Here is a 144,179-nt window from a genome sequence, read left to right as displayed (position 1 = left end):
CATCAATCACTGAATGACATATGGAAGCCTGTCCAGTATGTGGTTCAACTTGAGGAGAGCTCTTCTGCAAGTTTGACAGGGCACATAATTAGGTTCTACTGCCACCTTTGATCTTACCAACTTAGTAAATATTCTTCTGGATGGGAGAGAATGGGTTGAGTGCCTAAGATATAAATAAGGTCTGAGATGGTCCCTATTGCTTCCTCAAGTTGTCTTGAGCTTGTACAGTTGTACTGTACAAGCAGTACACCCTTTCTGAGTATCACTTCTTGATTTCCTTGACTTCCTTGCTTTGTGTGTTAGCAGCATTGATTTATTAGATGGGGTAAGTCTTTTCATGAGCAATTCCATGGAGGTTATTAAATCAAAGGCACAAAACAGTTGTCAAATGTTATCTGATACATGCCATGACTCAGAAATCTAGATGTCATGAGCATTTTCAGTAAACACCAGCCCTGATTTTCATCTCTTCCTCTGGTTTCTCTTTACTTGGAGCATTTTCATGGAACATAATCTACAGAGGGCAAGGAAAAATGCTAAATTCTAAAAATAGCATGGCCACTGCTTGATTCTGTCCGTGAGTAAAACACAGGTAAATTCAAGGTAGTAACTTTCCCATGTGAATATTTAATTCCCCAGGATGAATTGCTCTCCTAAGCCATGTCGTATAAGTGAGGAGCAGCTGGGCTCTTGTGGTCTGTTCAGCCTGGAGAAGAGGAGACTTGGGAGAAGTCACTGCAGGTACAGCTTCCTCCTGAGGGGAAAGAGGAGCAGGCGCTGATCTCTACTCTGCCAGTGACAGGGAGTGGCCTGAAACTGTGCCAGGGGACGTTTAGGCCAGGTATTAGGAAAAGGTTCTTCAGCCAGAGGATGGTTGGGTACTGGAACAAGCTCCCCAGGGAAGTGGTCACAGCACTAAGCCTGACAGAGCTCAATTAGTGTTTGGCCAGTGCTCTCAGGCACATGGTGTCACTCTTGGGGATGGTGCTCTGCAGGGCCTGGAGCTGGATTTGATGAACCTTGTGAGTCCTTTCCTACTTAGCATAATCTTTGATTTTGTGTAAATATTAACTTCTGAGAGGAAAATAAGCTTAGACTGTCCTCAGCGCAATTTTAAACCATCGCCAGTGATTTGTTCTTTGTGAACATACTGACATCTTGTGGTTTCATCTGAAACTGACTGGCTCACATTCAGAAGAGAAATTTCTGCAAGGGACAGTTGAATTTCTTGCATAAGTTGCATTATTTTTCCTGATTCCAGGAAAGTAGGGGGAAAATGGACGTGAAACTTAAAAAGAATATTTTTCTTAAAAACAGCTGCTTCTAAAGTGGCTGAACAGACTCTGAAACATGGAACACTGAGGTGCAGGAATTCATCGTTTCTAGCAGAGCTACCAATAGCAGGACTCAGCTCTTTTTCCATCATTCACTGCACTGTCTTCAGATGGAGGGAGGTGAAGTTATTGTCTGGGGGTGCCTACTCAGGGTGACCCAGCCTTGTCCTTCTCCCCAGGCCCCTGGGCTAGTGCACACATGCACTGACACAGACTGCTGCTGAGAACATGCTTGCCTAGAAGATCTGTGCTGTTCATGCCAAAAAGCATTTCCAAACACTGGCTAAATCAAGAATACGAACAGCTGAGTAACAAGTGACATTCAGACCACAAAACATCCCATTTGTCATTAAATTCTTTCCTTCTCTATAAAAGGAGTTTTAACAAAGTTTAAAAAGTTAAAAGTTCTGTGGTATTGCATTGGTGGAAGCTGTAATGAAAGGGAACAGACAAGATGTGAAGAGGAAAGGCAGCAGATACAATGTTTGGCTCTAAGGATTATTAATTTCTTATGGAGCTACTACAATTCAGATATGCCAATTTTTTCTTCTGGGCTGCATGAAAAAAGACCTCCTTCCCATGAAAGTGCTAGTCACAGCGAGTGAGGGAAACAAGTAACAGGAATGTTCTTAAAAACCTCAAAGATTATGTGATCAACTTCTACCTCTGTCAAGCAGTGAAAAGTGGACCAGGTGTTCACAAGCCAGTCTGACATGATGCATGCAAACTATGTGTGACAAGAGCTGCCGTGTCCTTGCAAGGAGCTTGTGGCTGCGCAGCAGCACTGGGCACAGGCAAAGTCCAAGGAGCCCAGAGTGCCTCCGCATGGGACCACCCCTCATGGTCGGTGTGCCCCACGCACAGCAGCAAACTGCTGCACAGGCAGCTGCTCTGCCCTTCCCTGGCTTCCCTCCACCGCTGGCCCCAGGGACATTTCCTCCAAAACATGTATGGCAAAATCACGCCTGTCTAGAGACGGGCTGACATTTCTAAACCCTCTCTCTGCTCGAGACAGGAGGCATGAAGGCACTGAGACTAGTCAATGTGGTGGGGAGCACATCCAATATTTATCCCCAGCCATCAAAACATGCAGGAATGTCTTGCCTAAAGCCATGGTAGCCTTTGTGGATAATTAGGTATGAGGTTTAGTGTGAGCTCAGGCTGCAATTACCATCCACATCTCTGTAGTGATGCCTGTTACAGTGCAACTTATATTCCCTCTGAGACACCCTTGTTACTGTGGGGAGCATGGTGCAGGAGGAAAATTGTATGAGGAAGAGGGGTTGTGCAGAGTAGTACAACTGTTACTTGTTCATTTCAGTGCCTCCTGAAAAAGAATAAAAAATAAAAAAAAAATTAAAAAAAAAAAGAAAAAAAAACAAACACAAACCCACAAGCAGAGATGTTGTGAGGGAGACTATTCCAGTTTTCATGTGACCTCAGAGATAATAGTGCATTGAATGGTTAGTTACTTCTTTCTCTAGCCAGACAAGATTGCCTGCTTCTCCTGGAAAGAGCATTCCAGCTGCACATGGCTAAAATTTACTTCATGGCAGGAAAGCTCAAAGTATTTACACCAGAGGAAAAGGCTGGAAGTTGTACCTCTGGTCATTTCTATTAAGGTTTACTGTGTATTGCTCTCAATGTCAGCCTTTCAGGAGCTGTGGAGAGTGTTTAAATAAGATCCATGTAGCAGTCCTCAGGAAGATCTGTGCAATGCCTTAATTCATGCAGGGTCTGCTGCATTTTAGGTATTTTGGGAGGGACTTTCCTTAGGGCACAAGAACTTGCAGCCTTTGCGAGATGAAAGCAACCTTTAGAGGACAGAAAGATTTCCATCAAAAACATGAGGCTTCACTTTTTACAGTCTGCATTTGCAACATGTCATAAAATCCATGCCAGCCTCTCCTCCTGGTTTTTGCTGCCAGCTTGGCTGAACCGCAGTGATGCCCACAACGAGAGGCTCTTGCAGGGCACACGGCCACCCACAGCAAGAGTTGCTGTGTGTGGGCTCCTTTGATATGGATGGCAGGTGGACTTTGTGACAGGGGCAGCAACGAGCAAAGGTCAAGCTGTCAGCTCTGACCAGCAGTAAGCTGTCTGGGCAGTGGAGGACACACCTGGGTGGAGAGGCTACCCTGCAGGTTTGGCCTCTCTGGAACTCCGAGGTGCTCTCCCCAGCTCTGCAATGTAGTCACTCTCATCCTTCCCTAAGTGATCTCAAAGGCTTGTGAGGGAAGGGACCAAAGTAAAATTGTTATAAAATGTTGTTTCAGCTCATAAAGTCGCTGACAAGGGAAAAGTAAGAGCAGCAAATAGAAGTCACATAAAATTGAGACTGGGAAAATATCTGCTTCAATGGATTTTGAATTAGCCCTTCAAAGCCCATCAGAACTATATTTTGCCCTTACTGCTTTCAACACCATTCTCTGTCCCTGCACCTGAAATTTTGTGATGCCAGCCATTCTGATGGATATCTCTGCACATGCACCTACCAGGTCTTCAAATAAGGGGCCACTTCCTATGGCTTAGCTGTACCACTGATGGAAGTGGTAGCAGATGCTGCAATCAGTTAGAGAGAAGAGTGGACAAGAAAAGAGAGGGATAAAGTATTTTACCATGCTGTCAGCTGACAAGATTGTCATTCTTCTACCATCCTGAAATGGAAAGGAAAACTTTTGAAAAAGAGCAGTGGTGGGCTGAAACTAACAAATGGTATTATTGATTTTTAAATGAAAATTACTATTTATCAATTTGGATGTTCTTTGTGTGTTAAAATGGCACAGTTGGACAGCTCTTGCTTTACAACATCTGTTTTCTTGCAGTCTCAAAACAGGCTAATCTTTCTGGAAAAAACTTAATGGGAAAATGCCACTCGTTGTCTACTTTGCAGTGTACCACTTCACTCTGCCTCCTGATCTATGAGGACACATGAGATTATTCCACCAGGAAGAAGAGACCAGCTGCTTGGTTTATTGACTTTCTTTGCCTCATTTGTGCTGCTTATTTTAAATCACTTGTGGGTGTAATGAAAATAATGATCTCAGTAACTCATGGTCGCTCAGATTCTGCTCAGAGCTCTCGGGCACTAGAGCAGCTTCAAATGTCACTGTGTCTATAGTATGCCAGTAATTGAATATTTGTAGCTTACCTAATTTTAAGCTTTTCTTGTATCTATCTCTGTGGAAAAAATAGTAAAATATGCAATACTATTTTAAAATGCCTCTTCTCCCCCAAGTAGAGGGCAAAGTCCTGACTTAATCCATCTTCACCAGGTGTTGCAAGTATGCTGTGTTCAACAGAATCAGATGGGCAACCCCAAAAATTGGTCTTTTTCAGGTTTGGATCACATTTTAAGAAAGCATTTGTGTTAGTGACCATACAAGGAAACTGCTAATGCTTGCAGCAGTTTCACTACGGCATCACCAGAGGGTGGCAGGACACTTTGTTGAGGCCACTGCTGCTGACTTGCAGTGCTGAGTTTGTACAGACACCCATCTCACCTCACCCTGCAATTGTTCTCTTGATCCACAAGAGAAGTTAGCCTCCTGAAAGAGTAAATGCTATTTTTTATCTTTATCCTCTTGGAAGACAGCACAGAAAATTGGGACTGAAATCCGCATCAGAAGAGTTTTTGTTGTCTCTATTGAATGACAGCATGCCTCCCTGCTCAGTTTTAGTGGAAAGGCTAGACTCACTCTATTCAGGCAATTGCAAGAGCAGTTACTGTCCTCTGACCTACCTTCAAAAGCAAATGCACTGAAATAAGACATTGTCTTCCACACAATTCAGAGCTGTCTTTATGGAAAGCAATTGTTTGAATGCTAGTTTCCAGCATGCAGTTTGCACAACTTTACATGGTTGCTGCTTAGTACTTGCAGGACCCCCAGTACTTCCTTCTAAATAGCAGAAACTTCTTTTCTTTTAGCATGGATAGTCTTGGAAGGTTTCCCAGTTAGGACCAAAGTGGTTCTTGTCAAGCAAGAAAGAAAGCAAATGAGGAAAAGAAGAAGACATGTGTGTCTCCCAGGAACTTCAATGCACTTCAAACACTTCCCACTCATTGGCACAAAGATAGAGAACCACAATGTTCATAGGTGCACCAGCATATTGCTATTTTTCCCTGTTGCCTTTGCTTGCTCAGTTTGGGAGTGTCTAAAGCATCTCTGCAGAAGGAGAAGGATAACCTTGGTGGAGACACTCAGCTCATCTAGCAGCTACTACAACAGGCTGCATGTGGCTTGGCTGCACCAAGTCCTTTCCAGATAACCTTTTCTCCCAGGAGGAAAGAGGGTATTTTCTGCCCCATGTCAAAAAAAAATGCTATGGGCATTCATTTATGTTCAGTAATTGAATCATACAATTGTGACTTTAACAGTTTTGGTCAGTTCCCACTAGATGATGCTATAGCCCCTCCAGGGAAGAGAGGCTGTAGCTGCCACAAGGGGGGAAGTACATCCCTAGTTTTAACTACAAGTTTAGCTGAAGCACTCTTTCTGGTCATCCATGGACATCCAAACCCTACTCTTCATCTTATCCTAAGAGCATTCTGAGCAAGGTGTTTTGCATTGATGACAAGATGATGTGCTGAGATGTCCTCCCACTTACTTAACAGGATATTCATGCCTGGGTGGCAGCAGGCTTCCAGTGTCAGCCTGAAGTTCCAGATCTCTTCTGTCTTCCTCCTTTCTTCTGTATGTATGGGACATTATCTAGGGTATATTAACGTCGGGGTTGGTGGTCTATTTCCAGAATATATTTGCATCAGTCAAGCAGGGCAGATGTCCAAAAATTCTGCCTCATTTAGCTGGAAGCTGAAACAACCCTTCTGGTAAATCTGTGATGTGGTAGCAATGGGGATCATAATTTTAGGAAAACAAACCTAAATTATCATCTTTCGTGTTGTAGTGGTTGGGGGGAAAATGAGAGGAGGGAAGTTGTATACATATTCTCTGTGAGTGACTTTCTTAACTACACTCTCATTGAGAGTGACTTTTGCCAAATGCTGTTTACTTTTTGCTGTCAAATCTGCCTGAATTGATTGAAAAGTGAGACTTGTTCCCCTCTGCTTCCTAAGTGACACACAGACTGAGTGTGAGAAACAGCCTGCCAATGGCTCCATCAGGAATCCTGTGTCAGTACAACAGCTGAAAAATAGAAGACACTTTGCCAAGTCTCCATCTTAGCCCATGGTGTCTCCTACTGCTCTTCCATGGGTGTAGTTATATGGCTAGAGCTTGGAGAAGGCTTAGCTGTACAGAATTCTTGCCCATGGAGCTTTTCTTGCACTGCTGGAAAATTCAAAAGAGAAATAAGGCAAGAATCTTATTTCAGCCCAGACTGATCATAGACAGATTACAACTGAGAGAAATTAAGCCTAGATAGCAGTAGATATGAATTTATGAGGGCACATGAAACCAGACTAGTGGACTAGAAAAATTGAGGGTGTGGTACACCAGATTTAATTAATTGTGTTCATTTCTAGGACTGTAAAAATTTTTACAGGCTTTAATGCCATTTTCATGGAGTAGCTGGACTCTAGAAGAAGCAGACCTCAGTCTCTCATCCTTTTCTAGAGTGACCTGTTCAGTATGTACTGGTGATATTTATTTTGCCCTTATAAATTAAATGAGGAATTCTGGTTACTTACTTACACTTATGTCACAAAAAATAAATGTACTCTGAAACACAGGCTGTGACTTTTGATTCCTTTCTTCTTTTCACAAGACATCTAATTTAAATGTGTTTGCTTCTAAGTTAAGATACCTGATTTGTCCTTGTTTTTCCAGGTGCTTCGCAAGGAGTTAGATCCATATTTGACCAAGTCATATGGTCAGTACTGTACCTTTCAAAGTCTAGTTATAGCTGTGAAGATTTTTGGCTGGCAATACTTGATGATATACAAATTCTTTCTGAGCTTGACCAAAATACATAACTTTGGTGCTCCATTTTGCACAGCTGCAAAAAGTGAAGAACTCAAAGTGAATCATCTTCTTTGAGCTATTCTTTCCTGGACAAGCTGTTGACAAATGGGAAGCATAAATAGTATTTTAAAACCTAAGCATAAGAGGAGAAAATTAAGCCTGTTGAGCCTGATCTCAGATGCTTCCACATGAACAGCCAAAGCAGTGCTCAGCACACCCTTGTTCTCCCCTGTGAGAGACTAGGGAACACCATCACTATTTGCAGGGCAGAGGCCTGTATGAGGATGAATTACAGGAGGCAAAAGCGTTGTGCCAGCCTCTCTCCTCCACCTGATCCCCATAGGGGGCACATTATTGTCACTATATTGTCCCTTCCCTACCTGCCTAATACCTTTATTCAAGAGAAAGGAAAAAGGAAACTTCCTAAATCAGCACACTAAGTCAGAAACACTAGGGATTAACTCCATCATGGTCTTAGAAATCTAGAGGATTTTGCACAGCCATCCTCTGCCTTTGCACTGCTAATGGTTTGTCTAAAAAATCCTTGTCAGTTTGACAGAAAGAGCTAATTCTATGCAAAGACACTTTATGATTTAACTGACACTAGAATGGTGAAAATCTGTTTGTTCTCTGTACCTCAGATTCTCTAAGACAAGTATCATGGCTGTGATCCAGCCAAGCTTTTAGTATGAATCTACACTCTAAGTATGTGCATCATTTTATCAGATGCAAGCAGTAGAAAAATAAGAGCCACCATAACAGAAATGCTCCCTGGATTGCATATATATGAATTTGTCTCTTTAAAATGGATGTTGAATATCCTCTTTGCAAGTGCTTTTCATTGGTCCTCACTTGAACAGAAAGCTTCTTTAAGAAATTTTTTGTAATCAACCAAGTGGGGACAAAGGGAAACAGATTAAGAAATGTCCCTGAAAACAAGTAGAATGACAATTTGAAGTTACCATGAACTTGTAAATGTCTATACAAACCTTTCATATGTTTGCAGAGTAAGTCTTGTTCTACAATATTTTTGGAATCTGGGTGGGGTTCCTCCACTGTCAGTTCCAAACCCCTTCTGCTGTCTGTTCAGGCCTCTCAGGCTATCCCATCCCTGGGTGGTATCTCTCCAGGTCTCTCTGCTGTTCCGAGGCTCTGACCTAACAATTGCTGAGTTCAAACGACACCCCTGGGAGTGAGCTTTCCCTCCCTCCCCTTCAGGAGGGCTGGGAAACAGACTTTCAGCTCTCAGACATGCACTGTGCTCTGTTCTTCCTGACTTTGTCCAGGTTAGCAGCATGCACAAGCACACTCAAGAACTCAACTCCTGTGGTGACAAGCTAGATATAGCTTACAACAGAACACGTCCTGCTGCACTATTAAATGGCATATTTCATGATAAACTGTAAGGCTGCTCTATCACATTTGTTGTACTTTGAGGCACCTGAATGAAACAACTTTCCATCTTGGCAGTGTTGAACAGCCAGTGCTAAAAGTACTGACCTGCTTACAAGCAGGAAAACATTCCAGTTATGTAAACAGCAGAGAAGTACTTTTTTTCTCTGCATTCCTAGAGTAAGCTGGCTTTAGCTGAGTCCATAACTTCTGTGTGTGCTGTTCCCTTTGCTGCCTCCACACACACAAATTGGTTTTTTTAGAACCACAGCCTGCTAAGTAACCTCTTAAGCAAGGGGTTTCAATGTGCTCTTGTAAAAGACAGAGAAAGATTTTGAAAAGAAATTGAGTTACCAGCTCTAAAATGCTTTTCCAAAAGATGCAAAAACTGCTATTCTAGATGAGGTCAAATGCTGCTCTGAGTAGCAATTGTTTCCAACAACAGTTGCTAATGACCGTTGAAGAAAAATATACAACAGGACAAGACCTCACTTTTTTTCCTCCTGATCCTCTTCTTCTTCTTCTTCTTCTTCTTCTTCTTCTTCTTCTTCTTCTTCTTCTTCTTCTCCTCCTCCTCCTCCTTCTCCTTCTTCTCCTTCCTCTTTTTCTTCTTTTTCTTCTTTTTCTTCTTCTTGAAATACTGACTACAATAAAGATTAATAGCGATACATAGTTCTCTTCCTTGAATCTATTGAACCTGTTTAACCTGTTAATGTCACTATCCTCTGCAAAATTCCCTCCTAGTGATTTTCAATCCAACTTGTAGTCCAATTAAGTGTCTATAGTAGAGAAGAGTTCAAAAAAGGAGGGAAAGAACGTATTTTTGCTGGTTTAAATTGGCTGCTTCTCGTTTTAAATCCATTGATTCTAACCCTTGAATTATTAGCAGTAATAATTCTCAATCCTCTACATTTTCACTTTTTATAGTTACATTCTCAATCATCATGCTCCCAGAAGCAAGAGTTATTTCACGTATATGATGGGTTTTCTGTTCTTTTGTTTGCTGTGACTTGAAACGAGCCAAGAAAACAGGCATATAATGTTACTGATCTGGCTATATGACCAGTTCATTAGGACTGGAATGCTTTTTATTCTATCTTTCTCTCTGTAGCTATAAGAGAAAGCTGCATCTTATTTTTTTCCCTATGATGTACACAGGGACTTGATATGCATGGAGTGCAAGAATATTGTCATAGCAATGCACAGTGGGCTCTGGTTTTCCTTCATTTGGATTGGACCTCCACCTTGACCACAACAACAGAAGAAAGGTGGAAATTATGCTTGAAGTAAAAATACAAATCTGAGATTCTTCTTGTGCAGTTCCAGCTCACTTCTTCACTCATTTATTCAGGAATCTTGTCAGCAATGTATGTTGCAATCAATCCAGTCCTACATTCATCCTACTAAATTGACTACACCCTATCAACAAAAATGTTATAAATTTTCTGGTTCATTTTCTTTTCAAATTCAGCATGAAAAAATACCTACTGGTCTTCTAACATGGAGTGCAATTGTTTCACTTTGTCTTGACTCTTTCTGATGTATTTCGGGCAGAAGACAGAGCAGAACAGACAGATTAACTTCACCTATTTGATAACTAGTATCCACGGAGTCCTCAAAGTAAGGCTTCTCTGGAATGTCAGAGATAAGGAAAGCCCCACATAACTAAACAAACAGCTCAGAACAATAAAGTGATCCATGCAATTTCCTGTATTGTCTCTCGGGAGTCCATGGGCTCATGAGGCTCCTAGGTGAGCAGGAAAAAGACAAGCAGCTCAGCCAAAAAGAGAGGCACTGCCGTAAAACAAACACTCTGCAAGAGCTGTGTCAGCTGCAGTGGGTGTTATTTCACCTTTTCAAACTGCAATCAAAATTGAGACTACCAGGAAAAAGAAACAGCTTGGGAAGTTTGAAGAATGTGTGTGTCAGGTCTTGCTCAGAAGCCATAATTCTACTTTGATGCCAGCATAAGCATTTCTAAGTGTGGGAAATACATTAGGAAAACCTAATTTTCAGGTGCACACCAGAGTTTCTTTTCACATAAACATATGGAAATGGGTACCATGTTCTCAAATGTTGAATACTGCCCTCTTTCTACTGACTCCAGGGAGAGTTGTGTTGGTGGCTGCATTGTTTTGCAAAATGTAGCTTATCTGAGTAGCATGTAGCATAATATTGCTACATGCAACTGTTCACATTAACTACGTGAAGTTAATGGATTAAAAGTTCATGGATTTGTGGAATTATGTGTTTTCTCCCTATATCTTTTAATCCCTGTTAGATTTTCTTTCCTTTTTTTATTACTTTGATTTTTTTTTAAAGTATCTCTATTCCAATTTGAAGATGAAGTCAGATGCTTTTTAAAATAAGTAGCAAATGTTTACTTTCCAACCTGTTTTTAGCATTTGGGTGTGAGACAATAAAACTGATGTTCAGCTTAAGCTGACCTTAAAGGACACTGTATTATCATCCACATAATGCTGCATTTCACTAGAAGTAAGCTTATAAATAAAATTGAAAGAACAGCATGAAACCAACAGACCTGCATGCCCCTCTTTCTATCAACACATACCTTTGTTAAATGCTTGGTAAACCACTATGAATTGTTGTTGGTCCAATCCAGCAATATTTTTATGGAGTAGCCAGCCCTGTGAGAGGCACAGTGTTAATTTAGACTAATTCAGTGTGTGCAGAAAGACTAATTCTGTCAGTACTCTTTATTTATTATAACTCCTGCCTCACTCAGGGCAAGCACCTTTGTCCAAACAGCCAAGACAAGATATCTGTGTGATTTCCAAAGCCTCTGAGTAACCACTTTTGTAATCTGAACGTACCCCTAGAACTTTTCAAGCAGTCTTAAATATATTATTAATGTAGCAGCCAGATACTGCATGTTTCCTGTGGCTCTCTGAAAAAAAAATAGTGTTCTAGACAAAATACAAACTTTAAAACATTTGGAAGGCAAAACCAACAGAATTTGCCAGAGGACAGCTGTTTCACAATAGCTCTCAAGTTTTTAAAACTTATTTTCAACGTGTGCTAAAGGAAAAACAAAGTTCTTTCAATGTTTTTAGGAGGCAGAGTCATTACAAAATGGATCTCCCCTGACACAGAAGTTCTGAGCACATACTTTCCACCTCTCAGCAGCAAATCTGTCATGTTTGGCTTGAAAATCCTCTCAAACTGTATGTTAGATAAAATCATGTTTGGTAAATCGTTTTGAAAGCCTTTGGGCACATCTAGTGAGTATCACTTTGCAGATCGGACAGGTCCGTACCAGCCCCAGCTCAAAGGCAAAGGAGACAACAGGAATACTCTCAGTAACCTTTCTAGGATACTAAGATTTTTTTTCTTTTTGAGGGAGTGGGGGGAATTAAGTAGTGTTTTTAATATATTTTAGTCCTTTTTTAATCCTACATTTGTTGTCTGAACATAATTCTACCTGTTCCTCTTGAAAATAAATTTTAAAAAACAAAATAAAATAAAAGCACAAACAGACAAATAAACAATCCTACAGTGTGGATTTTTACGGACATGTAAAAAAATCATGTCAGTAGAGCAGAGCCATAAGCTTTCCAGAAGGACTCATGTACTTTTTGGGGATTTTTTGTGTTCTCACAGTGCAGGAGCACATTTTGTGTGTTCTGTATGTTCATCCATAGGATGCCAGAACATTTGCCGGTGAACTTAGCATTTTGCCATTTAACCTTTAGCCACAACTATGCAGACTATTTAACAAGGCAGGCCAAGGAAGTTAAAGTTTTTAAGCATACTTGTGTAGTGATCTTAGAATCTTAATGTGTAAGTGGTCAAATCTTTTTATATTCAGAGCCCAGAAAAATAAATGAGCTTTCCCATTTTGCTTCATGTGACTGTTAAAGATTGTTTTATGAAACAATAATCAATGTGACTTTCCAAGGTCATGTGCATGTTAGTGACAGAATTCAAATATAAAATGTCAATGCACTCTTAATTAGGTCAAGATGTCTGAGCAAAATTCCTTCTGTCCAAAGCATCCTCTCATTCCATGTGCAGGATAATTAAAATAAATTATGCCCATGAGAAAAGCCATGCTCTAACATCAAAATCCCATTTATCTAGATAAGTCTCAAATCCTTCCTTGTTTTGTTCTGATGAAGTTCATCTGTCTGTATTTGCAACTGATCTGGCTTTGCTTAAGCTTAGTGCAGTGGGTTGTGGGGGGAATTTTTGCCTCTGTAGCTTCGATGATTCAGTTTAAGTAGTTGAAAATAGGAGTCCTTAGCCCCTTCTGTTTTCCAGCTCCCCCTCATGCTCTTTATCTTAACCTTTGTTAGTGACCTCTACGGCCTTCCTCTAAGGCTATCCTCAAGAAGCAACAATCTGGAGTCATCAACAGGTCCATTTCACCCTGAGGTCATAAGGCAAGCAAGTGGTTTAGATTTCAGGGAAACACCACACTTTGGTCATAGGTATAACAGTGGACAGCTCATTTCGCTGCATCTGTACTCTGGGGAGAAGGCTTGAGACAGGCAGTCGTGCCAAAGACACAAGAAGAGGATGAAATGCTCCAATATTTATTTTCCTAATAGACACTTCATTTCCTCTTCTTCCTTTTCAGTATTTACATTAGAAAAGTACCTCCAGCTCCTTTGCATCCTGCAGCATAGCTCACTAGTAGCAATCATACTCACCCATAATGGTATATTCCACACCAAAAAGGATAGCTGACCCTAGCCTTTAAAACTGGAAAAGCACCCTCCCTTCTCTCCTACCACCTGGAGTAAGAAAACTAGCCACCACATGTGAAGGGCAACTGCTTCCCTTACAGCCCACAGCTTCCCAAGAACTCACCATCCTTCTGCTCTGGGTTTTTCTGAGGTAGGAGAAGGGAGGTTGCCCCTGAGTTTTGACACTGCAGAAAGATGTGTCCTTACAGTAAACTCTCAAATGTGCTTGCAGGAGGAAAAAAGTAAACAATTAAAGGGAAATGATGAAACAAAGAGGAAAAAAGTTCCTTCTAAATATTTAATGGAGCGGGGAAAAGCAATGCTCAACTAGGTTTGCCTACATTCATTATTTTAAAAGGTTCATGCTTGATGGTTTGTAACATATGCAGCTGATAATAAAGTAACAAAATTTAGTAAAGAAATTAACAGGTTTTAAAGCTCTCACTAGTCTTTCCAGAAAGAAACATTTCTGTGTTCTTGTAGCCTTTCACTACGGACAGAAAGCAGTTTCCACTATTATCCCAATTTTAGTTCTGCAAACTCTACTTTGGGAGTTCAAATTGCATACTTTTTTTGAAATTCAACTATTTAATTACTTAAGAGTGAATTTTAGCTGTCACTGGACATGGTTTTGATTTTGTGAAGTTTTATCATGCATGTCTTTCCTAACCAGAGTTACATACATGAACTGAAGCATTAAATGCACGTATGTATATCAATTTTTTATGATTTTTGGTAGACCTGCTGGCAACTCCTGCAGCTATGAACTTGAGATTGCATGGGACAAAACAAAAGACAGAAGAAAAATTGAAAAATTTGCTGATCATATATCTATAGGAGTGTAAGAATCATTTTCAGTATCATAATTATTTTTTTAAGGATACCACAGTAGTAAAATTCAGTTTTAGATTTCATGCAGCATTCGGCTTCCTCTTACCTCTTGTCTATACAGATTTTTTAAGGGTTCAACAAATAAAAGGAACCTTTAAAAAGCATATGGATGTACTTTATGCATTTTTTAACATTAAAACTTTCCCAAACTGTAATAAACAATATAGATTTGTGACATACTGTAGTCCTTTTTCTCACATTTTTTAAAAATACAATAATACTACACTCCTAATCCATTTATTTTTGCCAGTGCAACATGAAAATCTGCAAAATTCCTGTCAGGGAAACTGAACAATTCTTAGAAGGAACAAGACACTTTGACCTTCTATAGTTTTTGAAGGGCTTATCAATTAAACGATACTAAATCTCTGTGGGGGAAAAAAAATGACCAGTTTTTCAGTGGTTGTGGCAAGACGTCTGGAAATACATGTGGAAATCACTCTGCTGTTTCTTCATTCCTCTAATTTTAAGTAAATAAGATATGTTCCACTTTTTTTTCATCCAAACCACCATGTCTACATGAAAGTTAAAATCCTCATCAACAGCAACAAGAGAGAAGAAAGCAAGATTCTGCTAGCAAGGGTCTTGCACATAGAAGCAGAGGAAAAAGCTGATCTCATGCTCAGCAAAAAGAACCATTTTATGATTGGGTCCCAGTGAAGCTGGTGTGTTTTAAGGTGCTTAGTTTACATAAATGACTGTTGTTGTTGTTGTTAAGGGTGCTTAGTTTACATAAATGATTGTTGTTGTTAGTCGTTAGGGGTATCTACAATGTTCTTAAAGAGTTAACCTACGGTCTTTATCTGGAAGGGCAGGGACAGTCACTTCTGGGAGCTTGTCCATTCTTGAGATGGACAAAGACTGTGTGCCCCCATCACTGCTATTAAGTAACAAAATTGCTTCTAAATACCTTACTCTTTCCTTTTTAAATTACATTATATGACGCAACCTGTAAACACCTTAACAAGCTTTATCTAAAAAGTGTAACCCATGGGCTGACACTTGTACATGCACAAACAAAACAACACAGCAGAAAAAAAGTGAAGCAATTCTTGAACTTCTGAAGAATAAAAAAAAGAGCATTCCTTGTGGAATGATTTTGCAAGTGTGTTTAATCAATTGTAAATAAATAGGAAAATTGGTGTTTATAAGCAAGAAGCTTTGAGTATAAAAGACTATTTAAATTGGGGTGAAATAAGCCATTGCTTTCATTCACAGAGAGAATTTTCAAACCAATTATGTTCTCTTATGGCACTTCCTCTGATCCAAGAAAGACCTTTTAAGGATTGTCAGTTTGCTGTGGAAATAATGGTATCCTAAATATATGAACAGAAATTGTCCCCATTTCCTTGGTGTATGTATATCACCACAGCCTGAGTCTATTCAAATTTAAAATTAGAATTTAAAATCAGTGTAGAAGCCTGCACAGGTGGCCTCAGTATTTGGAGGCCTAAAGGGTCTACTTGAAAGATCAGAACACAACCTGTTTACTGAGTCCTGATATCATGGTTACTGCACTTATATGTTTAAAAGATGGAGTAAAATCAAGCACATGTGTTTTGTGTGTACAGTCAAATGATGAGGAAGGAAAATGCAAAGCTTGGAAGGAGAACCACCAATAGAAAGGAAAGAAAAAAGCAAAACAGCCAAAATGCTTCCACATAGAATTCATGATTCAGGATCTCCAGTTCCTACCTAATGGCTACTGCTAACAAGCCCTGGAATTTTCCTTCCTGCATGTGAGTAGGTATTATTTATATCCTGTAAGATAAGTTCTCCACACTGCTGTAAGGTGATTCCAGTCTAGGTTTCCGGTGAACACCTGTGGTTAAAGCTTCAATTCATATAATCTTAAGAGACTTGATCTGAGGCAACTCTAAATTGATTGATTCTCTTAGAGGTGCATAAGCTATGACAGTCACACCAGGATCCACCAAGCTGACATAACTCACCTCGACAATGGGCTTGTAACATCCCTGATGATGGAGACTGCAAAGCTGCAAGAAGAAGCAGATTCTAATTGAAGCTGATCTCGGTCCTGCAGCACGATTAAGTGCATGGTGCTGATAACAGCTCTGTCTTAGGATGAGACACTGCTGAAGCACATTGAAATCCTCTCTGCTTAGCCACCCTCAGCCAAAGCTCTTCCCTCCCTGAGCATCGCTGTCCTTGCCCACTGCACTTGCTATAGGGACAGACTGTTTATTCACGGATGACATGGAGAATGGAGATCCTTAGACCAAATCTCTCCCAAAACTTGCTGTCTAACGCAAAATAAACCAGCAATTGAATAATAAAGACTTCAGTGAACATGGCACTGAAAAAACAGATGAAATTACAATGGCTTTAAAATACAGTTTCAGTTAACTATGCCTGGAACAAGAAGAGAGTACAAAGGTACACATAAGTAGAATAGCTTTATAAAATGAAAGAGTAGTACCACTAAGTTGATTAGATATGACTTTGCATCATTACTTAATTTTTGCACACTTCAGATAATTTCAGTGGGGGAAAAAATTTATTCCTGTTTATAACAAAAATAGACTTTATACAACATACAGTAAATTTATTCCAAGAAATATATTCTACATCTCTTTTCCCAATATATTTTTATGAATAGTGGCAGTGCTGACACATAGAGTAATTTTTTCAAAGTAGTATGTGAGTTTTTATTACTAGTTGTCCATTGACAAAAGATGGTACAAATCATCTTCTACCATACGCTTTTCAAGGAGATAGCAATTAAATTTATTGATTTCCTTTCTGATAATAATTATTATTTTATTTCATTTGAGGATCATGCTTTACATGCTGAGAAAATTCATCTAATGGAAATATCAGAAACAATAGAAGTGAGAGCATATGCTGACTGAACTAGATTAATCTATCTCCTTTTTAGCCATGCAATACTCATCTGCTGACACATGCACAGAAAATCTTTGTGACAAGTAGACAAAATACAAGACCATGGAGAAGGTAAAAAGCAAGATATGGTTCCAGACATGATTACTGTACAGAGAGAGGAGTACATTAAGTGTGGAGCTCATCACACTGATGTGTCTTCTTGCACCACACAGACAGACTTAGGGCCATCACTTACAAGGACATATAGGCGTGAAGACAAAAAGGCAATTCTTTCCTCCACACAAGAGAATACAGGTATAACATTTAGATGATTAGCTTCAGACTCAAATCTGGGAATCCAAAACGGTGTCAACTACCATATCTCCACTGGCTTCACTGCTTTCCAAAGTCCATCCAAATTTTGGTGTCTTTCTTAGACCTTACTTTGACAAAATTTCCATCAATAATAAATATGAACTATGCTTGAATATGCATGGAAGAATTAGTCCTAGAACACAGAGTCTCAGTTTGAGTTCCTGATGTTTATTTTTCTTTTGCTGAAATCTTAGTATTATCCAGCCTTCCTTAACCAGGCAGGAAAGGAGACACTTTGGACTGTTAACAATAAGAGGGTATAACCTGATTGTCCCTTCAACCAGAAAATAAAAAACCCACATGAACCAAATAGGTCAGACTGCTTAAAGACATCTTAAGCTTACTCCAAACACTTTTTTAGTTTAACTGCTGCGAACACATAGATCTTTAGTGTGATTTTAAGTGGGCGAGGGAGGCAAATGCAAAACACAGCATGTCCTCCTTTCTGTTTGCTTTAACTTCTGATAGGCTGACAAGAGGGATGTGGCATGGTTGCGTGAATGACTTCAAACAAGACTCGTAAGCTCTTGGGGCGCTGAGTGTACCTGCTGTTAGGACAGAAAAGATGCAGCAGATGTCTAGATGAGTACAGGATGGAGGCTGACACTCTTCCAGCTGTCCAGTATTGTGAGATGACTGCTGGCTGGGATGCCCCAATGCTACCCTCATTAATGTGTAAAACAGGTAACTGGACCTTTCTGCTGATCTAGCTTTCATTTCAATTTTTGTCTGCTCCCATCCTCCACCAACTATTACTGCTGTCCCTGAAGTTAGCTAAGGAACTCACACTTCTTTCTGTAAGAGAAACCTTGTATATTTTCCTTCTTGTGGTACTGTGATTGTAAGAGCTCTTTGTCCTAGATGTGTATCATAGTAATTCTGAAAGCATTTCAATTTCTCATATCTTCAGTCCTGGGCTGGCTTAATTTCAAAATAATATTGTGGGTAATATGAATAAAAACTCCGATACAGAGGGAAAGTGAGGTAGTATGAATATAATGACTCATATCAGACTGGAATAAGCATCTGGCTGTGTGCAAGTCTTTTAACTAACATATTCTGTAAACAGTTTAAAGATAGGCAAGTATAGTAAATACTCTTTTAAAATCTAGGGTACAGTGCTTCATGTTTTCAGAGGTGGAAGAGATATATTTGCACTGGCACTGGGAGGATTTTTATTCCACAGTTTTTCTGCACACAAATGTTGAGGCATCCTCTGTATTTCTATATGGCTTAGAGTTCAAGTGTTTCACTACACACTAGTGTGTGAAGCATCTCCTTTTAAGAGAGGTCCCAACATATTCAGCTAATATCATGTAATTTTTTTTATTAGAAATGATAGTGAAGTCTCTCTCTGTTCATCAACTCTGTTTTTCCTCATAATATGGTATCCTATCCCTTTTTCTGTGTTGGTTTCCACTAGCTGGAAATTAAACCCCAAGTAAGCGATTCCCCTTCCCCCCACCCCTTCTGGTAAAGGGAGGGACAAAAGCAGAGACTATGGGTTGAGGTAATGATTTCTAGAAAGTACAAAGCAGTGAAATAAGACATGCACCATAACAACAGCAATATTAATAATAGTAACAAAAAGAGAAGGTCTTTTACCCACAAAAAGATATTCACCACCAGGAAAAAAACCATGATGGCATGGGTAGGCCACAACCTCATGGCTTCCCCAGGCAAAGGCACTCACACAGTTCTGCAACCACGACACCATCACACCTCTCTTCAGTTGTTGCTACCAAGCTGAAGATAATTTCTTGTCTGAGAGCAGTATTTTCATCATAGTAACTTAAATGCACATCCAAAATATTTCATAATCATATGCAATACTAGAAGTTGTGTGAATTTTAATAAGGTAGCTGTTTCCCTTGAAACTGGAGTCCTTTCTTTAACCACAGCTAAAAGTCACACTTCTCCTGCTTGTGCATTTCAGTTGCAATTGGGAAGAACTGCTCTGCATGCCCCAAACCTTCTTTCCCTTGTTCCTTAAACTTCAGTACCTCTGGAAATTATAGAACTGCACTACTCATTCAGAAAAGCACTTTCCAGTCATGTCTGTGAAGGGCATTTCTTAGATGTTTTGGACATAGCAAAAAGAGTTTAGAAATTTACCCTCATTATCCCAGAGTACTGCTCTGCTGGGTTAGTGCAGAACATCTTGAGAAGGACACATGCTCAATCAGCAGTACCTCTATGCTATAAGTTAGCAGAGTGAAAGACTGACAAAGCCCTTGTATTTCAAGGCTAAAATATACAGCAAGGTTTGAAAAAGCAACCTGGAATAGTCTGCCTACCAAAACTATTTTTTAATTGTATCAGCCTATTCAGGAGGAAAAAAGTCAGGCTTCACCCTACAGACTTTGTCTACATCTTTTGTCCTGTCCCACTGGAGTTTTCATAATCTCAAGTTACCTTGAATATGAACCTATCTGTTATGACCAAAGGTGCCTTCCATGTTTTTCTCACATTCAGCGTTTGCCTGAATGTTTCAAAAATCATACAGCACATACTTCAGGGTGTAGAATATGGCAAAATACACTCATGTTAGCATGAATGTTGTAGATCAAAGACAGACTGACTGTGTGCTTATGGATAAAGTATGCTTCATGAATTCTGAAAAGCTTAGCTTAGAAGTGTAGTGAACATCTGCTGTGCAAACAGAGACCAGCAGATGTTTTGATTTTGCCTACCTTTTTTTTTAATCTTGGAAGCTAGCCATATGATGTCCTTATTGTGCATTGGACTTGTCCACCAGCGAAAACAAAATTCTTATGACTAAACTTCATCATTGTCTGAATACTGAGAAGCAATACGAATCTTGTTTTTCTTTTTTTGTAACTTGAACTAATAACCCATAATTTGGCTCATTCAAATGCTTGTTTGCTCTGCTGAAGACTAAAATGCATAGACCTCTGCCTGAAAGGAGCAATTTTTGGCAGACTGACACTTCTCCTCCTACATAATGATCTTTTTCCAAAGTCATGTGGACAGACATTTTGCTCTCATTTAAGCGCTATGTATTCTCTTCAGTCTGTGTCAGAACTCCCAGAGGTGTCAATGGGATCTGTGTGTGTAAATCAAAACTGACTGCCTTCAATTTGTGTGTGTTTAAACAGTATTTATGTGGGAAGTCTGGACTTCAAGTTTCTAGCCCTGGAAAATGTATCTTAAAATAATTACAGCCAGAGAATTACTGGTATTTGAAAGGATTGCAAAGTATCTCTCCCAACTTTTGATGATAAAAAAGTGATAATTTAAGAGCTTAATCTCCTTTTATTCCTCCTTCTTGAGAATACTCTTATATTTATAGAAAATTCTTTGTTTCCTCCATATGTTCTGTTTACAACTGAGGCCTAAAATGGCCAAAAAAATCCTCTCAGATTTTATGACTAAGATCTTGATAGCCCAGCTTTGGCTCCTCAGAACTGAATGCACATTGCATCCTGTATAATGCTCTCCTCCTTTCACTATTGCCACACAAAAAAAAAAAAAAAATTAAATTTTAACTGTCCAAAAGTGCTGAGACAGTGTGTTGCAGCAATGCATTCTAACATAGGGAGCTTCCAAGAGCAGACCCTGCTTTGCAACAAGACTGCAGCCTTGCTTGATCTTTGCTCCAGTCTGGGGGCAATGAATGAAGCAGCACTGGGAGGTGAAGGTTCTCAGCCAAGAGGAGAAGATACACTCAGGAGCTGGATGTGTTCTTTCTCCTAAAAGGCACAGGAAGAAAGAGGATGAAGCAACTCCCCAAAGCCCTTTCTTTCTCCCCTTTACCTAGAACAGCTCTGCTGCTTTCATGTAAAGAGATTGAAAGTATTTCTACCCCTGATCTGTAAATGCTGTTCCTGAAAGCTTTCCTCCTCATACAGTTCCTTAAACACCCCCTGCTGAAATACTCCCCTGACATCTGCAAGGAGAAGTGGACAGCACAGAGTAATCCTGCACCTTGGCAAAGGCTGAAGGGGAAGAAAGCCTAGCTCTGCTAGCTACATACTGTGTTAGGTTTCCCCAGATGGACGCTGCATGCTTGAGCACAAAGAGAGTCTTAGAACAAGCTTAACTAACATCAGGCTCTGATTTCTGTTCTTAAGCTGTCATTTTATCTCTAGTTTAGCTAAAATTTAGAATGTTGTAAAATTCCTGCAGAAGACATTTCATTTGCAGCTGGGTTTTCCACTGTGGTACAAAGTTGCTAGCAGAACATCCTTACTGTAAAAACAAAAATGACCTGCATTCCTTCAAAAATTGTAGGGTATGTAATATTGTGGTGCTGTCTCTGCAGGCACAAATACTGTGTGGGCTGAATACAAGGATGTGCTCTGTCCAGCTGTATTTGGGGGAACATGAAGGGGTGGAAACACAATGCTTTTCTTCTCCATATTTGGAAAGATGCTTGGCCATGTTTCATTGAGTAATTCAAGCAAAAAGCTATTTGGCTAAAGGACAGCAATCCTCAGACTGTTTGTTTGCAGAAGGGTTTTTAACTGGGGGTAAAGATTTCCCTTTTGTTTAGTAATCAGACTGGTGTTAAATGACCATATGATCTTGTGGGGAGACAGTAAAGAATTACTGGAATTCACCAAGTCTGTGGATTTTAATAAGACAATTAAAGAGATACGGTAATGTGATTGTAAAAGCAGCTGAAGTGGTGCTCGTAAGCTTTCCTTTTCAGGGCTGGTCAGCCCTCTTCTGTCACATGACAAAGACAGTTTATTCACAAGATCTAATTTTTTTTTTATTACCTGCTGTTTTTAATGGAATAGAGTCACAGTCCAGCACCACCTTAAGTATCTTGTCTTCAGAAGCTGCATTAAATCTGCATTTTGTGTTCAAGTAATGAAGCCCAGGGCAGATATTTTGACCTTCAGGGACACTTAAAGTGGGAAAAAATTCCTTCTGCTCTCCACCTCCCCATCTGCCACAGATCAGTATGAACCAAAGAGCAAATAATATGCATGAATACAACAGGGAAAAGACCATCAAAAGAAGAGGGCTTAAGCACACCAACATGGAAAGGATTTGTAAAAAGCTGGCAGGCAGGCTTGGAGAAGGCAGTTTCATTACAACAGAGTTTTCCCTTGAAAATGCTGCTTTCAGAAAAGCTTAGAGAACATACAGTGAACAGAATGCTTGCTGCTTACACATACATACATGACCTTCACCATCTGCAAGACAACTTTTTCTTTTGCAAGTACATCTTCGTGGATAAAATGCTTTCTTGAGGATTTTGCATGCTGAGTCTGAGCTTTTAAGTTTCAGTTTATTCCAGATATTATTCTAGGGTTTTGTTAAATCACATTAGGAGCAGACTTGAATTCTTTGGCTGCCCTCAGTCTTTCCCTCCTACCATTGGATTTCCTTTACTACAGATGCTGATGCTAATTTCTCAGTGTCTTGTAATGCTTCAATGTCTCCTCTCTACACAAATAGATTGAATGCCATTCAATGTAAAGAGATATACCCGTGTTATATACAAGGGAAAATATACTAGGAGAATTATTCACTAAATACAAGTTACTGATTATTTTCAAAGCCTTTTGCACACTAATTATCCATGGACTGAAATTTCCTCTTGCCATTTACATTTCCCTGGATTTTGTTTCACATCAGCACTGTGCTAGCGTCTCAGTCTTGCATCCATAGTCAAAGTTTAGCTGTTCACCTCTTTAGCCCTCCACTATTACAAACTCCCTGTGTGATAGATATATTTACATCTTGCGTTGATGAGTTCACTCTGCAGCCCTGTACACGTTTATTTTTGTTAAACCAGTAAGAATTTTTGTGCAGCATGACTGGAGAGTCTGTGTGACTTAAGAAAATACATGCTTTTGAAATTTGTACATGTATCAAGGATTAATTTAGAATCTCCCTGTTTTTTTTTTTTTTTGCATTCATAATTCTGATGAGATCACCAAGACTGAAATTAACTACTATTAATTTCTAACTACTGTGTTTTTACCATTAGTCATACCTGATTGCACACTGGCAACGGGCCATTGACATGAATTGTTCTTCTTTTGCTAAAAGTGATTTCAGTATGTCTTCTTTTCCTCTGCTTCTGAGTCCTAAAATGTGTGGCATCTCTAAAGATGAATCTGGGAATATGTAAATATGGGTGAAACAGAGGAACTGACAGTTAGCTTTCCAACAAGCAAACCCAGACTAAAGTACTTCTTATGATCTGAAAACTCAGGGGTAATAGCAGAACATTGTAACTGCAATGATCCTCTTCGGTTAGGAGCACCTTGAGAAACCACTCGTCTTGCCTATACTTTTCCATTCTTTCATTCTGGTTTGTGCAAAGACCAACACAGTCTTACAGCCTAGTGAAATATAGATGAGAAGACTAAGTGTACTAGTGGTGTGGTGTGACCACAGTGGATGCAATTGGAGCATAATTTCCTTAATCTTCCAAAGACCAATGGAGCAAATCAGTTTGCTGAGGATTTCAGTGGTTGTAGCAATTTTCAGCTACCCTTTCAAGACAAAAAGTTTTCATAGTAGCCCAAGTATGATGTTGTCTCTTTCATTTCACTATAACATGAACAGAAACAGATCAGTCCATCACATAGCATACCCTTTGGTACCAGAACTGTTTTTCACATGTGCCTCTGTAACTGTCTGATTTCTATTTTCTCTTCAAGCACTGAGTTGCAGAAGTATACTCAAGAAACAGATTTTTGTGAAGCACTTGGATTACTCCATAAATCTAAAACATGTAAAATGTGTACATCAGATGCATCATTTCCCTAATTAAATAATATTTTCTGTTACTTAGTCTCTTGTCATTTGCAGTGAAATTTGAGTATTGCTGGGAAGTCAAAAGGACAGTATCAGAACAATTTTCCATCCGCTAAAAGCCTTAATGTGTAAGGAATGTATAATTCAACCAAACGTAAATGTAAATGTGGGGCTGAACTTGCAAATGAATCAATGTACCTGCGTATTCCATCATGTTGTGATGTCAACAGAAGCAAACTCGAGAGGAGGAGTAGAAAATATGTAAAAGAAGGAAAATACCAACAAAAGGCCAAAAGTTGCAATCAACAGGTTTACATGGCTAATCTGTCCCAGGGGAATTTTTCTGAGACTAAGTTACTCCCGAAAATGCCGTTGATAAAGAAACAGTAGAAAACTGTTCCATTTGAAATCAATGGCTAAAACAAACCCAAGTTCTCGTCTCAGAATATTCTTGAGATTTAAACCTGTACTGAGACTGATTGAAGGGTAGTGGGTTCTGAATTTGGCAGGAGGTCTCATTGCGAGTATATCTCTCTCCTAAAGTGACTCACAGACAGTAAGACAGCACAGGATCTCTTCAGAGAAATGGCCAGTAATGTCACAGTTGGCAACCAGGAATTTTCATAACACGCACAGTTTATTGTCACTGTTGCTACGTCAGTGTATATGTTTGCAAACACATGTTGATGTACATATGCAAGTGCTGTCCCTGTCCTTCATGCACACACCCTTGTGGACACTCACCTCACGTATCTGGACACCTCGCTTTCACTGTGCGACACGTACATAAATAAAGTATTGCTACATCTTGAAAGTTGAAAAGCTGAGTCCTCAGGCGGCTGAAGTGCGCCCCTTAACAAGAGAGGGAGACTGTGACAGAGCCAGGAGCGAGACCTGAGCATATGGACCCTTCAAACCTCCCAGCCGCAGGCGCATCCTCCCCGCAAAACAAAGGGCTGAATTAACCACGACTAATTCAGCACGTGTCAGTGCAAGCCCTCACTCCATCCCCGCGAGCAGCAGCTCCAACCCACGCGGCGAGGGAGCGGAAAAGGCGCTCCTCGCTTTTCGGGGGGTCCTGCCTTTCCGCCCCCCTTCGCTTCCCAGTGACCGCCACCCGCCCCGCGGTCGGGCTGGCCCCCGCCAGCCGTGTGGGACCCATCGGGGCGGGACGGGGCGGCGGGAGGCGGGGAGGGACGGGGGGGGGGAACGCTACCGAAAGGCGAGGAGGGGAAAACGGAGAGAGGGGCGTGCGAGGGGCAGCGCCTCAGCCGCAGGGGATTAAAGGGCGCGGATACCTGCGAGGGCCGGCGGGGAGGCCGGCAGGGAGGCAGAGAGGCAGGCCGGACGCCTCTCCGAGTGGAGAAGAGGTGGGGCGTCAGGGGACGACCAGCAGCTCTTCTCCCGCGCCCGCCGGCGTCTCCCGGCGCCCGCCGCCGCGCCATGTGGCCCCTGGTGGCTCTCTGCTGCTGGGGGGGACTGTCGCTGTCCCTGTCGCCGGCGGCGCCGCAGGGCCGGCCGGGCGGCCAGCCGGGCGCCCTTTTCCGCGCCCCAACTTTCGCGTCGCCGTCCCTGGAGGCGCCGCCGCTGCCCGACACGACGGAGAGCAAAGTGGAGAAGCTGGGGCGCGCCTTCAAGCGCCAGGTGCGGCGCCTGCGGGCGCGCAGCGGACGGCTGGAGCTGGTGTTCCTGGTGGACGAGTCGTCGAGCGTGGGTCCGGCCAACTTCCTCAGCGAGCTGCGCTTCGTCAAGAAGCTGCTCTCCGACTTCCCCGTGGTGCCCGCGGCCACGCGCGTCGCCATCGTCACCTTCTCCTCGCGCAGCAACGTGGTGCCACGCGTGGACTACATCTCGCGGCGGCGGCCGCAGCAACACAAGTGCGCCCTGCTGGGACGGGAGATCCCCGCCATCGCCTACCGCGGCGGCGGCACCTACACCAAGGGCGCCTTCCAGCAGGCGGCGGTGAGACGGGGCGGCTCCGCGGAGCGCGGTGCGCGGTGCGCCGGGAGCAGCGGAGCGAGCGGCGGGCGGTGCGCGGTGCGCTGTGGCAGGGCGGCGTGTCGGCATCGAGGGAAGGCACGGCGATGCGAGTCGCGATAGCGCGTGGGGTGTTGGGGCGTGCGGTGTGCTGTGCTGTGCAGTGTGGGGTGTGGGAATGTGGCTCTCTGCGTTGCTCGAGGGTGCTCCGCGACGAGCGGTGTAGGGCTGTATGATGGGGTGTGGGATGCAGAACAGTCTGGTCGGAGCAATTAGTCACTATCTTCCCGTGCTATCTGCACCTGCAACTCCCATGTTTTCTGCTGCCCTTGCAAGCAAACGCGTGAAATTCGCTCTTTGAAGGGACATGGAGCCCGTGTCTCAATTTCAGAAGTGATACATGAGTCAAGTCTGGCATCTGAAATGCCTGCCCGGTTTCATGGCAGCGGGACTTGAGTGCCTGCTAGCTGTCAGACCTGCCTGCCAGGTGTCTGTTAATTGCTGATGACTTACAAAGGTCGCGTTAAGCTGCGTGCAATATACCAGTAAGTAGGAGCATGTCCCCAGGAGCATTTCCAGACACCGTAACACAATCACTTTTCATGCTGTCATACAGACCCAAAGCAGAAATTTGGTCTAGGCAGCCCCTGGACATGTGTTGGCACTTGGTCATACTGGGGAGACTTCTCGGTTGATGGTCAAGGGACAGCCAGTCTACCCAGGAAGCTTTTTTCACAAGGCTAGGCCCAGCTCTTCCTTGTCATTTGGCCTCTGTGTTCATAAACAACCACCAAACCAAGTCTCATTTGCAATTTTTAATTTTTTTTTTTTTTAATCTTATTTCTGGTAGTGTCCTGTAGATGAGCATTGGGTGCACTTGTCTTGAAACACTTACACATTCTCATTTGGAGCTGAGGAGCGAGATTGCAAGAGGTGCGTCACTGCTGGGCATATGAAATTGGCAGAGATTATTCTCTTCTTCACTTTTGGCAGGAGAAAGCAAGTTCACTTAAAATGTGCTCAGAGCTGCACATGCCAAACCTGCTTTAGGAAAACACATCCCTGTATTAGATCTTCCAGTGTGAAGCCATGTTTCAATATATAACCATCCCAGGGGTGTTGTGTGAAAAAGTTAATGATACAAGTTAAAAATAACCGTTAAAAACAAAATATAAGCTTAAGAAATACCATCTGTCGTCTTGATACAAAATCTTGACTAATGATGTCTTTAAAGTGGAATAAACAAAAAATCCCTTCAGAAACCTACAATTTAATTTCTTGAACTAAACTTTATGGCTGCAACAGCATGACTGTCATTTTACACTGTGTTCTTATAAGAATGTGGGAAGAAAAATATTCACATGGTGACAGGGAAAATTAAGATAGAATGACAAGGTTAAATTCCGATCTGTTTACTAGCTCTTGGTTAAAGATACTGTACTGTGGTTTTCTTTGGTATGATTTCTTCATGTCAGACAAATTAACATCTTCAGAGAATACTCTCCTTTCTAGACACTCTTCAGAAAATTACTGTTCTAAGTTTAAAATACTACTGTTGGAATAAATCTAGAAAGTTTTTAAAGAATAATGAAACTGTTATTCCCTCTGGACTCTTAGAGTGCTGCCGTATGTTTTTAACTGCCCTTTGGTACAACCATAATTATTTCTTCTTTCATTTTTCTAAAATGTGTCCTTTTTTTGAATTCTTCCTTTTCTTTTACACTTTAACTTGGGATTCCTTATTCTTCTGACCAGAATCCTCTGCTGCTTTTCCAAACTCAAAAGTATCTGCAAAGCATTACAAAGTCTCTGTGATTGTATCACTTATGTGTTATAGTAATAGAAAATTAAGGAAAGTGCATTGTTAGAATAAACCCAGCACTTAAATCGTTGTGCAGCCCTCTTCTTTGGTAGGTCTCAAAGTCATTAATTCACATCTGTGACAGTTCCACTGAAACCACCGAGGCAGAGAGATAAGTGAATTCTGCAAGGTCATCAGGCCAGTTAGTGTCTGACCTGGGAACATGAGTGAACAGGAGCAAGATTTACATAGCAGTAGCTGTCTCAAAACCTGTGGCAGCAAAACATCATCCTAAAAGCAGTTGCACAACCACACAGCGTCCATCTTCTTTGAAAAACATAAGAGAGTTCTCCTTGACACTGCAGCTTTGCATCCTCTCCAAAGGTACTTTGCAGACAAGTTTATTGCAGAGTTTCTGTGTTTTGTCAAAGCTGTCCTTACTAACTTTTGCCATGTAGACCACACTTTGGCATTCCTACCCTGCCTGTTAAAGATAAATTCTATGTGATTCACAGAAATATGCCGAATATACCGCAAGAGACAGTGGCAAGAGACAGAATCCTGATGGGAATGGCTGAACTTCTATTGATGTTTGGGTTTGCCACCCTGTTTGTGATTTTGTGCCATGCTTGAGCTAGCAAGTGCTCATTTTTGGAGTCTTTCTTTTAAGGCACATGCAAACAGTCTTAAAAAGGGGAAGAAGCTGAGCTCATTAATTCAAAACTCTTTGGCTTCAGTTTTTCACAGCATAAGTTGGTGGGACAGCACAAACCACATGCGGCTTATGTTAAGCAGATTGCTTATTGCATTATGGAAAGCTACAGAGCTGTTGTGACAGCAAGAAAGAACCAAAGCAGAATTGAAAAGACAAACAGGTTAAAGCAAGTGTTCTTCTTGATGCTTAAGGAATGCAACTAAAGCCAAAAGACCTCAGTGGTGAAAAGTGTTGAGAGACCTATAGGCAACTCTATTGGAGCTTCTGAGAGATAGCCACTGCTAACACCACCATTATGTTTTGTGAGAAGGATGTGCATTTGTTACCAGATGGGCTTTGAAACAGAACTGAGGGGTCATCATGCAATTATGGAAGCTTAATGGGTTCTTATTTTAGCAGCAGAGAGTCACAGTTACATATATGCCTCCATTGGTGTGCTATCTTTTTTGATGGACAGTTTAAACATCCTGAAGCTACGTTAGTTTTGGTGGTCTAAAAAAACAAAAGACGAAAATAAAATTATTTAAACTACTCCACATGGCAATGTGTTGATGAAATTGTATCTTCTAAAAAGATACAATTTTAAAAAGAAGATAGTCTAATTTCTGTCTTTCAGTGGAAGTAAAATGGGAACAATTTCTCTTCGTAATTGAAGTGGAAGTTATAAGTGTGCACTACTGTCAAGCAGAAGTCAGAGGTAGTACTCAGACAGGCTCAGCCAAGTCAATTGTAAAAAATCCGGCAAAGGAGTAGCTGAGGGAGCCTTTGGGAGTTCTGTGTTATAAAAATAATTGTTGCATTAAAAAGGTAATATTTTTTGGTTTTGTAATTCATCTTCACTCCATTGAAGTCAATATAAGTATAGGTATATGCAATTGGAAGGTTTGTCACCTAGAGCAAGGTTACACATTTCTGAGAATCTGGTCTTTGAAATCTGGTGTTTGTATTTAATGTGATTTTGGGGGAGTGTGATGAATGTCCAACCAGCATGTCAAATACCATGCTCTGTGTTACAGTTAATAAATATTAAAAAAATGTCCCCCAAAAGAATGTAAGCACATATCAGTTTAGGATAAACAATTCTAATGCTTATTTAATGCTTGTTTAAATAAGTAACAGTGGCTTCTGTAACTTGTTTCTAAGAATGTTTCTAAATAAGTAACTTGTTTCTTCTGCATGACAAAAGTACAAGATGCAACATTGTTACCCACTAGGAAAATTAGCTTTTGTTTTCAATGCATTTTCAGATTCAGAATCTCATTTTCAAATTAAAATGAAAAATTTATTGGAGCTAAAGAACTAAAAATCTTTTCTTACCATGTACTTGGTTAAGTTTTTTTAATTTGAAAAAAAGTAATGCCCTCTCACTAAAAAGATGAACATTCAGAATCATGTGTATTGTCTGGTTATCAAACATGTTTGTGGATTTCTGTTCCTATGCTCTCTGCAAAATCTGCAGCTAATAATGAGAGAGTAGCAGATTCTAGGTTATCTTTGGCATCATGTTCTAAATATCCGATGATGGCTTAGGTCAACTAGAGCTAACTGACTGGTTGACAGTGTTTTTGACATGGCTTTGGAAGTCTGTGTTAAAGATATGGTAGTAAAAAAAAATCAAAAAGTCAACTTGGTTTACCTCTGTGGCCACCCTTGCAATTGCAGAGCTGTTAGTTAGGAATTACCGAATTGGGAGTAGTGTTCCTGTCAGCCATCACTGGCGTCAGCTCTAAGTGTCCAGTTGTAATCAGTGTGGTGTTGTGAAGAGTACTGGTCCTGCAAACTCCAACCTTGCATGGGGTTTGTTCACAAGATTAATAAGGCAGGGTCAGAGGCAAGATACACATCTGCACATTGTTCCTTGCCCTTAGACCAAGCCTGAAATATACCTATCTTTAGAGGTTTTTAAGTAGTTCATTTTTCTCTGACCTTTTGGTCAGGACAGACAAAAAGTGCTCTGTTTAGCATAATATCTGTGTCTGCCTAATCAGGGTTAATACTTTCTTTAGTTGAAAACCTGTTCTTTGGAATTCTTGTGCTTACAAAATTGTGCCTTGCCTTTTAGTCTAATGAGAAGTGTGTAATTTGGAAGCCGGGTGTAGATATTGCTGCACAAAATAAAACAAATCTTGTGGATGTAATACGGAACCAACAATACAATGAATGATACATTTCACCATTATGGTGTCTGGATTATATCATCCCAAATGTTTCAGGAATAGAGATTCCTTTTTATGAGAAAACCATTTCTTGTTGTCATCTCAGAGCCTCTTTTGGAAGGGTCTGACAATAAGCCCCTTCTGATCCCCAGTCCTTAAAAGTTATGACCCTCACAGAGAAATCAGTCTTATCATGTGCTTTACTTCAGAGTTACAAAGACAAACTGCTGAGTGATTTGTTCTGAGAGAAGGAATAAATTCACAACATTAAAATTTTGAAGAAGTCAGGACAAAATAAGTTGGTTCATTTTTAATTCATTTCCTAAGCTTATGAGAGGTCTTTGCAGCAAAATACATAATATTTAGCAGTAGTTCCTGACCAAAGCCTCAGCATTAAACTTCTGAATGTTTATTTTACATGTTCTGTGATACATATTTTATCCTTTGTCTCCCAGTTCCATATGCTACTGGAATCTGTGAGTCAGATTTTGCAGGTGAGGCTGCATGTTTGTGATGCTAAGAATTTTCTGACTTTACTAGGTGCAGAAATTAAAAGCACTATTGCTTTTAGCAACAGGTTCTTTGTAGGACTAGGAAACTGCTTAAATTTTGGAACTGCTTACTTCTCTATGACATTAATACAATCCAAAACAAAAGCTCTTTTAAAATTATAATAATCCCTCTGTTTCAAGGTCTCACTGGCAACCTCAACCAGGAAGATGAAGAGCATCCTTAAATGTAAGCAGCAGTCTGTGAAGAGCTGTAACGTTCAGAGTTGTGGTGCTCTGCTAAGCGTGGGCAGTATGAACAGTTAAGCAGAAAGCTGGGTTTCTCTCCCAAGCACTCCCCCACACCCAGCTGGTCTGGGACATCTCTTATCAGTGATAACTTTGTGTTAGTGTTGCTCAATTCTAGCAGTCCTGGAGAAAAGAGGGGGGGGGGGGAAGTATTCAGATGATAATTGAGCAGTGACAGCTGGCAGTAGATGGGCCAGGTCATGAATTGTGTTTGTCCTTTTGGAACTAATTATTCGGTTCTGCTTGTCTTCTTTCCCCCTGCATATTTAAAGTAATAAATGCTTAAAGCAAACACAAAAGAAACAAATATTTGGCAGATGTACTAGTCAATAGTGATGTGAGTGCTTGGTCTGAAAATACACGAAAATCGGTTATGTATTTAGTAAAATATTTTTGAGTCCCTATTTTTATTATTAGCAGAAGACCAGAGCAGTACTAAAGAAATCAAATAACATCTGTGTAATTTTAATGATGGAGACTGCTCACAGACAAGAAAACTAGGATTTTTCATTTCTTAAATCAAACTGAGATCTATAACCAACTGTTGTGTTGAGTATAGCACGCAACATGGCTGCATATAAAGGCCTCCAGCAACTTTGCAAAGTCTTGATGAAGTTGTTAAAAGTTATATAGCACAAGAGCTCAGAAAATATCTATGTTCATAACATGCCCTGTTTTTTAATGTCCTGTTTAGAAGACATCAGAATTATTGAAGATGAAGGATATGCAGGTTAGTTGTTTCCCGGAAACAAGGTGCATTCTGTTCTTTGTAGTTCAGAGCTCAAAACTGCAAGCCACAGAATTTCAAATCACAATATCCAGCAGTCCTAACAAACTGTGTGAGTCAAAATTCTGTGTTATAGCTCCTATCATTGTACAGCCAGTGATGGTTTTGGGTTGTTTAGTTGGTTAAAAAGTGAAAAACTATCACTCAAACCATTTAGTGACGGTTTTGGGTTGCTTTCGTTCTGGCTGCTCAAGACTGTGTTCTGAGTTGGTGTTTGAATATACCCAGGGATGGAGAGCCCACAAACTTTCTGGGAAACCTGTTTCAGTGGTTGATTACTCTTGCAGCAGAAATATTGCTTCCTCTCTTTAAGTGGAAAGTTGGTAATTAAATATGTGCTTCTTGCCTCTTGCTACCAATTAGAAGATTCTGTATACATCTTTTTTACTCCCCCCCTCATTAAGTATTTATATAATATGCATGGATAAGAGGACTTTAAACCTTCTTTTCCCCCATCTGAACATTACTAGATCTGTCAGTCTTTACTCAGATGTCCTGTCAGTACATTTCCTGGCCATGAACTTGCCTGGCTCTTTCACCTGTGTGCTTTCATCCACATAGTGGGGTTGTCTGACATAGTTGTGAGATTTACTCAGATCATGCCTTCCAGTTACTGAAAGAACTATTTAAGTATTTTAAATATCCAGATTTCTATAGGTACATCTTTTCTTTGAATCAAGATTGCATTTCTTGCTAGTGAAATATCCGAGGGAAGCTTTAAAATTAGTTAATTTCTTCTAGGTAGGTGACAGCTTATTCTCTAGGGCCTGTGTAGCAGTGCAGAGAAGAGTGGGAAAGGTTGGAAGCCAAAACCTCTAACTGGGGACTATCTTTTAGTTAATTTTTGAAACCTAAAGAGGGGATAAGATTCATTCAATTTGAGCAGTGAAAAGAGCAATATATAGTGACCAAAAGAAAATGTGATGGAATAACTGTATTTGCTGTTTTAGAGAGGGAGCTCAGGAGGTGTAGACAGTTCTTTCATGCACCCAAAGTCAATAAAACAAAACTCCTTAGCACCAATGCAACACTAAGAAGCAGACATTCTTTGTTCAGTTGGATGCATGAGGGGATATCTCCTCCAAAATATCTTGCTTGCTGAGTGCAGGAAAAGCTCCTGTTTATATACTATATTTTACATACCTATCCATAGATTTTCCCAGGGAAAAAACTATACATATGGTAATAATTTTCCCAAAGTCATTACCTTATATTCCCTTCCTTCTGTGCATGCTTTCTGTCCCGGGAGACTGGTGATCCCTGGTGGTGGGCAACCTCAAAGTTGTACCTGACTGCCTGGTGAACTCATAAAAGCTTGCAAAATTGGTCTGGGTTGCTTTCCAGATCTTCTGCCTACAGAATCAGCCTTGTGTGCCTCCATAGGCCACCTACCAGGTGCAAACAATTCTTCACCTGGCAACAGTTTCCTGATGCAGGGGAACTGTGTTTGTCACACTCTAGCTCTGCATTATTCTTGGGAGATGACCAGATTCCTCAGGAGTGCTCTGGATTCAGTGATAAGATGTCTCAGCTTCACCAAAAGCTATGCTTGGTCACAGTACTGGTTATTTTTTTCTTTATAGAATATTTATTTATGTAAAATCTCCTGTCAGATTTGAACATTTTTACCTGAGGGGTGAAAGCAAAGAAATCTTGGAATAGAGTTGAGCTTGGCAAAGATATTTAGCATTGCCATTTCCCTTTGTGAATGGGAATGCTGATCTGCTTCTGAGGCCACCTATGACAAATTAGTATGTACTGTTTTAGTATTGTTATGAATACATGGAACAAATCTGTGCAGTGTTTTTTGTAATAAACTAACATTCATTCATTTTAATATAGGCTTAATAACAAATATGTTTCATTATGGATAGTTAAATTAATTCTATAATATTATAAAATGGAAATTATTTCTTTTATATTGAATAAGTGATTGTATAGGAAAAAGAATAATTTCGTTCTATTCAGAGCTCACCCCCTGGTGTGTATGTTTTAAGTCATTCCTAAAGTGAAAGGAAATCCAGTGTAGGTGGTCTTTTGGGCTAGAACAGCTGAATGGCTCTCTAGTGGAAAGCTTTCTGGTTTGCTTCTGAGATGCAGTGGTGGTTCTTCCTGATCTATAAGAAATAATATTTGCTTTGTAGTGTTTTTTCCTGCAAAGTGAATGTTGAATAATGTTATTTTGAGGGTTAGGCTCCAACTTAAGCATTTTCAGGCAAGCTACTCCTGGGGCTGTATGATGTTACAGCCTGGCTTGGTCTGTAAAGTGAGAGAGGGTAACCCATTTCAATTTGTTTCCTTCTAGATAGATATATTAATATTCAATTCTGTATGATCAGAATCTTCTTTAAAATCAAAAGAGAGAGTAAAGACAGGAATCAGGCCCAAGATCATATGTTTATGGATTACATGCAGAAGATGTAGTTGAGAGAGTAACAAAGAACCTTTGACAACATCATTGCTGTGGCTGTCAAGTGACTGAAGAAGTCCTAGCCCTTCAATACTGCTCATCTCCTAATTTTGTGGTACAAACCCATGTTAGTGTTAAAAATGCAGAAGTTAGGATTTATCTGGTTTTGTGACTGTACTGATAGGATTTACTTTTCCATTACAGTAGTGAATTTCTAGAGAAGGATTTTGTATGATAACTCTTTTGTTGCACAAGACTTCATATTTTAATTCTAAGGACTTTTATTGGCACAAAAAATTGGTTAGACTGCCAGATATTTGTACACACCAAACAGTGACTGAACACAATACAGATGGTAATAACTTTTTGCTAATGTGAAAAGAATGTTTTATTTAAAATCTGTAAGGATTACTGAAACTGACTGATCTACTACTCCTCTGAAGGAAGTGTAGACAACAAACTAGTTACTGAAATGGTAAAATACTAGGTATTTTTAGTGGCCCCATGAATTTCTATTGAATCATCAATAGCACTAGTTGTTTTGTTTTGTTAATACTTGTCCCCTATTAATTTATAGTATTGACCAAATGGTCTAAATTCTCAATTTAACAGGCTGTTCAGCCCTGTAATTTGAGTTATGGCTGGTGCTCAGTTTTTTGATGGTAAAATCAGAAGCAGATGTGGATATTCATGTGAAAGAAACAGGTTCTCAGGATCCTTTAAACTTACTAGTACCATTTAGAGGGTTTTAAACTGTATTTATGAAGAACCTGATGATTTATGAAGGGACTGGAAAGCCTTATCATGAAAAAAAAGTAATCTTTATGTAGATGCAGTCCATTAAGTTGGCAGGTGCTGATGAACAATCTCTGCATGTACTTACAAGTTTAGGGGTTAAACAAGTTTAGGGGTTGAACAAACATTTTAAAATACATCAACGTTTTCTTCGGGGAAAAACAGCTTTTTGGAGAGGGAAGGAGAAGAGATTACTTAGAATAGAGGGATGTAAGTCAGGGTTAGAGAAAACAAAAATTATGTGAAATGCTGCACAAATATTGCAGAGAAGAGGAATGGAGACTGATACTTGGATTGTCAGCAGCACTGACAGGCTGGTGGCCTGTCCTCTTGTTCTCACAAAAAGAAAAAAAATACTAAGTGGACCAGCAGACATAGACAAATTGTTTTATAATAGACTTTTGTCTTCTTTCCCACCTCTTCCTTGCCCCCCCCCCCCCCCCTCCATGCTGAATGTTTCTTTCCCTCCCTTTTGTTTTCCTCTGTTTTTATGCAGCAGGGATTCTGTGTCTAGAGTTACAGCTGCAAGACATGAGGGCCAAGCTGGTCAGTCACTTTGTTTTGTTTTGATTTCTAGGGGCAATATGTAGCAATCTTGTCTGTTTGTCTGTCTGTTTCTCTACTCACATTCCCTGGTGCCTGAATATTCAAGTCTTCTGGGCAGCGGGAAGATGTCTTCATGCTCTCTTACCTGTGGGCTCAGTCCATGTCTGTGTGACAGAAGTGCCGTCTTGCAGAGGTGGTTGCAGAGGGCAGAAAAGATGTCGGCTCTTGCCTTATCTGAGGGTTGTGTAGCCAAGGCATATTTTCCTCTCAAAAATAGTCATTTACTCCTCAAAGATGGTCTTTCACTGATGCTTTCCACTTACTCAAACCCACATCTTTTAAAAGGTCTTGCTAAGCAATTTTTCACGGGACCAGGCAATTTCTTGGCAAACTGTTTTGGAGTAACATTCAATTTTCTTGATTACTTGGAAGTTCATGGAGGTTTTTGTTTCAGGAGTTTCCAAGGGCATTTGTAGCAGTCTAATTTTGTAAAATAAAATCCCTGCTTATTTGCTAGTCAGAATTAAATAGTCCTGAGATATCTGTAGTCCTGTCTAGACTACTGGGGCTCAAGCTCATTTGTTCCCTGGCCATGCAGACAGACAAGTCTCTGTGTTTAGGGAAAATGTGGAAGTATAACTGCTGCTGATTATGACCATTAACTGCTGAAGAACCAGGGCAATGTTGGAATGTTATCCACTGCCTTCATCTGCAAAGTGTGGGAAGCTCCCTATTTATGCACTGAGGGAAACAATGCTGAAGGATACTACAGAAATTGCCATACTTCCAAAATTAAGCTTTGTTCCCCCTTCTGTACATGTTATGGCATAATCACAAGCTGAAATAATAATCTGCTAGAGCAATCTGCCTGTAGGTGGGATCTTCAGAGGCCTGCACTGGCAATCTCCATAAGGTCTCTTAACCCTGTGTAAGTTGTGGTTTCTTCCTCAGTTACACACATTCCTCAATTTGAATGTATTTGGGGCATAGTTTTCCACCTTTATTATGTAATTTGCAGATTAAATGTTCTTTTTTCAAAGCTCAGAGATGCTACAGTTGCCAAAACCAATTGAGTAGGGATGGAACATATGTTTTCCTTGTCTTGTTTTTCAAAAAAGGACCATTTTTACTAAAATAGCTTTAGACAAACATCCCGAGTAGAGAATATCAGCCTGGATATTTGAGAAGTTGGATAGAAGTTTAAGTTGTTTATATTCTGTTTTAAAATAGCACAGTTAATGGTAAATATGTTAATTATACATGTGAATTATAAATAACATTACTGTCTCTGTCTGCAGTCACTTGTATTAGAGCATCAGTTTCAGAATGCATTTTGAAATTAGGCAGTAGTACATTTTTCTTACTGTTTGTCTTCATGTTGCCCTTTGTCTTGTCTTTTTCTTCCTGATTCTTTTCATTCTAGTTTCCCACTTCATTCTGTTTTCCTACTTCGTTCTGGTTTTCCACTTATAACTTAAGCAATATGAGGAACAATAAGTTTGATTTGTGAAGGGTATTTTTGACTGCAAGAGAATCTGGTTTCACTCCCTTTGGGTTTTGCAAACAAGTAGTGATAAAATCAAGCCCAACAGCAAAATATTGCTTGGCAATCTCTCAGACCACAGTGCCAATGGTATGTGCTTTGATTTATGGTGTGTGTGCTTATTTTTGCATAGTATTTACCTGAAATCAGAGAACTGACAAATCAAAATCCAGTTGTCCTAAAATGTGGCCTGGTTTACTGAGAAGGGGTATAAAAACTCTATAGGTTATTTAGGCTGGCCTAGATAGTAACCTTTTGGATCAGCTGAAAGCCAGATGATTTTACTTCATAAGACTTACATAAAGATTTTGTAATAAAACAGTTCAGCTCGGTTGATCTCTGGTTTTGGAATTTGTGCTTGTTAAGAGTGTCTTAATCTCATTTACCTCCTTGTCATACAATGACATGTCTTTTGGAATATCATTCAAAGGTCTATTAAATGTGGTCTTTTGCATTAATTGTAGCATGGTACAATCTGTTATTGAAAAAAACATGGGCATAATACCTGCTACCTATTTGGAAGTCTGCATCTAATTCTTTCTGCGTAAATTCCCCAAGGATGGAGAAAATACATCGTCACAGTCCCCTGCTTTAGGGTTGTGGACAGCCCCTGGCCATGATTAGGAATTCTAGTGCATTGTCAGACTGGAATTCTGAAAAGAGCAGGAATCTGTGGGGCATGGTCTCGCTCAGGCAGTTGTGAACAGTATCATTCATGCTTTGTATGAACTATTAGGAAGAGCAAGCAGCAGAGTAGAAGGAACTACAGGCGTTTTTTAGGCCATGATGGACAATCCAAAGTGATCTTGGCAAACTGTTGTAAGGGAGGAAAGCATCATTCAACAGGGACAAATGGGCAATTTTATGCTGAATTTAAAATAACCAACAGTCCAAATATTTGTTAGGAGAAGCCTTACAATAAATCAGCAGTAGGGTTTATAATTTAGTGGTCAAAAAATAATATTGCATTAAAATATGTTAGATTGTACTTTGGGTCTTGCACTAGATTTTCAATGTTTGTCATACCTATTTAAACTTCAATCTGAACAAAGTCACTTAAGCTTTCCTCAGAATCATTGTGAATCTGATGCATGGGTGACTTAATCAATCAGCATGAAAAGTGTCTTATTTCTTATGATGTGATGATTTTTGTGGTTGTGTAAACTGTGACCACCTAAAGTGTGACTCAGATGATTTGCCTTCATCAACCACAGGCTCTACGAGCTGTTTGACCTTTGTTATAGTGGATGATCTTGCAAGGGCCTTATTAGCTGTATAATTCAAGTTATAGGAGTCATACAATGGAGGAAGTAATGTACCGGCCAACCACTGTCAACCTTTGGCTGAGGTGTGCAATTTCATTTTCTCTTCCAGCAAATACTACGGCATGCCCGCGGAAATGCTACAAAAGTGATATTTCTCATTACTGATGGCTATTCCAATGGAGGAGACCCGAGACCCATTGCAGCATCCTTGCGTGAACTTGGAGTGGAGATCTTCACCTTTGGGATATGGCAGGGGAATATCCGAGAACTGAATGATATGGCATCCCACCCAAAAGAAGATCACTGTTATCTCCTTCACAGTTTTACTGAGTTTGAAGCTCTGGCACGCAGAGCTCTTCATGAAGGTATTAATGTCCTAACCTCAGAAATCTACAGGGAGCAGAGAGGTCTGAATAGAAAGCTCTCCAGTACTGTCTTGCATTTGCACTTCATGTAGTGTTGATTTTCTTTTTATTTTTCTCCTACTTTTTAGCAGAGGTGTTTGTCCCTCAGTTAAAGGATAAACTTTCTTTAACTTAACTCATCATCAACAGGATGTGAGAAAAATTCTCCTTACTGATGTGTATACATGCTTACATCCCTTCAGCTCTTCATTTTCTCTATGAAGAGCAGACTGTGCTCTTGGCCCAATGTATCTTGTGCTTGAACAAGTGAACCTCGTAGTCAGGTACAAGAGGCACCAAGTGTACACTTTAGAACTGGACTTAATACCTTTAGGGTGTCTCACACAGCAACAGCCTGCTCAGAACCAATCTAGATCCCTCACTGTCAGAGTCAATACAATTTGTGTTCATGAACTTATACATGCAGCAAAACTGGAGAGTTCAGACTGCAATTCCTCTTTTAATCTGCTATTTCCTAAAATAAAAGTTCCTTCTGAAATAGAGGGTAGATTTAGACAAGCAAGAGAGAACACACGATTAAACGTTTGTTTGACAATGCTGCTTGATTGAGGCTTAGAACAGGCATCAGACTAGTCATTTGAATTTATTTGCTATAATTTTTAAAGACATACTACTTTAAAATAGCAGTGTAAAATAAGGTTTTCTGGTGCTTTGTTGGCCACCTGTTTGTTCCAGGTAAGGTTGGTCTATGTGAATGTGCTGAAGTTTTTTAGTTTATAATGTGACCAAATGGTTTTACATGCCATGACCAAATGTTCTCCTGATGCCAAATCGGAAGAACCATCCACCAAAGCTGGGAAAACCTGTCCCAACAGCTTCTGTTGGGAGTGAGTCTGCATTCTGGCAGTGTTAGACTCAAACAAGGAGAAAACCTTAGTGCACCACTGGATTTCTGTGAGCCCTTTTCCGGAATAAGGACACCAATCTTTTGCATGTAGAGCATAGCAGGGCTCTGCTCCATACTGTCTACTTAGAGCTGGAACCTAGGGCTTTTAACAAGTGTTTCCCTAATGGTATAATGTGAGACTGTGGCATTACTCTTGTTTGCATTCTTGGTTAATAAATTGATATTATTTCAGACCTGCCCTCTGGCAGCTATATCCAAGAAGATATATCTCATTGTTCATATCTCTGCGAGGCAAACGAGAACTGCTGTGACATCATGGCAAGCTGTAAGTGTGGCACTCACACGGGCCAGTTCGAGTGTATCTGTGAGAAGGGATACTATGGGAAAGGACTACAACATGAGTGTACAGGTGAGTCTCATGTCTCAGCATTTTCAGGGTTTCTCTGCATGCTCTGAATGCATGGCTAATCTATCTGAGAGCTAAAAGATCTGTTGAGGATAATGGCTATAGACCTGGATCAGAATGCATCCAAGACTGCTGGAAGACTCTCTGGCTGAAGACATAGAATAGCTGTAGCAGCAAAATTCACCTCACACCTTGTCTTCAGCAATAGGTCAAAGAGATGCACAGGAAAGAGGTAAGAGTAGGGCAAATGTTCTGACAAAGTAAAACTTTCCTAAAACACAGCACACCTGAAATTTGTGACTACAAGTTTACAGAGTCTGAGGTAATACCTTTTACTCTCAAGTGCTCATAGTACATTCTTCCCTCATGAGTTTTGCTGATCACTTTTTGAACTTCCATAAAGTCTCCTGTTTGGAGAGGGGCTATATATGTGGATCTTTGCAGGATAAATTCTGGGTGAAACTTACAATCATGGAAATGTGTTTTAATTCTCCCATAATGACTTCCAGTTACCATAGAGGAAGAAAACAGTTGAGTCACTAAAGAGAGACTTGTCATTGTGACATTTTGCTAATACTGGTTTTGTTACTAATTTTTGGACAAGTCCTTTTTACTCATATGCATTTGAAGTATGGTTAAAATAACAGTTTATACTTCTTTACAGGAGTTGATCCATAAAGTTGCATTACACTCCCTGCCAATTATCATATTGTAATTCTCCTTGTGCCTCTGGAACACCTTTCCTTTTTTCACTGTGTAAGCAGGAAATCATTGAGTTTTGAAAGCAACCTATGAGTACAGGAATGCAGTTAGGAGCCTATATCAGCACTGGCACAATGGATCAGAATTGTATTTTATGCAAGTGGTTGCAGCTCCCTTTTGTGCTTGACTAACTCTAAACAAATACGCTATTCCATTTCTCTTATTTTCAATTCTAATATTAATTTATTTAAGACAAAACCACCTTTTCATCATATTTTTCCTTTTGTCATAAAGTAGTTTTCCTTCACCTTGAGTGCCATAGTAAGATATCGAATAAAATACATACAGCATTTCTGCCTTTACTAGTAGTTTGTGTCATTAAATGTTGTTTTGAGCTATTTATCAAGAGAGCAGGAGTATCATTTTAGAGTTGCCTTTTCTTCATGAAACAGTCTTTTGGTGGTACCACCAAAAATGGTAAAAGTCAGATTTCTTAAAATGGGTACTTTGCAGCTGCAGACAAAAGTTTCATTTTTGCTTCCTTGGTGCTTCTGGAGTAAACTTGTAGAAGGGTCTGGTATTAAATACACTGCAAGTAAGATGATAATTGCAGCCATCTGCTGTGTATGTGATGGTAGTTGAAGTTGCACACATGTATTTTAGGGAGAATTTGACCTAAGAAACTCAAACCTTTTATGTATGCTCTGTTCAACTCTTGTATTTGAACAGACAGATATGTGTTCTTTAAAGGAAAAAGAGACTATTTTGAAATCTTTTATTCTGAAAAGGATTCCAGCCTTTTTTTAACATTTCGCATCCAAGCATAGCCGTGGGTTTGTAAAGCATAAGGAATCTTAAGAATGCATCTTAACTTTTCCTCATTCTCTAATGTGCAGGAAGATTTGTGGCAAGTTTACAGTGACAGGACTTCGATTTATTTGGACTATCTTTAGGGGGTTTTTGGCAAAACTTGAAGATACTCCACTGGTCTGTGTTTCCCTAATACAGTAAGGCTTTTTTAAAAGAATTTGAATTAAGAGGGAAATTGCTTTTCTGTGTAGCATCTGTTAGTTTTGCTATTGTGTTTATTTTCTGTGATTATTTTCTGTGATTATTTTCTGTATTCTCTGCTTTTCATAAACAACCTTACTGTTGTTTATGTTTTAAATGTGAGACATCAGAATAACACGTAAAAATCCTTGCAGTTTTTTACTTTAATAATTACCAGAAAACACCCTAGAAATCTTCTGTGAAATAAAATAGGAGCCACGTGCTTTGTGCTGAAAAGCGGAAATTCAGTGTCCCACTCCCGCTCTTTGTAGTATTGTTGATGTGCCACTAAAGGAAGAACAGACTGACTGTTCTCTGCTTTAAAAAGCAAACCAAACAAAACTTCTTGGCCCACACTGGGTACTTCATGTGGCTAGAGATATCTGTGATAACTGTGGCAAAGGAAGGGAGTGAGAGGAAAAACGCGATTGTAACCAGTACCTGAGTACTGCAGAGCACATGAGCACCTCCTCTTGAGTAACTCTTCACTTTTTCTTCTCCTCCTTTTCCTTGATCACAAATTCCTTGAGGCTCAAACTAGGGACAACCAAAGAAAAGCACAGAAGGCAGCAAAAATAAATCTTGTGATTTCTCATTAGGACCCTTTCTTCCATTTCATCAATAAAAGATGAGTTATTTAAATCAATTGCACCTTTCATAGGAAAGTAAAAAAAAAATTCAGATCTCCATTGGTATCTTTTTCTCTTTCTTACAGGGTTAGACTATATGCTGTTTGATATGCTCTATATATGCTCTTTGATATGCTGTTTTCACAATTTTTTTTGAGTAAGACTCCCCTCAGAAAGTTCTGGTTTAGATGGTCTCTTGGGTTGGATGACCTTCTAGGATCAAGATTATGCAACTGAAGATAGTACCCATCATGTTCACCTCATCAGTTGCTCCTAAGCACAACCACTGTTATTGGAGAGATTAGGAAACTGCTGTCTTTCAACCAGTAGTTTCTTTTGTCTAACATGTAGACCCTATTTTTTGCAGAACAAGGTGTCCATAAAGATGATGTTCAGCTCACAGGGCAGAACAAGTAACTTAATTCCTTGTTCTCTCAGCTGGTTATTCATTCTTTTGTTTATATTTAGCTCTCTGCTTGGATATAATTATTGAATTCCACCATCCACATGAATATTTAATCGCTTGCCTAAGCTTTTATTTAGGAATATGCAGCATATCAGTAATTATATGCACAGCTACTAGGGCAAGTCTTGGCTTCAAAACACCACATGGATTAGATTTCTAAAGAGCCTTTCCAATGAAACATGAAAACATATGCAAAGTTCTTTTTTTTTTTTTTTTACAAATATTAATTCATAACACATTACTGAAAAGACTTTAAACTGAGGGTATATAGGTCCAGCAAGGGAGGGAGGATTTGCATTTTGTGGTTTCTTGGACTATGGACCTAATTTTCATCTGAGCATTTTTTCCATGAGATTTTCTAGATTGTTCCTGTTGAGAATGCAAAACCAAACCTGATATTCATAAAGTGGATATCTTTCTAGTTAGTAAAAAAGCTTTTGAGTTTGATGCACTACTAACAGTTCTTTCCTTAGTCACACAGGAAGAACATTGATTCCAGTGGTGACTCCAATCATCTAGTCAAAGGAAACTAAATATTTCTCCTGCCATGCTGTCTCCTGTCTCCCTTCCTTTTGATAGGAGCTTCCACTCCCCGGAAGCTGAATCACCCTTTCTCAGTATTTCTCTATGGGAGGTATTTCTTTAGCTACCCTGGAGGAGTTACTGACTAAATGAAACCTTGCCAACCATCTTGAAACTTGGCAGATGGTACTTGGAAATTTTAACTAAGTTTTCAAGATTCCTCCAAGTTTTCAAGTCTTCCTCCAAGGCTTCCACATACAACATATGCTGTACTCCTCAGCAGGTGCCTGCCACGGATCTGGAGGAGAACCACCACTCTGAGATTCTGACATACAGGGAGGGAAAAGAAAGCAAGAAAGGGAGAGTGAAAAAGAGTGTGGAAAATATCTTCAAGCATAGTAAGATCTTGGGCTAAATTTGCCTGTTGCATCTGAAGATTTGAATTAGTTCATGGAACTGCAGATTTTCAAACCCTTAGAACTTATTTTCTTGCTGTCTCACAAAGCAGTGCTATTTTATGCTTTCATTCATTGATTCTGCATCTTGAAACTGGGTGGGAGTTTGTTTTGATTTCTCTCTCCTCCTTTGCTTTCAATTTCTAAATCAGAAAAATATTCTTGATTTCTAACTCAGCTGTCACTAAAAGAGGGTTCCTTGTAAGACCTGCAGCCATTAAAAACTGACAAATTGAAAAAAGGGCATTTCTTTGAAAAAAGTGTTAAATGGCTGCAAGTATGGTATTTTGTGTCACATAATCCTGCAAATCTTGATATACCAAAACAAGAAAGCAAATAAAAATTTTACATCAGATGATTTCAAATAACTTGGATTACAGTTGTGCAAGGAAGTTGGAATGCACATGCTTAATGAAACAATAATGAAATGCTTTCAAAACCTGAACAGTTTGGAAAGACTTAGGAGTTAGACTCACCTGCTGTAGAGACAGAAAAGCTGTACTAGAGAGACCTTTCTCTGTGTACAGCATCTGTCAGCCTGTGATTCACCCCTTTACTGCTCTTTAATCATGATCCCATTTCTCTAACCTGTGGGGGGATGAGATGCATTTGTATACTTCATTATTTGTAATTTAATCTGCTTTTGTTACACAAAAGTGACTTTCAATCTGTGATGATACACAGAGGTTCTATTGTGAGTATGCTGTGTCAAAATGCCTGGCTGTCATGAGGAGGGAGTTAAACCAGGAGGAAGGATGCAAAATGCCTGTAACTAAGTAATGATGAATCGATGCCTAATTAATAATTGCAAAAATATTCCTTCCTGACACTCTGTGTCTTTTTTTCTGTTTCTTATAAATCTTGTGACTCTTTATGGGTTTCAGGAGACATCGTAATGGTTAAATACAAAAGAAATGTAAATGTGTTTTTCCAGTGAGGGTAGCATAACATCATGATGGGTGACTACAGGAGAAAAGTAACTAAGTTTTCCAGTGGTTTTCCACTGAGAGTACTGGAAGAAAAGTGGATCAGAAAGGTGGGTATAAAAAACAAATGCTATAGACATGGCTACAGAAGTTTAGCACGTTAATTATATTTTTAAAAGTCTTTTTAAGTCTTAAAACAATAATGTAAAAGCATTAATAATTATTGTTTTCATGAAGACTGGAGAAAAATGGCTTTTACAAGTGTTTTGTGTGCAAAATAAATACATCCAGAATCATGCAGACATGCTATTCCAGATTTTTTACATTTAAATCTGCTTTCTTAAAAATTAGTCCCCTGAAGCCCAGTATTGTGTACTTTGCTTCTGGAAATTAGATAGAGATTGTCCTACTTGTTGCTATAGAAAGCAAAGCAAAGCTGAGGGGAAAACTTAATTGGATGCTGCAAGATTTTTTTAAATGTAGCACACCATAGAAGTTAATTCCTTTGGATTGAAAATTTAAAATATATTGTCAGCATATTCTTCATCTCAGGAGAGGCTTTTGATTGAGTTTTTTGGGTTTTTTTGTTTTGTTTTGTTTTGTGTGAATGATTGATAGAGATGAAGATTGCTACATGATCCTACGGTAGTTTTGTTGTTATTTTAGGTGACTTCTGACATCAAAGAAGTTCGTTTCCCATCTGTACAACCCGCTTTATGAAGATGAGGCATTTCTGGCAGTGAATTTAAATCAAGATTTAGTCCACCAGAAAAGCTCTTTAACAAACTCTAGAGTCAGACCATGAGCTCTCCAAGAAAAAGAAAAAAAAGACAAGCATGAGTTTTAACATCTAACTGCAGGGGCTTTACCTGCAAAATTGTAAAAAAGGATCTTTTCTCAGTCAGTTTGGTACAAATTTTTCACATAAATAAATGGCACATGAAGCTGCTGGTGGGTTTTCACCATATCCATAGTTTTGACAAGCTGGTTGAAGTGGATTACCAAATCTCCACTAGTATCAATGAGATCTGGATCAAGTCTTTGGAACTGAGTGGTTCTTCGCCTTATGTACCAACTATATAAATCTTCTGTTGCAAAAGTAAAAATTGTAGGTAACACGATAGCTAATATAGGTAGCAATGTTTCTATGGTATTTTTTTTCCTAACTCTGTACCATGTAACTTGTCTTCCTTGAATTTTAAACTCAACTCTGGCAGAGAAAGAAACCCCAGAAGCTAAAAAAACCAAAACAAAACCAACAAAAAAGTTTGCTCTGTATTTCTGCACCATTCCTGAGGAATTTCTTTAACAAATGAAGTTGTAGGGTGAAGGTGAAAACCTAGATTCAATTTTGACATATGCAGACCAGAAAAACAGGGATGTAATTTTACACCTGTACAAAAACATCCATCCTTCCCATCTAGATGTAATCTGAGGGTTTAGAAAATAAGTTTCTATGCTAAATCAGGCTCTTTCCTATTAAGTCCACAAGTGTTTCTATAATACATTTATTGGAATATTAATATTAGAAAGTGATGTACAACTTACTCTTTTATCCTGATCTTCTTATTGGAATAGTTGTCCCCTGAAATCCTTAATCAAAAGTTTTCTACTGCAATGTTCTTTGTTTACCTCTGTGGATCACGTAATGTAGTCTTACTTTCACTACCTTTTCAGAAACACATAGCCAGGATATTTTTGTAGACATATTGGTCCTGAACTGTTACCATCTCACAAATTAAAAGCAGACAACTTATCATTCTGTGAGCTTTTTTGTAGGTTTTCTCCTAGAGAAGAAAATATTTAAATTCTTGAAACAGTACATCAAGATAAAATGAGATAGCAATATAAAGCAAGCGTTAATTTTTGAAGTGAGGAGAGGTTAAAATACTCAACATTAGTTTTAATTACCTGCTTTGTTCCTGGTGGCTCTTCAGGGCTCCAAAGCTTCACATTTAACTACCTAAGTCATTCCTATAGAGTAATTTCTGCTACAATTAACTTACAAGTTTCAGTCTTAGTACCTGTGAGATTGTGAATAAGCATCAGGATTTCTAGCATCATAAATTGCTCCTGAAGTCTTGTCAAACATGATTCCTTTAACTGGACTTGAGCACAGCACTCCTATTGTGACAAAATCAGGCATCCCCTGTGTCTCTACACTTGGATTTTAATGGATTGTACACACTGTATTTGTCACATGTCAAACAAATTTGACTTTAGTTCTCAGAATCAGTTTCAAATTAAGATGGAGTGTAGGAATATTTTCTCCTTTTTTTAATTCCTTCTCTTCAGTTTTGCTGTGAAATTCATTCTCCCCAAGCCAGTGTACATTGCAAAGTGCTTTCCCTGTAAGAAAAAGTATTTTCAACATTTTAAACAAAATTATCTACTCCTCTCCCAATGCAATAATATTGTGTATAAAGTGCAGTTTGCAGCAATTGCAAATGTTCAGAGGTGGTGACCTGTTACTTGCCTTTGTTTTGCTCAGAGGGAGAAGAAAACATAGAAGCAAAAATGCACAAAGCTCATCAGGTCATAACCCACATCTAAGTTATTTGTTTGCAGATTTTGATCTATGCAAAGCCTTTCAAGGGATGTGTATCCAAAGGGCAATATAGAGGCTTCTTCTACTACTGTCTATTCACTCATCTACCACTATCACAAGAGCATAAACATTATAGTGGGAAGGGCTAAGATTGTTTTTCTGCTCCCTCTTTGGCTCAGTCCTCTCCAGCTGACTTCTCTGTGCTGTCTGTGGAAAATGTCTGGCAGGTTCCTCAGATCATTTCACAATTGCTTCAGGGAAGAGCCCTCTCTGCCCCCTGCAGTTGTGATCTCGCTCTCTCCCACATTCTCTGCTTCTTCAGACCCACAGGGGTCCAGAAGCACTTCAGATTCTCGTACAACTCAAGCAAAGACCATGGACAGTGAGAAGGATGTGGTGGAAAAATCACTGTGATGAAAAGGGTTCAAAAGCCCACTCAACTTGGAGAAGAATTACAGCATGTAGGTTACAGATAGCTTATAGATATTCTATTATAAGCTGATTATACCTGCAAAGTACTCAGCAACCAGGATATTTGGTTGATTGTCTTACAAGCTGCCATGTTTTCTTCTATCAGCCTAAAATCTGCTGCAGATAGCCCAAATTTCTCAACCTGAAACAATGCTGACTGCATAGTGGAGTGTGATCCGGTCCCTAGGAAATGAGAAGGCAGCAGCGCAGATTGATTTCATCAAACAGGAAATTGTTTTTTACTGGGCTTGTAGGTGATTTGATGAAAACAGAATTAGGACTCTGCATAAAAATGGAAACATCTTCAGGCCAAAACCCTAGGGTTTAGTTTGTAACCATGCAAAACAAAGACAGAGCAGCAACTCAACAATTCCAGGGCAGATGTTTCAGTAAAACTAACACCTGACTGTAGTTTGAGAAGTTAAATTTTTTTCTCCCTGGTCTGAAATTTATTGAATAGGAAATGTTTTAGTCATTTCCTATTCCATAGGAAGAATGAATGGACCTTGTGACTGGTGGGGAGTTGAGAAGCTGGTGTTACAGAAGAGAGTATAATGTAGTTAAATATGTGGTTTAGCCTAGTATATGGTCTATAGCCATATCTTATAGGTACAATTTGGACCTGAAGATTTGAAACAAAACACAATAAAATTAGGGACTAAATTGCAGGTTTTAAGCAGTGTAAAGCATGGAGAAATGGCAAAAATCTACCATCTGTGTCAATATGGGCAGATGTGCTGATTTTATACAGACCTGCACTTATTGTAACAGTTTAAGAACTGGCTCCTTCTCTTGGCCATTAACAAAAATCTGCTGGGAGTTTTCTCCCCTGACATCAAAAGAAACATTCTGAACACACACACAAAAAGGGGTGGAAGGGGAACTTTTGCCCCAAAAAACTTCAAAGAAATGGTGTTCCCTTGTAAATGCTAGTAAGTATCCATGCAAACTTGCCATGTCCTTGTGGCGTGTGGTTTGTTTCTCAAAAATTCCAAAAGATAAAGTACAAGAACTTTTCTACATCTTTCTACATGTCTTTTTTCAAAACTTATTGCCATTAACTCTAAGCTGTTTATTGGTTAGTACTTCATAGGTTAATTGAGAGTATAGCATTGCTCTGACTACTGTCAGGCTCCATGTCAGCTCCAGTTTTTGGTTTTATGGCAGAAAAGTGCTTGCTGCATTCTAACTGTGTTCCCCTAGAACAACTCATATCTGGAAATATACATAGGTGGTATTAGAAGCTGTGTAGAGATAGAGGCAGTATTCTGGAGGAACACAGAAGCACCTACATGATGGGCTGGGAGTACCCTAAGTCACATGAATTTAAAGACATATATTCTGAGTTTTATGCCTGTATAAAAATATCTGGAGCTCTGGAAGAAAACCCTGGCATGTTACTGTGTTTTCTCTATCTATGCCTTGTTTCACACATTGCCCTCCTGCTGACTTCAGAACATACCATGAAGCCTGTGCAGGCATGGGAATGCCAGTCTGCTAAAGCCTGCTGCAATAACTTTCGCATCTTAGCAGTCAAGACCAGTCCATCTGACATCAGCCACACTGTGTATGCTCACTTCGGGGAGTCCAGTGCAGTGAGGAAGTGCTTTAGGAAATTTAAATGCAGTAGGTAACTTGTCTGAATCTTCTGTATCTGTTATTCCTGTGACAGAGTGGTGCCCTGAGTCCCAAGAAAGAAGGTATGGAAGAGGGGCTTTCTTGCAGGAGTGTGAAATACTGCAGAAGTCAGTCAGGTAACTCAGTTCACAGGACTAAGGTTTTCTAATACAAGGAGGAAAGTGGGAGGCTGAGTGGCCTTGTTCTGAGGAGTCATGGTGTCAGCACAGGATGTAAGTAGTGCTTGCCAAGCATCATAGTCATTTACCAGAAGAGTTACATGTTCTTAAGCTGGTGTTTTCTTTTGGACTTGCATTATTTTTTGTCTCACAGAGGCATTAATATGTATGCCTAAGCACATTCCGATCCTTTAGGCCTATTTCTGTTGTCAGCTTGCAAAGAATATCACATGAAATGCAAATTTTTCCCTCATTTTAGAATCTAGGCTTTTGCCTCAACTTTTTAGCAAAATATGCTGTCACTTGCAAATCCCTACATTTGCGTTTTTTATGTCATAGTAAATTGTAGAGGAGTAAAACACATATATAAAATGCTATCTCTTTTATTTCTGAATGGAAATTCAAAATGCCTTATGAAATGCAACACCTTTTTTGAAACATGGCACTTCTATGAGCACCCATATTCTTCCTGGTGGGCCAAAACCACTAAAAAATTGTCCCAGTGGCAGCACAGGGGTTCTGGCTAGGTCATGGCACAAGTCACAGTAGGCATTCTGGTTAGGTCATGGCACAGAGGCAAGGACACTTAGTTTTCATTAGTCGCTTAATTTCATAGTGAGAGTAGCCAAGCTGCGTTCATGTGTGGCTCTTAATGTGGACCAGTAGCTCAAGTTGTGCTCACAGTCCAAACCCCTGAGAACAGAAGTAGTGTGATCAAAATTTGAATTGAGAAGGCTCTTGCTTGCCTCGGACACTGAGGGACCCTCTGCCAGTGTCTCTTTAGTGTAGCAGCAGCTGAGGGTTCCCATCATGCCTACCTTTTTCACTACTTAGCAGTGATACTCCTTTTCAATACTCATAGAATCATGTAACTATTGAGGTTGGAAATGACCACTAAGATCATTGATTCTGACCATTAACTTAACATTGCCAGGTCCACCACTCAACCACGTCCCTAAGTACCATTCCTACACAACTAGTAATACCTCCACCAGGTTTGATGACTCCACTTTTCTGGACAGTCTTTTCCAATGTTTGACTTTCTTAACCTTTTGGTGAAGAATTTTTTACCAGTATCCAACTGAAACTTCCCCTGGCACAATTCAAGGCCATTTCCTTTCATCCTATAACTTGCTACTTAGAAGAGGCTGACGCCCACCTGGCTACAGCCTCCTTTCAGAGAGTTGTAGAGAGCGATAATTTCCCCCCACAGGCCTCCTTTTCTCCAGGCCAAACATGCCCAGCATCCTCAGCTACTTGTGCTCTAGACCCTTTTGCATCTTTGCTACCCTTCTTTGGCCACACTGCAGTGCCTTAGTGTCTTTCTTGTTGCGAAGGGCCCAAAATCACCCATGATAATTGTTCTCCCAGCCCAGGTGCCAGAGGAGTTTGGCCTGGAAGCAGTAATAAACTATCCTGTGGCCCCAAGAGCATATGTATGGCCTCAATTCCAGCTTAAGAAGCAAGGCATCTTGCTTTGTGCACCTCCAGGATTCTTTACTGTCTTCACTCTCCTGATAGTGCTTCACCATCAACAGCATTTTATCATCAGCTGCCTAGACACCTTCCCCTCTGTCTCAGACAAGAAGGCAACTTTGCACTCTGAGAGCCTGTGAGAAGGCCCTTATTGCTTTCTTGCTCCCCTGCTTCTTTTTACCTACTTATCCGTCCAGATGGAGGTGATGGATTACAGCTGTGACTTGTCTGGTTTTTGCCTCAAGGCTGTAGCACAGGCAAGTATTAATGGTAGTAAGTTCAAGGTCTATGAATGTGATGTTTCACAAAGCTGTCTGTAACATCTTGAATTTCACTCCCAGTGATGTTAGATATTGATTTTTTCTCATTATTTTAAGGTAATTTTTGGGAGGCCTCCGACATTGAAATAGAAAGTGCAGTGCCTTATACATTCATAGTTTATAAAATGTGGTAGTTTATAAAATGTCACTTGCACCCTCACTGGTTCACAGTCTGCAAAAGTAGAAGCAACTAGCTTAGAATTTGGCTCCATCTCAAGAAAAAATTGGATGTTTGTAGGTAGCATTAATTATGTTGTGAAGATAACTATTTCGAATCAAGTGCTATTTAGAAATAGATTTTCTAGCTAAAACTCTGTGATTTGATAATTTTGAGTCTTGGGTACATTGAGCAGTGATTTAATAATTTTTACTGCTTACCTTTTTTTTTTCCTTTTTGCTTCAGATTGCTGTTAAAAGTGTTCCCTCCTTCTTATTCTCCATCTCTGAAGATGTGTATAGTCTTGTTTATGGCAAAAGAGCTTAGAAAGAGAGCATGTATTTAAAGGAGAAGGTAGGACTGGAAATGTAGCAGTCCTTTCCTCCCAAAACATGCAAAGAATCTTACTGCCCTTTAGAAAGAGAACAAGCTTCTACATTTTTAAGGTGGAAAATTTGCCTTTCAAGCAGAGAAAAGGATGGAAAAGCGAGACACAGAGCACCAATTTGCTTAAATGTGTAGAGAGGTTGAGAGCCTGACAGTTCCTGAGACAACCTCACTCTGGTGTTTCCCTGCTCCCTTTCTGGCAGCTGCCACAGGGGGGTTCATTCTGGTTTAATCAACTGCTCTTCAGTAAAGTCTTTGGATCTTACAGGTGCTACTTTAGCACTTTCTGTCAACACTGATAGCAAGATGGGGGCCTTAGAAATGTAGGACTCACTGCGCTGGAATTCCTTCTTTACAGGAAGATTCCTGCATTGCAGAAAATTAGGTCATTGAAGAGTGGCTGTCTAGTGGGGGATGAAAAGCATGGTTCAGAAATGTTTTAAATGGCAGTTCTTCAGAGAAGGAAGCTGTGTTAGACTGAGGCCTGAGGCTCTATATTTGGTTAAGGTACTGCAACATAATCTGTTTTATCTTTCACCCCTTTAATTTGCAGCAGTAATGTTCACTTTGTTGACAGCCACAGTACTTAGTATTTAAAAATACTTTCTTCCATTCAGATCTGCAGTGACGCTCTTCCTGCAGCAGATACTGCTTTAGCAAGGGTCAGATCTGTTCTTAAGGACATCTTTTATATCTTGCAAAGGAATGGGGGCGGGGGGGGACAAGGACAACTGGAGAAAATGAAGTGAAACGCTGTCAGTTTTCCAAATGTTTCTTGAGCAAGCAGCAGTTAGTAGTGAGCATACTGACTTAGTTGTTATCTCAGTGCTCTGGCTTTTCCATAAACAAGACTTTTTTTTGGTATACATATTTGGAAAATATTAAAAGAATTCAGGGAATCCTGTCAGTTTCCATAAGAGTTTGCTTGAGGAATGAGGAGTGGGATTTATGGCATTTTTCACGGTAAATCAGGAGTATCAGTGGTGATTCCAGGAATTAAGTCGGAACTATAACATCAGGATTACAACAGCTTACTGAACTCTATGCAGGAATAGTTGGGCTAGTTTCACAATATGTAAAAAAATAGTTGGCAAAACCATCACTTTTTATGGCCTGATTACTGGCCTGAGCCATTGCATGTCCTCCAGCAGTTTTAAGTTAACCAAAAGCTCTGTTTCCTATCTGGGCTGCTAAGTAAATAAACATGGAAATAGTGACATATGTTCTCCATCTGCATAGTCATGTGCTATATCTTCAGTGCTCAGAAATGTTACTTAATAGGAGTATAATCACTGTTGTTGAAAAGTATATTTAATGATAAAAATAAGGGATGTGGAAATGAGGCCAAGTTTGGCACCTAATGCAGTAGTGACAGTTTATTGAGGGTCTGGCAGAAATAGCTTCTCTTTCCTGTTTATAATAACTTTTACTTGCTGCATTCCCCATCTGTGATTGAGCACTGGCACTGCTCTGATCTGCAGAGAAAGGAGGCAGAAATAGGTATCTGGGATTTTTTGGTTTGGGTTTTTTTTAACTCCAGGATTATATGCACCAGAAGCTGTTAGGAGTGGGTGTTGGAGACAACAGAAGAAAAGGAGTATTTCATGTTAGGCTAGCAAAATTATTCAGGAACATACAGGGCTCTGTTCATATTTTGCCAGAGAGAAAATTTACAATTTTTGTATCAATGAGAATGAGAAAATCTGGGAATGTCTCTTGACTACTCCTGGATTCCCTACACAACTGGCTTCTCTCAGGAAAGCCAGTTTGCTCACTGAGTTTGAGCAGAGAGTAATTTTTCGTTACTATTAAGTCCCGAGAATCACTGAACACAAAATTTTTCAAGTTGCTGAGTTGGTGAACATAGTGGAAATGGATCTTGAACCACCAGGCACGTTCTTCCCTGCAGTAACCTATTAGTGTTGTGGAGATTGGGATGCATGCTTTGTCAGCTTCTAAACCCTTCTCCCTTATTTTGTTAAACTGAGCAATCCCAGGAGAAGGTGATGTGTTGAGTTAGCTGTAACATGAGACTCCTGCTCCCTGCTTCTGGAAGAAAGTGCAGGCTGTGCTGAGCAAGTGCTGGCTGGATTGTGGTAATTTCAGCGAGTCCCAGGGGTTGCAGGCAGTGGAGATTCTCACTTATGTCCACATTCCTCTGGGTGTAGCACATTAGTTGTTAAAGAACGGGTTTTTCTTCCCAGCTCAGACTCCTCGCTTGCCAAGTTGTCCCTCTTGCAAGCTGTGGATAAAGGAAGTCTATTTCTTGTTCCCCAGTGTGTGCCTCTAGGTCGCACTGCAGTAAGCTGAGCAGCACAGATCACAGCCCAGTGGACTTTTCAGCTCTTCCATATGTAACAGCCATCACTTGGGATCTAACCTAGGGACAATTTTAGCTCTTTAGGCTCCTAGTTGCTGATTATTAGTCCTTCCTGTTAGGGAGGCAAGTGATAGGTTGGTGCAAACATGTCCTTTTCTTGTCCTTCTCTTTTCCTTCTTGACCTATAACCTTTTGTGAAAGGATGAAAAGACAAGTAGAATTATTTGATAGATGGTAAAATGGTTAGACCAGGCCTAGAGAACCCTGGGCTTCCAGTGCCTTCAGACAAGAGAGATACTAGATCTCTCAAGCAGGTGTTTGCTTATCTATGTGTAGCACAAATGAAACAAAATGTTTGGATTCTCTTTAATGGAATTTTCTTTACATCAGTCAGTCGGTTTGTTGGGGTATTTTGAATTTGCTGTTCTAGAAAAGAATGTGCAACTTCACAGCAACAATACCAAAATGGCAAACAAGTGCAGCTAGTACAGGATGGCGAAGCTCCTTTTCCGTGTTTATATATTTAGATAGCAGGATGCCATCCAGGGCACTTAGAACAGTTGTATTTAGAGTAGCATGTGCTATCACATCAGCAGTGATCAAGGTTTGCTGAGGAATGTGTGTCTGTGATTATGATAAAGACCATGTCTGGAGAAGCCTACTGTATAGCAGTGCTGCTCTGAGCAAAGCATTTTCAGAATTTATTGTATTTCCCCTTTTTGTATAAGGGTCTCACTCTACATGAAGTTTTAGACAAAAAAACCCCCTTCACTTGCATGTAAATAAATTCATACATAATCTTTATTTGCTTAACAAACTTAACAATATTAACTGAATTAATTTCCCAGAAAGAATTTTTTGTAGTTTTGGAATTAGTTTTACACTTCTAGCATGATACCTTCTATAAATACATGGGGACACGAGGACATAAATCAGTATTCAAGTTTTAAAAATCAGAAGTGCTGGTATGAACTGATATCTGTCACTGATAGGCATGTATATGTTTGGGCATCTCCTCCAATGAATCACCAAGGCTGGCTTTTATGTCCATGCAAGCAGCAAACCTGTAACTGTCTGAAATGCACTGACACTTAAACCCAAAGAGCTTCACTTCAATACCTGAATGTCACTTCTATATATAGATAAGTTGTCAGGATCTATCTTGTGATTTTTGTAGTTTGAATGAAGCATAAGTAGACTTCTTTTAAAGTTACAGTGCATGGAATCAGGATTTTTTTTCTCATTCTTAAGTAAGACACATGCTTTGAAACAAAAAGAGAAGTAACCTGTAAAAGTATATCTAGTAACCTCTATCAGTAGTCTTTGTTTTTAGGAATGTAAAACATATAAAATACATCTCACTGCTCTGCGTCTTTACAATGCAAGAGTGGATCAAGTATGAATCTGTTTAAGGCACTCATCTTGCTTGTAACATGTAATAGTTGGCCTTCTTGTTAAAAAAAGTTTTGAAAGTAAGCATAGATGCATTCCCTCTATATTGTCAATACTGCTGCTGTGACCAAGGAGCGTGTTTGGCATTCAGAGTTGTTGCTTTGCAGTAATCCTGTGTGAATGTGCTGGCCCCAAGCCTACCCAAAGATGCTCAGCACAGCCAGACCTCCCTGTGGAGAAGGCTCTCATTGGCATCCTAACGTGTAGAAGCTGTGATGCCTCCTGGGCTTATATTCTTCAAGCAGGCAGATTGCTCTCCACATTGTGGATGCTCGCAGCAGCAGGATGAGATGCTCACCCAACGATTGCATCTCCTTCCAGGCAACATATTCTGCCCTGTGGGAGGGGAGCCAAGATTCTCATTTTTATCAAGAAACCGTTTTTTCTTCTGAAAGTTTGTTATGACTGTTTGAAGTGCTTAAAAATCTAGAGCTAAGTCATCTCAGAGTGTTGTAGCAAATTCTGCAGACTACTTGGCAGTGGAATATTTCAATTTTGCTGTATGCAACCTCAACTTCAATGTTTGAATGAGCCATCCCCTATGTATCATGTAGAGCCAGCTAAACTTCTGGATTGTTTCAGCCTGCTGCCTTTGCCTGAGAGAAAATTTGTGGAACTACTAAGGAGATGGAGGAAAATACATAAAATAAGACCAGAGACATCTAGCTTGTTAAACTGCTAATCATGTTGCTTTGAGAAGGATGCTTAAAAAATACTGACAAAGTGCAGATGGATGAGCAGGTTCAATGCCATCTGAAATTAATGCAGAGCACATGCTGGGGATAATAGGAGATATTAAAGAGCTGGAGAACATGCTAAGACTTAGAAATCCTTCCCTGATCCCTACACATAAAGGCAAGCTCAGGGTTTTCCTTTGCAATCTTTGTACAAGTCATACATGTCAAATGTTTAACTAAAGCCATTTCCTTGCCTATTTTTTGTAATCCTAGCATGCTCCTGCCTTGGTTTTTTGTTTAGTTGGTTGTTGTTGTTGTTTGTTTGTTGTTTTGTTTGAGGGTTTTTTGAAGCATCATACATGTTGCAAACTGCAGAAAGGTAGATTACTGCATCTGCGAAAAGTTTAGATTTGTTTTTCCTTATCTTTCTAAAGGCATTTCATAATCACAGTGTGGGCAACCTGACAAACCTACCATACAGAAGATCTTAAGAAAAACCATCTTCCTAGATAATAAAGCTGACAACAAAAGCGGTAATTTCTGGAAGTAATCTCTACAATAGAGACCCATCATGTGGAAAGTCTTAGAGAAGCAAGCTTAAAGATCTTTGTGTGCTGGCGCAGTACAATATATTTCAGAGGCCGTGATGGTCTCTGGCCAGTAATCCTACTGGCCCAAGCTAAGAAGGACTCATAAGATGGTTGCAGCAAAAGCCGTGAGATGTCACTGTGAAATACACAGAGATGGCAGAGGTCTGGGGAGTTCCATGCAGCTGTGGCCTCCCATATGTAATTCACATTCTTCCATTGCAGAGGTCGCTTACACTCTAAGTGTGCAACAGCAGCAGAAGGAGTTTTGGAGGCAAGAGGCACTATGAGCAACACTGTATGCTGGTACTGTCGGACATCCCAAGAAGTCTTTGACTGCTTGGTGTGGAATGGGATCTCCATTTCCTACATAACACCATGGCTTGTCATTGTGAAGTGCATTTTATTTGGCCGGCTATTGTCAAAAGAAATTCATACCAGCCCTTTGTTCCTACTGCTGCTTCTAAGCAAGGGAGTGCTTGGCTCTTAGACGAATCTGATCATGCAGTATTTTGTCATGTTGAGAGAGGCAGATATGAAAGTAGAAAGGTGTAGCATGATACTGTACTGTAATTTATCCATATATCCTCAATTATTAAAATTTTAATTCCCAATTAGTAAAATAAATAAGTTTTATAGTCAGATCTATTCATGGTGGCAAATCTAATACATGACTATTTGCAAATACAACTACCAGAGCACTTTTTTCACTCACTTGAAGGCTCCAGTGACAACTTCTTCTTTTTTTTTTTCCCACTGTTGCCAATGCATAGCAATAATAGGTGAAGTAAAGGAGTGGAAGGGAGAACCCACAGCTTCAGACTGCAGTTCTTCAAGGACATAAATGTGACTTAATTTGAGGCTTTGGTTGTGGATCTTCCACATAACTTCCAAAAAATTTACTAGAAACACAAGGAATCATGTTAGGTCTAGGATCCGCACAATTAAAAATCTCCATGTCCAGTGTCCGGAGATTCTGTAACCTATGGGTTCCATCATTTTTAGGGGGCACCAGGAAACCAAGTAAGAGCAGGTAGCCATGTTGTACTGTGATTCTGGGACAGATCTGTCAAGTACCTATCCATGCAATCAATATCATAAAAATAATTACAGTACCATAAACAAAACTTGCTTAAATGGCAAACTAGGGTTTCTTTCCTCATTGAAGGTGTTTGGAGGCTGAGTTACAAAAACTATTGGAGATTTGCATGGAGGTGTCATTTCATTTAGGCTTTGCGCTTTTGAGGAAAAAGTGAGAATTATAGACTACAGTTACCAGAGTAGCTCTGTATCAATAGAACTCAGAGTGATGCAGAAGAGAACAGGATATTGCCTAGCTGATTCCTGCCATATCCCACAAAAGATAAATCCTTAATCAGATCCTTCATTAGCATATAGTGTGGAAAAAACGGTTCATGCCAGGGATTACTTAGTAAAGGTAGTTAGTGGAAGAAATTATGCATTGAAGAAAAATACAAAATCCCTCAAATTAATCTTTGAAATACGTGAAGTTTGAGTCGCCTCTTTCTTAACACTGGGATAATTGAAGAATAATTCCATTTCAGTGACTTAGAGCACTGGACTAGTTGGAGAGGGAATTGAGTTTGCCTGCTCTCCCAGGATTTTGAAAGTTTTATATTTTTAAGGCAGAAATGTTTATCCTTAAAATTTGTACTTGTACACTTAGAGGAAGAATTGTGATCCCATGCCACAGAGTAGATGAACACTTTGTCCTATTATCTCCACCTGCTTAAGTCCAGACTGGAGACTTTATGCATTGTGGGAGTTCAGTGCTAGTTGGTTTAACTTTGCTGATGGCTTTAGTATTCGCAGTTTTAAAAAAGCCAAAGTGCATAATACATATGAATTGTTTGATGAATCTCTGAAATAAACCTTTGTTTTTGTTTTCACTTTTGCAATAGTAAATTCTAGCATAAAGATTAAAATGTCAGTTATTTCATAATTGTAGGAAGGCAGAATAAAATTCCCACTGAATTTAGAAGTCTATTCTTTACTTTTTTAAATAGTCTTTTCTAACATTCCATGTTCACTGTTTATCTTCAAACAACATGTTGACATATAGGTGTGCTGTCAGTATGGTTAGTTGACTGAAATGTTTTTATGTCTGTCCTGTGGGTCTTTGATTCTAGCAAACCCCTCTCATATTTCTTTTCTAGTGATTTCTTTTCTATGTGCAACTTAAGTATAAGTAAGAAAGTGCATTCTATTGGTGGCCCAACATGTCATCAGGCCCAGTAATGTTCAAAACCAGAAGAGACATGCTCGATTTTCTTACAATTTTTCAGTCAGTTATACACCCTAGGAGAGCATGTGTGAGGAGGAAAAGGCAGGAGGCATGCTGAAGTAACCATGTATTCCTTCATTTTCATTTCTGGTCAGAAATTCAGTGCACTGTCCTTAGTATAGACAGTAGAATATGCATGTGAATTGTTGATGAATATCTACCCTTTTATGAAAGCAGGTTGTTGATGACAACTTCAATATGACTCGTCTTTTTGTGCTTGGGGAATTTGGGCCTTGTACTTTTTCAAGTTCACACATTAATCTCTGCTTCCAGATATATTCCAACAAAGAGGTAATCCTCTTGTGTAGCTCAGTGTTCACTATTCTGGTCTCAAGAGGAGAATTACATTAAACAAAAAGCAATTCCTTGCTCCTCTCCTTGCTTATGGGCAAACAACATGGTTCACATATATAGAAATTCACATCTTTTATTTTCAAAATCATGTTTGCAATGTTCATATGAGTTTCTTCTTCTTTAAAGACTGATACTGTTAAAACTGTTTTCCCATTTTTAAATTCTTGCCTCTTTTTGTTATTCTTGATAGTGCTAAAATGATGCTTATTTACAATGGGTTTATTCACACACTGTTTTGAGGCTTTTTACACCTGGACATTGCTGGAAAGGGAACCAAACCTTGAAAAAAAAATTATTTTTACAGATTAGGACCAAAGAATATGATCTTTCCCTGTAGTAAGTTTTTTGCTGGTACAGAGTTGCTGAATGCATACAGGTGACTAGAGTGAAATTTGGCACTGCTTGGTCCTAGAAGATTCCCAGCTGTATGATCAGTCATGGATTGAGCCACATGTGCTCTTCAGATGTGTTTGTCCCTTAGGCTCTGTCTTAGCTTTGAATCCATCACTGAGTGTGGGCTTGGGCCATGCTGTAGTGCTGGCTAGGATGGATCTGCCATCTAGCTGGATCAAATGCGGACAGTCCAGAGCAGATGGCCAGGGCTCTGCTCATCCACAGCTGATTTTGGATGGTTTTAACGTGAGCTGTGGCCAGGCTAACCTCTGCGACTGTCATGGAAATGATGGAAATGCACAGTGTGCTTATGCTCTATTCTTAAATCATCTCTTTGACCTCTCAGGATAGGCTGTGTGATCTCACACACTTGGAAGTGTCGCTGTAAGCCAGTGCTTTCTGGCAAAGATTCTGAATGAAACTCATGTGGAGTTTCGTAGTTTGAATATGTCTAGGGCATATGTGGGATCAATGAGCAGGGATTCAGACTTGAAGAAAATTCCACATCAAATGCCAAGTTAAGGATATACTTCAACTTCCTGTAAAGGCAGTGATAAGCATTTGAAGCATACATAAAGAACGAGGACATTTGGGAAAACATGTTTTTCTCAGTAGAGACATTAATAATGATCTTAACAGTGTTATTTACCTCCTGCTGCTTGACTGGAAAGAGCAAATTGTAAGTGTAATTTCAGAATTAATCATTTTCTTCAAAGCCAGACTGATTCAAAGCTCTAAGCAAATTACTGGGTTTATTGTTAGAAATGTTCACATCATAGAATGGATGATTACTTCTATTCCACAGTTCTTAAAACAGAGAGAAAATTGCTGCTGTTTTATTTTAGGTGAGGTTGAAAGGAAAAGAGAAATTAGGTTGAGGGTTTGTTGGTTTATGGGGGGGATTTTTTTGGAATGGAACACCATTCCAAAAAATTTGGAATGGAACACCAATAGTTTAGATGTCATTTTATATGCCATACATGGAAAAGAAGAGGCTAATTTACTTCAACTGGCATATGGAGGGCATCTCTGTCACAGAGCAGGTCCCCTGTGATGCTTAATTTACACTCTTTCCTGTGTCCTCTTGGATGCACTTCATCACTTTGTGCTGGATACAGTTTTAAAAAGGATGCACAGAGACCTTCACAAAGTGCCAGATGGAAATATTTCAGAGATTTCAGAGCAATGCCTCTGATACTCTCATCATCTAAAGCAGGAGAGATTATTTTGGAGACATGTGATGTCCAAGATGGGAATTTCTGCACAGAACAAAGGATAGAAACAGAAGTCCAAAAAGATTGTCTTGGATGGGAAGAACAGGTGAATTATATGAAAGGGACTTTTTTTCCCAATACTTTTCTGAAAATCCCAAAACAAAAATTAAAAAATCCCTTCTCTAAATCAGATTGGATTTTTCTGCCTATTTCATTCCTGAATTGCTTTCTTTTGTATTTATATCTCTTACTGAATAGGCATTGTCATTGTCTCCTTAAAAGTGTGTTTAAAATACAAATTAGTGAATCCAATTTCAGCACCCAAAACTGCCCCTTAACTGGAAGCCACTCATTGCTTTCTTCAAAAAAACCACTCAAAGTTTTTTGAAAATCCAACAAAAGTATTTTCTCTGGAAGGTATCCAAAAAATCATCCTCCTTCTGGAAAGTGCCACCTGTTCATATTGGCTGATTTTTTGGGGGGGTATATTCCACAAAAATTGGCTTATGTAAGTAAATTCTCTCATGACAGGTGAGGAGAAAGGAGAATGGATTTTCTTTTGCCTTTGTTTTTTTGGTTTGGTTTGTTTTTTTTTCCAGTTGCCTAGAAAGCAGTAGGTTTTAATTAGGAAGACAAGAGGCAGAGTATCTTTGCATCCAAGTCTGAGAATAGACCAAGTTGGTCTTATAGCTACCAAAGAGGAGGTTGGTACTGCCAGAATATCTGAGCTCCAGTAAATACAGCTCCGTAGGAGAGACCAATTCCACAAGCAAGGCACACCTAACTGTGTAAGGAGGGAGTCACTGGAGCCTGGTTGTGGTTGTACTGTTCTTCATCCCATTCAGAGCTGCATCAAATGGTACCAATTGGCTGAGGGGAGAATGACAGGGCCTGACCTGCAGTCTGAAGGAGAAAATGTGGCCATTTTGCTGACAATTAAGTTAATGGAGTGAGAGTTTTTTGGCCAGGTTTCAGTGTTCCTATTGCATAATAGAATATTTCCTGAACTTTTCATTAGCAGTTACATTTTTCAGCACAAGTGTCTTTGCGTTTCAAGCGGTAATCTGGTCAATCAAAATTTCACTTTAGCAGCAGTTGCTGTGTTGTCTTGTTGATTAGTCACTCCCCTAATTCACACGTCTTGTGAAAGAAACACAAATAATTACAGTGATTTCCTGAAGACAAGAATTCAAGGCAGAGAGCATTAAGGTTTAGAGCTATCAAACCCATCTGAAGTTCTCTGGTGAGAGGTGCCTTTTCCCTGTGCATTTTCTCTGCCTTAGAAAAACGTCACCTGTATGTTTTTAAAGCCTGTGTGTGCAGTTGCACAGAATTAATAATATGAAATGCAATGTAAATGAGTGCAAAGGCCTCAAGCAGTAGTTGCTATGATTAACTCCTTCATTGTTTGTGCCTCTCACATTTCAGCACATCTAGTATGTAGATCATATATATCATATGACCATAATGCGTAAATCCAAGGCAGGAGTTTTACTGGCTTGTATTAGCTTTCAGCTAAGAATCTCTATGCATTAAACATCTTGTAGTTTTGAATGGCAAGGATTAAGTCTGAACTGATTTTTTACAGCTCTGAATCAAGAATGTCTGCATAAGGTCTGCACAGGTTTTGTCAGTGAAAATCTGGTGTGTCTTCTGGGACTGGGTTTCTTTTCAAGATAATTAATCATGGACTTAATGTCAGTCCCCAGACAGTCACTATAGATAACTCCACCAGGTCTGGTAGGCATTAGTTCAAACCTGTTAAGAAGTCTGCAGTACTTCAAGTGGAGAATGCTCCTGCCCTAGGTGACACTGAATATATAAATGAAAATGTAGAAAGCGTAAAACAACACACCTGAAAAAATACGCTAGGTGAAAGATGAATGCCCTGATTCCTTTCTGTTTTCTTTTGCTGAAAGCTTGTCCACCAGGAACGTACAAGCCTGAAGGTTCACCAGGTGGAATCAGTACTTGCATCTCGTGTCCTGATGAGAATCACACTTCTCCACCGGGAAGTACCTCCCTTGAGGATTGCACGTGCCGGGAGGGTTATCGTGCTGTAGGACAAACCTGTGAAGGTAAGTGTTTCCATCGACAAACAGAATATCCCTGGAATGCACAGTGCAGTGCTGGGACAATTTTTTAATGTGGTTTTGTACTGTAAGGGACATGTCAAATTGCATACAAGATTCTCTCTGTCATTCCAAACCAGCAAAAATGCCGAGGTGCAAGCTGAGTTAGAAATTCTAAAAAATTGTTTTCCTTCAGGGGCCTCTTGCACTCCAGCTAGTAACCACTTTGTTGTGGCTGTTTAATTATTTAGTTGTTCACTGCCCTGAACTGAAGCCCCCTGAAAATGGTCACTTTGTCCAGAATGTCTGCAACAATTACTTTAATGCTGCCTGTGGAATCCGATGCAAGACAGGATTTGATCTCGTTGGAAGCAGCATCCGGCTTTGTCAACCAAATGGGCAGTGGTCTGGATCAGAGGCTACTTGCAGAGGTATGTGTTTGATAAGCATTTTTTCTGTTGTTTGTTCTTAGCAGTGGTTTTCTTCACTCATTACATGGTCGGTTGTGCAGATCTGTCCTGTTAGCCCTGTGTGAAAGTTCGTTCCAAAGGTTGGCTAACACCCCGATCACTCTGTTTCCTTCCTTTATAAACTGGAAGAAGGACTTCTGCAATAGAAAAAGCAGAGCAAGATTGACTAGATGGAAGTCTTTTGCAAGTGAATATACAGATTCCTTCCTTAAACCTCTCTTCACCTCTGTCTACCTAATTTCTATGAATTTTTGTATCTACACTGTATAAATCCAGTGAAATTCTACCAAGTATTTAAATATGTAACAAGATCTTGCCACCAGGCTGTTTTAGATCATCTACCACATTGTCACCATAGAGGGTTGTTGGTCTTGGGGGACATTAGCCATGGAAGAATTCCATTTTGTTTTCTTTCAATTTCTTCTTACCAAAAATAGGAAAGCCTGGGACTTGAGCAGGGTCTTTGGAAGTCTTTTGAGTGGAATTTCAAAAGGGAATGACTGACAATACCCTAGAATTTCACTATGAAAGAATATCAGCCCAAAATACGGTGTGAGACTGAGACACAAGAAAGAGCTCCTGAAAAAAACATTTCTAGATTTTCTGATAGGAACAGAGTTTTGTTTTGCTACAACAAAACTGCCTGAGTTTGCATTTTTTATGATTTAGAATGAAAACTCCAATCCCATGCCTGTATACCTGTCTCATATGTCTTCCAAGGAGAGAATGAAAAAAAAATTAACCAGGTAGAAGCCTTTATCTCCTCAACATCCACAAGATGTAGTTCAGCATGTTTAATTTGACTTGAATGCCCTTGACATTAGTGTGCTACACTGGAAGCTAGAAAATAAAAGCCATCAGCTCATTCTGTAGCTCTTTCCTGGCCTTGTGTTCAGGGCAAAAGGCAGGACTGATCTTTGGTGGAATTAGCAATTTATGACAGTACAGCAAACACTACAGCCCTGAAAGGAACAGCAACTTATGGTTCTGGAAGGAGGAATCTGAGCTAGAGATCAGTCTCTCAGGGTATTCTTTGTATAGCAATTTACTTCAGCTTAGATTTATAGGAACTTTTCAAATAATCACAGAAATCTTAGGTTTCCTTTGTAGCTTCCACTGACAAGAGGAGAAGGTTTCAATAGAAAATCAGTTGTTGGCCAGTACTATGAGGGTATCTTGAGAAGCAGAATTTGGAGCTGTGGACTTTCCAGCAGTCAGAACTGCATGCTGCTTCAAGCAGACTGGGACACTGGGAAACGGCACCTCTGTTAAAGCTTCTGTCACACAGGCACCCTTTGTGCAAAAAATCTGGGAAAAGCTGCAGTCAGGCACAAAGAAGGGATCCTTTATCTTCTCTTTCATGGAGAAGTGGAAGATTCTAGTACTTGAAAATCTTGCTGGAGCATTTAAAGGAATTTGTCTATTTGGAATGTGGTCTTTCTTTAACAAGGCATTTGGAAGGTGAGGGAAAAGTCTGCATTGAGATACTGTCTTGATATTGAGCTAATATACTTTGAAGCATTAGAAGGATATATTTTGACTTGGCTTTGTTTGTGCTGTTGTCCATCATCCTGAAGACTTCCAATTAAAAAAAAATTGAAAATACCACTGTTACATGTGCTGGATCTGCTAGTCTTGATTCACTCAGACTGTGAAAGGGAGCAAGATCAAAGGCATGGTTTATAGCTGTCTTGTTAATCCCAAGAGTATTTTATCACATAAATTAGGAAGAGGAGAGGGAAGGAAAATCCCTTTCCACTGCTTTGGATTTTGACATTAAGTAGTCCTCAGTTCTTTTGCTAGCTAAAATCTGCTGTGCTATTAGAAAGTGATTAATGCAGTCATATGTCATGCAATTAACAGTGACCTAGGGGAAAAAAAACCTGCAAACCCCATATTTAGTCCAGAAAAAAATTATTAGGAGAAACCTCAGAGCAAGCAGAATATCCTGTTATTGTTGTTCCTGTTTCCACTGGCTTTTTGGAAATGGAAAACGTGTTACTGATAAGAGGATGGGCTGGTGTTTAATGCTTGGAACGGTGACTGAGGTAACATGCGCTCAGGTACAGGTTTCTGCCAAAGCCGTGCTGAGACACTGAGTAAGCATGAACACTGAAACACGTGAGGAGGCAAGAGCACTCCAGCTGTGTAGTCCTTCCAGAAGAAATGGCTGGACAGCAGGTAGTGAAGGAACTGCCTCCTCTGTAGGCACAAGAGCCTCCTCACTGCTATTAATTCATTCCGGCTTCCTAAGTAGTAGAGTTTGGTAGAATTTTCTTCTTTTTACTGCAGATTGGGTATTTCTACTTCTGTAGAAGAGCAAGCCTACTTTCTTTTTTAATAGCAAGCCTCCTTTCTTGTGGATAAAGCATTTGAGTTTCAGCTGTAAATATGTTTTTCTTACTCCCCCTATTAGAGTTAAGATACAGCATATTATAAAGCTACTCTGAAGCTCAGAGTGCCTCACAAATGAGCATTTCAAGGCTGTTTTTAAATACACTTCCTAAATAATGCCTGTGCATATGCAAGCACAAAAGTAGTAATACCTTCAGAGAGTAATGTGAGACAGTAGTAACATAAAGACATATTAGGTACATTTGTATGTCTTCTTTCCCTTCTTTCTTATCCCATATACAGAGGTTTTGCTGCTTTTTTTCCACTTAGGTGCCACCATAGCTGTTTGTTTTTTTAAAAAAGACATTATTTTACATGTGTTGTTTGTAGTTTTCAGAGGGTGTGCAGTTAGTGGTAATTATAGAGCTGGCTTGCAATTGAGGCATCATTCAGCCTATATGCCTATTAATTAATTTGAGGTGTCTAGTGGTGTCCACTTGTGTGCAGAGTAAGCAATTAATGGAGAAAGGAGAGGTTGCCAAGTTGGTTTCCCTTTGAGTGCATTTATAGAGGAGATCCTGTTTTGCCTCCTACCTGGCAGTAGCAAGATAAGGTTAATTGGTAAAATCAGCTTCCCAAATCACAGCAGAGAAGTAACTCTCTGAAACCACCCATCACCAGAGGTTGCCCTCCTGCCAATAAGGTAAACAGAAGCTGTGGAAAACAATCAAATAAGAACAGAGCTCCTCTTGTGAGGAAGGGATGAGAGGCTGGGAGAGCTGGGCTTGTTTAGCCTGGAGAAGACTGAGAGGGGATCCTATCAATGTATATAAGTACCTGAAGAGGAGGGAGCCAGGCAATAGAACAAGACTCAACAGGCAGAAACTGATGCACAGCAAGTTCCACCTGAGTAGAAGGAAGAACTTCTTTACAGGGAGAGTGACTTGAGCACTGTAACAGGCCTACCAGAGAGGCTGTGGAGTCTCCCTCAGCAGAGATACTCGAAGCTGTCTGGACACAACCCTGTGTCCAGTGCTCTAGAATGACCAATGCAGAGCAGAGAGGTTGGACTAGAAATGCTCCAGTGGTCCCTTCGAACCGTAGCCATTCTGTGAGTTTAGGGAACTGCAGTCTTGGTTATATTTTTGGGCATAACACCATCTGTCCTCATTTGTTTTTATCCCTCTTTTGAACATACTGGACTGTATCTGCCAACTTCAGCTGAGGTCAGTTTTCAGTTTTTGATCAGAGTTTTCCACTCATGTTGGAAAGCCAGTAGCTGGTTATTGGTGTATCATCATCATCATCATCATCATCACATGCTCATCTCCAGACAGCAGGTGTGCATAGCTTAGCTCCTTGAGGGACCCAAAGGCCAGGTAGTGCATATGTATTTCAGAGTTTTGTCTGGAGGGGATCAAAGACACAAATCCTGGAGCATGACCTCCTAGCTGAAAAGGAACTGCACTGAAAAGACAGTACAGAGGAAATAGGGCCTACTATAAAGTCTTGGGTTATGACTTTGAAACAAAGAACATAAACGCAGGTCATACCATTGCTACATTTTTCTTATTACAATCATTCAGATCTTCTGGGATCAATCTTAATTACAGAGCAGGTTTGTGCTGTATTGGAGCATCAGGATTCAGTAGTAAAACCGTAAGACAATCTCTCTTCACTTCCCTGCTTCCCTGTCTGCATACACATCCTGCACAGGGCTGCATTCTCCTTAGAATCACACTGCTTTCAGTGTTTGCAGGATGTTACAGGGGAAAAGGCTCTGAGCTGAGCAGAGCCAGGATGTCTCCATGCCTGACACCTGAAAGGGTCTCTTTTGTATCAGCAACAACCTGATTTGTTCCTTTTCGTCTCTTGTGGACCTGCTATACAAGCCATATAAACAGCTTGTGTTCCTTCCTTCTCTCTCTGTCTCCTCCAGCATGTTGAACATCTTCTCTTCTGATTTGCTGGGGCCTTCACATGTCTATATTCTATGAATATAGTCCAGAGTGCCTGAGAAAATTTCTGAATACTGGGACACTGTCATCTAACCTGTTCATAAGCTCTTAGCCTGTTCCTGGTGTGTACTCAGCCCCTACCAGCCTGCCAGTTCAAAATCCCCCAAAAGTTCTCAGATGTTGTTGGAGACTAGAAACTCCCAAGAGCACACACTTTTTCACAGGGGGCCATGTGCCTGTAGCTGCCCTGTGTTGGAGGCCAATAGGCATTACCAGCTCAGGCTGCACACTGTGTACCAGATGCACAGTTAGTTTGTTAGTTTGAACTTATGTCAATACTTACGTGAGCTTGGAAGTGTGTGCATACATTCTGTGTTTCAGGAAGAGGAAGGTATCAAGCCTTTGAAAAAATCTACTCTGTACTAGCTCTATTCCCTAAATTCATACAAACTACTGTAACTAATGTACAACAGTATCTCTCCTACCTATCTGAAAACTGGGCATAGTGTAACTCCACTGATCCTCAGTGCTGCTGAGAGTGAACTGGTGTTTTTTCCCCTTTGCAGTTCGAACATGTCCCAGACTTCGGTCTCCTCAAAACGGACACATTAACTGTTCAACAGCTGATATTTCCTACAAGACAGTATGTTTTGTGATCTGCAATGAGGGCTATGAAATTGAAGGAAACAGCAAACTCACCTGCCAGGGAACCTCTCAGTGGGATTCAAAGGAGCCAAAGTGTGTGGGTAGGTATCTGATCTAACTCTGTCTGTGTTAGAGTCCAGCCTTTTCTGACATGCTGTCACAGGTGAGAAATTCTTCATGTTTTAATAACTGGTGAAGCTAAGACATAAATGAGAATTTGTCAATGGATGTTTCATACACATCTTAGAAGTTGGGGAAGGGCAAAGGAATTTGTAAATGGAGAAAGTGGACAGATTATCATTTAAATACAGTGGAGGGCTGATTACTGAAAGGCTGTTGGATCTCGTTAGTGTCAGACACTGTCACACAGTGTGTTGCAAGAAACATAGAAGCTGTAGGTCTAGGGATTAAATATGATCAACCAGCAGTTTGAGTTACCATCATAAAACAAAAGTTGACATGCAGACAAAGACTAGCTTATGTTATCCAGGCACTGTGAGTGCTGACTAAAGGTGCAGCTGTTGTCATTTGTGCTGGAACTCACAGGAAGGAAAGAGAGTTTACACAAGTTAGGAGCCAAGCACCATCAGGATTCAGAGGTCACACCAGCTGTGCAGGGATACGTAGGTATGTATTGTGTTCCAAAAAATAAAGGACTATATATTTCAAAATTATCTATAGTTTAGGACTAGTGACAGGTATTGAATTAACTTTGGAAAGGAAGATGATGAAATGCAGTTGAAACACTTCTAAGCATAGATTGAAGCGGGAGGGAAAGTCTGAAGTCCACCAATACAAAAGTTGATCCAGTGCTGACTAAAGTTAGGGTGAAGTATATGTCACCTGGATCCAGTAAATGCAGTGCCAGTAGGGTGACTTCACTTGAACCTCGGGCTATTTCTTTACTGTTTTATTGCAGTCTTAAAAATGTGGACGTGTATGAGACAAGCATGAATTTCTAACTGCAAGTACATTCTCTGAAATTATGAAAATAATCCACAAGAAATAATTTAACAAGACAGTTTGCTAAGAGATCCTAATCTTTCTTCTGTTAAAATCAGTGGAAAAACCTCAATTAACTTCAAAAGGAAGGGACCCTGAAATCCGGTTGGGATATTATAATTAGAAGATTAACTATATTCATCAGTTGAATTCATCCTTCCTAGCTTAGCATTTTGATTAATAAAATCCAGCTCTACTTTCTATCAGAAGATTTCTTCACACCATGCAATATTGCCTCCGTTCCTGGATTATCCATGGCAATATCTTTTTTGCTGAGTCTGAAAAATTTAGTGAGAAAGTTACCTTTGATTGTCAGAAAGGAAAGAGTCTTAGCTAGGAAGCATCTCTGCTGCTTCTTGTGACTGGTGTTTAGAACAAGCTTGCTGAAATTCTGGTTCAATATTCATGTGTGGAGTTTTATTCAGGGAGAAATGTAAATCAGAACACTGATATTGTATACTCCTCTTGAAGGTTGAAGCTACCCTTTGTAGCCATTTTCTGAATATCATCATTGTCATAGATGTATTATCTGTTAATTTTTAGTCCAAATAGCTCCTAACTATTATTTACAGTCTGCTATATAAAAGGTACTGGAAATCCTGCTGTATTTAGGCATTTGCAATTGATAATTTATTAATTTCATATTCTTCTGTTAGAAAACTGAAATGGAGTTTTCTTCAGTCTGTTACCTTGAAACATTTCTTGGACTCAGGATATCCTTGTTGCTGATTTTCTGAATGCTTTTGGGTTCGATTGCTCATCAGTGCAAAGTTTGCCATATTTGCAAGTTAGCTCACTGAGACTGTACCAGAGCCATGTGTAACCAAAACTGACACTGCCACAAAACATAACATTTCCTGGATTGTTTACAGTCATTTCTGTGAGATCTATTGTCATGCATCTCTTTCTAAGAGACTGGAAGGTAATACAAGTTTGGATATTACACAAGTTTAAAATTTTTGTCTTTTTCATTAAAGATATTGTTATGAATTAGCTACTTCTGAGGAGGCTACATGTGTTTTATAGGTGTCTGACAAACAAGATATCTGCTGAAAAAGGAAAGCTTGGTCATTTGTCCAGTTTGGGGGGAAAAAAAACAAAACTGGGAAAGCTCCATAGTCATGTTCTTTTGTTTCTTACCCATCTGCAAAAGTTTAATATCAATCACTTTTAAATAAATAAATTTTGTAAGATGCTTTTCTCCTTTCTTTGTTCAAGGTTTAGTGAAGTAAAAATACAAATGACATCCTCCAGGGTGTTGATGCCATCTAGCGTTGGAAGAGCTGCTAATTCACACTAACTGCTGCTGGCCAGTTTTACTTCCTGCAGCAATCTTGGCAAAGGATTGAAGGAAGGAGGCATGATTTACCTCCTTTGCCTAATGTTCTTATTTGCCAAGTTCCTTTTGATGTTGAAAATTACAATGCAGTGTTATGTTTCATCACAGGTGCCTGCAGGTGAAAGCAGGTTCTTGTATCTCCTTAGAAATACTCCTGTAATAATTTCCTACCAATATGACTAATGTCATTGAAATCCCTCTACCCTTAATGAATTCCAGACTTTTGGATCAGCTTGCTCAAATTCTGGAGTTGAGCACAGATAAAAAATCTAAACAACACTATTGTAGTTGCTTTTCCTGGTAAAAACCTGTCTTACTTAAAAGAAATTCCCTTTTGCTAGATACACCAAATTTTATTCTGATTTTTGTCAGACATTTTAGGATTGTGCTGTAGTTGGATTTTTCTACTATAGCTGGATGTATTTCAAGCAAGAGGCTCAGCTGTTTTTACTTCCCTGTTAGAGCTGCAACTTCCTCTGCTTTTCATGCTTACATGTTTCAGTTTCTCTACTTGTTCCCACACTAATATACATTTTAATGCTTTTAGCTTCACTCTACAAATACTGTTTTTAAAATTTGTTATCTTTTTGCTGTTTGTCAATTACCTTCATGTCATAAGCAACCAAAACTTAGGGTTTGGGGTTTTTTTTCTCTGATGGATTTGTTCCACCTTGCAGAGCCATCAGTGTCTCCCTGAACTATAGAAATGAGTTGGAAGTGTTTGTGCACTGTGCATCCCTTTGAAATGAAGTGCAGTTGTTAATTGCTTGGGCTTTTGAGCATTTCAGCATTGAGGGTTTAAATTTCAGAAAATACACAGAATGCTTAGAATCTTTAAATTTCTTTTATGCATAAAAATCAGTTTTCAGTTACTTGCTTTGGGAAAGGAGAGGAGGAAAAAGGAATGTGAAGTATTTCGAATGTGAATCACTTTTGTGTCGTTAAACCATTGCTACGAGCTCAGTAGAACTTGCCCTCTGTGTAGCTGGGTTGGGTTGGTTTTTGTGTTCTCTTGGTGTAAAGACCTGTCTGATTTCTGCACTGGCAAGTTGTAAAGAGTTACAGGTCTTCTCATTGGCTCTGAATAAGGGAGCATTTTTCTTGTGTGTTTGCCTATTAACTGTTCTAAGAAACAGTACAGAAAGTGTGCAAACTGCATTCATGAGATAGTCCCTTTTTGCCCCTTTGTTAATGTCTCCATATTTGAAGTAAAAATAACATTCCTAAAAACAACAGCTTAAGAATAAAACAAAGCTTTTGTGAACCTGTTTAAACACATCATGGTTTTTGCTTTGATGCAAACTGTCTTCAGGATTTGTAGTGAACCTTATTAATGGAGTAGTTCAAAACTTCCTTTAAAACCTTTAAGCAACCATCGACCCTCCCTGATTTTACAGAGCTCAGCTGCTTCCTATGATTACCCTGAGTCTTTCCAGCTGTTTTGAACACAGACAAGACCAAGTCAAATTTAATTTGGTTTGGAATGCAGTAAGCAAAATCATGTGTCATGTCCCTAACCTATAAAGAGTTCATGGCAGAATATCCTTCTTCTTCTCCCTTTCTTATTTCAAGATAAAGTATAGAAGATGTAGAAAGCTACAGGTCCTCTTCAATGCCCTCTCTCCTGCTATGGTCTAGTTTTCATGGAAGCGAAGAAATGCAACTGCAAAGCAACCATGAAAGATGAAGTTGTATGGAGAAGAAGAAGAAATTTTTAAAAAGGCAAATCTATAGAATAAGATATAGTGGATCTGCATGAAAATTATCATGTTTTGGTTTCAGTGAAGAGCATGAGCAGGAAATAGAAGAACTGATAAACTGGCTGCTGTTTACTTCAGTCATAACTGAAAGTCAAGTAGCAAAGTTTCATCAGCTTGTAATGTTTGGTGCACTCACACCCCTACAGACTCTTGAAAAGACTGTGTATTTTTTGTTCCCACTAATTTTCCACATAATGTTATTTGCAGGTTTTCTGAATGTGTACTTTGTGTATGTCAGTTATAAGTCATGTTCTGCTGCTGTCTTGCAGAAAAGCGTTGTCCCATCCTCCAGAAACCAGCAGGTGTGACAGTTCTCCCTCCCAGATGTGGGCTGGAGCCTGCCATTTCTGGGACTGTGTGCCAGCTGAGCTGTCCCCAGGGATTCATCTTGTCTGGAGCTAGAGAAGAAATAAGGTGCATTTCATTTGGGAGATGGAGTGCAAACATCCAGGAGGCTCTGTGTAAAGGTAGAGCACAAAATCATGTCTGCGTATACACGAGTGCAGAATTGAGGGGAAGCGCACAGCAAATAACTGAGTGAGAACAGGCTTGGGGTGGGGGAAGCACAACTTGCACAGTGTGCAAGAAGTATTGCCTGTACCTTTACAGCTTGCCTGTCAGATTTAATTGTAGTTTGTAATAAAAATGTGGAGTTCAGAGATCCCTTGAGTGTGATCTTGTAGTGTTCATCATCAAGTTTCTCTCCCGGGCTCCATCTCTCATTTGTTAGGAAGCTGCCTGAGGTAAATTTCAAATTACAAAGAGGAGGTGAAAGCTCATAGCTTGAAGATATTCAAAGTGGAACCCACACTTCTAATAAAGTAATAATAAAATAAACTTATGATTTAGCACAAGTTTATGTAAATGCTGTAAAGGCTGTGTAAGGCCTGGCTGATAGAAAGACTATAGAGAAAAGTTCATTTTAGTTGTCTTTGAGGGGCTGCAGCTGTTGATATGCCCCAAGCAACAATGCACAAGAGTTAAGGCCAGAATTTTAACACCAAGTGCAGTGGCTGGCACAGAGTGTGAAGCTGGGCAGGAGGTGGCATGCATTTCAGTATGGTTCTGCCATATTTACCCCCCTCTCTTCTAGAAGTGCTAGGTTATCTATTCCCTTACACACAGCCATAACTGAACTGGAAAGGGTCTGGCTTTGGATTATAGTGGGATAAAAACAGGAGTTTCTCTGGGAATGTGCTATTCACCTCTTTGTGAACTATTGTGCTCTGAGAATTATTTCTTTCGCCCCAAACTGGGGCCCTGGCCAGCCCCTGGGTGCTGGAACAGCACAGAAAACAGTCACGCCAGTTGTCATGCCAGGTCGCTACAGAAACTGAGGCTTTTTTTCCTCTGTACAGGCCAGGAAGATTTTTCTCTCTCTCTTTAAACATACTGCTTCCCATTTTGTGATGTACCACATTGTTTTTCTGAATCTCTTGTGTAAACCTGGGCCAAACCACAGTTTTTAATATTTGATGGGATCCCAGGACAAGCTGAAGTGTTTAGATCAAGATAAAAGAGCCTGGCTTGGGTTCAAGCTTTTAGGTACTACCAGTGCATAAACCTCTAATGTAGGAGGCACTGAGAAACTATGAAGCTTATTCTTTTTTAATAAAAATGAACAGTTGTGTTTCAATTGCTTACATTCTTGTTATTGTCTTTCTCTGTTTTGCTGCCAACATATTTGGCCAGTTCAAAAGAGCCATTTTCTTTCTGACTTATTTATTATTACCCTTTTTAGAGAATTTCACTTTCAAGTGGAATTTGCCCCAGCCTGAAGGCTGTGGTCAAGGGAGTGTGAACCATAAGTGGTAGTTATTTATAAGAGTGCATTTCTAATGAAATTTTCATTTGAATGAGTTCAAAGGAAGGCAAAGTCCCACGTATTTACTGCTTTGCCTTCTTAATTATGTAATTTAATTGCCCAAGTTATGTTTTTACTGGAACTATTTCATAATAAAAATATAAGTTATATCAGTTCTGAGTTGTTTTAAAGCCTCTTGGGCATAGATGAGTTCAGAGCCAAATGTATCCCTATCTTATGATTCTAGAGACTATATATCAAGCACTACAGCAATAAAAAAACCTGACCACAAATGTTTTGGGGGACCCTGTGCCAAGGAACTGAAGAAGTACTTCAAGTTTGTCAGAGAAACTTGAGGTGTAAATGTTGGTGGTGGTGTTACCCATATTGTACCACCAGTCCTCTGGAAACTTCTGGCATTGTCACATGTCACAAGAAGACTCCATTTGCCCTACATAATACCTTGTAACAGGAGTTTATTAAGGAACATTTCCAGCAACTGCTGTCTGAATTCTTGACACTGTCACTTTAAGTCAATTCCACAGCATGCTCCAGAGAATTTGAGTCACTATTGTCTTGTTTATAGTATCTATAGTATGTCACAACTACTTTCAGGTTTTTTTCATTGCTGACTATCACAAACAAGTGTTTTCATCTGTGTGTGTCCTGTGTCTGGGCAGGGAAAGGAAATGGATGGAAAAGGAAGGGATGGGTAATTAAAGAAACAAAATTATTCTTATTTATTATTTGGTATTTAGTTCTATGTAGAATAGTGTTGTAGTCAGTAATAAACAAAAATACAGCAGAAATCAGTCCTTTCCACGGGAGAATTTACTGTGCATGTATGAATCTCTAGGAAAGAATTACAAATGGGTAGAGACATAAATTTTACAAAAAAGGCAGTACAAAAAAGAATGATTATAAGGTTTTACTTCTGTAGTTCCTCACATAAAACCAGATTGTCTTTTTCTGGTTTAGATATTGAAGCGCCTCAGATTCACTGCCCAGACAATATTGAGACTGTGACTCTGGAACATCATAACTCTGCTAATATCAGCTGGCAGGTACCAACAGCTAAGGATAACTCTGGTGAAGAGGCAAGTCAAAATCTGTATCTATTTAACTGGAGGCAATCTGTCTGATTTCAATACTTTTATGATCCACTAGAATTTCTTTCTTCTGATAAGCAGAAGTAGAAGAAAAATCTCTTAGAAAGTTTGTATCTTGAGAATTCAGCATTTTCTGTCTCAATTAGATTTATACAGTCACAGAACACTGCATGGAGTATCAGTGCATAAAACCTCATATGGTTAATTTATGTGGTCAAAAGAAAGAATGTGCTCTTGTTTATAATATGAAGACAGCTGCCTTAAAAATGGGCACTTAGAATGTGAAGAAGTTTAATAAACTCGTCTCAGAAGGAAGTAAACCAGTTCATTATTCTAAAGGGCTAACAAGTACACACTGTGATAAGTAAAGACCAATTTCAGCTTCCTGGGTGAGAAAGAGAAATCTGATTTTCCTGTGCAGGGTTCAGAAATGTGGCCATTGGCTACTATGCCTGTTAGGGCATCTGGAAATTGAGTTACCAGGAAAGCTTGCTCCAGAGCTGTTTCATAAAGAGCAACATTCCCTACAGGCTTAGGCATGATCAGGTTACAGCAACTGTATGCTTTATCAGGAGTCAGCAGAAGAGCAGCAAGTCTGTGTGAGCTTTTAATGCGGGAGGTTTTTGTCACTAGGAAGCTGAGCTATCTCAGTAAAAGAGATTTAAGTTCAGACATTATTTTCTATGGCATACTACAGCTCTGCTGTCACAGGGTCGTTCACTGAACTGTACAAGCCAAGTGCCATACTGAAGCATCTGTGGGCTATTGACTCATGCAGGTACATAGATTAAAAGTGGCCATGTAAGTTCTTATGGCCCACCACTGTCTGCTCCACTCCTCTCCCAGGTCTGCTGCCTTTGCAGCTGGAGAACTGTCAGCAGAGCAAACAGGTTCTGGGCTGACGTAGTGTGCCTTCATTTGACAAACAAGGGTCAGTGTGGAATTTTCTTAATGCACAGTGCTGTAATCTGCACCAGGTCAGGGTCAAGATCCTGACTAGGGAAATCCATGTTGCTGTAAGGAAGGCAGATTCAAGAAGGGGCATAGAGCACTCTGTTGTAAAGTGTGTCCTCATTACTTTGAGGGGCTATTTGCATTCAGAATGAACAGGCTTGACATTGAAGGATACTATTCTGTCCACTTTTTAAAACATGAATATTATGATTAGTAACCAGCTTTGGCTTTTAAATAATTAGTATTTTCCTGTAACAGGTCTCAGTTCATGTTACCCCAGCTTTCATACCACCATTTCTTCTCCCAATTGGCGAAGTTGACATTACTTACACAGCAACTGATAAGTCAGGCAATGAAGCAAGATGCACATTCAATGTCAAGGTTATTGGTAAGTGCTGGTAAAAATCACTGGGAAGGCTGTCTATCATAGCTGAAGCCTTCTTATTTGTGCAGAAAGAGACTGTGAGTCACTGGCCTTCACGTGTGCAGTTATAAGCAAAGGAATATTGTCATCTCCATAAAGGCTTTGCATATCTCCATAAAGGCTTTGCATATGTCCAGTCACTGCTTGCAATGTTCAGTTTGGGGTGCATTGTATTCTGCTGTTCTTTCTGACTGTTAAGATTTCTCCTCACCCTGGTTTATTAAATGCATTATTGCATTGTCAGTTATTGCCGTCATCATGAATCTCTATTTAATTCTTGAAAGACTCCAACAAAGTTTCCAAAGTTCACACATATTGCACTGATGCAAATCCTTATTCAAGTATTTCTGTCAGACAGTTGTGTTATTCAGGCATCCTGCAGGTAGTCCAAGGTTGGCTCCAGAGAAGGCAAACACTGCAGAAACCACAAATTCAGTAGAATAATTACTCTTATCCATTCACTCAGCATCTTCCAATTGCAGCAACTTCCAAGTATGCAACTTTGTTGTATCTTCCAATATGAAATTAATGCTGCCGTTCTGGTTAGAGATGCTATTTGAGTCTGGCAGTAGTTCTGCAAGCTAATGTCATGCCATCCTTTCAAATTCTGCAGATGCAGAACCTCCTGTTGTTGACAGGTGCAGATCTCCACCACCCGTGCAAGCAGCAGAGAATGACTACTCAGTGACATGGGAAGAACCAGAATTTTCGGACAATTCAGGTAAGACAGTGGTCCCCAAAATATACATGAGACAGTGGAAGGCCAGAGAGCTCCTGTTTGCCCTTGATCCCTTGGAGTTTGAGATTTGCTGAGGTTCCTTTTTCTTAGTTATTGTTAAATAATTTGGAAGATTTGCTGCCATTTCCTTTTCCATTTGTCAGAGTTGGGTATAAGGAACACTTCTCCTTACCGATGCTTTAGGTTATCTTTCAACTCTTCTAGGTGGTCCACTGGCCATCACTAGGAGTCATGCACCTGGAGATCTCTTCCCCAAAGGAGAGACAACAGTCCAGTACACAGCTGTGGATCCTTCTGGCAACAACAGGACGTGTGAGATCCACATTGTCATCAAAGGTGTGTTGTCTTCAAATTCTGGCCAAGACCTGGTGTTGTTTTACCTGAATATCATGAAGGATGCAAGACTGCTCCACCTCCTCATTTAGTTATTCCCATTTTGTATTGAGGTAACTTGAAGGCAGTCAAAATATTTGCCAGTACCAACAAATAAATTATCTACGACTGAATCAGCGCAGCAGTGAATTTGGTACTGTAAATTCAAATTACGTATAAAAGCATTGAAATTATGATTCATTAAGCAGTAAAACTTACAGTTTTTGCAAACCCATTTAAATGTATTAATAGGTGTTACTTAAATCTTGCTTCAAATGTGTAGTTGAAAGGAATTTTCTGCCAATTTTTCTCTAATTACATGCAAATACTGCAGCAGATAATAAAACACTCTTTAGATTTTGGAATATGCCTTTATCTTTAGATATACTACTGCATTTTGTTTATTGCACAGACATCTCTTCCCCATAGTTCACTCTTTCATTAAAAATCAAAGAAAACATTTGGCACATAAATTATATTAAGAATGAAAAATCTACTTTATATCTGCTTTCTACTTTCTATGTCTCAGTTGGACGTCTGTATAAAAATATCTGTTAGTGAAGCGAGAATTTAAAATCATGCAGACTGGAATTTTGGTATAGCTTTCAGGAAAGGTAAGTTGAAGATGAATGTGCTAGTCTCTGATTTGCTCTAAAGCTCAGCAAAAACCACCTGTGCTTAGAACTGGCATTGTACGAAGCTCTATAGCGTCTCAGACTTTTTGTGGTTCCCTGTTTGTGACAGTTTCTACAGACATTCACAACTTCCTTCACAGCAGGCCTGAAACATGCATCATAACTGAGGTCATGAGGGTATCCTAAAATGATTCTAATGAACTCATATGTTATTGTGAGGGTCCAGAATGTTTAATGTTTAATTTCAGAATTCAGGATGTAATATACTTTACTAGAATTCATTGTATAAAGTTTATGTGAAAACTGAGATTGATGTTTTAAATTATTTTAATAAATAGTTTTTCATATGTATAACGTTTTTTTGAAGTCTTCATGATTCTCATTTTCTGATTGCAATAGCAGAATTTGAGAATTATTTAGCAGTAGCCTGATCCTAACTTTATGGATATAGCAAATAATGCTGCCACAAATTTCAACAGAGGCAAGATCAAATCAATACTAGGTACTTTTGGAAATCCTATCAGTGCTGTTTTCATGCAGGATCACTTATTTCACCACATTAATCAATATATAAATCTTTGTACTTTTCATAGGTTCTCCCTGTGATGTTTCCTTTGAGCCTGTGCATGGTGATTTTGTATGCACATCAGATGAAGCAGGAGTTAATTGCACATTGCACTGTGCAGAGGGTTACAGCCTTTCAGAAGGAACAAGTGAAAACTACTATTGTGCATATGATGATGGTCTCTGGAAGCCACCTTATTCTCCAGAATGGCCTAGCTGCTCTTGTAAGTCTTACTGTTATTAGAATGGATTTGCAACTCATGAAACACTAAATTTAATGAAAAAGCAATTTAAAATATTTTAGAAAATCTGACTTCTATTTATTTATATAACAAATATATTCTGTCCTCTGCCTCTGAATTGTTACAAAGATGGTGAAATAATGTTTGGAAGTCTGTAAATATGTTTTTTCAGAAGCTGTCTAAATCACAAAAGTAGCAGTGAATTTCAATTCCAGGAGTCACAAAATAGCAACGATGGCAAAACAAACAGGTTAATTGAAACAGTTTGCTAACAAACACATCAGTGTCTTTTTAATAGGAATACAACAGTCTTTGCAATTTACTGATTGAAATTCACAGTGTGTGCCTTACATATCTAATTACCACCAGATTAGAAGAGCTTACCTGTTCTCTTTGAGAGGGACACATGCGAAATTTCAGTGGTGGAATTTTGCACATTTAGTGACATTTTTATAATATATGTATTAGAACTACATTTGAAGCCAGTCTTGGTACCATGTTGCATCCACTTCCATCAGAGTCAATTTATTGGTTTTAGCAATAAAAGATCAGTGTTTCAGCTATGAACAAACTAGAGCTATGTTTCAGAGCTGCCAATTCAAAATCCGTAACTTGGACACTTCAGCACTTGGCTTAATTTCTGGATAAGAATTTTTATATTTAGTCTAGCAACATTAGTAATAAGACTTTCATATTTATGGCATTCTTCTCAGAAGTCAGTATTGAGTTTAGTTGACAGTTCATTGTTTTCTTCCATTGAGAAAAAGCTGAAGTAGAAAAGTTACCTGGGCTTTAATTTCTTTAAACTTTTCTAGTAAATTTTGTGCCTGCCAAAGGGTCAAGTCATTGACTGAGATGTAAGTGATCCATTTGGATTGCTGATTCAAAGACTGCACTTACCTTCTTGTATTTCAGTTTTAGCCTAAATTGTCTTGATTTTAGTTCTGAAACTCTTGCACTGATCAATAAAAATTTATTTCTCCAACATTTTTCAGTAAATCGTTTTGCAAATCATGGATTCAAATCCTTTGAAATGCTCTACAAAGCAACACGATGTGATGACAACAATCTTCTAAACAGCTTTACTGAAGCATTTCAGAGTGCACTTGGTAAAATGGTAGGTTAGTAAATATTCCTTCCCTTTGCATACTTTTTGAAAAATATTGTTACTTTTTCCAAATATGTAATTTTCTAGAAGGAAATTGACAGCAGAAGCTTTGAAGTTAAATCTGAGATTTTTCAGAGGGTAACAAGCTATTTTTAAAAATTAAGATGGTTCACTGGCATTTTAATGTAATTCAGTTTGGTCTCCAATGTGGACTTTTACAGGACAGAATTTATGCAAGTATCCAAGATTTTCAGTAGGCTTCCAAAGAGAACCTTTGTCGTTTTGAAACCCCCAATCAATTGTCCCCTCAGTTTTTGAAAGTCGGATGGGATCATAAAATAAATGCATTTTGTATAGGATATTATGATATATAATCAAATAGTATGAATTAACACACACGTGTACAAATGGATACATTCCACGTTTGGTGTGTACCTCCAGGCACTGAAATCCAGTAGCAGTGATCTGGTCAGGTTTCATGAGTTTCTGAATTCTCACTCTTATCATTAAGAACTGCGCAACACTGAATTTTAAGAGGCCCTGTCTTTCTTCTCTGCCATGACTCTTGCTCTCCACTTCAATATCACAATCTCCCCTGTTAATCCACAAATCTCTCCTCATCTGAGAAGCAGAACCAACTGAATGTTGAGTTCTGATCCCAGGAGTGAATGTCCAGGCCTAGTGCAATATCATTTTTCCAGTAGAGAAAACTGGGCATCTACAGGTGTTTTTGAAGAACAAAGCCCATATTCTAATAAAAGGTTGTTTACTAACTAAAAAAATCATTGTTAGCACATACAGATAATGGGCAAACTTCTGCAACTTTGGAACATATGTCAGTAACACTTGCCAAGTGGCTGAAAAGTTAGGTGACATGTCGGGCAATGTCTAACACTTGGACATAAATGTCTGTTACTCACTTGCCCTTAATCGGGTTTTTTCTTTCCAGTAGAGAAATCTTGATTGGTTTTATTTCTGTTTCTTTCCCTGGTGCCGCCAGGTTCCAGTGCTTGGACCGATCCTATTCGCATGTAAAAGATAAGAAAAAAGTGGGTAGTGACTTATCCAAGCATTTACGTCTAAATGCAACAGTCTTGAAAAACATTTAGAAAGGCTGTTTTGAATATGCTTATTACTATTCCCAAGAATTTGAAGAAGTAAGGTTTGAAAGCTAGAAAAAAGTGACAGCATTGTTTTAAACCTGACAGAATTACAAGTAACATAGCTGGAGAAAACACAGGTGCTTTATAAATATGAGTTCTTCAGTCCTCTTTGGCAGGGAGAAAAATGCCTGAATTCATTTCTGTATTCTTAGATTTGGCATGCAAGAGTGGTTAATTGCAAGAGTAATGAATTGACATCTTCTCTTAAAAAAAAAAAAAATCTATAATTAAGAGATTGTACTCATGTAAATTGCTTTCTTACTTCCAAGCTGTATCAATAAAACATGGTCTTCCAGCAGACCTCGCCAGGGTTATAAGAGACATGAAAGGGGAAATCTAGTGTCACTGGCAGAACCAGTACTTTGCATTGTAATTAGAAGTTTTTGTAAGTCAGGGGAGAGAGCTATGTGGTTTTATGTTCTTAAAGTTATTCTTCTTTATGTTGAAAGGTCCCATCATTCTGCAATGATGTTGATGATATTGACTGCAGATTGGAAGATCAGACACAGAAACACTGCTTGGAATATAATTATGATTACGAAAATGGATTTGCCATTGGTAATTATTGATTCCATAGGTTCTTAGCAATCCAGGTTTAAAGCAGCATGATTCTTGTCACAATGTCTTTAGTGAGATTTTCTTTTTTTTTTTTTAAAGTAACTGTGGTACTCATAAGATAATCAGCAATTGCATAAAAGGTTTTATAAAAATATTGTGGAACTTTTTGATGTCTTGTATCAATGCTGCTTCCTATATAATGTGGAGTAGAATTTCCTGGGATGCCTTATGGTGGGGAGGGAAAAAAAGCACACACACACACACACACACAGAGTCCTAGAAACCTGCTTGGTTAGCCTAGAAAGAAGGAACTTCTTAAAAACATAGTTTAAAAGCAAAATACTGAAAAGCTACAATAAATAGATTTGGAAGTTGTTAAGAAAATGAGGAGCATCTGTGATGCCAGTTCAGAACTCCACAGAATACTCACTGTGTAAAGTTGTATGCGCTTAAGTTGGCTTATTTGCTGTGAAAATACTTCCTGCATGCACAGGCAGATTTTGCACCATGACTGTGGCAATATCTGAGTGAAAGCCTTAACCATCCTAGTGGTTGTTCCCACTTTGGTTCATGCCAAAGTAAGTATGTTGTCATTTTCAGTCCATTTTTGTATGGCTCAGTGACTGTGTTGTACTGCTGTTATTCTTGGCCTTTCTGAGTCCTGTAAGGGTGCTGGGAGCAGAAAAGCTGAAAGTGGAGAACGTACATTACCTATCTTAGCAGGAGACATTTTGGCAGATCCACATCAGAATCTGTCATAGGACCGCGTCTCTTCCACAGGTTTATAGTGGAGTTACTTGGCAGAACTTCCTGCTTGTGCTCACCTTTTATAATGCTTTACTCGCAGAGCATTTGTTTGTGCTCAGACATGGGGCAGGTCTGGACATTCAGTCTGCAGTTGTCATCAGGGTAAGAATGAATGCTGATGACAGCTGGAACTAATCTTTAAAGGCATGTGGAAAAAACACTTACAGACGTGGAATTTAGTGTCCTATTCTCTTCTGGTTCATGTCAACCTCTTACCAAAATAACCTTGTTGCTCTTTTTGCCAGGACTTTCTCCTAATTTTACACTATGGAAGCAGGAGAGAACTCACTTCAAGGCATAAGAGACAGCAGTTTAGAAAATCAGTTGTGAAACACACAGTATTAAACTGTGGAGTTAACTTGTCCTAGTTACCACTGTAAACAAAACAATATTTGTGATGCTAACAGATAATCGGCAGATTTTTTTTTTCTTCATATCTTTAAAAAAATAATCTAGATCAATGAAATAGACCACATCCCTCTAGATTTAGTAATCATGAAAAAGTGGATTACATACACTAAATATTTTTATTGAAATCATGTTAGAGTGATGAAGGACTTTAGAGAAGGGTGAATTTGCCTCACTGTGTATAACAAGAAATGCCTGTCTGGGGGTAATACACAGACAGGGTGATGCCTTTTCTGAGAGGCCAGACAATGTTAGAACTGTTCAGGAGTTGTTAGTAGAAGATGCAGTGGAGACATGGCATAGTGTTAGTTGGCAAGAGGTGGAATCAAAGGCAATATGGAATTGTTGAAGAAGTTGCTGGCAGATGAGGGTGCATGTGGGGGTTCATGAAAGGCATGAAGAGAAAGAATTGCAATATGTGACTATTATAACTAGTTCTTTAAAGCTTTGACTGATTTCACCAGACTTGAGACCTCTAAAGTATCAGTCAGGAGTAAAATTTTTTGTTAGCAAAAACTCAGGTACAGTGGCCACTTGTACAGATTCAAAGCCAACACATGTCATCCAGAGCTTCAGACAGATTATATTGGAGTTGTATTTTAGAAATAAGTGAGGGTACTTATTTTCCACATGATGTTGATTTCTTTTTGTTTTTTTCTTAATGTCCCACAGGACCTGCTGGCTGGGGAACAGCAAACCACCTGGATTATTCCTATGGTGATTTTGTTGATGCTGTACAAGGAGAGGATTTACCCAAGCATCTCTCTGCCTCTGTAAAAGCAGCACCTGCTCGGGTCAAAAGGCATAAGCTGAATGTTCCAATGACTGACCAAAAAATCAAGTTAATATTTAACATCACAGGTGAGACAAGTCAAAGCACCAAACTTCTCTGCTTCCTTCTTTTTAAAATTTGTGTCTCTAAGAGATTCAATAAAAATTCTTTAGCTCACAGAAGCCTGGTGAAGATGCAGATGGCAGTTCTCTGGATACATTTGATAACCCCATTTCATCACAGACTTTCTTCTTGAGGGAAAGATCACAGCCTCATTGTCATGGAGAGCTTTGTGCACATGGCCTCCTTTTCACTTTCCACTGACAAGCTTTAGTGCCACACTCTTGATAAGTTCCAGAGTATGCCAGAAGTTCTGACTGCAAAATTTGTGTGTTTTTTGTGTTTGCTGTTTATATTCCAGCTAGCGTGCCACTGCCTGATGAAAGGAATGATACAGTGGAACTGGAAAACCAGAGACGGCTCCTTAAAACTCTGGAAACGATCACAAACAGGCTGAATAGAACTCTCAATAAGGAACCTATGTATTCTTTTCAGTTTGCATCTGAACTCATTGTAGCTGACACCAACTCACTGGAGACCGAGAAAGCCTTTCTTTTCTGCAGGCCTGGTTCTGTGCTGAGAGGGAGAATGTGTGGTAAGCCAGATAACTTGTTTCTTATGTGTATTTAAAATCCTTTTGCAAAACAAGCTTTTAGAGGATGTTTGCAGAGGGTTATGATTTGACACAGTCCAGTGTTTGTGGTCTCCCATAACAATAAACTGCAAAAATGCTTTGCACAGTTTGACTTCCAAAGGATGTTTATATTCCTAACCAAGGCCTGTGGAAAAGGGATCCTTTGTACCCAGGATTCCACTCCCAGGGGGAAATCAGGCATATCCTTGCTTGGCCATGCAGAGAAAACAGTGCTTGGTATGCAGTCTTTTAACCCTGTTAGTCCTATGAGTGATGTGTAGCTAAGGTGGATATTGGATTCCATTTCTTGTGGATAATTAAATCTTTGCAGTGTTCCAGAGAGATATCTCCCTACCTGCTGGGGAACAGAGCCACATTTCATAAAACTTTGTTTGACTAAATGGGAACTCTGGGGGCAAGAGAGGTATGTAAGATTTTTCACTCTGAGGGAAACTTAGGTTTCCAATATTACATTACAGTCAACTGCCCTTTGGGTACATATTACTCCCTGGAACATCTTACCTGTGAAAGCTGCTGGACTGGATCCTATCAAGATGAGGAAGGGCAGCTGGAATGCAAAAGTTGTCCATCTGGTAGCTATACCGAGTATCTACACTCTAGAAGCATCTCCGAGTGCAAAGGTAGGGACTTCTGTCTTATTGGGACAGCCACTTGTGAATTCTTGGTGACATCCTTTTGGACCCATGGTGGAAGTACTGGAATGAAGCTAGCATGTGAAATGAGGAGCAGTCCTAATTGCACCTTAATGTATATGGAAATATATAAGTTTTCATCACTGCTCTACCATGCAGGATGCCCAGGCAGAGGTTCTGAGAAGAGTTGGCCTTTGATGATTTGTTTAATTTCTGTCTTTCATTTCTGTATTTCATTTCTGTGATTGCATTTTTCAGACACTAATACACTTAAAATAATTCCATTGTCATCCTTGCCAGCCACTTTCCATCCTACCCTACAGTGCTGAGGCATTGAACAGCACAGAACCGCTATATGTTCATGAGTTCTTCTGAAAAGGAAATAGCTAGTTTGATTTCATTTTTATTGTCTTTATTGCCATTAGTTTTGTTGATTAAAATGAGTAACTGAGTTGCAGTAAGTAATCTGTGAGGCTCATTGCAGAGAAGTCACTTGTTAATAATTCATAATTGCACTATCAGTACGCTACCACAACAGTCTTTTTTTTTGCTCTTTGTACCCATTAAGTTCTTCAGAGTAGAGTGTGGTCCAGAAATAAAATTCCTTGTGATGTGTATTGTGATTTCAACATTATTTTCAGAGATCAGAAGCCCTGTTTCCTGTTGGACATTGCTCAAACTTTCTGAACTGTTTTGCCTTATAGCTCAGTGCAAGCAGGGAACTTATTCACCTAATGGCCTTGAGACGTGTGAAACTTGTCCACTTGGAACATATCAGCCTTCATTTGGATCCAGGAATTGCATCTCTTGTCCAGAAAATACATCAACAGTAAAAAGAGGTGCAGTGGATGTCTCAGCTTGTGGAGGTTTGTAACAAAAAGGGTAATTAATTTTTTTTATACTAAATATTAAAAATGTGTAAATTGTTGTTTAAATATCAGCTAATGTTATCCAATTCATCTGCCTGAGACTGAATTCCTATTCTGGTTAAGTGTAGACCAAGGAATATTTCCATAAAAATGATAGGTCATTTCCTGTTACCAATTCCCCTCCTTCTGATTCTCATATAATGAGGAATAAAATGAGATATGTGATGGGTACCTAAATGAAAATTTTTCCTTACAGAAGAGAAAGGAAATTGTCACTATTATTTCTCCATTGTTTTCTATACAAAAGTTCTGAATTTTTACACAGTTTGCTCAGTAATTTTTTCAAAGAAGTTCTCCTCAATTGTCTTTGGCAAGCTTTGCCAGAAGAATTCCCAGGAAAATAGTCTGTAAGGATTCAAGGTGCAAAAAAGTCTTGTCTTTGTCCTTACTTCTTCTTGAAGGGGAAAAACCCAACAACTGAATCAAACAAACAAATTTTTAAAAAACCCCAACCAAACAATAACCAAAAAACAGGTGTGAAAGACAAAAAGGAAGTTCCATTTAAAAGCTGCCTCCAGAGCAGCAAAAGTAGTAGAATTAAATACTTCCCAGATATTACCATAATCCTTTGAGAACAAGATGGCATCTCACAGAAGATTTTAATTAACGTTTCCCAGAGTTGTGAATTCCCGGCAGATTTCATCTTGTTCCTTTCAAATCTAAGAAGGCACTATGACAGGAGAGGAAAAAGTGATAATAAAGAGGTGGAGGGAAGTAAGGTGCGCATGCAAGAGATCAGGCCACTCAAAAAGGTTTCCTTCCTCTTGCAGTACCATGTCTTGCAGGCGAGTTCTCTCGCACAGGTTTGACACCTTGCTACCCTTGTCCCAGAGACTACTATCAACCAGACCCGGGGAAGTCCTACTGCTTGTCCTGTCCCTTTTATGGAACAACAACCATTGTTGGTGCCAGATCCATCACCGACTGTTCAAGTAAGCCAAATAATCTCTGCTGCATGAAGTGATAAAGGGGAACATCTAAAACATATAGCCAGAAATAGTGCTAACAGAAAACATCCCACTTACTCTCTGGACTCTCTGTTTTCTAGCAGTGAAATTCTCAGCTGGTTCTGCCTACTGGTGCTGCTTCTGGCTTTAAGACTAACTCTGATGCATGCCAAGGCTCAATAAACAGAGTATACATAAGCAGTGTGTGTGTACATTTCCTATGTGTACTATACAAATATACTATAGAGAGAAATATATATATAGAAATATACACTAATACGTATGTGCATGCCTGTAACTGTATATAAAAAGACACAAAATATTTTTATGTGTACATACATGTATGTGTTTTAGAAATGTTTGTCCTTACATATTTTTGTAATGGGTACTGTAAAGTTTCTTTTTATCAAATTCACTTTTTTCAGAGTTTCTTTAGGCACATTGCTTACATGCACTTTTAATGCCCCCATGGAATAGGGACCTTGTTACAGAGTGTTATTAACAGTGCTTTCATATCTTTACTCTTTAGGTTTTGGCTCTACTTTTTCAGCAGCTGAGGAAAGTATGATGATGGTACCAGCCTTCCCAGAAAATATCAGCAAGCAGTATAAAGTCAGCAGTCAGGTAAGGACTGTTTATTTTAAAGTGTTATTTTCCAGTGCTATCTCAAATGAAAGAAAAAGCACTTCATGCAGCAGTAAACAAGTAAGACCTTTTTAACGGTAATTCTTTTGCTGACTGAAAAGATGAAAGGAATAGTTAAGAGGGGAACACTCAAACTCTCTTTGTAATCATAGAAGCAGTTTCATTGAACAGAGGAAGTGGCATCAGCTGTTGACAGCCTTCACCTGATGTATTAAGTAACTATTGCATCTGTAAAAGAAAAGTAAACTACATGGAAGAGGTTCAGACAATCTAGAAGAAATATATTGACTGTGTTCAGTCATCTGAGGACTTCCATTTGCTGAGTTCCAGAAAATTCTACCAAGCATCTAAGGCTCAGATGTAAAATCTTGAGTTTACATGTTATAACACAGATACACTTGAGAGGAGGCAAGCAGAGCTCCCTCTGTTGTGAGTACCCTCTCTGAAATATGAGTGAAATTAGTGTAGTGACAATGCTTGCTACAGATGCCTCCTTGCCCCCAGCCTCTCACCTCTAGTCTGTAACTTTGACAAGACTGCTTTGATTGAATTGGAATTTGGAATTGTGTAAAAAGGAGCAAAGTTGACTCGTGACAAATTTGGCCTGAACCATTATATAACCCAGGGACAGGAGACAAATTAATCTCCTGTGGTTTTAGCTGACCATTAACTTAAGGGCTTTGATGAATTTGGGTTTGCAAGAACAGGAGAAATAATGCCACATGGTGAAATTCCCTGCCAGGCCACCTAATGGCCAGCAGCAGGAAGCAGTAGCTGATGTAGAGGGATGCAAAGTGGAGAACTTGCATATAAATGTAGTTTAATATAAACTGTGAATCATAGCTCAGACAGTTTTAAGGAGATTTTGTTAAGTAAAATGTAATTTTAAAATAATATTCAGATTTGCTGTATTTTTCAGTAGGAAAAAGCCCACAAATCGTTAGCATGCTGAGAATACAAAGGAGGAGCTAGAAGCTAAAGCTGGTGACTTTTTCATCCCATCTTTCCAGAGTGACTAGTGGGGTATACGGTTTAAAACTAGAGTATTGTGCACCAGCTTTGCTGTAAGTGTATCATTTGTGCCTTTGGCAGGTCTTTCATGAGTGTTTCCTGGAACCATGCCACAATAATGGGACATGCAAGCAATTAGGAAGTGGATATATTTGCATATGCCCACTTGGATATACAGGTAAAAAAACTGGGAAGCAGGTGAAGTAGCTACTACTTCATGATGCCCTTAAAATGAGGATGTTTTAAGGAGCAAAGCATTTCAGTATAAGCCTAACTAATTGGACTATGCATCACATGTTTAGAATATACAAAAAATAGATACTTCTTCATGTCCTTGCTGAATTATGTTGTGTTTTGCAGAAAAGGTTTTGAATGGGATTTCTTTTAATGGAATTGGTGGATGTGAAAATCCTATGACTTGGCAATATTTATGATTAACAAAAGCTAGAAATTTGCAGTCTTGACAGCGAATTCCACCTGTACAGAGTCTGTACTTGTCTTCAGTTTTAGCTACCCAGTTGCTTTAAATCAAAGAGATGTCTTATAATCCAGCTGTATCAAGAAGTTACTTTTGATTGCCCCTCTCTGAAGCTGAAGTCTGTTGCCCAATGTACATCACACCTTTCTAACAACATTTGTCTTAGGTCTGTGTTAAAGCACAACCTAATGAAAAGATTATAAACCTGAATGTCCGCTAATGTAGGCAATTAATCACGTTTTCCTGCATTAGATAGTCATGGCATCCATTTTTCTGAAGAATTTTAAATTTTGGCTTCCAATTTTAAGTCCTTTATTTTGCATTCTAGGCTTGAAATGTGAAACACAAGTTGATGAGTGTAAATCATCTCCTTGTCAAAACAATGGAATATGCAAAGACGGCATTGGGACCTTTGTTTGCCACTGTCAACCAGGCTATTCAGGTAATTTGTTTCACTTCATAGCTTTTCTTCAGACAGGCTTGGTTTCTGTGCCAAGTAAGTAACACAAAGCACAAATGCTGTGTCATTCCACATCCAATTATAACAGGAAAACAACATGATCTACAGCTTAGAGTAAGGTTCTACTATATGTGAATGGGTTTTGAAATAAAAGGGCAAGCATCCAAGGACAGGGTGTGGGAGTGTGTGTGTCTGTGTGTGTGCATGTACCCTTCTCCTTTGTGACATTTCTGGTCTGAAAAGAAGGATAAGGGTTAGGGAATTAGTGAATACTAACAGAGGAAGTGCTTGTGAAACTAGACACAGCATTTATGTGGTTGCTTTACTGCAGCCTTAGGAATAAGTGAGTGGACTTGTGATTATATTTTTTCTCATGCACATTGAAGGTATTGAAATTTGCAGGGAAACTAACACACTCGAATAGCTAGCCAAAACAGCGCCTGATTTCTAAATATGGAAATAAACTACTGAGGGGTTGATTTTGTGTGATTAAAAACAAGGTGCTGTGTTTTTCATTAGAAATGGTCCCCCCCACCGTTCATATTTATGACTATACATTTGTCAACATCAGCGTTAGCTGGATAGGTTTTTAAACATTATAAAGATACACAGTGACTTTGCATATTGATCCCAGCATCTAAATAACACAGATTATCTTTGGAGTGTTTCAGTAGTGCCGTCAATCACGTGATTTTGTCACCTGCTCTCAGTAACCTTTGTCATGCTCGTGGTGCAGTTTTGTTCTGCTGTCTACATCCAGTCACTGCAGCATGCAGTCTGTGACTGTCTTGATCATGCCTTGTAATCCTGCGTGTTCAAAGGTCTCCTGTGCGAGGAAGACATAAATGAATGTAGCTCCAGTCCATGTTTGAATGGAGCCCACTGTGTTGATGGCAAGAATGGCTACCATTGCACGTGTGCAGAAGGGTTCACAGGTACACATTGTTCTCTTTAAGTCAGTTTTACTCTTTCTGACCAAAAACTGTGTCTTCCTACCCTACCCAAAGTATTTCCATCCCACTACTATATAGCAATATATATCTTATATGTTGATATGAATGTTAGTTATGGATGTTCCTTAGGTCCATCTAGTCTCTCAGACTCTCCATAGTGTAAATGTGACTTCAGAAGGATTTTCTAAGTGCTAGATCTTCAATTACTAATTTTGCCATAAACTTGCTGTGTGATGTTAAGGAGCTAATAGCAGCATTTTAATGGGTTCAAAATGTTGTTTTTAATTTCATTTAAAAATAAAAATATTTTAACAGTAAATAAAATGGTCTATATTAAAACTACTCCCCAATCCCATAGTCTGCTTTTACAGATTTCTATAACAAATACACATATCTGTTCATTATCATGTTGCCAAAAATCTTCACTATAAAATCACATGCAGTTTCAGTGCTTGTGACATAGGGCCTCTTTCACATCATAAATCACAGAATCACATGTTTCGGGCTTTCACATCTCTACTTTGAGTTAGGGTTTCAGCCAAATGTCTTTTATAGTAGGTTTTCATTAGTTGCTCAGAATAGTTTCTCAGGTGATTTCCTGGTTCACCCCAAATTAGTCACATTTAAATTTGACAGTTTGCTACATGTTATTTCTGTAACTGTTAAGATGGTTCCCATAATTCTTCTGTGTTTACTTAACCTCTGTTAATGGAGTCAATTCCAAACCTGCCTGGTGACTCTGATGTTTGCTTTTTCTCAGAAGATCACTACATCCTTTAAAAAAAGGAGATGGGTTAATAATCTTTTTTCTTAGGTTAATTCAATCCAGAGCTGTTACTTTGTTGGTTTCTTTTCCCCCTCAGGTGATCACTGTGAAAGGGAGATGAACGAATGCCTCTCCAACCCATGCCTGAATAGGGCTGTTTGTGAAGATCGAGTTGGAAGTTTCTCCTGCAAATGTCTGCCAGGTTTTACTGGTGTCTTGTGTGAAAGAAACATTGATGAGTGTCTCAGCAGACCCTGTAGGAATGGAGCTACATGCAGAGATGGTATCAACAGCTTCAGGTGAAAAACAGATGATTGATGTAATATAATGTGGAAAGTCAGACATGTTGAGGTTCCTCAGCCTTCTCAGATTTCAACAAGCATATTTTGGCAGCCCGATCCAAAATAAGTGGTCCCTTTATGAAGAAGAAGATCTTAAAAGACAAGAAAATATATCCTAGTGTCTTGACTCTTAAAAATTCCAAGGAAAACAGCAAAGAAAATATGCAGAGTTTGAAATGTAAGCATGGTAGGACTGCATGGTTTTAGTCCTGATCTTCCAAAAGACGTCCATTTTCCCAAACTTCAGAGGCGTATCTTGCTTTCCATTGGAATAATACATGATGACCAATTATGCACCTGGTAATACTACATTTCTGTAGCTTGAAAAGACAGGGATAGCTGTACATACTGAGCCTATAGAGGTTAAAATACAAACCCCAGTGGAAACTTCCAGCTATTTAATTTTATGATTTAGGGTATCTGAACTCAGATCAGAAGCTACAAATGCCATCAGAAGTGTCATATCCTAGATCACTGTATAGGTAGATGGGCCAGCTATTAACATCTGTGTTTAGTTTAGTCTTTTCCCTCCCAAAAGCCCCAGAAGTTTTAGTGCCTTTCAAGCACCTTGGTTTTCCAAGTATCAGTTTTGGTGTCTTTATACTGGCTTGGTTTTCCCTATATACATAGGTGACTATCTGAAAAGTTGAATACCTCTCATCATTAATTCTGTGTATGTAAGAGGTATGTTTTACTCATGGAAGTGTAATGGTTATGTCTCACAATTTCATATAAAAAATGTAGGCTCTTTAAATATTGTATTGTCCCTGTCTAGACATGTTATTATGCAGTTAATAGAGTGCATGCTTAAGAGGAATGACCTCTTAAGCATGCTTATTATGCATGCTTAAAGAGGAATGACCAAAATAAAATTCCATTAATTCTGTAGTATGTAATCTGTTGAATTTTTTTTTTAGTATTGTTATATACTGTTCTCATTGGCAGATCTGGCCTCATAGCCAGAACTCTTTGTTATGATGGCTGTCACCTTTGAAGTGTGCTTCTCTTCCTCCATAGGTGTTTGTGTGTGACAGGGTACACAGGACAGAACTGTGAAGTGAACATCAATGACTGTGCCTCCAGTCCCTGCTTAAACCAAGCCACCTGTGTGGATGCCTTGAACTCGTACGTTTGTAAATGTCCCCCTGGCTTTACAGGCAGCAGGTGTGAAACAGGTACACAGGACTAAGTCTCAGAAAAAGGTGGCTTGACTAAGTCTCTGTGCAAGATTTTCATTGGCTGGGCTGATTTCATACAGCTTCCCCAGAAAGTAGCTAGGATGGTGGGACTGTGAGAGGATGTGTGTGTGACTGCAGCATTAATAAGTGTAATTGCAGACAAGTAACAGCGTGTGTCTGAGTCATTTCTCTTTTCTAAGGCATGGTTCTAGCTTTTTAATACCCCGTAGGTCTATTGAGTTTAATTTGTATTTGCTCTGTGTATCTGGGTAGATCTTTCTGTTTCTTGTATTTTGTGTAGGGCTTTGTATCACAGGGCTGGAGATTAGTAAGGGGTAGTCTTAGCTTCAGAAGTCCTAAAGGCATAAAGTTCCCTACAGACAAAAGAGTATCAAGTTTGCTGTGGACAGGTGGCACGGGTCACACCCATAGCACAACTTCCTGGGGGATACTGGAGACCACAAGGCTCAAATCCCTCTCCCCAAAAATTATAAAGTAGCCAGTGAATCTCTAAACAGAAGCCATGCTGATTTCCCAAAGACAGTAGAAGACATTTACACCTGCCATCCTATGTCAGAGTTTAACGCCTACCTTTCAGGAGAGCTCCACTATATAACATTACATGTAGCATCCTTGCAAAGCATGCCACTGTGCATTGAATAGTAGCACAGAAGTGCTGTCCCATACCAGGCAGTGTATTTCAGTAAGTCCAGAACAGAAAAATCTTTAGTTATTTTGGGTTTTTTCTTCAAAGCTTGATTAAATGGAACCAGGTGATTATACGTCTTTATGTTGTTGGATGGTAAATGGATATGTCATTTCAGTGATTCAGTTCATGTTATTGCTAGATAAACAGCGTCTCTTCTGGATTTTTGTCTTCAAGCACTGTATCTTAGCCTTGGAAAGCTCTGTATGCTGGCTGATGTTAGACTACTAAAAGTTCCTTTCTATCTCTATTCAAGTTATTGAATATTTTTGTGCAGGACTGCAGTCCACTTTATTGCATTTGCTTAGATTTCATTGGATTCTCTTTCCATGTTTGTGTGACTATTGTTCTGAATACTCTTTGTCTTCATTGCAGAACAGTCCTCTGGTTTCAATCTTGATTTCGAAGTCTCTGGTATCTATGGATATGTCATGCTGGATGGCATTTTACCATCTCTTGGTGACATCACCTGTACATTCTGGATGAAATCCACTGACACCACAAACTATGGGACTCCCATTTCTTATGCAGTAGAAAATGGAAGTGATAATGCATTTCTTCTGACTGATTACAATGGGTAAATCACAGGTTTGCTTTTCTATAGCTTACAGATGTCTTGGATTGATCAAGGACGTGTAGAACAGAAGTTTGAATGTAAGCTTTGCCTACTTTGGAATAGAAAAATCTGCATCCAACTCCCTTGACAGAGTTGTTTCTTTGTTTTGTTTTTCTTCTTGCTTTGTTCCTATCACTTTTTGCTCTATAGAAGAGTAATGACAAGAGAGCTATGAATTCAGACAACATGATTTTTTTTTCCTGTACTATATTCACATCTTTTCTTAATGGCTCATTGAGACAATTAGTGGAACAAATGGAGCTCAGCAGTCAAAGTACTTCTGGCATGATTCTAAATGCAGAGTATGACTTGCACTTTTGCAAAAGCAATGTGACTTGTAGTATGACTTCTAGTGTGACTCAACAGAAAAATTTAAGAATCCACTATGCAGCCATGACTTGAGCCTTCATATTTTGTCACAAAAGCATGTCACTCATTTCACCATGCTTTGCATATGATAGCCAACTTCCAAGTCCTCTGTGATGATCTTTCAGGAGAGATTTCTCACACGATAGTTATTACATGCCTGTTATCTTGTTAGTCAAATAACATTTCTTTGAGTCATGGGGGACAGACCGTGCTTTTAAGGTAGCTGCATGCAGCTGAGTATGCCTGTGTCTTCCCTGCAGCTGGGTTCTTTATGTGAATGGGAAAGAGAAGATAACAGACTGTCCTTCAGTGAATGATGGTAACTGGCACCACATTGCGGTGACGTGGACATGCAGGGATGGAGCGTGGAAGGTGTACATTGATGGAAACCTGTCCGATGGAGGCAGCGGGCTCTCTGTCGGATCAAAAATCCCTGGTATGCTTTATTTGTATTATACCACATTTGGTTGCCTTCATTCTGTTTTTATTGCAGAATATGCAAGAAAATGTTTTGGTGTTTTTAGGATATATGCACATGTTCAGCATTTCTGAAAAGCTTATGTTTGCTGTTCTTATTTTGTGAGGACAGTTCCCCCAACTCAGCATCACTGAAGACAAAATGCACATTTCTGAGGTATAGTGGTAGGTAGCTTGTTTTATGGACATCACAGTTTAGTCCACAAAGGAACATGTGCAGGGCTGGTTCTGGAATGGCTTTGTGAGAGCAAGTGTCTCACTCAACAAAAGACAGTTTATCTGGTATTTCCCTTACATATATATGTTCAGGGTTTATTGACTGTTCAGGCATGTATTTGAAGTTATGTTTGTATTTTTTTCTAACAAGGTGAGGTTTGCTATTTCATCATTTCTTGTCATCAGTTATCTATAGCATAATATCCAAGGGCACAAAAAATAGTATCTTCAGCAATTAAAGAGCAATGAAAAGCTTGGTATCATTTGGCTGCAAAGAGTTTTTGTTTTGGTACTGTTTGCGTACTGCCACCATCCAAATTTACATAGAATTTCAAAATACTATTTCATTAAAATAAAAAATACAGTATTAAAGCATTTTAGTCCATGACCCTTACATTTGCCCCTGTCTTTCCCATTTAAATTGGAGTTCTCTCCAGAGATAAGACCTAAGTGTGCTGTGTCCATTACTTTTTGAACTTGTCCACATACCCTATGATGTAGAAGATGCATGTTCACAGGTTAATGGACAAGGTGAATAAATTTAATTTGTGACCCATGTCTCAGAGCATTAACTAAGCATTAATTAAGTATGGAATCATACTCCCACACTGAAGGTAGTTAATGCTCTGAGACATGGCACACAAGGGGGGTATAGAATCACATTTGACCTGTATGAGTTTGTAAGCTTTTGTTTGAAGCAGGAACTGTAAGTTGGTATTGTAAAATGGGCTCCACCTGCTCAAAACTGCATTTTATGTTGCTGTGTGTTATGCTTCAAATACTGAACTATAAGTGATCTCATTGAGCGAATATCATTCCTGAAGCAGCCATAGGTGATTTCTGCTCCCATATGAGTTTGACAGTCACTTCCAAATTGCTATGTTGACGTTTCTCAGTCTAACATAAGTATTCCAAGAGCTTTTGCTGAGAGAGTTTGAAGGTGGCTGGTCTTCACTGCAAAATCCAAGTAACATAGGGCAGCAAAAATTTTTGTTTTGTTTAGTTTTTAATCTTCTTATGGGATCCCTGCTGTAAGGCTTTGTTTCCTACCCCTCTTCAAATTCTGAGTTTAGGTGGCGGTGCACTTGTGCTGGGTCAAGAGCAAGATCAAAAAGGAGAAGGATTCAACCCAGCTGAATCTTTTGTGGGCTCCATCAGCCAGCTCAACATTTGGGACTATGTACTTTCTCCACAGCAGGTAAGTCCTGAGTGCGGTGTTTGAGCAGAGAGCTCTGAACATAGAGAAGGCACTCTAGGTCAGCATACTGGGGAGACCCCTACTCCCACAGAAGTCAGTGGGACCAGATGGAGTTCTGGCTTAGGGTAATAAGCTTAATGTAGTTAGTAAAGTAGCTTTAAGCAGAACTAAGCCTGGTAAAATCAACACTGAGTCACCTTCTATTTTGATTGAACCTTTCTGTAGTACGTGGCTTCAAAACAGGAAGGAAATAATGCATAAAAATTAATTGCTAGAAGAGAGAGAATGCTAGAAGAGAGAGAAATCCAGTGAAATAAGTAAAGTGCTTGTTTTACAGACTACATACAGTTTCCTCATTCTGCTGTTAAAACTTCAGAGGGAAGACATCACAATTTCAGTCAATTCATTAGACACTGAAAAATCTGAGCTTTATAGTTTCAGAAAAAGTCTGAAAGGGCAGCAAAACTTAATATGGAATTACACTTAATCAGGTACCTAAAATAAAAGCTTGGCAGCACCAAATTTCCACTGAGTTAAAAATTAATATAGACTGAAAGATGTCTGCAAGGACAGTAATCCCTCAACTTTTCTGAGAGCCAAGCTTCAGTGCTCAGTTATCCTCAAGTGGAATTTGTTTCTCTACGCCTAGTTGGGACCTCCCACTTCCATTTATGACTACTGCTTGTGTCTTCCACCATGCACTGCTGTACAAGCCTGTCTGTACCTGATCATCTCCCAATACACACAGGACTGCTGAGAGATGTCCCCATAGCTGCTTCTGCTCTAGGCTGAGCCAAGCTCTTCTCCCAAGGCAAGAGTTCCATCCCATCTCTGAGCTTGCTCCAGCTTGTCAGCATCTTTCTTGCTGTGAATAACCCAAAATGGAATGTAGTAACTTCATATGTGATCTAATAAGGGCTGAGAAAGAATAATCACTTCCTTGGTTTTCTGATGGTAACCCTATTCACACAGCCAAGGATGCTGTTGGTCCTCAATATTTGCCCAGTGCATAGCTGGCTAATACTCAGCTCACTGCCTGCCAGAGTCCCTAAGTTCTTTTCCACAGAGTTCTTTTCCTGGTCTTGGCTTTCCTCACCTATATTGTTCAGAATTTTTTTCCTTCCCATTTTTCCTTGTTGAGTTTTTGAAGTCTATCTTTACTCCAGCCTGTCAAAGTGCCTTTGCATGCAACTCTGTCCTTGAGCACACTGATTGGCGATATTATCACCAGCCTGATATTATCTGCAAACCTGAGGACAGTGCTCCATTGTTGGAATTTAAAAAGTTAGAGGGTTTTTAGGAAATGGTTAAAAAAGTATAGATTTCAGACTGAAGTTTTGTTAGCATTGTAGATACAGCAGAAAAGTTTCTCAAGCAGTAGAGCATACGTGACAACAATAGGTCTTTGTAGAATTGGCTTAAAGATGGCGACAAGATTATTTAATGTATATCTTTAGAAGGTTAGCATGAATAGAGCTCTGTTCTTTGTCTCTTATGAACCAGTCTTTGTTTTAACTACCATTACGTGTGTTTTATAAGATTAGATAGAATGCTTGTCAATATGTGTTGTTCTATGTATGATTGGCTGAAATCTAGACTGAGATGGTTTTATGTCATTCTGTATTACCCCACCTTCTCGGGCATTCCCTGTGGATCAGCGAGCTGTTAACATCTTGTCTCCATTGTCTAACAATGTCTTGAGACTGATGTGCAAAAAATAAAAAAAGCTTTTCAGTGGTCTGGTTTGTCCAGTGTTGTCCATATTTGGACATTCTGCCGCGGCAAGTGGGTTCCTGTTTTAAAACGTGGGTTCCTGACACAATTGGACATATATTCTCCCATATATACCTGAACCCGACACTCCATCACTGCTTCCTGCTCATTACTATTTCAATCCTGAAGGTCAGAAGTGCTAAACTGTTGATAACACTTGAACAACAAAGACAAATGTTTAAAGTTAGAGAAATTTCTTTGAGGAAGAATCTTTGGATTACAAAGTTTTGCTCTTTTCCTGATTTTTCTTAAATTTGCATCACTAATTGATGGTTTATAGCTGTTTGTTGTCCCTAACCCAAATAAGAAATAATAGCATGAATAGGAAAAAAAGTAAAGCAGAATCTTTGCTTCCAGCACCCATATGTCTCCTCCATTTATTTCTCTGTATTTTTACTACTTTGCCTCTCTGACAGGTTTAAAGCTACCCAACTGCCTGCTGCAGTTCTTGACTTTTAGGGTCACCAACTGTTGCATTGCCAATCAGATCTTCAAGTTTTTGTTCACTAGCAGTTTTGAAGATGATAAGTGTACATGTGATTTTACAGGGTAAAGAGTTTTAAGTACAACTTTCTGAAACTTTCTCAGTAGTTGCCCCTGTTTAATGACAGGTTTGATTGAATTCCCACTTGCTTGAGACGCAACAGTTAGGACAAGGAAGAAAATCCTGCTGTTCATTTATAGTATCCATGTTGCTCATCTGAAAAGACAGATGTAACACCAGACAGGAAGCTGAGTCAAGCTTCCTATTCAATTTTTACCTCATTCATTTCAGACCTTGGAATATTAAAGTGCTATTGTAATCTGTAATCATTAGGTATGTTCTGGCCAGCTGGAACTATTCATTAAGTCTTAACTTTCTATTCTCAGCCATAAAGGAAAGCAGGGTGACAGAATAGGTTGCTTAGTGAATAAAGGATGGTGGAATCTAGGCTTTAAGATTTTACTCGCATGCTTTAGTTGTTTATTCACTTGCACATTAATTTTGTATAGGTAAACTGTCACTCTGGTAGCTTTGTTGCTGAATAGACAGCAACAGAAATATGAGTTGTGTATAGGAAACAGTGAGGTCCTTTCTGGCCCTCTACTATCCATCACATGCCTTGAAAGGGCTGATTCCCAAACTTGTTTTTCCTACATTGGAAATATTTTCATGCAGATTCCTTACAATTTATTTGCAGCCTTTGGCCTAAGCATCTTCAATTGGCACAGATTGCTGAAATGAGAACTTTGAAATGGCCTCAGAATAAACAGAGAACGTTGGCTCCTTCTCCAGCTATACTGACAGTATAAAAGTCTAACTGACTGCTAAAAGTCCAATCGGCCTCTATGGGTTCAGAGTAGGGACAATATGAGAACAGATCACTCCAAAGTTCATGATGTACCTTTCTGTCTCACCAGGACAGACACTGTAGAATATTATTCTTGGTTGAATTTATCTGCTGGAAACTTGACAGAAGGCAATCACCCATCTGAGAAAACTTTTCTATCAGAGACATATGACCAGATCTTCTTTCAAGATACTAATCTGCTGTTGGTCTAATAGTGTGTTCCTTTGTTTCTCCTGTACTTAGCTGGCCTATATAGTTCCTGTTTCTATACTCCATTACTTATGTCCCCATCCCACTTTGGTTGGGCCTTGCCTACAGTGTCGTACAGAGTCTAGTTAATTCAGTTCACAAAACTTGTGTTCTGGAAACAACTAATTGCTTTATTAAGCTTCTTCTTTTTGTGTTTCTGTCCTTTATATATGGTGCAGGGCTAGCAGTTTTCAGGATACAGATCTTGAACACTAAGTTCTTTTTGGCTCCTATTTGACATTTTCTGCAAATAGATAAGTGTTCTCTTCAGGTTGCAGCCTCATTACTGTCTTTTGGTGTGATGTGGATGTGTTCTTCTTTTACAGTAACAAATGCAATTGTGTCTCAAGAGCTGTGTTCAATACCTTGTTTGTATGTCAAGTAGTCCTTCAGGTAGTGACTCAGCCATATCTAGGTGGCTTATAAGAACAGAATAATAAGTACTTCAGCCAGGAACCTCTTGTGCTAGAAAAGATGAGCATTACTCCCTCAAGGATCTGTTCTAGTGCTGCATACACTCATGAAGGGAATATTTTTTTTAATATTCTTTTCCTACACTGTCCTCAAACATATCTAACCAACTTTTTTTAATCCATAGGTAGAATCTCTGGCTACATCCTGTCCAGAAGAACTGCAAAAAGGAAATGTACTAGCCTGGCCAGATTTCCTGCCAGGAGTTGTTGGAAGAGTGAAGATAGATTACAAGAGTATATTTTGTGCTGGTTAGAACTTTACTTCCTAGAACCCATTTTTTTCTGAGCAACACTATAAGGCTCTTTTATGGGGTCAACTAGCAAACTTGCAGCCTTTGCTCTACTGACCTTGAATAAATTATTTTGATTGTTTGACACTTAGAACATGCAGTCCTTCATTCTTCAAATTCCAGGGTTTTGTAACAAAAGTTCATTGAAATCTATGACAAAAATTTATTGCTTCCTGAATTGAGATGGGAAAAGAGGGAAGATAGTAGTGGACCAGGAAAAAAAATTCCTGCCTTTTATTCTAATAATTATTGTATGGTATTAAAATACTTGCTGCCTCCTTGCTTCTTTTTCTGTAGATTCCTTTTCTGATTTTATATGTTGATGATTCTCAATACCCTTTGGACCCATGGGATGTAGCGTGCATAACATTTCTGAAAGCTTTTTCCTGGGTAAACTTATATGGTATCAATCACATAACCAGTTTGTTCATTTCAGCATGTAGCTGTACCTCTTACTGAATGCATATATTCTGTTCACAGATTGTCCATCTTTGCAAGGATCCATACCTCATCTGCGGGCCTCTTCTGCTGATTTAAAGCCAGGGTCAAAAGTGAGCCTTTCCTGTGACCCAGGATTCCAGATAGTGGGAAACTCTGTTCAACACTGCCTTAACCTGGGACAGTGGACACGGCCTTTTCCCCGATGTGAAAGTGAGTTGTCTTAGTGAGCTGGCAGGATTAGGAAACCCTGGTGTTTATTTGGATCCTATCACTATTCATGGCCTGGGGGTTTTTTGCAGCTATCATGCTCTTGAATCCATTCATGTTACAGCATAAACATGTATGCTTAAAACTAAGCTCATGTTTTGCTGAGCAGAAACTGTATCATGACCATGTTCTTACATGTTTTTCAGCCAGTTTCTAACATCCATGGCTGTTAGAGAAATTAGTCCATTTGGATCAGCAATCTGGTGCTTTCCTCCCCAGTGGCATTAGGAGTGTGGAAGATGCACAGGAAATGCTAAAATATCTCTGTGATTTTCGGATGTCACTGAGAATGTCTGGTTTGAAGTAGAAGCCTTGACTTGAGGAAATTATGACCTAATTTCTTTATAGGCTGCATATATTTCTGTTAGGGCTTGGAAGTGCTCCAAGATTTACCGGATTTCTTCAAAGAAACTGAGCTGTATGCATTCAGGCTGCCAAGTTTCTTTTGATTATATGATTCCTGCTCCTTCTTTCCCCTTTCCTTTGGTCCTCCTCTGTTGTGACTGCACATATGACTGCAGTTGCTTGTGTTGGAGCTGATTACATTTTTCATTTCAGCAGAATAGAAAATTAGCTCCAGAAATTATGATATTGCATAATCCTAGAATTTATATGTAGTTTGGAGGAAATCATCAAATTTGTTAAAAATGCCTTTAAAATAATTTTTTCTAAATTTTAATGTCTTCCTCTTTATTCAGTAATTTGTAGCAAAAGTCTCATCTTCTGTATAAATTAGAGCATGCCCATGAGGATTTACCCAAAAGCAAGTCCTGCTGGGCAGAAGGAAAGCTCACTGGCAGAAACAGCTTTGCACTTTCTTGGCATGTAAGCTGTGACAACCACCAGAATCCTGTTAGTGTTTCTGTTTTCTCTGCATTGGGCCAAGCAATTTTACCTGCAGAGCACAGAACTGAGACAGAAGAGGGCTGACCTGCCACAAACAGGCTGAGTAGATGAAGGCTAGACTTGCCCACTGGCCTTTAAGGTACCTGTTCTACAAGGACATGATGAATGAAAGTTACTTGAAGATACCTATTTCCTGCATAATGAACTACAGGTTTATACTAACGGTGTAGGCCTGAAAAAGTACTGACTGAATCAGGCTCAGTGTAATCACTGTCTTCACCCACCAGAATCCTTTTCCTCTTCTTGGTGCTAAATACTTCCAAAACCACAGGTGCCTGAGAGCCTGTCTTTGTTACAAACTCTCCAGCTCTATTCCTTCCCAGCAAGTACTTGGCTTCCATAACTATAGGCTTTAAATTCTTGTTGCATGATCCTTGCATGCAGCTAGGGGACTAGGACTTGCTGTAACCTGTGTATCTACAAAGATGACCTGTGTAGCTGTTGGAATAAGTTTAAGCCTTTTTGATTGAGGTAAAGATGCATAGAAGAAACTCTGCTAGAATAAATAAAAACCTCTGGTAGGCAGGTACAGGGATGATTTCTGCTGTCACAATTGGGATCAGATGGGATTATTTACTATAGTCAATCTAAGGGATGGCCAGGTTTGTATGTGAAGTCAGCTCCAGTCTCTCCATCATTCATGCACTCCCTCATCTCAGGCCAGGACTGTAACTCTTAGCACTCTCTGTTGGCTACTTTTGCAGTGTTTAAGCACAGCAATCCTGAGCTTGATTTTCAGCAAAGGGAAGTAACAACAACAAGGCAAACTCACTTTTCTTTTTTCTTTATAACTCACCAAGGATTATTTCTTATCAGAAGTGTTCTGTGACTGAAGGGCATCTGCTCAGATCTCAGCCACAGATGTCTCCTCAAGTGCTAGCAAAATTTTCTTAGCAGAAGCTGGAAAGTCCTCTAAGACTCTTATTGAAAAATGCCCAGAAAACAAGACCCTCCACTAGACCTGGAATTGATTAGCTACTTCAGAAAAGGACTGGGCCCTCTTGCTAATGGGATTGTACAGCTGCAGAGAAAAACATGCAGTAATGGCTCTCATGTGGAATTATTCTGAAGATGATGTGTGTTTGCTCTGCTAATGCCTGTGCCCTCTTTTCACCCATCTTGCAGGAATCAGCTGTGGAGTGCCTCCAACTTTAGAAAATGGATATTATTCAGCTGAGGACTTTTTTGCTGGCAGTACTATTACCTATCACTGTAACAGTGGCTACTATTTGTTGGGTGACTCCAGGATGCTCTGCCTGGACAATGGAAGCTGGAACAGCATTTCACCATCATGCCTTGGTAAGAAGTGCCATACATTTGGCTGCATACGCTGACAATCTCACAGTTCTCCTGTGCCCTTAGGTTTGAGCAAACATTCATTCTGAAATTGTAGAGGCTAACCACAATCCCACAGTCCAAAATATTCATTTTTCTGAAATAACATGCTCAGCCTTACATGAAACCAAAACTACATTCTATCACCTTTTTCTGTCCATCCTCTTGTATGCCCCATATCTTGCTTTTATCAAATATATATAAAACTATATAGGCCTGCATTGCACTCCCAACCTTTCTCCTTCCATGTCCTGCAATCCTTGCATTCTGTGCTTCTGACCTGTGCATTTTATTGCTCTTCAGCATGCTGTCAGTGTCTCATGCTCTCTGACCAGGTTCTTTTAGAAATTTCACACATGGACATTGTAGTATTTAATATCAGATTTACTGACCTGAGGACAGTAGATACTGCACAGGATTTCCAATCAAGCTGAGTGATACCTAAATGTACTGCATAGCACAAGAGAAACAAATTCAAGTTACTTAACAAAATACAGCAATTGTAATACACAGTTTAGGTATAATTCCAGTGTGTCTTGCATTATCAAGCTCTGTAATATGTTCACCCTCAATACCTTGAACATCCCCAGTAGCTGGGAATGAATGTGTGAGTTAAGGCCAGCTCAAGCCCATTGGTACTTGTCTGACATTTACACCTCATGTTGACCATATGTTCATTTCCACTCCTCTGTGTTGGTCTGGCTAACTCAGAAACATTCACACTCTTTAAGGAGCTCAAGGAGAAGCATTTACACTGTCAGCTGATCCACTCAACTGTTAGTTGATGTTTACCTGAACAAAAGGCCACCTTGCTGTCTCCTTAGTCCCTAACTTAATGGGAAGATCACCTCTGCCAGTGTTCTCTGAACTTTTTCTCTGTTGTGGGGATTTTTTGCTGGGTCAGATATGCCTGCCAGGAAGAAGCAGCTGCAGCATTGAGAGCCCTGGGAGTACACTTGTGACCGCAGCTCATACAGTTGCCACACCTTAACTTACTCGCTGGTCAGTTGGGTCTGATGTGCCAGGTACAGTGGCACAAGCTGAAAGGTGTGAGAGGCTGGCGTTGGACTGTGTATCGAGGACTGGATGTCACTGGCCTTGCAGGGCCATGTCTCCAGCATTCTCCTGCTGAAATCCACTACCTAGCTGTACTTGGATTGCTGCATCTGGTTGTGCTGGATCATAGCCATGGGAATTGCGCAGTAAAAAACTAGCAAGATTTGTGTTTGACTCCTAATTCTTTGTAGGTATAGCACATATTTTTTTCAGTCAAGACAAGCAAAAGAAAATACCAAAGTCTTTTAGTTCTGCCAAAATTCACTTTGGAGTAGGATCCCTCTAGTTTTGTAGCATCTTGTCCAGCAGCACTTCTTCAGAATCTACAAACATCATCCCAGGTACATCAAGGCTGTCCAAATAGTTCAACTTCCATGCTGTAGGAGTCACAACGTTCAGAAGGAAAAAGCCTGCACCCCACCTTCCAGCTTGCTTTGTCTCTCCTAAAGCTACGTTATGGGAAAATGAAAACAAGAGTGGATTTGGCACCCTGACCCACCATTTACCTTTCTGACTCATGCTTCAGGGAGGTGCTAGCAAATCCTGGCACACCTATGCCCTGAAGCATTCCTTTTGTTCTGTTAGGATCTGATTCACCGTGTAGTTCCACCCCACTGGAAGTCTCTTGCCTAACAAGACATTACAGAAGAAGCAGTCATTCCAGTTCTGCTATGGCAGCACTTTGCATCCTCCTGGTAGTTGTGCCAATTTGTGTAGTTGGCAACTGTCTTGGTATTACAGTGCAGCTGTCATGCTGCATATCAGAAAGAAGCTCCTTTTCTTTTCAATGTGTTGTGGTCCTTTCATGCTGATCAGACTCATCCAGTAGTGAAGAATAAACCCTCCAATTCAGTAAATCTTCTTGCTTTTTTAACCAGTGATTTTTTTACTGGAAATGGGCAAAGAACCCAAACTGTGTGTCTGCATGGCATACCTTGATCAACAAGGGTCCTGTAGCAGGACATTTAGATTAAGAATTGTTCTACCTCTCTCTAACAGTATGAAACAAGCATTTTTATAGAGAAGAATAATCCCTGATGCCAGCACTTTTCAATTAGATACTTTGAAATTCATTCTTTGCAATTTTGACTCATTGTTTTCGTACCAGGGATGTTTTCTTACTTAATCCTTGTCTAGATTAAAAGATTTTATGAAGTATTCTGCAGTGAGGGGCTTTTTTGGGGGGGGGGGGGTTGTTTGTTTGTTTGGGGTTTTTTTGTTTGCTTTTTTTTTTTTTTTTTTTGCAGCATGGCATCAAACTACATGGATCATAAATTACCAGTTCGGATTTCTAGGTACTACTATCATGTAAATAGCTAATTATAATAACTAATATGTTTTGAATTATTTTTAACACTTCTGGCAACTGCAGGCCCTTTTTGGGCGTAGTCTAAGATATTAGAGCCTTCATCAAAGATGGGTTTTCCTGTCTAATAGACAAGTTTTAATAGACAAAATACAATAAACAAGACTAAGCTTTCCTGTCTTATAAGTAGGAAGGTTGAGATCAAGAGGATTTCCCAAGCAAGAGTTTAATGCAAAAATCCTTCCTTAGAGTGTCTACGCAGACTAGTAGTACAATAGTTACAATATCTGTTCTTTTGCAGTTTGGAAACCAGATACTTTATGTGGAAGTAGTGACTGAAAGTTAGTAACATGTATCTCTGATTTTCTCATGTTGTGCAATATTGCTGAGTAAATTATAATTAAAATTACAATGAAACTTTACAGTGAGTTATAAATATTTGTTTAAATATTAAGTATTTTTACCAATGGATGAAAAATGTGATTGCAGTAAGTGATTTTTAATTGTACTACTTAAAGTAATTCCTCTTGACAGTAAGACAGAAATTTAAAGGAAATGCTTGCTACAAATAACACACTAGAGACATGGGTTTTGTGGGTTTGTTTTGTTTTGTTTTTTGCAGATGTTGATGAATGTGCTGTTGGATCAGATTGTGATGAGCACGCATCTTGTCTCAACACAAATGGATCCTATGTTTGCACTTGCATCCCTCCTTACACGGGAGATGGTAAAAAATGTGCAGGTATGGGAAAGAAAAACATCCAGCTAGCCTTTCCAAGATTCTATATAGGCCAGTATCCTGCCTTCCAGTTGCGAGACAACAATTGATATCTAGGACAGGCATGCTTTCATCTCCAGGTCGGTTTAGTCTGGATGGGGCTGTGATAGTGTCTCCTTTTGTTTCTTGAAAACTCACCTCTCTGTAAGGATACAGCTGTCACTGGGATGCTGCTCCAAGACATACACACATGCAAAAACCTAATTGCGTGCTGAGCACAAGACCTGGGAAGGCCACAGTGTTTCACTTCTCAGAGCAGAGCTGAGTGAAGAAACATTTTAACACAGGCTTCTGAGTAGGGCTAGAGCTACCTGTAGAAACATTAAACAAGGTAACTTTGGAAGAAGATAACTAGACAGTCGCATAGGTTGGCATAAAAGGTAGTTGAGCAGTTTTCATTTTCAGGGATGGACATGCTAGAATGGGCTTTCCCTCACAGAGGGAGAAATTACTGTAAGATATGTTTGCTTCTGACAAGGAATGCAAACTCCGTTACAGAGGGCTTTTCCACATCCTTAAACTTGGAGATTAGCTTACTTGCATGAGTCTTCAGTCATTTACATATAAAAGAGAAAAGGCTGTAAACTTCTTATGTAAACTACTTTAGTGTTTTCCATATGCTTTGCCTTCTACTTTCAGCAAATTCCCAAGGATATCTCTTGTAATTTATTCATAAAACCTGACACATAAGTATGTTATTTGTAGTTTCCCTCTTTTTCCTCAGAACCCGTGAAATGCCATAATCCAGGAAATCCAGAGCATGGTCATTTACATGGGGATACTTACAGTGTTGGTAGTCAAGTAACATTTTCCTGCAAAGAAGGGTTCCAGCTGACAGGAGTGATGAAACTTACTTGCATGGAGTCCGGAGAGTGGAGCAACCCAACACCCTATTGTGAAGGTTGGTTCCTAGGGGTAATGCATACTGAAATGTGACTTTAACATTAGACAGATGGGAGGGGAAAAGTAATAGTGAAGAGCCGTTAGAGACCATGGCAGCTTATGAAACCCTGTCCTAGCAGATCTGGATGTCAGTGTTGAAGTCTTTGCTCTCTTAAGACATAAGCACAGTTGTCATGTCTGTAGTGGTTCTCTCTTACGCAGATTCTCCAGTGCGTCAGAGGTATAGACTCAGTCTAATGCAAGCATTAGAAGTGTTCTTCTAATTCTAATTCTTCTCCACCCAGTTTCCATTTTCAAGCAATTAATCACTTAAAGACCATTAACTGTCTCAGTGGATTAAAAGCAACCTGAAAGGACAGGCTGATGCATGTACATAGTCATGGTATGATAGCAGAAATTGTTTCTTTAGAAAACCAGAACAAATGAGATGAAGCAACAGGTAAAGTGAAGAGTTGACAAAGAATGTCTGAGCAAAAAAACAATTACTTTGTCCATAGAGAGAGGTAGATATGGACTCCTCTTGATAACTAAGCATGTGGTTTGTAGCGTGGTTATAACTGCCTACTTCCAATTAGTTCAGTTTCTCAGTAAGGTGAATTCAGATAAAGAGTCCTAAATGTCACTCACAGATTAGTCAAGAACTCATTGTTACCTAGGGCTTTATATTTCCTCAAATCTTTTCAGAGAAAAGAAAGCAAATCCTAATCTTGTTCATTTTTGTTTGTGTTATATCAACCTCTCTTGTATTCCTGTCTTTTTAAAGCTATATCCTGTGGTGATCCAGTTATTCCAGAGAACAGTGCCATTTTTGGCTCAAATTTTACATACCATAATAAGGTGGTGTACAGGTAGGAATTCAGTATGTTTGAAGTGCTGTATTAATAACTGATTGACAATCTGGCAGCAAATAAGAGTATGGCTGAATTGAGAGATTGGTTGAAATGAAGGAGAGGAGCAAGATGGGATTAAAATAATGGAAAGACATTTGGTTATAGAGTGGCTGTTCATTAGCAGAGCTGAAGTAGTACCTCCAGTACTACTTCTCTATTTCCTGAAAAGAAAGATGGTTTATGCAGGTGTGGATGATGAGAAAAAAGGGATGGCTGATTATGTTGTGCACAAAAGGCCCTGTGTTTGATAGCACTTCTTTTCTTCTAATGCAGATGCAATGATGGATACAACTTGGTGGGTGAAAAGGAAATTCTATGCCTTGCTAGTGGCATTTGGAGTCATGCTCCCCCCTCCTGTGAAATGGTGACGTGCCCTAGCCCACAGGATATCAGCAATGGAAAGTACACGCTCAGTGGCACAGCCTATCTTTCCTCTGTATCATACACCTGTGACAATGGATACAGGTAAATGCACGAATGTGCCTGAGCCAAATGCAGGTGGCATACTTGTTAGGTCTGACTTATATCTGAAAGAAAAAAGTTGGGATCATTGCTCAGAGTAATAAAATACTAAAACAGAATTGGAAAAGACTTCTTTATACCTTGAGGGTACTTTTTTGTATTTTATCCTGAACTGGAGCAGTTCAGAAAAGTCACTCAGGATTTGCTATATACATATGTTATGCTTTTCATTTTACCATTAAACTTACAAAAATATTTTGAATATTCAGAAAAATAGTTTTTATTATTTCTGAAAGTTCTCATTTGCCTTTAAAGATCATTATACCTCTACAACTGTAGTTCATATTACTTTTGCTGTTACTTTTCAGCACCTTTTGTGAAGGAACTTTCTGGAAGTTAATAATTTACTCCTTTAACAATTTGTACTAGTAACTTATTCTAAGTATTTGTTCTGTTTTACATTTGTAAGCAATTATACTGCAAACATATTTTTAACATGCTGCGATTAAAAATTAACACATTAATGCTATATCCAAGGATGTGACTGTACATGCAGGTTTCTGCCTCCCCTCATATCTGCTTGTACTTATAGCAGATATGCTCTGACATAAGTGGTCCCATATGGACCTGTTTAGGGATGACATTTTCCTGCTGCAATCATTTCCTTGTCCAGATGCAGGCAGGTAGATGAAGTGTGTTCATTTGGTGAATATTTTAATTTTGTTAGTACAAATGGATAACTCAGCTGCAGTTAAGTGTAGTGTTAAGTCATAGATTTGCATTGTGGGTTTATCTGTACCCCACTAAACCAGGCGGTGCAATGAGTTTTTTGACTGTGGACTTTGGACATACAGGCAGCAAATACCACATCAGTTTTGATTCTTTGTCTTTACCTGTCTACCATAGGTGAGAGAGGTCCTCTCTCCTTTGGTTACCACTCCAGAGGAAGCCCTCTCAAACAGTGTCCATCTTATGCTTTTTTTCTGGACCCAATCTCTTCTTTCAAGCACCTTTGAGATGTTTTTAGTCTTAAACATATTGCCACGGGTAGGCAAAGCCTTACTTCCCTCACAAGGGCCTGTACCAAATTTGTAAAAGCATTACAAGTCACTGTTCTGTTCCATTAACTTATTTCAGCTAAACATGGGGGTCTAATGCCATTTGACACCAAATTGTAGGGAATCAGACACTCCCATGTAGGGCTCTCAGATATGATGTGGGCCCTACAGGGAACCCATAGACAGCTGATATAGCAGCTGGAGACAAGAGTCATCTCAGAGAAGTGTTTCACACTCTGTTCAGACATCTGAGTCACACCATCTGAACCAATCCTGTTTCCTCAGATAATGAGACCAAAAAATATCATCAACTTCAAATGTGTATGGCCATTCACTCAAGCAATACCCTTTACCTCCTGAAGGAACTGAATGCCTTTTTGTGAACAGACTTGAACTGGAGCTTTTCCTTCAGTGTCCTGGCTGAAGATAGTGTTTTAAGTTGTTGAGTGAATGAGGTCTCAGGCAGAGGCATAGTTGCAATTCTCAAGACTGGCATGTTGTTGATGGCATACAAGTAAATTTTTCAGGTTAAACAAGTATTTCTTTTGTGTTCAAAGAGGGGCAAAGCTGCAGCAGAAGTTGTGTGTGTCTGTCTTGAGAGCCTTGAGTCTTCACACAAAATCCACCAGCTTGCTCTTCAAAGTGATGTGAAGACCAGCCTTTTTTAATAGCATCGGGGTGTTTTTCCATGAGCAAAGCGTGAGATTGTGGCCTCTACTAAAGTCAGGGAGAAAGAGTCCTTAGTTTCACTGGAGCCAGAAAGCAAAGCAGGTCTTTCACAGGTCCATCCCTCACCCAGGATGAAATGATGCCTTAATAATGGTCTTTGTGTCTCAGCCTTCAGGGACCTTCTGTACTTGTCTGTGCATCTTCAGGGAGCTGGAACAGCACACCACCAGCTTGCAACATTGTGTCTTGTGGTCCCCCTCCTGCCATCAAAGATGCAGTCATCAAAGGAGATAACTTTACTTTTGGAAACACAGTCTCTTACACCTGTAAGGAAGGGTATGTAGATCAGCACTACTGGATCAGCACTACTGGATCAGGTTGAGTAAAACTGGTGCACTGTTTGACAAGTCCTTTCTAACTGCACACTAATTCATGTTTGCTACTTCTGTCTTAACTTTTTGGAAGTTAAATGCAATGGCGATTTTTTTTGTGGGTGGTCAGGTTAGTATGAGACAGAGATTTCTTAAAGTAGTTTCAGGGGAACTGAATACACTCAGGAAGAGAAGAATAGAGAGGAATCTGGGGGAATGGTAGCACAATTCAATAGGAAACCGTTTTGCTTGGAGTTACTAGAGAACCAGTACTTCTGTGTTAAATTCAAGGCTCTAATCATAGCAAATTCTTTATGTCCCATCAGGGTGTAAGAATGCTTTTGATGCAGTTACCACAACTGTCTGCTGTGGTGTTCCAAATTCTATTTCCTTAAAATTAAGACTCTTTGTTTATTGAGGTGTATTGTTTTAAATTTATTTTTATCTACCCTATGTAGAGAAATTTTCATCAAAGAGGAGGCTCAGTTTTGATGACATCAAGCATGAAAGTATAATGCTGGACTCTGATCCTGCAAGAACCTTTTCACACAGTAATCTTTACAGCCTATAAGCAGTTCCATAAAATTTCTTGAAACTGTTCTGTCTAAAAGGCAGAGCAGATAAGCAGAGTTTTGCCAGTTTAGGTCCAAAGTGACTGAAGAATTTTCTGCTTTTTCTCGGTGTAAAATGGTGTAAAACGAGAAGCCAGCATTTTTCTTATAAATTGGCTTTGCAATGTTAATTGAAACATAATTGACACAAAGCATCCTTATTATGTTTTCTAGACTGTATAGTGATTTTAAAAGCTGCTTCTCTTTCTTGGGCAAGCATTTTAAATGGGGTAGGATAGCAGCATTTAAAGACTGTCACAGCTGTTTGCCTGTGACAGTGGATTATTTTAAACATTGGCACATAATTGGCTCTTTTTCTGGGGTCCAGTCATGAGGCCTTGAAAACAAATTCTGCAAACATGACAAAACAGTTTTACAGGTGTGGCTTCAAGATTTGAACAGCCTGCAGTTGGAAAGTCAATGGGGACTTTGCAGTAGTTATTGTTTCTTTGCTCTTTGTGAGAGCACACCACAGAGAAAAAAAATTGAGAAAACAGTCACACTACTGCCTGTTGCATATTTAAGCAGCAGAGGTTTAAGTGGGATGATGAGCTGCATGGATTAATGCCTGTCCCTGCATCCCAGGGAGAACTGAAGACAGACTGGAGAACTGCAAGTACACTAACAGTATTAATGTGGTAGAATTTTATTATAAATAATTTCATTGGGTATTTTCCAGTCAGCATTAATTGTTTTTATTGACTTTCTAATATTTTTTAACAGTGAGTTTTTAGGAAGAAGTTATTTTAAAATTGCTATATGTGTTATTGGTAAGAGCATCTCTGGATAACTCACTAAGAGGTTTCACTTTGCTTGCAAGTGTGAAAATAGATTGAAAGGGCTAATACAAAAACCCAAAAGGCCTTTCTAGGCTTTTCATCTCTTTCTTTTCTAATCAGTTTTGGTAAACAGAAACAGTTTCTGAGTGAGATCATTTCCTTGAGGATTGCATGGACCATTACAGCACAATACTAGGTTTATTGTAGTACTTTGAGGCCAAAATGGAAGCTCAGAAATGGTCATTGGACATCTTACCTCTCTCTCAGACAGATGAGAGAGAGGTAAGATGCACAAGGTGTGCTAGGATGTCCACCTTTGTGATACATCACCCATGGACATGTAGACTTTAGGATTTTCCTTTTGAAGTTGATCATAGCTAATTTAAAAGATCCTGCTGTTCTGGGGTTCTAGCAACAAGCTCATACTGCAAGGGCTTCAGGAAACCTTAGGTAGAGTTTGACAGTGCTTGTATTTTTGACTTCCTATGTTGTTTCCTTATCCACAGTTACACATTAGTTGGCCCTGAAACCATAGAGTGCTTAGCCAGTGGCAAGTGGAGTGTGAGCCACCAGCAGTGCCTGGCAGTATCCTGTGATGAACCACCCCATGTGGAAAATGCATCACCAGAGAGTGGCCACCGCCTCTTTGGTGATATAGCTTATTACTTCTGTTTGGATGGTTACAGCCTGGCTGATAACTCTCAGCTGCTTTGCAATGCAGAAGGGACATGGGTGCCTCCAGAGGGCAGGGACATGCCCCACTGCATAGCTGATTTCTGTGAAAAGCCATCCACTGTCTCATACAGCATCCTGGAGTCCATTAGTAAAGCCAAGTTTGCAGCTGGCTCCGTTGTGAGCTTCAAGTGCATGGAAGGCTTCGTTCTGAACACTTCAGCCAAGATCGAATGCCTGCGAGGGGGCCAGTGGAATCCTTCTCCTCTGAGCATCCAGTGCATCCCCATCCGCTGTGGAGAGCCTCCCCACATTAGCAATGGCTACGCCAGCGGATCCAACTACAGCTTTGGAGCAGTGGTGGCTTACAGCTGCAACAAGGGGTTCTACATCAAGGGAGAGAAGAAGCGGACCTGTGAGGCCACCGGCAACTGGAGTGGCAGTTTGCCCACATGCCACCCAGTCTCCTGTGGAGAGCCACCGCAGCTTGAGAATGGCTTTATTAAGGTACAGAATGTGATTTCTCATCTGCCTGATAGCATGGGAAACTGAATATATCTTCACAACTATTGCTGTTGTAGTTTTCTTCCTTCTGTTTTGCTCTTCTGTTAAAACTGAGGAAGTACATGATTGGATAGGATAAAGAACAGGAAAAGCAGGTGGATTCCCATCAAAATCATATCTGAAAAGCATGACTATTTCCATGGGATTTCCTATCATAAAGTGGTTTATCACTTAGGAGACATATTCAACTGATTTCCTTAATGTCTTAGGCTTCATTTGTTTGGTTCTTTGGTAGCTTTCAAGTGCCTTCTTAGATATGAAGAACTGATGCCAGTTCACAAACCTTGCTTTTTTCATTGCAATAAAAAAATCTGATATGCAATAGATAAATCACCTTGAGATATTTTTTCTTCTTTTGATGCAAGCACATTTCTTTACTGAAGTCAGAACTTCCCTTTCCTTATCAAATTAAATTGCAACAATGTTGCACATTAGGCGCACAAGGACAATATTGTGGTAAGGAAGATCAAAACCGCTATTATAAAGATTTAACATTGAATTTTTGAAACATTTTTCTTCTGAGCATCCCTCTTCCTTCCTTAAATCCAGGGATTTAAGATACCAGGATACCAGATACTAGGGATACCAGATACCAGAGAATCTGCATTTGCTAAATTTGGAGGGTAGAGGTTGACATTCCAGTTCCCACATGAGTTTCCAGCAGTTTCTGTTCAGACTCCCACATAGATGCATTTTCTAATTAATGCATATCACTCTGTTTTGTCTTCCTTAGGTAGGATCGCTCCCTCATCTATTCCTTACAGTTAGAGAAAATTTTTATTATCTCAGTCAAAGCCCAGACTGCAACTTTTAGTTGCTTCTCAGCTGCCTGCTCAAGGCCATGCAGCTGCATATGTGGCATTTATAAATGTCTCCTAGTTGCAGTAGATTTGAGGGCTCCAAGCTCAGATATACACAGAAGCTAAAGAATCATGACAATAATAGGCCATTTGATGGCAGCTTCCCCTCATCCATTTTTTTCCCATCTTCCTTTCCCCACCTATTTTGGTCTCATGGCTCAGGAGGTGAGAAAGCAGAGGAATTCTTTTCTAGCTTTTACCTTTTAAGGTTTGAATTTTCTGTTTTATTTTGGCCTCAGATTTCCTGAAGAGAAGAGTGCATTATTTGAGGCAAGATATTTTGTGCCAGTTACTTGCCTTCATTCCTTCTGAAACAGCCTTTACTGCTGTCAGGGATTCAGCTAGAAGCTAGACCAGGAGAACACAAGAAATTAAATCAGTCTCCTGTTGCCAAATCATGCCTCTGCATTTCAGACATGTCTCTCTCTTAACTGTTTTCCAGGACACCACTGGGCACTTCTTTGAAAATCAGGCAAATTATCAGTGTGACTCTGGCTACCAGATGGTTGGGAGCCCAGTGTTTATCTGCCAAGCAAACCGGCAGTGGTACAGTGAATCGCCCCCTTACTGTGCTCCCCTCAGCTGTGGAAAACCACCATCCATCCAGCATGGCTACTCCAAGGGAGAAACTTTTGAAATGGGCTCCAAAGTTGAGTTCTTCTGTGATGAAGGCTATGAGCTGATTGGAGATGTTTCATGGACGTGTCAAAAGTCTGGGAAATGGAGCAAAAAGCAAAGTCCCAAATGTGTGCCAGCAAAATGCCCAGAACCACCCCTGGCAGAAAACCAGCTGGTCTTGAGAGAAGTGTCTTACCAAGTCGGTGTTGTACAGTTCTCCTGCAAGGAGGGTTATGTTTTGCATGGCTCCTCTGTACTGAAATGCTTGCCCTCCCAGCAGTGGAATGATTCCTTTCCCTACTGCAAAGTTGTAGAGTGTTCTGCACCTCCCTATATCCCCTTTGGGGACCCCTTGACTTCATCCCTTCATTTTGGAAGCACTGTGAAATACATCTGTGTGGATGGGTTTTTGCTGAAGGGTGAGTCCACCATCAGGTGCCAGGCTGATGGCTCATGGAGCTTGCCTTTGCCAGAATGTATTCCCGTGGAGTGTCCTCAACCAGAAGAAATTCAGAATGGCATAGTTGATGTGCAGGGCCTCACCTTCCTTAGCACAGCCCTCTACACATGTAAACCAGGTTTTGAACTTCTAGGGAACACAACTGTCCTCTGTGGAGAAGATGGACAGTGGCTTGGGGGAAAGCCAGTTTGCAAACCTATTCAATGCCCAAGGCCTAAGAAGATTCTCAATGGCAAATACTCATTCACAAATTTCCATTATGGACAGACAGTTAGGTATTTCTGTGACAGAGGTTTCCAGCTCCAAGGGGAGGAAACACTGCGATGCCTAGAAACCGGAGAGTGGAGTACAGAGGTTCCCTCTTGCAAGGCCATAAATTGCCAGCCCCCTCAACCCATTGAGAATGGCTTTGTGGAGGGTGCAGATTATAGCTATGGGGCCATGGTCATTTACAGCTGTGTGCCAGGCTTCCAGCTGTCAGGCCTTGCCATGCATACCTGTGAAGAATCTGGGTGGTCTAGCTCTACACCAACCTGCCTTCCGACAGACTGTGGCCTGCCTCCTCACATTGACTTCGGAGAGTACGTGCAGCTGAGACACGGGGAAAGGCGTCCTGACCAGGAGAGTGTTACAGAGAACCCCTCCCTTTCTCATGTGTTGTTGGCTGACAACATGAAGGACTTCAAAAGTTCTTTGAAGGAAGACAGTGCAATGCAGCTCACCACTTTCTTATTTGGAACTATCATTTTATACACATGTTACTCTGGCTACGAGCTGCTGGGAAACCCTGTTCTAGCTTGCCAAGAAGATGGGGCTTGGAACGGCACTGCCCCTGCCTGTGTTTCAATAGAGTGCGCCTTGCCATCCCCCCCAGAGAATGGCTTTTTGCACGTCACAGAGAACAGGCTCGGCAGTGCAGTGAGGTACACCTGCAGGCCAGGATTCACACTGGTTGGCTCTGACACACGGCTGTGTTTGCCAAGTCGGCAGTGGAGTCACACTGCTCCTTACTGCAAAGCATTAATGTGCAATTCACCTACCCATCCTTTGAACGGGAAGGTAAGAGGGGAAAACTACACATATGGGAGTGTTGTCTACTATGAATGTGATCCTGGTTACCAGTTAAATGGCCCCGCAGAGAGGAGATGCCAAGAGAGCCAGAAATGGGATGGCAGTGAACCAATCTGCATTCCTGTCTCCTGCGGCCCTCCACCAGTTCTGGAGAATGGTCAGGTAACTGGAGAGGACTACACATACCAGAGACATACAGAGTATGGGTGCAACAAAGGTTTCCTGTTAGATGGGGACAGGAGTAGAGTCTGCCTTGAAAATGGAAGCTGGAGTGGAATCACTCCGGTTTGCAGAGCTGTGATCTGCCCTGTGCCGCTGCCTCTTCCCAATGGGAGAACTACTGGCTCAGATTTCAGCTTTAATAAAGAAGTGCACTATCACTGCAATGATGGTTATAGCCTGCAAGGAGCATCGACGCTTACCTGTCAGAGTGACGGTACCTGGGACTCAGAAGCACCACACTGTGAGCCAGTCATTTGTGGACCCCCTGAAGACATCTCCCACGGCTTTCTGAATGGCTCAGCCTTCACTTTTGGGGAATTTGTCCACTATATATGCTTCCCTGGTTATGAGCTGCATGGCAATCCCTTACGGCAATGCCTGTCCAATGGGTCCTGGAGTGGGAGCCTTCCGTCTTGCCTACCCTGTGTGTGTCCTACACCACAGATTCAAAATGGGATTGTTCTTGGTACAGATTTCAGCTGTGGGATAAGTGTGCAGTTTCAATGCCTGGAGGGCTTCAAACTGCTGGGACCTCCTGAAGTCACGTGTGAGGCAGCTGGCAAATGGAGTTCTGGGTTTCCTCGCTGCGGACAGATTTCCTGTGGTGCTCCACCCATCATCCCCAACACATTTATCAATGGGAGCAGCTCTGAAGATGAGAACACAATCATCTATACCTGCTTGACAGGTTTTGTCATGAAGGGGGCTCCAGAACTGACTTGTGTGGAGACAGGTGTGTGGAAGAAGCCATACCCAAGCTGTGAGCTCTTAAGCTGTGGCCCACCACCATCTATCCCAAATGCAGAGGTTCTTGGGAACATTTACACCTATGGAAGTAAGGTCCAGTACAGGTAAGGATGATACTGCTATTCTGTTTTCATTAAAAGTCTCTGAAGGAAAGAAGATGGAAGGTTCATGTACCTTCAGTTAGTGCAAATTTCTACATACTCAGATTGACACAGCCCTCATTGCCATGCACTTTATAAAATACTGTTTGGAAAACTCCAGAAAGGCATTTCAGCCTCTTGGGCTGATGCTTCCACTGACTTTAATTTCCCATTTCCATTTGCTTTCTTATTCTTCTCCACTGAAACGGTGTTTTCAACATATAGGGTTTTTTATCAAGTGACAGCAACAGTCAGCAGGGTGTGCAGCTTCTCTCCTCTTGGCATTGTATTTATGGTTTCCTTCTGCTTCAGGTGCCTCTTGTAATACAAAAGTCTTGATATCCCTCTTCTCCCATTATCTGCATTGCAGCACTGTGCTGTCTGGAGCACTGGAGCAAATTACTCCTTTGATAGATATGAGAAACTGGGGGGTTTTTGTAAATTTCCTGGAGTACTTTTGCTGCCTACTACTAAACCCATTAGTGCAAGCCAGTTGAGTTGTTCTTGGTGAAGCACCATTGAGTCAGCCTTGGGTGTCTAAGCAAGGCTAAGGCTTAGTTTGTTCTTGGAAGAAAGTGAGATCATCTTTAGAATTGCTTGCTGCTCACACACTCTCTCTACCTCACCAGAGGCCCTCCTAGCAAAGAGATGGGCAGTGTAGAAATTGCCCTAAAACTTCCAGTACCCTCTGAGTACTGAAGCCACCAACTCATTTTCCATTGTGATGCTACAGCAGGATGAAACAGCTGGAAATGAAGTCTGAAGTCTCCAGCTCTTGCAACAGAATTAATTCATTTGAGACATATTTCTTAGAGGCTTACCTTGAAGTAATAGAAAAATCTCAAGACGTATTATTAACAACTAATGCTGAAAAGTTACTGTCCTGACTTTTTAATTTATGGGTTATTCCTAGCTGTGTCTCTCTGGTCAGGTCTTCATGCTGTGTTGCAGATGTCTGGAAGGCTACACAATGGCGACAGAAGTGGATATATGCACTTGCCAGGAAGATGGACAATGGTCCCCTCAAAGTATTTCCTGTTGCCCCAGAAAGTGTCCACTTCCAGAAAATATCACTAATGTAATCGTTCTTGGGAACAACTTCACTGTGAATTCAAGCATCACTTTGTCATGTGTAGAAGGCTACACTCTGGTGGGAGCAAGCACATCTACATGCAAGGTACAGTTTTATTAGCACTGCTTTATTCTGCTGGCCTTCTTGAATTCAGGAGTGCTTCTCATATCTTCCTTACCTTTTGGCCCTTAACTGGGCACATCTAAAAATTTCAAAGCATATTCTGCAAAATATTTTATGTTTAGTTGTTTCCCAATAAGAACAATTGTTTTCTATGTATGGACTTTCAGAACTAAAAATATTTTATTTCTCCTTCCATCAAAAGGCTGTCTTTTAGAAAAGCATTCATTTTAGAAAAGCATTCATTTTATCACATGCCAAGCATTAAATCACTATGTCTGAGATTTAAAAAAAATTATGTTCAAGATTTCTAATATATTTTGAGGATTGCAGGCAGAGCTTTATCTCCAGAATAACAGGCAGTTGACATCCACTGTACATCTGTAGAAACTTGAATCCTCTGTTAAAGAACAAACATCTTAATCAGTTCCACTGGTAACCTCCTGTCACATTAGCTGTGGACAGCCTCATCTTGAGTTTGTAAATAGACTTTTAAAGTCACTAGGTACACTTGTATGAGAAAAGCTGACCATGTGTGGGTTTGCAGAGTAAGTCTTTCTTATTAAATGTTTTCCCCTCATTTTGCTGTTTCAAATATCTGTAGGAGAAGTTGTCTTTGACAAGTGTTTCTTCAGGTATCAGACTTCCCTTAGTAAGTCAGAGAAGGCTGCTGAAGCACTTAGTCATAGTGTTAGACATTCAACCAAGAGAGAAATACAAAACATGAAATCAGGCAGATGTAAGTTTTCATTCTTCTGATATGTTGTTCCCTGAGTGGTTAGGTGACCTTGCCCCAGTGAACTTGCTTTTCCAAGCTTTTTTCCCCCCTTTTTTTTTATTCCATCTGCCTTTTAAATCTCAAGCTAAGTGTTCCTGCCAAAGATAACTCTAGTCTATGTTAACATCTTGAAAATGTTACTTAAATTACCAAGTTCTATAAAGGATTGAACAGATAATATTATATCTGTACACCCACAGCAACTGGATGCTCCTACCAAGATTTTTTTTTTTCAATTAGATATGATTGCACATATAAAGCAGTGCTGTTACATTTTTAATTACATTTATTTTTCAGGAAAATGGTGTTTGGGTGCCACCATTTTCTGATGACATCTGCAGTCCTGTGTCTTGTGGAACTCCAGAGTCTCCAGAGCATGGATTTGTGGTTGGCACTGAATACAATTTCAAAGATGTGTCTCTTTATAAATGTGACTCTGGCTATGAATTACAAGTAAGCAAGCTCAAATCCCCAACACTCTAAGTTCTCATTTTCTGTTCCTGAGTGATTCCTATGGACTGCCTCATTCATTTTGACACCATGGAAGCTGGGTGTCTGCTGTTTTTTTTTATTGTCTGTAGATAGTTCATGCTATGTTTGGGACAGTCTTTGAATGGTTTAAGGGTGTAGTTGAAGCAAATATCCTGTTCAGAGGTATATGTCCAGCAGGTATCTTGCAATATTTGAGTTTTCTTAACTGAAGTCCTCTGCAAATGCAGCATTACATATGCTTGTGATCATAAGTCACAGAAGAGTTAATTTCTCATGTACTTCCTTAGCCAGAGTTAGACTAGGTTTTTTTTTCTGATTTGTAGTGTCCCAATCATTGTCTGTGTGCCAAGAGTTGTGCCTTCCAGACTTAAAGTTCCTCATAAACTCCACTGCCCTTAGTTCTATGACATTGCAAGATGGTATTAAAGTGATAGATCAAAGATATTCCATTTTGTTCAATGACAGCTTTATTCCCTGATGGAGGAGGAATCAAAGTTCTTTCCTGTCCATTGTTTTTATTACAACTTTTATCCCAACCTGAGCTCTGAAACAGCATTGCTTTCCCGGTATCAGGATTCAGGCTAGCAAGTTCAGAGCTGGCTCAGTGGTGTTTTCAAAAGCTGCAGTGAATTCAGAAATGACAGTAGGTTGCTGAGGCACAGCATGATCTCCACTGTTCCCAGGTGATGAGTGAGACATGAGGTGTGAGATGTCTCCAGGACAGAGGCTGGCTCTTAATGCCGGTTTTGTGTGGGTCAAGCAGAGTGCAGGATTGCACTTCCTTTGTACTGTTGTAACACCAGTAACTAATTAAGAACTTCATGCATGTAAAATCACCCAGTCAGAAGTTAATTCACTCAGCCAAGTTAAAATTAGAGTTTGGAGAATGCTTAGGTAACAAAGACTTTAATTTTCATTATGTTGTCAAATAGTGCAAATATGCACTGGAGTTGAAGGTGTTGGTATTTAGACAAAAAGGTAGAGTTGCTGTTTCAAATAATTCTAGGAAGCAGTAAACCAGTGTTGTTTTACAGTAATAAGCTCTTCCAAGCTTCGTAGTCCAGTTTCGCCACCTAGTGTCAAACTGTGTCCCCACTGTAGGAGTCCTGCTTTCTTCCTTTGGGAAGCAAATTCCATTGGGTGTGACGCCATAAAACAACATGTCAAACATCTACTCTTTATCGATAGGTCTGCTTTGTAATAAAAGTACATTACAGCAAGGGACATAATTAAATATTGTCCTCCATGTCTCTGGAGAATTAAATCCTGGGCTATTAGGCTGTCCATAAAACTTGTATGTAAGAAAGAAATAATGTAATTTATAGCAAATATAAAGAATGAGTGTTTGGGATGTGGTTAAATCAGCACATCATGTTTATCAAACTCAAGCTTGTATAGTTGTTGAAAAAATTCCTAGTTGAATTTCCTATAAGTAAGTCCTGAAAGGAGAAAAATTGTCATCACAACACATTCCTATGAGCAAGAATGATAAAACTGAAAAAAAAAAAAGATGATTCTCCAGAGATATAAGGACAAGAGAACTAACTGGCCCCACAAACTTTTGATTTATAAAAGACACCCATCATTTTGCAGAAAATTGTGCCGTAAACTCTAAGAGTAGCCTTGGGCTGTAGCACTTCATTTTCTCTTTGGATGGGTGGCACATGGAGAAAAAGCTTCCTCACTTTACTGGATACTAAAGATGATGGGAGAAAAGAGTTTATTAAAGCAAAGTTGTTCTTTGAACATTTTCTCTTGTTTCACAGGGTGATGCAGAACGGACTTGCCAAGAAGACAAGCTTTGGAGTGGCAGTGTGCCAGTGTGCAGAAGTATGTTCTACCTGAATCTATCGCTTAATGTTGGTCAAGGGTGATGTCACACAACAGAACTCACTAATGCTCATTTTGCTTTATAACCCATACTGTCTGCATTTACCTAAGGTTTTTTGGTAAGTACTGCTGGTAACAACCTGGAAGGGCAGAGTTGCTGGTGTGTGCAGGTAGCAGTGTGAAGAAAATCTCTCCACCTTTCTGCCTTGCTCCTCTGCAGAGAGCTTCCAGTCTGACACTTGAGGTCATGGGTTCTGCGGTTACTGAGGACCTCTGAGCACATTAGTTGCCAGGAATTACACATATTTAGCATCCTCCAATGTAACTCTGTGGATGTCATTCTCAAAGGCACTTCACTTCTCTGAGATGTCATTGATTGCAGTGCTGAAATAGGAGTTTCTACACAAATGTTTACATGGACTTCAGCTGTTGGCTGAAGGAGGCAGCAGTTTCCTGAGGCTTCCTGCCAGCACAGTCGCAATAGATTTTTTACTTTTAGCATGAAGTGGAAGCACCAAGTATGATTCTGCTCTGCTACTCAGGGACAAATTCCTGGCAATGACCAGGTAACTGCTGTGTTCTTTCCTGTTTCTCAGAGTAAAACCTGTGGAGGAGCTATGAACAGAACAAGCCATACGCATTTTGTTTGATTGGAAAGTATTGCTTACATTGCAGGAATATCATGTGGACCCCCAGATATGATAGAAAATGGATCGGTTCAGGGAGAGGAGTTCCTGTTTGGCAGTGAAGTTTTTTACAGCTGTGACCCTGGCTTTGAGCTACAGGGGTCAAGCAGAAGGATTTGCCACGTTGACAGAAAGTGGAGCCCTTCTGCCCCGACATGCATACGTAAGTAGCATGCAGAGCAATGTTATGTCCAGGAAAGCTAGGGCAGGAGGAGAGTGTTTTGTCTGGCTTCCTCCCTGTCTTTCCCTCCAGCAAAGGGCTGTAAGAGGAGCAGCAAGAGGAAAAGCCAGCAGTACTTCTCTGATCAGAAGCAATCTCCTTTTGGCACATTGAAATGGCATAAACATAGAGAGGGTCATGCTGAAGTCAGTAGGGTAGGAATGTGGCCTACTATATCTGACTTGCCTTGAATTATGATGTGCAGAGCCTTGGACATGTTCACCCCTGCCATGCCAAAGCAAGTATATCTTGGCCACTGAGTATGTCTTGGCCAGAGCTGTGCTCCCTAGGATCAAGTCTTGGCTCTCTATCAAGAAAATAACTAATTGAAGGAGTTTAGGAAGAAGGATTTATGACTTATTTCATACGGCTTATAAATAAAATGCAAATATTTATAGTCTTTGCCAATAAATAATTTTCCATCTTTTCTTGCTGGTGTCATAGTCCTATGCCTTGCATTCTTCTCTCTCACCTTTGATGAGTTTACTTGGTCTCCAAAGTGTGGGACAGGGGTCAAGATTCTTCTTAAGTACTGCCATTGTTCTGGAGCACATTTTGAGGTCATCTTCCACTGTAGGAGCACAAAAGGGACTAAAAATGCAGCTTCAGGCATGCACAGAAGAAATATTCTGGGTCCTCTGTTGGTTTGAACACACCTCATATCTTATAACACCACCAAATACAGTTAGACACACTTTCAGGTGTCTGCGGTGTGAACCCCAGGAGAAAGGGTGGGAAAGGAATTGTATAACTCTTCATGAAACAGTTCACAGCTTCTTTCCTGCTGTCCTTCTGTTAATTCAGGATGAGAACAGAGCTATCAGATGGTGTGTGACTCATAGAAGGAATAGTCTTCATTATGTATAAAACCCAAAAGTTTTCTTCTCTCCTAGAAATTACTTGTGGGCTTCATCCTTCCATTGAAAAAGCAGAGGCCATTTCTACTGGAAGCACATACAGAAGTAATGTAACCTACGTGTGCAGCTCTGGATACCATCTTGTTGGGCCCCAGAATATCACATGTCTTGCCAATGGGAGCTGGAGTAAGCCCTTGCCATTGTGTGAAGGTAACTGTTTGGTTTCATGTCCTGGAACATTTCAATATGGGATAAGCAATAGCTCCTCCCTTATGCATGGATATCATATAATCCAGAGACTGAGCTGCTTTTGAAAAATGATTCTGTAATATGGGGTTTCTGGAGAACCTATCAGTGGCAAGAAAGAATGATTTCCATCTTTCTGCCCTACTGGCCCCAGTCTGAAGTCATAAATGTGTCCTCACTTCCCCATTTTGTTGGGGCTTTTCTTCATCACCAGAAGAAGCTTCTGTTCTAGGCTGGCTACATTTCCTTCCCAGGGTTACTGAATCAATGTTCTTCATGATTTATAAGTCTACATTGACTTTTAACATAATGTGTTATTAATTTAGGAAATGTTTGAAGTCCAGGACTAAATATCAAGCTGAATTAATAACACCCCTTCCTTTGCAGAGACCAGATGCAAAATTCCAGTTTCCTTGCTGAATGGGAAAGCAATTTATGAAAACAATACAGTTGGCAGTACAGTAACATATCTCTGTGAGAGGGGATACAGCTTGGAAGGAGAACCAGCAGCAGAGTGCACAAGAGATGGAAGATGGAGTAATCCCTTGCCTCTCTGTAAACGTGTGTGTTTGCTTTGTAATGGAAAAGTTTTTGCAGAGAAACAATAGGGGCAGTTACTGCTACAAGTTAAAGCATTAATTTCTCTGAGTGTATTTTTGTGACAGTAAGAGAACAAGCTGCCTTCTGCATAGGTCCCTCTAGTTGGAAAGATGACATAAAATGGAGTTGTTGTTATAGTCAAACACTTGATATATAGTAGAAGTAGGTGAGAGAATCATTTGGAGGAGAAGGGAAAGGGAGACTTCATTGTCATCCACAAGTGACGTTGACAGAGTGCAAAGGAAAATGTGCCAGATTCTTCTCAGAGTTCAACAGTGGTAGAGTGAAATGCAATGGACACTAGTTGCAATAAAGCAAAGCTCCAGTGAATTTTTTGAAGAAACTTTTTGCCATCAACAGAGTCAAGCAGAGGAGAAGAAACCCAGAGAGGACATGAGATCTCCATCCACAGTTACCCAAATTTAACTCAAATTTCTGATCAGGTTCCAGAGCAACTTCTAACCTAGCTGGCCATGTTTGGAGAAGAAGGTTGGACTTAATGGCTGTATAAATTCTTCTGCAATTCTGTGAAATAGTGTGTTTTGTACATGTTCACTGCACCCACACACCCACAATAGCCTTTCTTGTTACTGTATGTGTCTGTAACTAATTTAAGACCTAGTGTAGTCTAAGGATGGTTAATTTAGACATTTAATTTTTGTATTGCAAAGTACTTATTCATTTTAGTATCAAGACACTGACATAAATCTCTGCTCTTTATGGAGCCCATATTTTCCACACTGGTGATGAGATCACCAATAGACCATGCAAAACTAGGCCAGCAAGCTTACAGCCAGCAACAAATAAAATTAGAGAGATTCTAAACCCCAATGAATGACACAGTAAGTCTCTAATCAAACATCTGAATTTTTGCTGCTCTTTATTGATCCAGCCCCTCCGAACATGAATTAGGATAGGTCTGATTCTCTTTTATAGGAAGGTTATGGAAAACAGGAAGGACAAGAGAGAATGGTTTCACAGCAACAAGTTAAATCCTTAGTATGTCCTTAGTATGGCATCAGCAGAACATGGTAGCAAGCCATGAGGCAGCAGTGAATTAGAAAGTTTTTAATTACTGTTTTATGACCCAAATCTCATCATTTCAAATCAAATTACAAATTGGATTCACATCCATTCAGCATCCATTTCTTCTCAGGTGTTTTGGGTTTGAAATTTGCAGAAACTATTCTAAAGTGGTCTCTCTTCCTTCCGTCTCTTTTTCTTCCCTTCTTTTCCCTCACACCCTTACTTTTAACAGCAAACCCTTGTCCTGTGCCTTTCATAATCCCAGAGAATGCCCTTCTGTCAGAGGTGGATTTTCATGTTGGCCAGAATGTATCCATCAGGTGCAGGGAAGGCTACCAGCTGAAAGGGCAGGCTGTGATCACCTGCAATGCTGATGAGACCTGGACTCCAGCCACAGCTAAGTGTGAAAGTAAGTACAAGACATGCTGTTCCACAGGGATTGGTACTTTCCAGAGGGCTCTAAGAAGCTCTAGAGAAGAGCTATGTTTTCTTTCTAACAAAGGTGTTCCTTTAGAAGGACTCAATACATCTGTGTGGGTTGGTGTTTCAACAGTATTCATCCTACTATTTACTAGGCCCTTCTCTATATGTATTCTTCATTTACCTTTTGCAAGCCCTGGAGCTGGGTTGGTTGCTGGATACCCTAAATACCCTAAGAATGATTTCTATGAGATTATGGGTGATGAGACAAGAGCTGCAGAAAGATGTGCTGCCTTTTATTTTATTTATTGATACTCACAGCAGGCAGTATCCTTTAGCAAGCATGTTGGAAAGCCTTTTGACTTCTTGTAAGCAATACTGTTTAGACTCATGGGATCACAGAATGGGCTGGGTTGGAAAGGATGTTTAAGATCATCTAATTCCAACCCCTCTGCTATGGGTAGAGATGCCATTCATTAAATCAGGCTGCTCAGGGTCCCATCCAGCCTGGCCCTGAACACTTACAGGTATGGGGTATCCACAGCTTCCTTGGGCAACCTGTTCCAGCACCTCATCACTGTCTGGGTAAAGAATTTCTTTCTAATATCTAAACTAAACTTCTTTCAGTTTAAAACCATTGCCTCTTGTTCTGTCTCTATCTTCCCATATAAATACTACCTCCTCTTAATAAGACCCTTTAAGGAACAGGAAAGCAGCAATGAGGTCTCCCTGAAGCCTTCTCCTGGATCCATGCTGAATAATCCCAGCTCTTTTTACCTGTCTGGTTAGGACAGATGCTGAATCCCTCTGCCCTTCTCTGGACCCGTTCTTTCTTGTCCTGAGGACCCCAGAGATGGATGCAGCACTCCAGATGGGGTCTCATAAGGGCAGAATAGAGTGAGATAATCCCCTCTCTCACCCTGCTGGTCTCACTTCTTTTGATGCAGCCCAGGATATCAGTGGCTTTCAGGGCTCTGTCCAAAAATGCAGCTGTTGGTTCATGTCCAGCCTCTCACCATGAAGAACCCCCAAGCCCTTCTCAGAGCTGCTCTCAGTGACTTCTTCTCCCAGTCTGTACTCATGTTTGGTATTGCCCTGACCTGAGTGCAGCACTTTGCACTTGGCCTTGTTGAACATCATGGGATTCTCATGAGCCCACTTCTTAAGTTTGTCTGGATCCTTGGACTCCATTGCTGATTGACCATCTGGAAGGTGTCTGTGACACCTCTGCCCCCAACAGCATTGTCTCCAGGGTTAAAATCTGTGTCATGTAGGCTCTGCAGCTCACCAACATCTGGATGGTTTCTTTTGTTTAGAGATATCTTGTGGTCCCCCAGCTCATGTAGAGAATGCTCTGATTCGTGGTAGCTTCTATCAGTATGGAGACATGATCACCTATTCATGCTACAGTGGGTACATGCTGGAGGGGCCCCTGCGGAGTATTTGCTTGGAAAATGGAACATGGACAACACCACCTGCCTGCAAAGGTAAGTATTTTTTACTAACAGAATGATAGCTTAACTTGCCATAAACACAGAAGTGTCATCCTAGGTGCAATAAAAAGTGAAATTTTTGCTAGTTTTAGTGCAGTCATATTTCCACTCAGGGCACTTAATTCCATGTTATTGCTTTATTTCCAGTTTAAAGAGGAGGCTTCCATAGTTTTTTCTTTAGTCCTAGCTAGTCTTAGGGTTTCTTTTGCTACAGTGTTGTATCCCACACCTAGTATCTTTTCTCCTGACATCTTTTGCAAGAAAGTGACAGACCTAGTTATCTTCTTGACAAGCTGACCTGTTTCAGAAAAGCACTGCCAGTCAGTTTTTCACAGTCAAAAACTGAACACTGCAGAAACCAAAATAGAACAAATGGGTTCTTAGTCCCTCACTATGTTTAAAGTGTGGCAGCTCCTGAAATTCAATTTGCAATAAGAGGTAGATTGATATAGCTCACTAAATAATACACACTGAGCCCTCTAGAAAATCCATAGATTTAACAATATACCAGGCTTTCTACACTTGGATGATCAGCAGGTATTTGTTATTTCTTGGTCTGTTGAGCTAAAACATTCACTTTTTTAAAGCCAAGAGTTAACTCTTCAATTTATAAGATTCAAATAAATAAAAAGTTTTGAACAGAAAATGGGGGAAACAAAGAATTGAAGAGAAAATAAGCTCAACAATAAAAAACATATATAAGCATATTCAAATACTAACTTAAAGCCATGGATGAGTCACAGCAAAAGAGTTCAGGGTCATAGGGCTTTGGTGGAAGAGATCTTGTCATCTGCCGTTTCCATGTCAGAAGCGTGGCTTGCTCTCTGCTGCTGGGCAGCTGTGGAGCAGGGAGTTAGCTGCACCCTGAAGTCTTATTTCAGACTGTGGAACAGCCACCATGACAAATTGAGCTTTAGGTATTTTATTGAGAAAACAGAAAACCTTACAACACAGCAGTGGCCAGTCACAACCAGCCCCATTCCTCTTCACACAGAAGAAGAAAAGTTCAAGGACACTCACCTGGGAGCATTGGAGTCATTATCAGAATTGTTAGGTCAGCCTCTCCTGCAAGTCTCAGCTCCCCATATCAAAATACAAGCAACATTTCTTCCTTCCTCAGAGAGTTTCTGTTCAGGTTAGAAGCCATTTGGAGATAGAGGATTCTATACTGTGCTAAGCCTGACAAATCATGGACCCCTCATCAGTTTTTTTATATGAATTCTGACAGTAAAATATTATGAATGTTAATAGCTAAATAAGTTGAGTTACCCTACTCTATGAAAGCAGGCACTCCCCTAAATTCCTGTATGTGATAGTTACAATGTCTTGACTAAAAATCATGGATCAGTAGAGCATTTTAAGGAGAACCAGAACCAAAGAAGAGGGTTTGCAACTCCTGAATATTTCAGGAGTAGAGTAGCTTTTCCTGAGAAACAGGTTTGTCTTGGACTTGTGACCATGGCTTGCCACTGGCATGAACAACTACCCATCACGCAGCCAAGTAGAGAAGATTTGAAGGAAAAGCAACTGAGTTACTTCAGTTATCATGATGTGTCCAAAAGTGCTTTTGGATATTTGCGCTCCCAAAGCACAAGGCTGTTTCTAAAAAGTTTGTATTTCTAAACTGTGATAGCTACAGAATTCAAGGGATCTCTGCATAATAGCTACTTTACCTAAGCTAGAATTCAATAGCAAAATTATTTGGATAATATCTGTTCCAGTTGTAGCACTTTGGATTTTTCAATTGTCCTTTTAATATCACCAGCTTTACTTTTTATTCTTATTTAATATTTATTAGTTACAAAGAACTCCTTTATGCCAAGGGATGCAATTGTCTGCTAAGAAAGGTCACCAGGGACCAAGAAGGGCTGATCTGCAAAGCGCTGTCAAACATTCTGTTTGCAACACTGCAATATGTATTGGGACTGTTCAGAGGAATAAGTATTAAGGAAAAATTATTTCAAAAAATGTGGTGAAGAGGTGGAGACATGATGAAGGTGGAAAACAAAGCAGCATAACCTGTGTATTAAGAGAGGGGAATAAAAATTTCCCTCCTCTTTTCTAAAAGGGGATTTTAAAAGAGGTAAAGATGCTCTGAGTTTCTGAGAGGACTGTCCTGCATTTTCATGACATATGTCAAAGTGATCTTTCAAAACTGCTTTATGATTCATATGAGTGATTTTCCTAACAAAAGTCCTACAGGACCCAAGCCTTTGTGGTCTACATCAGAAACTACATGAAAGCACTCTTTGTAATGACTCATGCTGCATTTCTTGTTTATGGCTGTGTGAGTTGATTATTAATATGTTCTAAGCCTGCTTGAAACGTTCTGACCCAGCTGAACGGGTTTGTTAATGTAAATATTATAATTAAAAAGCAGACTTCTTTGGAAGAGCTCTCACCACAGCCACACTTGCCTGAATCACCACTGGTTAGAGGTTGCTGGCCAGATTCTGATCTGAGTTTCAGGGGTGAGAAGTATTAGCCTGGATCTGCTGATAGTAATTATCTGCAGGACTCATTAGGCTGCTCAGATGCGCGCAGCTTACCTGACTCCTTACCTGACTTTCTGAAGCACTCTAAAACTCTTGTCTGTTTGCCCTCTTCACATCTTGTTGACTCTGAGTGGTCCATGTGGAGCTGTCAACAAGAAAGTTTGTACCCCATCAGCAAATAAGAACATTATGAGAGGGAAGCTGGGGCCTGGGGAAATTGTTCACTTGCAACCACAAGGAAACATTTTGCAAAGCTGAAAACAGATAACAGAATTTATTTTTCCCCTTCTGACACGTTTGACTTGCAGCAGAGTAATGCTTTTGTGTCCTGTGTCAATAAATTTACAAGGGGATGTCAAAAGATTGATACCATGGATGTGAGATTTGCTACCATAAATTAAAGTCACAATTGATACTTTCTATTCTCTCCCCAGCACATCAGGACTGCATTTGTGGTTTTTACAATAGACAAAAAAAAAAAAAAAAGAGATCTCAGCTTAACATTTTTCTAGTCTTGTCCATTGATAAGAGTAATCCTCACAGATACAGACAAGTAGTCTTTGCTTGCCTAAATTGGTGTATAACAAGTGCACATCTAGGGATGATACATTCTCATTCAGTTTCACAACCAGAACCTGGGCAGAAACCCAGGAAAAGCCTATCTCTACCTGACATCTGATTACTGACTAGCAAGGAGTTGCCATCCAGAGCAATTTTTGTAACTCATGAAATATCTGCATCTTCTACATTAACAGAGAGGAAGAATATTTCAGAGACCTTATTTTGTGGGCTTTGAATTTAATGTAGGATATCATTTATACATGAATATTGTACCTCACATCCCATTATACATTCATGGAATATTGTTTAAGTGGTGTAGATCACACAAAGCTTTAAATGGTTCTTCCATTGCAGAAAAGAAACCTGTTTGGCACACTATTCTGCTTTAGTCAACACCCAGAGACAAGCTGTCTATGTAGTAATAGTTTTTACAACAAAAATTTTCAAAATCACTGTTAAAATATTGTAAATTATATTAATCTTTCAGAGATCTCTTCCCATTCTCATTATCAGCTGACACTTGATGGGAAGGCTCTTGAGACTGAAAAATAACATGGCAGAGCCTTGGCCTCATTTCAACAGACTCCAAGCTGTATCTTGCATTTTGGCATGGCTTAGCTACAGGAGTGACTCAAGTTTGTCTCTCTGAGGGAAAGATTTGCATTCTTCCCAATGAGGATTTCAGGTCTGAACAGTGTTTCAGTGTGCCAGTCCACTGTTTGTATTGAATGCTAACAAACACTCAAAGCTTAAATGCATATTTTGCTCACCTAATAACTAACTAACAATAGCAGTTCAAATGCAATTAGGAGTTCAGATTGAGTTTCCTGAGATTACTGTCAATCTTATTACTTATTTGTTCTGTCATATTGTCTTGAAGCTGCAATTTTTTATTTTCTCCGTATGGTGTGTACACCAACATGAGAAAGATCATGCTTTCTCCAATGATCTTTAAATATAACATGTTTGTGCATAGCTTTCACCTGGTTTTCTAAAGTAGACCTGGTTTCCCTGGATGTGTATGACAAGAGATGGTACAGTGTCATCGAAGTGACAAAGAAGTCCAAAGTCTGTCCAGCCCAGGCAGCACATTGGCCCAGCATGACAGACTCCACTCCAAATTCCTCACTTTCATGATCAGGTGCATATTAATAGGAACGGAAGCCGAGGAGCCGCAGTCAGTGTGAATGCTTGGCGAGGTTTGTAGTCATACTTTGAGTTCCAGAGGTGAATACTTACTGTGCCACTGCTGCACCCTTTTTGGTCACTTCTCATTATGGTGGATGATAGTGCAGTAAAAATTGCCTGTTCTATCACACAGTTAATCTTACTTTAGACAGTGTATGCCAGATGGCATTATCTTGGTGTTTCATACCAAGATTAGAAGAAAGCTTGATTCTATTCCAGAGTCAATGTAGAAGGCCTGGGTGAAGGGGTGAGGAGGGTGTATTGTATGGGTATTTTAATTTTGTATTACAAAAGTTAGTGGGAAAATCAGATAAAGAATAGTGTCAGCCTTGAAACAGTATCCAAATAAATTATTCAACTATAAATATGTCTACATTTTCATTCTTTCTGTGGACAGTCTTTTGATTATCTTAATGATTCCACACTCTTGCTTACAGTACCTAATCAAACACATAGAGCCAGAAGATGATGTAGCCCTTGAAATCAAAACTAGGCAATGTTTCTGAACTTCACTGCATTTGTTTGTTCTGCTCTAAGCTTTACTCTGCAAAGGTCTGTGCAAGTTACTGCTGAGTTACTAGGCTTCTAATTCAGTGTCCAGAGTTTGTAATGAAGTCACGGTGTTTCCAGCTGTCTGCCGGTTCCCGTGCCAGAACGGCGGCGTCTGTGAGCGACCCAATGCCTGCTCCTGTCCCGATGGCTGGATGGGCCGTCTCTGCGAAGAGCGTATGTATGCCATCCCTAACTGTAATCCTAAGGGTTTTGTTGGTAATGATGAAGATTAATTTACTGCAGTGAACCAGAAGAGGCATAACAGATAAAACCATAAAAATCATTAATATATTCTGCTTGACAAATGTAAGGGAACAGAAAGGTATATACTTGGCTTGTTTCTAGAAAAATAACTGTTCCCTTACATCTTCAAAGCAAAATAAGCACTTTTTAAATTGATGTGATTTTGTTTCTCGGTGCTCTTTCACTGTGGTTGAAGAACACCTTGTTTCAGTTCTCCAAAGTCTGTTTCTAATAGCAATACCTGATAGTTTTGGGGAATGAACAGTGATTAGAACAGAAGAGACGTGAGCGTTCTGCTGGTGGCTACATTAGTTTCTTGGCTTCCATTTTTATCAGTCTGTGGTTATGAACCTCATCAGTTCATGTTCAAATAATGTAATGTGTCACATTTTCCAGGCTGTCCCTCCTGACCTGTGTACTTGTCCCTCACAAGTTCTAGACTGATTTTTCCTGTCATGAATTTCCAAATTATTAGAGAACTGGAACTGTTGTCACTGAAAAGAGCCAAATCTAACTCTCAAATCAGATTCCCTGGGTGACATTGGGATGCCAGTTTGATCCACGTTTCTCTTCATGGTGGTCTTAGCACAAGGAATTTGGGAGATTTAACCCTTTCAGCCTGGCATAGCTGCTGCATGAGGAGCCTTATTACTGTACATATAGTAAGGCATAGCCTATGTGGAGAGAAAAGGAGGTGCCTTTATTTAGTATTTAGTATTCAGTATGTATTACAGTGACCTGAGAGGGTCTTCAAGGTGAGAGACATGGACGAGAATCTTAGTTCATGATCAAAAGGCTGGATTTATTGATATATGATATATAATACATTATAACTATAATAAAAGGAATAGAGAGAAAAGTTGCAGAGGCTTGCTAAGCTAAGAATAGAATAGGAAAGAATCCATAACAAAGTTTTGTGTCCAGCAGAAAGCAAGGACAAACTCTCCCATGAGTGGTCAGCAAATCCAAACACTCACAGAAGACCAATCACAGATGCTCCTGTTACATTCCACATCAGCAGATAATTAATGTTTACATTTTTCTTCTGGGGCCCCAGCTTCCCAGAAAGGACAAATCCTAAAAGAGAGGATTTTATGAAAAAATGTCTGCGACAAGTATGGCCCTGATGTAAGGTTTTAGCATGTCCAAGATCTACAGCAGGGGTGGTGTCACTGTCCCCAAATCTGAGTCACTGCCTCTGACTCTGAATATATATGGAAACCTACAAAAATTGTGCACATTCTCATCTACTTCTTGGAAAAGAATACGGTTCAAGTATTTAAGATGTATCATGTGTTAAAATGGTCCTCTGAATCTCTACAGCTTTCAAGTCTTCTCTGTGACAGTATCAGTTACACATGGCAGAAATTAGTAGTAGATACAGAATGAAAACAAGAGGTTCAGCAAGTTTTATCTTTTTGCATTTATGGAAACTCCAGCTATGTAGTGTATTCACACAGCTCCTCTTTTTCTGTCCCTGTGCCTGGCAGTATCACCACAGCCATTTGTGCAACTGAGTCCTGTAAGTCTCACAGTCAGCAGGAGAGGATTGCACCCTGTGTCTGAAAAATTGTGTTTGGTATCCCACAATTGAATTTATTAGTTTCATCAGTAATGACACTTGAAGCATTCTCTAGAACTAGACATTTTATTTATGATCCCAGCCATTTCAGTCATCATCCAATTCAGACTGGCAACTGACCAGGCAGGTCACACTTCATGAAGGTACAGGCACTAGGGGTTTGGTTTGGTTTGGTTTTTTTGTTTTGGTTTGTTTTGTTTTACTTTAATATAGATAGTTAGAAAAAGGGAAAGAATTCCCACAATTGGTCAGTACAACACCAATTTTGCATTGCTTGTCAAACAAGGTGCAGCAATGAACAGAAAAACAGTTTTAGTCTTTGAAGTTGAGGGCCTGTTCTGGAAGCCCAAGGAATTTTTGAGCACTAGCACTGAGCACTGACTTGTCAGTATCAAGCCACAAAAAGCACACTGAGAGAATTTAGTCACCTTGTAGTTCACAGTACCTTTCACAAAAAAGATAGGATTCATCTTCTTGAGAGAGAGAGAATGGTCTTCCTGACCATTCTAAAGAACTTGCATGGTACTACAAGTTTAATGATTTAGAGAAGTATTTTCTGGTGATACAAGTTAGTCCTGTGAGGTTCGTGGAAGTTCACAATTATTTTTTTATCCAAGCTGACTGTACCTGCTCAGCTTGATCTCTGCTGTGCAGCAGAAGAGGAACCCCTACCTGAGTCTTATGCAGCCCCCATCCACCGTCCCAGTATAAAATTCTACTGGAAATGCCTCTTGAGGGTCCAAATTTGAGACCCAGCTCAACTTTTGCTCTTCTTAGAGCAGGTACACTCAAGTACTTTGTTCACTTAGCATAGTGGGGATGATAGTTTTGTGAAGATACTTAAAGCATGAACACCTGGGAATTTTGCAGATCTGCTCCTAGGAGCAGTGTAGCTCAATTGCTGCTCTGTCCAGAGGTCATCAGCTGATTGGTATGTGCTTTGTTTCTTCCCCAGAGTTTCCAGCCCTAGCCTTTTTCACCCAAAATGCCTTATATCCAAGCTGCCTTTCCCAAGGGGCATATAGTTTCACCTGTCTCAGCATGTTTTCACTGGCCTAGACAAAGTGCTTTTCTATGGGCAAGGCACAGATTAACTTGTTTTGGATGCTACATCTGCAAGCCCAGAGAATTCACAAACAATCCAGTTTTTTGTGATTAAAGCATGAACTGGTGTCGTTAGCATCATCACAGAAGTGGCCAATGTCTGTGGATATTACATGTGAGATACAAACAGCCCTGGCTCCTTTCCCATGAACACAGAGCCTACAAGCACCTGAAGGACTCCAGCAATTGCTCCAGCCTATCCATTTCTTTGCCCCTACTCTTTGTCATATCTGTCTGTCGTGCCAGTTGTATAAGCTGCTCATGCCTGGTGGTAGGTCCTGCTCAGCTCTGCTCTCCATGCAAACAGTTCAAGGGGCAGTAGAGTTTCTGGTTAAACATAAGCTCATCTCTTGCACACTCTATTCTTTGCTTTCATGGGAGATAATTATTTTTTCTGGTTCTCTTCTCCTTAGCAATATGCATTCTGCCATGTCTCAATGGAGGTCGCTGTGTGGCCCCTTACCAATGTGACTGCCCCCTCGGATGGACTGGATCACGCTGCCATATGGGTAAAACTTCTCACCTGCCTTTTTTCTCACTTTTTGAGACTGCTAGCAATAACTAGCACAGTTCTCTAGGGACTCATAAAACTCCTGAGCTTGTCAGGAAAACCCAGGCCTACAATAAGGTTCCTGGAGGATTTGCTGTTCCCAGCTGTAAACTACCTTCAGACTAGTCCCTCCCTGATGAGTCTTTAAAAGTACAGAAAAGCTTGCTCTCAAAAAGGACAGACAGTATTCACAAAAGTACTCTCTGCAAAAAGCAGTGCAAAGGAGAAAAGGTTTCCAAGGAGAAGAATAAAACTATTTTTCTCAATTCCAGGTGCATGATTTTCATTTCCATCTTCAGGAAATGCAGGTCACCATTAAATTCACAAACAAGCTGCAGGTATTACAGAGGTTTTTCACCACATAGCTGTCTGGTTTGGTGGATGCCCACTGATATCGTGGGTACTGAATCAGGACAGAGAGCACAGCAAAACAACGATTTAAGGGTGATTGAATTCAATAGATACATTGTACAGAGGCACCTTACATTAGGTATCATCTAAGTTCTTTGAGCAAATTCAATGTGCACTTCTTTTTACTGGATCTCTTACTTGCACCTAACCGAAGGTGAAGGTCATGGAGCACACAAAAATAGTGAGAGGTAGGAGGGGAGTGATTCTAGTGTCCAGGTTTGTGGCCTAACCAGTCCGTTTATGTGTGATGAGGTTGGCTCTACTTATGGAAAATATTTGAATCTGAGTTTAGAATATGGGATTTCATATGAAGACTGAACAAACACCAGATTTTGAAAGACTATTCCCTGTGAAAAGACAATAAAACTCAACAACTGACTGATTACTGAAACATCTTTCAATCATTGTTAAATCTTAAACACTTACAAATATTAGCTATTTTTAAGCATGTATTTCAGTTTCTTCAGTATTTTTATTGTCCAGGTGTACCTTAACTGATTTACAATAGGAGCTTAACATGAAAGCCCCGCTTTGCCTTCCTGCAAGACTTTGAAGTAGCTGATGGGGTGAGCTGGGAAGGAATTCATGCCTCTGGTAATGAATGTTCATAGTATTTGTTTAACTGATAAGCATGGTGAATCTGAGGGATAAGCTGTGCAATACACTGCAAACCAAATCCTTCTGCAGAAAATTGAAATACCAGAGAGAACATTTTCACTCTGAACTATTGTATTTTGAAGGGACTCTTACCTAACACATAATGCATCATTTCCTCTCATATTTCACAAGCTTTGCAGCTATAATAGGTGTTTGAGGAGGATAGATGGCTTCTTGGCTTTTTGGCCAGCCATTCAAATCTGTACAGGCTTGACTTGCTTTTCAGTAGCTAAAGGGAAAATTATAGTGAACAACTGCATCTGCATCATAAACACTGCTTATGAAGTTTTTTAATCATTTGTTGTTTCAGCTACTGATATTGACATTTTGCTGTGATAGAGAAATACTTCAGTGACAGCTAAAGATGTTTTGGTCATATGCTTCATTCCCAAATCAGAAGTAATTTTCAACATTATGCACTTGGTGCACTTAATTGTATATGGATGGTCTATCACAATAGCCTCCTGCCATTGTTTGTTCTTGTTTGGCCCAGAGGAACTGGAGTAGGTTTTTTGCATTCCTGTGACTACTCATTTCTATTTCCTGTCATTCCATAATAATTAGTGCTCCCTAATGCATATTCCTTGCAAAAATATAACCCAGACTTTGTCCACACTATGGCATTATATGCTTTAAAGTATTCACATATTTCCTGCAATATAAATGTTTGTGTTTGAAGGACCTCATTAAGTTTATATCTAAATTGGTTCTATAAACTGTGTGGTTCTTTACCTTTCAATCTCAAAATTGATAGGAAGACTTGAAACTTTGACTTGTGTTTGGTTACGTGGTACCCTTGGGTTAGACTGTCACAAAAAAGCATATTCAGCCAGGCTCAGCGTGACCTGTAAGGCAGACAAGGGTGTTTTTTCTAATGCCCTGTTGCAGCTAGTCTCACCTCTTAGGGCTATCAGCGTCTTTCAGGATCTTACTGTCATTCTCTGATTCCTTTCCTTGTCTCCATACGGGTGTCATTTCGTGAAGTCTTCCTCCTTGCTTGCTATTGATCTGTGCATGGCTTTCTCACCTTCAGCTTCCTCTGCTTTTGCTGTCTCTTTCTATACTTTTTTCCCATGTCTGGTGTCTGTTTGTCCTGGCTAGTGTTAAGCTGTCACATACCTTTAAAAAAAAAATCCACAGTTTATTCCTGTTCATTTCATGATTCTTCTAATTCTTGCTCCTACTTCTGCTTGCATTCCTTTGTTGTCTTAATTGGAATCAAAGAACAACAGAATTTTTAAGGCAATGTGAAATTACCCACTGGCTGTTTCAGGCAGCTCATACAATGCATCAGACAGCAAAAGCAGTAGAAGGAGTCAAATCACACTTAGCAGACGTATGCTTCTCAGGCTGCATTTCCCATTCTTAACAGAATAAGGCAGGATGGATTTTCAGTGTCCTGCTACTATTCCTCAACAAATCAGCTTGTTGTGGATGTGCTCATTAATGCAAATTTGTGTGTGTTTGTGTGCAGCTGTTTGCCACTTGCCTTGCTTAAATGGTGGGAGGTGCATACGACCAAACCGGTGCTACTGTCCCTCTTCCTGGACTGGACCTGACTGCTCTAGGTAAGTGTCAGTGAGCACTGTCCCAGGGCTAGACTGAATCACATCCTACTGAACTCTAAATCTGAGGAATGAGCAAATAATTTTAACATTTTGAGCATCTCTAGATTCTGTAAATCAGTAACCTTTAGATGCCTCAAGTTTCATGGGCAATATGTAAAGACCTTAGAGGGTACTCTGCAAAATGATTGCCAAACTTGTAGCAAACTCTGAAAATTCCATCTTTACATGTAATCAGAGAGGCAAACCCACAATGTTTAGACTGATTTTTTCATTATGTAAATGGAGGTGGAGTTTTAACATGTAATACAGAATGTTCTTTGGGAAATTTTGGTGGCTTACTCTTTACTAGTGTTCATTTTGAGCTGTATACACCTCAGCTAGGTCCATGTTTAAAACTGGGGTTATGCAATGTTTATTATGACTTATGTAAGTCATCTTACACCCAGCATTGAGTGATGTAATCATTTAAAGAGTACAACAAGGTGCCCCTGAGGCAAGTCCAAGTTCAAATCTCCTGGCAGCTCTAGGGCCATGATAGCAAAAAATGTGTATACCTCAACTCACACAGCCTCTTGCTGAACACAGTGGTCATTATTCTAGAGAGCTAAATAAGAACCAGATGAATATAACTATTTTTCTGCAGGGAACAGATGAAGCCTGTGACATTGTAATCTTTTCTGTTCTTCTTTCTGGGCAGAGAGTGACAGACATTTCTTCCTATCCCTCTGATAGACAGTTTATCTTAAAACTATAGAAGAGATGCTTGACTGACAAATCACATTGTCCAAAACAAATAGTGTTCAATTGTCAGCTGTGATTATATATGCCTTTGTAAAGCAACTTAAATGTATTGCCAACAAGTAGTACCTTTCAGCTTTAGAAAGGTATGCATCTGAAGTCAGGTAGTATATCCATTTAGGACATGAAGTAGAAAAGCCCAAATTCAGCAGGCATAATAGCCAAAAATAGTGGAGCTTATCTCATGATAAAAGTTTCGGGCTATTCCCAAACCAGATTATCCTTGGTTTCTTTTGTTGTCCAAATCCACAGCTCTGTGCAGCAGAGTACAGAAGGTGGGTCATTAGCCCTGGAGGATTGGGGTCTAGCAGCTTGTTCCTTCTAGGGAGGACATGTGTTTGAGATGACATTTCCCAAACATAACTGGATGGGTGAAGAAAGAAATGAGCTCTGAGATCTGTTTCACATTTTGTTAAGTTTTGGCTTCAGTTACTTGTGGCTCTTTATGGGATATGATACCTAGGAATTCTAAAAAAATACAGGCAAATAACATGATACCAGAGATTCCCTGCTGCAGTTAACAAGGTGTGGATTTATAAGGGGAAGCTAAAAGGTCCCAAAGTTTTTATCAGCATGCAGAATAAGACTAGTTCCAAACTACTCTGTGATAAGCCATGACTTAAATTAAATGTCAGATATTTCTATTTCCCATGGCACTCTCTCCACCTCTTTGAGCTGTGGCATTCTAATCCATGGTATACTTTCAGACACCATCCTCTTGTGCCTCAGTGTTGATCATTTCATATGTTCAGCACACCACTGATTTTACTTTGTTTTTGATGCAGGAAGCGGAAGGCTGGATTCTATCCCTTTTAACATCAGAGCAGCAATTCTGCATTTAGATATCTTTCTTCAGCCTAGGCACCAAGGCTTGGATTCTAATGCATTGTAAATCAAATCCATTGTTTCCCTTCCCCCACCCCTCCCCAGCTCCCTTGTTTTGTATTTTATTTTGTGATACATCTTTCAATTTTTAAAGAAATCCTCTGTATTTTTCATTTATAAAAGAATTATCAAATATATGCTGCTACACAGGTGTCATACACATACAAATGTAAAAATTCCTACAATCCACTGCGGAAGTGCTTGTTTAAGGTGAAGTCCCTCCCATTTCTTACATTAATTAAGCTAATTAAACTGTACTATACTGCCAGATGTGATTAAACAGAATATGGCAACTCTGCTTAGGAGCTTCAAAGAATACTACTGTCCAGCAACTCAACAGTAAAGTGTGTTACACAAGGCTGAATGAGCCTCTAAAGTCTGCATTGGGCCTGTCTTGGAACTTCAGTTGATAAAAATTATAACTGCATGTGATAAGATATGCATTGCAACCACAGTTTCTGGTGAGCATAAGAAGAAGATTCTGTAGTGTAGTTTATGTGACATTAACTTCATTGGAGAGTTACTTAATGGGAGGCATCAGCATGAGCTTTACATGAGATTTCTTAGTAAAAGCGATGAGGGCACACCATCTCATTCAGAGAAGAATGGATTAAGTCTAGCCAACAAGAGTCTTTGAAGCTTTCTGACCTACAGGCTGTTCAGGTGTAGCTCTAAGCTGAATAATCCAGGATCCAGCAGTAGGAAGCAGATGGATCTCTGAAACTTGCACCTTCCATTTGCCATGGGATTCACAATCTGCCTGTAACCACCATCCCTTTCCTATATAAATGAGGTACGTCTCTTCATAGGTATCTGCTAGGTGAATGTTTTTGATATCTTAGGATTGAGTCCCAATATCTTACTGTCCCTGAGATGGAGAGAGAAGGCACCAGCTAGGTTTATGAGTGAAAGTTTGCTATTGCTTGCAAAAATGTTGTGGTTTTGTTATGCAGAATCCTCAAAAAATTGGAAAAGACCTCTCTTAAACACACACCGGCAGAAATGCTCAGCTCACTGAGAAATACTGAGAGCATACATCTGAGCAAATATAATCAGATTTCTTATTCTCAGACTGGTGATCCCACTGTGTCTGAGGAAAACACACATGAGTTCCACCATTAAGTCATGCTCTGATGAACTGAAATGTTAAAATTTATGATTAAGTAGAGTGGTGGACAAGACAGAAATCGCATGCATTGCACCTTTCAAAGTCACATGTTTGGTAACTGTTATCAGTTAGCAAAAAGTCTGATCTATGAGAAAAGATCTTAGAGTCAGAACAAGAGTCATTGATCAGAAGCTCCATTTTCCCCAATAATAACAAAAAAGTGTAATTTGCAGTTATCATTGGGAAAGAAAGAGAAATAAATTTTACCTTCTGTAGCTTCCTATTCCTGCTTAGTTACCCTCCAGATTAAGAGTCTGCACGACTGCCCCACCCCACTTCATGGATGTACCTTCCTTTTATGCATGAACCCTGATACAGGAAAGTGATAGGACACCAAAACAAGCTCACAGTAACAGGGCTCTAGTAAATACTGACACATAACTGATGGCTGTTAGCCTAAAACCAGAAATGGAGAAGAAAGAAACAAGCAAAGTTGTCAGCCATTAGGAGCTTTCAGCCCATTAAAAGAAAAACAGATAGTAAAGAATAGGAGTCATTAGGGGATCAAATTAATGTGAATGTAGATTCCTTCCCAGTGGGAGCTGCAACCAGCTGAAGAGTTGTGGTTTTAGCTCCCACAACCTTCTTTTTCTAATGAACTCTGCTAGCATGTAGCAAAAATCTTCTGTCTCCCAGCTCCACAGCCATCGACGTTTACAGCTTTGACTGAAGTTGGTGTTCAGTAAGTAATGTCCACATTTCAGCACACAGTCATCACCATTTGTAGTCACTTTGTTCCTTGACTTCCTTGCTGCCTTAACAGCAAATGAAGGAAAGCTGCATTGAGCAACACAGGACTTCTCAAGGGAAAAAGTGGATAGGTGAGAAAAGTAGATCTTTATTTATATGTCATTCTCGTCTTTTTGTCCCTTTTCCAGTGTGCTTCTCTGGTGTGTCCTCTGACTCTGTCCTGGTCGTGTCCAGAGCAGAACAGCAGTGGTGAGGAAAGTGCTTAGATCTGGCAGGACATTGCTGGACAGTTTAGGGCTGGAGAATAGCTTTTAGCACCCCAGCTTCACACTAGTGACTTGTACATGGAGTCCTGGGATCAACCCAGTCAACACGTTTTTTAAGGAGATATGGTGTTAGGACAGAATAGCTGAAACTAGAGGCTGTCATATTAGTGCTATTGATGATGTTTTGATACTTGCTGGAATATTTTCCCCACCCTACCCAGTACTGTATTGTCATTTATGTCACTGCTTGTTGTGTGTTTTAAACAACTTCCATGTGATGCACTTTACACTGTAAATAAAGTTGCACCCTGTTTAGTACCTATATAGAGGCAACATTGTATTCTTTTTGTAAACCCTCACAACAATTATATGAAGCTATTAATCTTTAGGATCTGATGGAAAAGACTACAAAAATAGACCTCCACTTAAACAAAAAGACAAAACAATTGCCAGCAAACTTAAGAGGTTGTAATGGATTAGTCCAGATTTGGATTTGCAGATAAAAAAGCAGTTAGCGCCTCATTTTTCAAATCCTTTGCTCTGCTAGGGCAGA

At 39.8% G+C, this 144,179-nt stretch overlaps 1 protein-coding gene across 3 annotated transcripts; it reads left to right on the top strand.

Annotated features, from left to right (window-relative positions):
* The first annotated feature begins 25,532 nt into the window (after positions 1-25,532).
* On the top strand, positions 25,533-143,948 carry SVEP1 (sushi, von Willebrand factor type A, EGF and pentraxin domain containing 1). 3 transcript variants are annotated; one of them, XM_059492969.1, is made up of 51 exons: positions 25,533-26,175; positions 39,115-39,370; positions 40,510-40,686; positions 63,810-63,968; positions 64,214-64,393; positions 69,291-69,470; positions 73,740-73,937; positions 76,253-76,371; positions 77,596-77,725; positions 78,375-78,482; positions 78,705-78,836; positions 80,101-80,295; positions 81,309-81,430; positions 83,034-83,142; positions 85,030-85,218; positions 85,551-85,784; positions 86,303-86,464; positions 87,181-87,342; positions 88,176-88,337; positions 88,882-88,976; positions 90,090-90,186; positions 90,815-90,928; positions 91,768-91,881; positions 92,763-92,964; positions 94,024-94,181; positions 95,266-95,467; positions 96,136-96,311; positions 97,642-97,766; positions 101,718-101,841; positions 102,363-102,533; positions 104,622-104,795; positions 107,135-107,182; positions 107,816-107,935; positions 108,696-108,872; positions 109,638-109,722; positions 110,038-110,229; positions 112,122-112,289; positions 114,221-114,893; positions 116,253-119,032; positions 120,020-120,245; positions 121,336-121,491; positions 123,297-123,360; positions 124,036-124,209; positions 125,160-125,333; positions 125,757-125,930; positions 127,228-127,404; positions 128,732-128,902; positions 133,783-133,878; positions 137,047-137,142; positions 139,726-139,819; positions 141,403-143,948. In XM_059492969.1, the coding sequence occupies exons 1-51, from the start codon at positions 25,657-25,659 to the stop codon at positions 141,431-141,433; spliced, it is 11,121 nt and encodes a 3,706-aa protein (XP_059348952.1). In that variant the 5' UTR covers positions 25,533-25,656; the 3' UTR covers positions 141,434-143,948. The 3 variants fall into 3 exon arrangements, with proteins under 3 accessions (XP_059348952.1, XP_059348953.1, XP_059348954.1); XM_059492970.1 differs by lacking the exon at positions 107,135-107,182; XM_059492971.1 differs by lacking the exon at positions 125,757-125,930.
* Positions 143,949-144,179: the final 231 nt, after the last annotated feature.

This window comes from Ammospiza nelsoni, chromosome Z (assembly GCF_027579445.1).
Source record: "Ammospiza nelsoni isolate bAmmNel1 chromosome Z, bAmmNel1.pri, whole genome shotgun sequence".
Lineage (NCBI taxonomy): Eukaryota > Metazoa > Chordata > Aves > Passeriformes > Passerellidae > Ammospiza > Ammospiza nelsoni.
The sequence above is the reverse complement of the archived record's forward strand: the minus strand, read 5'-3'. Positions and strand labels throughout refer to the sequence as shown.

Excerpts from the sequence above, each read along its gene's own strand:
- SVEP1 (XM_059492969.1), top strand. The coding sequence starts at position 25,657 with ATGTGGCCCCTGGTGGCTCTCTGCTGCTGGGGGGGACTGTCGCTGTCC. Across the intron at positions 39,371-40,509 it reads ACGCAGAGCTCTTCATGAAG|ACCTGCCCTCTGGCAGCTAT; the intron begins GTATTAATGTCC and ends ATATTATTTCAG. Across the intron at positions 119,033-120,019 it reads GGAAGTAAGGTCCAGTACAG|ATGTCTGGAAGGCTACACAA; the intron begins GTAAGGATGATA and ends GCTGTGTTGCAG.